The sequence below is a fragment of the Centroberyx affinis genome, unplaced genomic scaffold, assembly GCF_046629955.1.
Source record: "Centroberyx affinis isolate AG114_WGS23_722 - 3 ecotype Tasmania unplaced genomic scaffold, CSIRO-AGI_Caff_v1 ptg001690l_1, whole genome shotgun sequence".
Lineage (NCBI taxonomy): Eukaryota > Metazoa > Chordata > Actinopteri > Beryciformes > Berycidae > Centroberyx > Centroberyx affinis.
In genome coordinates this window covers 1,565-144,008 of record NW_027280108.1, presented here as the reverse complement: position 1 = coordinate 144,008, position 142,444 = coordinate 1,565, and the positions used below count along the sequence as shown (strand labels likewise).

The 142,444-nt window shown below is 42.0% G+C and overlaps 9 protein-coding genes across 23 annotated transcripts in view; 5 read left to right on the top strand and 4 right to left on the bottom strand.

The window, feature by feature from the left end:
* rbl2 (retinoblastoma-like 2 (p130)) overlaps window positions 1–4,489 on the top strand; it is a 12,743-nt gene extending 8,254 nt beyond the window's left edge. The window contains exon 12 of the mRNA XM_071528580.1: window positions 1,863–4,489. Within this exon, the coding sequence (XP_071384681.1) occupies window positions 1,863–2,030 (168 nt within the window). The 3' untranslated portion in view covers window positions 2,031–4,489. The remainder of the gene's footprint in view (window positions 1–1,862) is intronic.
* A 6,672-nt stretch (window positions 4,490–11,161) lies between these two features.
* On the top strand, window positions 11,162–16,591 carry sall1b (spalt-like transcription factor 1b; the record flags this gene model as incomplete). The annotated part of the gene is given in 4 exon segments (XM_071528568.1): window positions 11,162–11,180; window positions 11,183–11,254; window positions 12,534–15,868; window positions 16,154–16,591. Coding segments are annotated over 4 exon segments (3,864 nt in total), but the record flags the coding sequence as incomplete, so codon positions are not given.
* Window positions 16,592–30,666: 14,075 nt separating this feature from the next.
* Window positions 30,667–34,062, top strand: snx20 (sorting nexin 20). Of its 3 annotated transcripts, none has more exons than XM_071528591.1 (5): window positions 30,667–30,767; window positions 31,065–31,147; window positions 31,242–31,357; window positions 32,361–32,506; window positions 33,242–34,062. In XM_071528591.1, the coding sequence occupies exons 3-5, from the start codon at window positions 31,255–31,257 to the stop codon at window positions 33,911–33,913; spliced, it is 921 nt and encodes a 306-aa protein (XP_071384692.1). In that variant the 5' UTR covers window positions 30,667–30,767; window positions 31,065–31,147; window positions 31,242–31,254; the 3' UTR covers window positions 33,914–34,062. The 3 variants fall into 3 exon arrangements, with proteins under 3 accessions (XP_071384692.1, XP_071384693.1, XP_071384691.1); XM_071528592.1 differs by having other exon boundaries at window positions 31,239–31,357; window positions 32,370–32,506; XM_071528590.1 differs by having other exon boundaries at window positions 31,239–31,357.
* A 3,183-nt stretch (window positions 34,063–37,245) lies between these two features.
* On the top strand, window positions 37,246–42,301 carry mphosph6 (M-phase phosphoprotein 6). The gene is made up of 5 exons (XM_071528582.1): window positions 37,246–37,406; window positions 38,087–38,199; window positions 39,261–39,351; window positions 40,514–40,617; window positions 41,714–42,301. The coding sequence occupies exons 1-5, from the start codon at window positions 37,359–37,361 to the stop codon at window positions 41,847–41,849; spliced, it is 492 nt and encodes a 163-aa protein (XP_071384683.1). The 5' UTR covers window positions 37,246–37,358; the 3' UTR covers window positions 41,850–42,301.
* A 124-nt stretch (window positions 42,302–42,425) lies between these two features.
* Window positions 42,426–49,936, bottom strand: hsd17b2 (hydroxysteroid (17-beta) dehydrogenase 2). 2 transcript variants are annotated; one of them, XM_071528588.1, is made up of 5 exons: window positions 49,562–49,936; window positions 48,239–48,451; window positions 47,191–47,376; window positions 46,179–46,316; window positions 42,426–43,574 (listed from the first exon to the last, which is right to left on the bottom strand). In XM_071528588.1, exons 1-5 carry the CDS (start codon window positions 49,830–49,832, stop codon window positions 43,234–43,236), a joined length of 1,149 nt encoding a protein of 382 aa, XP_071384689.1. In that variant the 5' UTR covers window positions 49,833–49,936; the 3' UTR covers window positions 42,426–43,233. The 2 variants fall into 2 exon arrangements, with proteins under 2 accessions (XP_071384689.1, XP_071384690.1); XM_071528589.1 differs by lacking the exon at window positions 46,179–46,316.
* Window positions 49,937–56,088: 6,152 nt separating this feature from the next.
* gpia (glucose-6-phosphate isomerase a) lies at window positions 56,089–81,383 on the bottom strand. 4 transcript variants are annotated; one of them, XM_071528584.1, is made up of 18 exons: window positions 81,146–81,383; window positions 78,378–78,468; window positions 76,342–76,410; window positions 74,303–74,422; window positions 74,057–74,140; window positions 72,099–72,245; window positions 70,525–70,600; window positions 69,766–69,806; window positions 68,766–68,819; window positions 67,188–67,248; window positions 66,187–66,230; window positions 64,859–65,011; window positions 63,526–63,655; window positions 62,563–62,639; window positions 59,818–59,946; window positions 58,150–58,225; window positions 57,326–57,392; window positions 56,089–56,567 (listed from the first exon to the last, which is right to left on the bottom strand). In XM_071528584.1, exons 1-18 carry the CDS (start codon window positions 81,262–81,264, stop codon window positions 56,444–56,446), a joined length of 1,662 nt encoding a protein of 553 aa, XP_071384685.1. In that variant the 5' UTR covers window positions 81,265–81,383; the 3' UTR covers window positions 56,089–56,443. The 4 variants fall into 4 exon arrangements, with proteins under 4 accessions (XP_071384685.1, XP_071384684.1, XP_071384686.1 ...); XM_071528583.1 differs by having other exon boundaries at window positions 69,766–69,810; window positions 70,529–70,600; XM_071528585.1 differs by having other exon boundaries at window positions 59,818–59,919; window positions 69,766–69,810; window positions 70,529–70,600.
* Window positions 81,384–83,093: 1,710 nt separating this feature from the next.
* lsm14aa (LSM14A mRNA processing body assembly factor a) lies at window positions 83,094–92,839 on the bottom strand. 9 transcript variants are annotated; one of them, XM_071528574.1, is made up of 11 exons: window positions 92,572–92,839; window positions 91,533–91,696; window positions 91,254–91,413; window positions 89,698–89,907; window positions 89,246–89,326; window positions 88,459–88,638; window positions 87,740–87,914; window position 87,602; window positions 87,392–87,417; window positions 86,245–86,485; window positions 83,094–85,819 (listed from the first exon to the last, which is right to left on the bottom strand). In XM_071528574.1, the coding sequence occupies exons 1-11, from the start codon at window positions 92,690–92,692 to the stop codon at window positions 85,796–85,798; spliced, it is 1,383 nt and encodes a 460-aa protein (XP_071384675.1). In that variant the 5' UTR covers window positions 92,693–92,839; the 3' UTR covers window positions 83,094–85,795. The 9 variants fall into 9 exon arrangements, with proteins under 9 accessions (XP_071384675.1, XP_071384672.1, XP_071384673.1 ...); XM_071528571.1 differs by lacking the exons at window positions 87,392–87,417; window position 87,602 and adding an exon at window positions 90,669–90,788 and having other exon boundaries at window positions 89,246–89,320; XM_071528572.1 differs by lacking the exons at window positions 87,392–87,417; window position 87,602 and adding an exon at window positions 90,669–90,788 and having other exon boundaries at window positions 89,255–89,320.
* A 1,643-nt stretch (window positions 92,840–94,482) lies between these two features.
* On the top strand, window positions 94,483–126,485 carry LOC139651596 (transcription initiation factor TFIID subunit 4-like). Its single transcript, XM_071528569.1, has 15 exons — window positions 94,483–95,662; window positions 96,295–96,461; window positions 97,444–97,536; window positions 99,409–99,603; window positions 100,221–100,343; window positions 100,452–100,541; window positions 102,063–102,242; window positions 103,949–104,024; window positions 105,082–105,187; window positions 107,003–107,172; window positions 110,120–110,250; window positions 111,387–111,512; window positions 113,835–113,891; window positions 118,482–118,604; window positions 124,511–126,485. Exons 1-15 carry the CDS (start codon window positions 94,483–94,485, stop codon window positions 124,670–124,672), a joined length of 2,979 nt encoding a protein of 992 aa, XP_071384670.1. The 3' UTR covers window positions 124,673–126,485.
* A 68-nt stretch (window positions 126,486–126,553) lies between these two features.
* LOC139651599 (BTB/POZ domain-containing protein kctd15-like) lies at window positions 126,554–138,960 on the bottom strand. Its single transcript, XM_071528581.1, has 5 exons — window positions 138,361–138,960; window positions 135,121–135,296; window positions 132,153–132,297; window positions 128,399–128,701; window positions 126,554–127,453 (listed from the first exon to the last, which is right to left on the bottom strand). Exons 1-5 carry the CDS (start codon window positions 138,385–138,387, stop codon window positions 127,292–127,294), a joined length of 813 nt encoding a protein of 270 aa, XP_071384682.1. The 5' UTR covers window positions 138,388–138,960; the 3' UTR covers window positions 126,554–127,291.
* Window positions 138,961–142,444: the final 3,484 nt, after the last annotated feature.

Here is a 142,444-nt window from a genome sequence, read left to right as displayed (position 1 = left end):
TTATACACTACACAACACACACACTCACACACACACCAGTGTTAATTTTGACAAGAATTTTAAATTTTGTTTTAGTCTTAGTCGCTTAACGAAAATTGTAGTTGGTTTAAAGTCACATTTTAGCCCTTTTTTTGTTTTGTTTTAGTCAAGATTTAGTCAGTGGAACTCAGTTTTAATTTTAGTCTAATTTTAGTCAATGTTTTAGTCATAATTTTCTCAGACAGTTTCATGATACTGTAATGGATTTTTGCTGAAGGATATTTCTCCTGGCTGTAAAAATTCCAATGAGAAGTCAGCATACCTTGAACTATGTGTTTAGTCATCTAGGCTGAGAATACTGACTTACCGCACTTCTTTCATATATCATATAAAAATTAATGCCTAAAGTTTGCTAGAAAAGCTGCAAAACAATGTTGCAGCCCGCCACAATATCAGCAGCACTGACCACCACAATATATATTTTTCCATTCTTTAATTGTAGAACTGTGTGTAGCGCATTGATTCACTCAGCCCCTAACTGCTCTGCGCGCTCTCTCTCTCGCTCTCTCTGTTGCTCTCTCTTTCTCTGTATCTCGCTCGCTCTCTCTCTCTGTCGCTCTCTCTTTCTCTGTCTCTCGCCCTCTCTCTGTTGCTCACTCTCTCTGTCTCTTGCTCTCTCTCTCTCTGTATCTCGCTGTCTCTCTCTCTGTCTCTCGCTCTATCTCTCGCTCTCTCTCTCTCTCTGTCTCTCACTCTCTCTCTGTATCTCGCTCTCTCTGTCTCTCTCTCTCTCTCTGTATCTCGCTGGCTCTCTCTGTCACTCTCTTTCTCTGTATCTCGCTCGCTCTCTCCCTCTGTCGCTCTGTCTCTCTCTCTCTCTGTATCTCGCTGGCTCTCTCTGTCACTCTCTTTCTCTGTATCTCGCTCGCTCTCTCCCTCTGTCGCTCTGTCTCTCTCTCTCTCTGTATCTCGCTGGCTCTCTCTGTCACTCTCTCTGTATCTCGCTCGCTCTGTCTCTCTCTCTCTCTCTGTATCTCGCTGGCTCTCTCTGTCACTCTCTTTCTCTGTATCTCGCTCGCTCTCTCCCTCTGTCGCTCTGTCTCTCTCTCTCTCTGTATCTCGCTGGCTCTCTCTGTCACTCTCTCTGTATCTCGCTCGCTCTGTCTCTCTCTCTCTCTCTGTATCTCGCTGGCTCTCTCTGTCACTCTCTTTCTCTGTATCTCGCTCGCTCTCTCTCTGTATCTCGCTCTCTCTGTCTCTCTCTCTCTCTCTGTATCTCGCTGGCTCTCTCTGTCACTCTCTTTCTCTGTATCTCGCTCGCTCTCTCTCTGTATCTCGCTCTCTCTGTCTCTCTCTCTCTCTCTCTCTGTATCTCGCTGGCTCTCTCTGTCACTCTCTTTCTCTGTATCTCGCTCTCTCTCTCTCTGTATCTCGCTCTCTCTGTCTCTCTCTCTCTCTCTCTCTGTATCTCGCTGGCTCTCTCTGTCACTCTCTTTCTCTGTATCTCGCTCGCTCTCTCCCTCTGTCGCTCTGTCTCTCGCTCTCTCTGTATCTCGCTCGCTCTCTCTCTGTCGCTCGCTCGCTCACTCACCAGGGGCAGTGAGAATTTGACTTGCACTTGCAGATAAATGATTGGTTAAAAAAGAAAACAGCCAATGCTTTGAGGTTGTCCCCCTGAACAGAGCCAGCTATTTCATCTCGTCTTCACTCTATTTTTTCATTTACGTTGTTGTTACAATTTAGTCATGAAATAAAATGACGTCAACGAATACTTATCGTCAAAATTTCCGTTGACAAAATTAACACTGACACACACACACACACACATATTTGTCGTCCTGCTCTAACCTCCGCTCCCTGACCTCTGACCTCTGACCCCTCAGCGCCTGCAGGAGATCAACAGCATGATCCGGACCGGAGAGACTCCCACCAGGAAGCGCAGCATGCCGCTGGAGGAGGAGCTGTCGCCCAAGAGGGTTTGTCCCGACAACCACTCCGCCCTCCTCCGCCGGCTGCAGGACGTCGCCAACGACCGCAGCTCCTCCCACTGAGCCAGCACACGTGACACATGACACGTGACACGTGACACATGACACGTGACACACGTCACATGTCACGAGAACACAACACCGCCATGCCACCGTACCACAAACATCCTGTCAGCCGTCGATGAGCTGGCAACTGTCACAGACATTAGTTCTTGATTTACAGTAGGGCTTTCAGCAGGTATGGTTTAAATCAGTGGTTCTCAACGTTTGGTCCAGGGACCACCAGGGGTCCATGAGGGGGTGCCAGGGGGTCCTCAGCAAATTGATTACCATTATTTCATTATTATTTCATTCAACACAATTAAAGAATGTAGAAGAATGACTGTTTTGGTCATAGTTTCAGTGTTATCTCTCTGCCTACAGTACAGATAGTCAAGGAAATCTGGACAAAATCATATCTAAGAATAAAAGTATTCTCAGATTTGGGTCCGCAAGAAAAAATATAATCAAATGTGGGTCCGTGGCCCTAATGTGGACTAAATTAGGGGTCCTTGATATTAAAAAGGTTGAGAATCACTGGTTTAAAGGCTACAATACATGAGCTTCATTTTAAGGCAATGTACTTTTATAAATTACAAAACAGATGAAACAGTTACAAAACAATACAGTAGCCACTTTAGAAACCATTATAAAATACCTGATAAACACACACCTGTAACCACATGGTGGGTAACACAGTTGGCCACCCTAAAGGTTATTGGCATATGGTAATATTGCCAATAATAATAATAATAATAATAATGATAATAACTTTATTTGTATAGCACTTTTCTAAAAACAATGTTTACAAAGTGCTTTACATACAATAAAACCCAAAAGCAGTGAAATTACCACAATGAATGATAGAAAAATAAAAAATAAATAAAAAAAATATATATAATAGAAAATAGGAATAAAAGGTAATACAAAAGATAAACAGGTACAACTAAAAAACAACCAAACAAACAGAGATACAATTAAAAACAGATGTAACATTAAATAAAAGTGTGTGCCAAAACACAAGAAAGCAATAAAATGGAGATACAGGTACAAGTTAGCTACACTACCGTTTAATAGAACCACCAAGAAATCTCCATTGCCTCAAAAGTTGCCCATGTACTGTATGTTGCCAATGAGGTTGTGATACACTTGGCAATGTAGCTCCCAGCAACAGGCAGCAAACCTGTTCAAATGTTTCCCACTGAGACGCTTCAGTGTGATTGCGGCAACAATCCTGTGGCAACTGTTGCCCATCAGAGTTGCCCTAACAGTTTCCCTGTGTGTCACCGCCTAGAGGCTGGACAGATTGGTTTTTGGTTTGAACTTATTGATCAGATGGTGGTGATCAGTTGTCCTTTCATTTCCACTGCACTATGTACTGTATAAACAGAGCAAACATGTTATTGACTTGTACCATTAGTATTATGTTGCTGTGCTGTGTAAGATGTTCAGAATATCTCACCATGATTTCAACTTGCTGTGTGTGTGAGCTTCATCCGCTCTGAACAGGCTGAACCCGTCTCACTGTGGGTTTCTCTGTGTCATGGAACATTCAGCATTCCATCCATATATTCTGTTTTACACGAATGTATTTTGGAATTTTATTATTGAGCATTTTATACAATGAGTTTCTTATTGAAGCAAAGGTGTGATGAAGTAGCATTGGAAGCACTCGACTGTGGCTCTGTTTTGAAGACTGAAAGCTGTGCCGCTCAGCATGTGTGTGTCAGAAGTGTGTTTAACATGTTGATGAAACATAATTTTCTCATTCACCCCACTGGCTTTCTGCCTTTGGTTTGACAAAGCAAAAAACACCAATGTGCTTTTAATGCTTTATTTTATGTTCCTACTTTGTGTTGTATGAATTCTACTCTCTTCAAGTTACTTTCTAACAATAGTTACATTAGACATCCCAGTGTTTTCTGTTAATTATGATACTAATAACAAAAAATGATTTGATTCCCTTTCCCATTTAGCTGTTAACACAGGCAACACTGTTTATCCGTTATGGATGACAGTTGTTCCCTGATTTTATTCGTTTATCATTTAAAAACACAAATGATAGCATCGTCTAAATGTTGTTTAAGTCAAGGGCTCCAGATAGCTGATAGCTCTCATAATATTCAGTTGTGAGCAAACAGTTTGTCAGAGTAGTTGTCACCTTTTCAAATGGTATCTCTCATTTTGGAATGAAACTCTTTGTAGCTTTATATCCATGTAACTCAACTCTAACAAGAGACATCGTCCCTGTAATCACGCATTATAACTCATAACAGTGTGTTATGTGTTGACCATCACCTTGACCGATTTTGTCATGATGAGTAGTGTGTAAATATTTGTAAAAAGAGAAAAGAAAACCTATTTTATCATGGGCGGTGTAAGTTAAGTGCCTTTTTTTACTTCTAAATCATCTGAATCTATTTGTTTGTTAAAATCCACCAAACTATACCTTTATTTGATTGTCTTGATTGTAAAACGACCACCCTGGCTTAATAAAATGAGTAAACTGAGTCGGCTGATGGTCTTTGTCCCCACTAGATGGTGCTGTAGTAACTGTGCTACAGTAACTAACTACAGTAACGCAGAAGCAACTCCAGAGTTCAACCAAGGCTTGTGGAAATAAAGCCTGTATTTGTCTCCTGAATGTGAACTGTGCATTTATGTTTGTTTATAAAAACACACTTTTGGACCATGTGGCATTCATTATCCACACAGCTTACTGCACTCTTACCTGTGTTGATACTTTTCCTAATGCTCAGGTAACATAATATTTAATTAACACTTTTATCCAAAGAGCTTTGCAGTACAGGATAACGGGGTAAAATGAGCCACTTTTTATCTGTTGTGCTACTACAGCAAAATAAATGTATTTATTTTATACAGTACTATGTATACTCAAGGTTCTTGGGCATCCATAAAAATTCAAACATTTTGTGTAGTTAGAACAGTTTTAGAAGTATGAACCATTTAAAAAAAATTGACTAAACTTCTTCACACAGCAACTCAGGCCCACAGTGTATTAACTCATATTTTACCTTATAAAGCGTTAAACTAATATGTTATAAAGCTTAAAATGTATCTGCTTCCATTTGGATACAAGAATCATGACCTCTTTACCATGATGAAATCACTTTATGTTGTAAAACTTTTTGATCTGCCTCTCTTAACAACTTCTCCTCATTCTCTCCATCACAGATTCAGGGAAAGAAATTACTCCAAAATGTATGATCATATGATCAATTTTGTGTATGGTTTAGTTATGGTTTAGTGTTATAGTCTAGAAACAAGGCTCCACTTACCCCATTCTCCCCTACCACGAATGAATACATTTTCAGCCTGGGATTCAAAGTGGGATTCAAACCCTAAACCCTGGCAGTGTTACTGCCTTACTCTGCTCTTTGAGTTGTGCAGGACAAACAAGTGCCTGAGCACTATAGGAATCTGACAGCAGAAGATCTGGGAAGTGAAGAAGAGTAATGAAAGCAGTAAACCTCCCACAACTAACTCTGTTACACACACAAACTTCTGGCACTGCTTTATAAAGAGGTACAGCAACAAAAGTGACAAAATTGTTTGATATAAAGTGTGAATAATATAGAGAGATGTGTTTTTTCAGGGTTTTTCTAGGTTTACTTGGACAAACACAGCTCCCACTCAGATTACTGTTCTCTTGTCTTTTTCCTGCTTTTCTTGTTGCTCATCACATCCCTAAATATGAAGGTTTAATATGTGTAGCTAAAGCATGGCATATGGACTGACAAGCCTATCTGGGGAGTTGAGCAGCATGTCATTTATCAATCGTAAAAGCCTGGTTTCCATACAGAGGGGGAAAAGTTTCTCCAGCAGCACGTGTCCCAGGCTTAATGCTGTAAACATGGTGGATTTTAAGATGCACCATCAAATATTGACAGCGCAGTATAAAATCCACAGTTGGTGACAACGTCTCTTCTTTATTTCCACGGTGTGATTTACGATGCCACAAACTCCATGTCTACACCTCAAACATGACAAACAGTAAATTTGGCGGGCTGCTATGCTAAGAGGAGCCGAGGCGTTTATGTTCCTCTGAACCCGGTTCAATTTGGCTCTTTGATAAACGAGAAGAAACTCCATCAAGGTGTCATGTGTCTGCTGCTGCCAGGTGAGATCAGCACTCTGGAGGAAGACAATTCCCTCAGGGGAGAGTTTTTACTACTTTGTTGGCGGGGGGGAGGGGGTGGGGGGGCTTAGTAGCACAACTCTGCACTTTTATGTATGTATGCATATATGTGTGCAAAGGTGTGTGAGTCGCTAAGTAAGAAAGATTTATGTATATTGCACCTTTTGAATCCAAGGGTTACAAAGCGCTTGACAAAAAGTGACAGCAATTTAAGCATAATGGCATGATCATAATGTAAATGAGCGACAACAATTTGATCCAAAAAAAAAACAATATAAAAAGAACACCAAAGCAAACAAACATAATATATAGAGAAATAAGGTAAACAGAGATGATAAAAACAATAAAATAAATGGAAAAAAGGTGAGTTGTTTAAAACTTCCACCTGAGTTTGCAGCTCTAACAGTAGGAGGAAGATTACTCCAGAGTTTGGTGCCATTATGGCAAAAGTGCAGTCGCCTGTGGATTTAAGTTTGGACCGAGGAACGGTCTTGACCAGAGGACCAGATGTACCAAGGAGCAAAACCATGGAAAGCTTTGTGGGTGATTAAAAGAAATTTAAAGTCAATTCTATATTTACAAGGAAGCCAGGGCAGACAGGCAAGTACTGGATTGATATGAGATCTACGATACATCTTCATCAATAACCTCACAGCTGCATTTTGAACTAGCTGTAAACCAGTGATAGCGGCTTGGCTGAAGCTGTTAGGTTTCTACATCATGGAAGGACACAAAAGAGCATATTTCTGTAATGTTTCTCAGCTGATCGAAACATGTCTGAACCAATGATTTTACATATATATTGAATTTAAAATGTGGGTCAAGAATGACACCCAGGTTTTTGGATGCCCACTTAATATAAGGAGTCAGAGGACTGAGGCTTTGACTAATCGGGCCAGTCTTGTGATCAGGGCCTATGACAAGAATCTCTGTTTTGCCAGAGTTTAACCGGAGGAACTTGAGAGCCATCTAATCTTTTATAGTGGCCAGACATTTGTGCAATATGGTTAGTTTGCCATGGTCATTGGGCTTAACAGATATGTACAGTTGTATATCATCAGCATAGCAGTGATAGAAAATGCAACTTGCCCCAGGGGGAGCATATACAATGAAAATGAAATGGGCCCCAGAATTGATCCCTGGGGTACCCCATAAGTTAGGGTAGCACACGATGAGATATGATTACCAATGGAGACTGTGAACTTCCTTACTTACTTACTTGAACTTACTTTCATTCATTCATTCATTCATTCATTCAGAGAAGTTAGATGTAGGGATTTGGGAAAATTACTTTTCAGTTTTGTGTGCTTATATCTCCTTTTGTCACTGTGTTGTTGTCTAGTTCTACCCACAAGGCAACATCTGAGGCTTCAGTGCTAAAGCTGCAGGCCTGAGGCAGGTATTATTAAAATCTTTAAAAAAAACAAAAAAAACATCACAACCATCCCAGAGCCAAATGTTTTAATCCCATCACTTTTGTCAGGAGTGTAAATGTTAAACTCGCCGCCTATCTGACGGTCAGCTGTGTTGTTGCCAAAGAAGTAAGCTAACAGCAGTGACTCAATACATTTTGTGTTAAGCATATAATTGTCCTGCATTACTCATCTGTAAGGGAGGGGGGGGGGGCAACTTTCAAACAATAGACTCAACACAGACAGTTGACTCCACACTCGACTTCTCCATGGAGAATCATCATAATAAATACAGCAGACAGGTTTTGTCACATCTGCTGTCTGGGTGCTATGTGACCTTTGCACTGCTTACTATTGGTTGGTTGCCATGTTGGCGATCTAGGAGAGAAGTTCATTCTACGGTTGCAAACGTTGTGAGTCATTCTGAATAGTGCAGCTCAATGCCTAAAATGTAAATGTAAAATGTAACTCTGATGCTGCTGAAATATGCATGGCTGTCTCAGTTTCAACTCTAAATGCCAAGTAGAGCAAGTGAGAGACGTTAGGAGAAGTCCTGTGGTTTAGGAGGTTCGTCTCGGGTGTCTGAGTTCAACAATCAGCCATGAAATGAATCACGAACTGATAAAAAAAAGAAATCCAAAAGAGTCCAACTGATGAAAAAATCAGACTGACATTATTATTCACATAAGGTGTAAAAGTGTCAAAATTTGCAATGTGCACTTTTTTAGTTGTCGCACTTTTTGACACTTTTGCGCCTTATGTAAAAAATAATAACAATAATAATCTTTATTTGTATAGCAGCTATAAAAAAATGTTTTTAGTTATGTCTTAGAAGATAGAGAGTTGGCGACTCGTATTTCATCAGGTAGTTTCACGGCTCTTATTGCAAATGCTCAATCACATTTTCTTTTTGCATCAGTTGGCCTCATTTGTATTTCTTCCTTTTTTTTTTTATCAGGGTGTGAGTTCTTGTTGGTGTCTTTTCGACTCTAAATGCGTAAATTTGTAAATGCAATGTTTTGTTGTTTTTAATGATGCATATTTCTTCCACTTCTATTTTCAAACTACAGCACAGTGGTGCGTTTTGGGAGAGAGACTTTTAGGTGATTCATACACTCTTACAGTCGGCTATATTTGAAGTTGGTGTCACGGGAAGCGGAGGAAGTCCACTGAAGGGCCGGGCGTTGCTGTTGACACGACTCAACCACGTCGTTTTGGCCCCTTCAGTCTGTTACTAAGGGCCGCGGGGCCTCGGATGTTTGTTTCATATCTAATGACAGCCGGGGGGGTGGGGGGGTGTGGGGGTGTGGGCGGGGGCGGGGGAGGGGGGGTGGTGAGTCATAGGATGTGCACTCTCAGGGGAAGGAAAGGTTCAGAGTCGTACCTTTTGTCGCTGAGGCTGCAGCCCCAGCGCCGTACCTGTCCAGCTCCTCTTTCACCTTTTACCCTTTGTACCTTTTTTCCTGGCAGTCGGGCGGTACACCTGGATGCTACTCTGCTGGCCCCGCCCCCTTTCTACCTGAGAGAGAGGACAGCCAGACAGATATGGATCTGTGTATTAGAGCCCAGAAAATGAATCAGCCATGAATCAATGGGTCTGATGGACAGTAATTGTCACGTTCACAGAACTTCAAAGGCATGGAGGCGAATTCCTACCCAGTCAGGTCACCTGAACGCTGTGTGGGCGAACAATGCAGCGGATCTTTTACTGAGCATCTGCATGTTGAGTTCAACATTGAAATGTTAAATTAAGCCTATCAGATGCTGCTGTTTTTTTTAACCCCTATTGAACCGGGCATGAAGGACTAAGCAGCAGCCTTGGGGAGCAGCTGGGGGTTCGGTGCCTTGCTCAAAGGCTCCTCGATGGTAGCTGATGAGGGAAGAGAGAGTGTGTTACCTGTTCGGTCCCCCCCCCCCCCCCCCTCCCCCCCGCCCCCCGACAGAATTTCCCAGCTGGAATTCAAACCGACGACTTTCCAGATTCAAACTCAGTTCTTGCTGCCTCTGTCTAAATGATAATGAATATTATTGCTATTTAATTTGAAATGTTTTTTTGATTTGTTCTTCGTCCTAAAGGGGTCATCTGTAACCTCTGTAGGACCAGAAGAAGTTTTCTCATTCTTCTCAAGAGTTTTGAAGTTCAGAAATGTCAGCACCTGATCAAGTAATTGTTGAGTCATAACAACCCTATCAACCCCCCATGCATATATTACGGTCTGTTTGTGCTATGGGGCAGTCAAAATTGAACTTATTTCCCCTTTAATTTATCCAGGGATTGTCAGCTGCTCTTGTTCAGCTCCACCCTGCTTCATATTCACAGTCACACACATTCACAGCTGCCCAGTCCACCACACATTTCTACTGATGCTGTGAGAGGGAAGAGCGTTACACATTCACTTCCCTGGCTGATGTTTTGCCTGCTGGTCTGGGGATTTGAACCGGGGACCTTCAGGTCTAAAGACATTTGAAAATAAAGGTTTGACATGAATAGCATCACATCCAGCATTATCACTTCCCTCAGTGAACATCTACATCTACATTTTACGCAATAACTGCTGCTTTTATCCAGAGCGTACGGGTACCTGACACCCACAAAAAATCACAAAAATGCATACCAATTACATCTTAAACCGTACCTTTTATTCTTTTTTACTTTACTTTTTTCTTTTTTTTTCATACCCACACTGACATGCATGTAGCCTACTGAACAAGTTTAGTTGATTAGACGTTTAAAACACGTCTAAATGGCCATAGCCGTCTAGGCTAAATTAAGTTTAAATGGGGTTGAAAAGTGAAAGTTTATTAGATGTCTATACATAGACAATATTATCCCTGGACTATATGAGAGTTACGCATAGACGCAATGTTGAAATTACTTCTTGTGCTCAGATAATTATCTTGTAGGCTAGTCTACAGGACTTCTCTGGTGCATATTTTTCGTATTTACAGATGTTTATTCATTGTAATAATGTATTTACTGCTTGGTCTAAAATAGGTCTATACATAGCCGTAATGATCCTGGGCTATATGAGAGATAAAGCATAGACAAGACGTTGAAATCACGTCTTTTGCTCAGTGTTCACCCCTAAGTGTGTTTGTGTGTTGGGTGTGAACGATTGAGTGGGGATGTAGGCTAGATATATGAGGATGGGGTAGGGAGTGGGTCGGTGTGTGTGTGTGTGTGTGTGTGTGTGTGTGCGGGGGGGGATAAACTGCAAATTTTAAAAGAAAAGAACATATCAAGTGTTGAATTCTTTTCTTTTCCATTTTATTTTATATTAATTTGTTATTTCTTTTGGTATTACTAAAATTTTCAAAATATTCCTGTAGAGACTAAAGTATGGTTTATAGTAACCTTATGCTACTTAATGGTAATTTTTTTTTATCTCCCATTGTATTCCTATAATATTACATTCATACAGAGCTGAATTAAACAGTGAGTGGACGACGGAGATCTCTCTCTCTCTCTCTCACACACACACACTCTCTCTCTCTCTCTCTCTCTCTCTCTCTCTCTCTCTCTCTCTCTCTCCTCTCTCTCTCTCTCTCTCTCTCCCTCTCTCTCACTGTCTCTCTCTCTCCATACTGATGTGTGGGAGTTGGAAACATGTCGCGCAGGAAACAAACCAAACCGCAGCACGTCCAGTCTAATGATTTGTCTCTTATGGAATACATGGGTAAGTTATATAGTTATTTTAACACAGAAACTTATTTATCATCATTAACAAAACATTCTTTGGAGTTTATAGCCATGCAGTTATTACAGTGCGGATATTTTATTTCATCTGAAGTTGGAAACTATTGTTTTGAATGGAGCTAACGAAAAATGCTTTATTATTCCTATGATATTCCCATAGGTTATTGTACTCAATAGTCGGATACAGTGACCTTATGCTACTTAATCGTATTTTTTTAATATCCTATAGTATCACTATAATAGATGGTATCACTATAATAGTCCTATAATATTCCTATGGTATCCCTATAATATTCCTATAATATTCCCATAGAGACGTCTAGTGTGTCTGTACTCAGTAGGTTTATAATGACCTCATGTTACTTTATGGTATTTTTATCTCCTATGATATCACTATAATATTCCAGTTGAAACTTCTAGTGTTGCTGTGATATTTATTTATTATTTATTAGTATCCTTCTATGATTTATTATAGGATTACTATAGGTATTTTTCTGTAAGGGGGTTCAATCTGTTGAATTAAAACTGACCAATAAAACTGAAATATTTATATATTACGTCTAGGCTACTTTTATAACCATTATGATTACCATTCTTAATTAAAACGTTTGCATTATAAAACATTTTGGTAATTGGCAGAGTTCACTCAGGTGAGAAATTAGTTATGATGTTGCATGGCTTTCAGTCTAATCTTAAATTGAAATATTCTGATTTGTTATTGGTCAAGCATTTACAATAAGCTTTGAACAGACAAGAGTTTAATAGTTTTATAGAAATTAGATTATTTCTGATCAAGAAGATGTAAAGTAGGACACTCTTGTGGAAATAGAACCATAATATCTTAGTAATAGATGAAAATCTCAGGTTTTACAGGTGTGCCTTGGGGGAAAAGTGGTCGAGTTGACAATTTATAAATTGTAACCTAATTTTAAGAAATTCATGGGATTTGGGGCGTCCTGGTGGTCTAAGGAGCGATCATGTAAGCCGAACCAAATCCAGCCCAGCCCTTTATTGCATGTCATCCCCCTCTCTCTCCCAATCTGTCTTGTCTCTCTCAGTTTGATCTGTCTAATATAGGCAAAAATGTCCAAACATGATCTTAAAAAAGAAAGAAAAAGAAGGAGGGAAATTCATGGAACTGAAGAGATCAGTTTCATCAGTTTTTCCTTTTGTGTGTTATGAAAACACTCCAGTGATTAATTTACAACATGGCAATATTTTAAGTCAATAATCATTTCCTCCTTGTTTATCTGTTTCAGATGATGCCCGTGTCAGTTTGGAGACTCCCCCTACAATGGATCCCTGTGCTCATGTCTGCAGCCAATGCTGTGCTGAGTTTAGTGCGCTATCAGAGCTGGAACAACATCAAAGGGATTGCTCTCTAAATCCACCAGTTCTGATTGTGAATGAAAACGAGGATCTGCTGTCCTACGGCAAAACTTTCCCTGCAGCCTTATTACTGGCCAGCCCAGCAGGGGAGCCGGGTGAAACAGTTAATATCTTTGAGATGGAATACTGCAACACTCCATCACAAGACAAATCCAAGGAGAGTGTAGAGTTCATGGATTGTTTTAGTAGCAAAAGTGACCACAGCAGTGTAGATAGCCCGGGTAGCACCAGCAGTAGCCAGGGCAGCAGTGGCACTAAACACAAGACTGACACCGTCTTTTGTACCTCAGTTCTCCCAGCATCATTACCTCAACCTGGCAGCTCAGCTGAGCAAGGAGAATTCTCATGGACGAACAGCAATGTCATCATTGAAAATCTTGAGAGCACCAAAGTGGCCGTGGCCCAATTTTCACAGCAGACTCACCCGAACATCTGTCGCAGCCAAAACAATAAGATTGCCATCTCGTCTCTGCTGCAGCAGCTCCTGGCTCTGCAAATACAGCAGATCCAGCAGCTACAGCTAATTGATCAGATCCGTCACCAGGTTCTGCTGTTTGCCTCTAAGAAAATGGAGATATCAGAGACCCCTGTAATCTGCACTCAGGAACTCTCATCTTCAAAATCTGCCAATCAGCTCAAAGCTCTCAGTGCTCATCTGTCTCAGCAACTAGCTGCAGCTGCTGGTATAGCCCAATGCCTAGCTACTCAGTCTGCTAACATGAGTAACTTCAAGCAATTCAAAGAGACAGAGCAGCTACAGCAAAGTCATCCTGGCAGCAGAGATGCACTGTCTAGCTCAGAGTCGTTACAAACTGTTGGTAAGCTAATGACTTCTGCAGCTCGCAAGCATTTTTCCAAAAACCAGTACATGCATTATGGTTCCTCCCGCTCCAAACTCAATTTCTTGCCCCCAACCAAGGTGTCCTCTTTGGCATTTAGCAGTGACAGCTTTATCAACAAGACTTCAGACAGCTCTCACTTAACTCAACCGCCATCTACCAGTCAGCACATGATTTCTAATTCTATACCAAACATCGGTGCAATTGTGGAAGATCTGGATGCCTTGGCAGCATTGGCCCAACAGAGGAAATGCACGACAACCAATCTGACCGTTTCTGAACCAAAGACCACTTCAAAAGACTCTTTCTTCAAACACAAATGTAGATTTTGTGCCAAAGTATTTGGGAGCGACAGTGCCTTGCAAATCCATTTGCGATCACATACTGGAGAAAGGCCATACAAGTGCAACATTTGTGGAAATAGGTTCTCCACCCGTGGCAATTTGAAGGTACACTTTCAGAGGCACAAAGAGAGGTATCCGCACATCCAGATGAATCCTTATCCTGTTCCAGAACACCTGGACAATATCCCAACCAGTACTGGGATTCCGTACGGTATGTCCATGCCACCAGAGAAACCAATCACATGCTGGCCTGATAGCAAACAGTCCCCAACTACAATGACTACCTCTGGTTCATTGCTACAGTTGGGCTCAACCAACCTGTGTTCTCTCATCAAGAAAGAGGAGCAAGCTATCTCAATATCCATCCCTCGTACTCAAGGTGTTCTTAACTTTGGTTCAACAGCAAAACCTACAAAGACCTCTGACTCAGCAGAGACTGGGCAACAAAGTATAATGACTGTGAGTCTTAAACATGAAGATGCTAAACCTTCTTTGAACTTTGTCTCTAAAATGATGACCACTAAGCTAGAAGAATCAACTGATCTTGTATCCAATGATATTCCATCCACCTGCACAAATTCTAATTCGTTTGAGGGAATCCATCCATTAAAAATCTCTGAGACCTCCAAACTCCAGCAGTTAGTGGAGAACATTGACAAGAAGGTGATGGACCCAAATGAGTGTGTCATCTGCCATCGCATACTCAGTTGTCAGAGCGCCCTTAGGATGCACTACCGGACACATACAGGGGAACGCCCCTATCGGTGTAAAGTGTGTGGCCGAGCCTTCACCACCAAGGGAAACCTCAAGACGCACCAAGCTGTTCACCGTGCAACACTGCCGCTGAGAGTCCAGCACTCATGCCCCATCTGCCAAAGGAAGTTCACTAATGCTGTGGTCTTGCAGCAACATGTCCGCATGCATATGGATGGTCAGATACCCAATGTACTCCTTACAAGCCAGAAATACCCAGTGGATTGTAATGAAAAATTCATGGACAAAACAAAATCAAATGACATAAAGAACTTTTCTGAAGACAATGGCGGCTTTTGTGACAGTGGATTGTCTAGATTCAATTCCTTGTCCATTCATTTGTCCCCATCTCTGTTTGATAAAAGTCCCTTTGATGCCCACAAGAAGACTAGCTACCATGGGCCAAATGGGGAGCTGCAGTCCAAATGGATCAAGACAGAGAGACAAGAAGGAGCAACTGAGGAATGTTGTCACACATACAATCTACAACCTACTGCAAGTGATCAGCAGACTACAGAACTCCCCATTTCTGAAAGTTCAGCTTCCAAGCAGCCTCTGTCTCCAAATACCCAAGCATCAGTTCATTTTAATACTGCAAGATTTGACAAACCATTCCAGACGCTGGTCAACTCAACCACTTTGAAACTAAATGCATCCACTATTGCACCCACTGACCTAAAACTATTTCACTGCGCAAAGGATTCTCCAAGCTTGATTCACAATCTCCGTGAAAGGGGGATCTTTAAGAACACTGCTTGTGATATATGTGGGAAGAATTTTGCCTGTCAAAGTGCCTTGGATATCCATTATAGAAGCCATACCAAGGAGAGACCATTTATCTGTACAACATGCAACAGAGGCTTTTCCACCAAAGGGAATCTTAAGCAACACATGCTAACACATCAAATGAGGGACCTCCCATCACGCCTCTTTGAACCCTCAAATCCTAACCATGTGTCCAACCCCAGCTCCTCCATGTTGTCCATCACCTCACATCTTGTCAAGGCAGAGGTGAATGCTTTCCTGAACACCTCCATTGGGAATGGCAGGGATCCTTCTGGAATTTCACAGAGCTCCTCTGTTTCCATGTCCCCAGTGTGTGCTACTGTGCCACCTCGCCGGACACCTAAGCAGCACTACTGTAAGACTTGTGGGAAGAGCTTCTCATCCTCCAGTGCTCTGCAGATCCATGAGAGGACACACACCGGGGAAAGGCCATTTGCCTGCACTGTCTGTGGACGGGCTTTTACTACCAAAGGAAATCTAAAGGTATGTTTCTGTATACACAGAGACTGTATACACAGAGACTGTATAATGACAATGACATTATAGTTTGGTACCCTTGAAAATCATGAAACATTCGTCTGTTTTAAATGACATCAAATATGGTCCTTTTTAACTTAAAATATGAAGCATGGCACTGCATTATCTGTGTATCTCAATAGGTAGAGCAAGGCACTAACCGGGTTAGGGGTTCCATTCCCAGTCAGGGCTATCAATACTAAAAATGAATGCACTCATGGTACCATAAAACTAATGATTGCTCTCTTGCAGGTCCATATGGGAACTCACATGTGGAACAGCGCCCCCACTAGGAGAGGCCGTAGACTGTCTGTAGACAGATCACTGGCAGTTATGGGAAGCCGTCCTGTGAAACTCCGTGAGGCAACACAGAAGAATTCAGCAATGGTGTCTAACAATGGAGAATCCATTTACCACTGGACTCAATGCAGAGACCCCCCCTCCACGGGTTTGGCCATAAAGACCAATGATATTTCTGTAATTCAGAGTGGGGCCATGTCCTTCCTCTCAGGGCAAATAGGACTGAAGGAGAGGTCACCTGTAGAAGGCACTGGTGTTGGTTTTGGTAAACTACACCATGCAGACCAGAGTGACCCTCTTATAATTTATGGGAAAAATAATAATGACAAAGGGACTCACTTTTGCTTCACAGGTTTGATTGAAGATAGGAAGGAAATGGCTGCCAAATAACAAACTACTAACTTATTAAGGGATAGAAAGCTAGTTGGAAATGTTAATGTTATGTTGAGCAGGTAAATATATATTAACATTAATATATCTAAGGAAGGGTTTTGCTAAGCACACAGTCTTTGTACACCATCAATTTTACACAGTTACTTTTTGTACATTCACAGCTGACAACTGCCCAGTACAACCACGGTCTTCTACTGTTGGCCACTGAGCAGCTCTACTGGCACAACTGGAGTTAAGGGTCTTGTTCAAGGGCATTGAGATGGTAGTTGTCCACAACTGACTACAATTAAAACTACAACATGCAACTTTTCGCCTTGAGGTAGCCAAGTATATTATTGATCCTGCCCTTCTTCCATTCAGCTGGTCAAGTTCCAGCCCCAACACTTGACAAGTTGTCTACCTTGAAACAGCCATCTATCCTGAGACTCCTGCTCTCATATTTTCATTGGTTACATAGAATGTCAATCAGTGACACCAGTCACAAGAAGGCAATGTCACCACTAGTGCCACTTTTATTTGGACCGCTGTAAGCCAATGTTCACCATGTTTTTGAATGAGTCATGTCTGTCACACGTTTAGCTTTGCTGTTCTTTCATTCCTTACTGCTTTCCTCCATTGTTGCTGCTATGACTTTCCCTGTGCTTGATAGCCAGAACCCTGCAAACCACTGGCCACGCCCACAGGACACGCCCACAACAGATGGTATACCCCCCAAAACAATAATGTATAACATATCTTATTATTTATCGTTACTTGTCAAAAAGTTGCATATTGCAGTTCTAAAATTGGAAGAGTCAAATTTTATCATGTCCAATATGCAGATAAGTGTAATTGCCAGTTAAATATTTAAAAATCAGACAGGCAGTCTCCAAGTTATCATTAAAAGAAAAAATAAAACTAGAATAGAGATTTAACCTTCTTAGTCATATTTCTGCTTTGGGATTCTGTGGTTCTGTTAATTATCTTAAACATCTTTATCTGATTTGCTCAACTAAAATAAGACATTGATACTTCTCACTCCATTGTCAAACATGATGTCACCTGTTGTTATACATATAAGATATCAGTGTGTATTGTTGCAGGTAGGATTACTGTTACTTGCTCCCTGTGGAACATCAACATTTATTAAAGTAATAATTCTTTTAAAAGTCTGATTCATGAACAGGAGAGCCTTTCAGTCCATCCACAAGCCTTGCTGAGATATTGGTATTACAGTAATATGATATTTTAGTGATCCCCTTAGGGAGAATCTGTTTCTGCTGCTGCTTCAACAACAAAGAACAGAAACAGCACCTTTGAAGCTGGTAGGGATTCGGTGTTTTGCTCAAGGACACTTCAGCAGGGCGGCAGCTGATGCTTGCCAACACAGAGGATTGAACCCAGGTCCTCTGGTTGAAGGACAGACTCTCTAACCACTAGACCATCCTTCCCTTTGTACGCAGAATCAAATCATTCAATTCAAACTTGAATTGAAAGTTTACTTTGTCTTTTATGTATTTAGTGAGTTTCAAGTCCTTTGCAAAATTTCAAAAATATATAACCGTTATATCAGTTATATATCAGTCCTTCTTTTCTTCATTCCTAATATCCTTTTTGCATATTTTCCATCCAACAACAGCGATATACTGAAGTTACTAGCCAGTTGTGTCAGTGACAGCCATCATGTGTCAGTGATCATACATTCAAAAGAGTGAATTCACATTTTTCTTAGGAATGGCTTTCAGCATCAGTGACTTGCATGGGCACTGGTAATAAATTGCTAACAATCCTTACAAATGTTTCTTCCAATATCTCAATAAGCAAACCTACTTTTTGGTTAGAGTGAAAAGTCCACAAAATCATAATAAATTACACAGCCTGACAGGGAAAGTTCAGGATTTTTGAGAGCCTTCCCTACTGACAGCTGATCAAGGGACATTCAAAAAGTTTTAATGGCAGCATTTTTGTTTTTGAGAAATTGGCATCAGTATCATGTTAGCATTTTTAGCAATGCTAGTGGAGGTCAATGAGGAATGAAACAATTTGTCTCAAGAAGCACATGCAAGCCCTTTAAAGCAGTTCTAATACTTAGGATTTCTCTTGCCCCCTCCACAGGAGGTCAGAGGTCAGGTTCAGCACCCTATAGCCTGTTAGAGGGTTCAGTGTCTCCCTCAAGCACACTTCAGCAGGGTGGATGCTCACTAAAACAGGGGATTGAACACAGGGTAGCCGCCCTACACCACCCTGGTGACAAAACCATCCTTCCCATACTGGGAGTCAAACCCGGGCCACCTGGGTGAAAACCAGGAACCCTGACTGCTAGACCATATGGGAGTTACTGCTGCCCATCCTTACCACAGCTATACAATTGTATGTAATTAGTGTCATATCCCATTGATTTGCATTAGTATGCTAACAGGTGGCTGGTGCCAATTTCAAGGAAACACAAATTTTGTTTTTGTGAATATCGGGGCTTGATTAGTGATCAGTAGGATAACAACACTGAAGATTCCCTTTACATGCTGAATCTTCCCTTCAGCCGTCATCTTCCACTTCCAAGAAATGTGTGTGTGTGTGTGTGTGTGTGTGTGTGTGTGTGTGTGTGTGCGTGTGTGTGTATGCACGCATGTGTGCATGCGTGCATATGCTACAATTTATATAGAGGTCTTTATCACATAGTCCTAAATATATTGAGCTCAGTTGCATTACTATACTATACTATACTATACTATACTATACTATACTATACTATACTATACTATACTATACTATACTACAATAAACTACACTACACTACATTACAATCCTGGTAATCCTGGAGTATGCTACATTATAGAACTAAACAAATACCTCTGATTCCTATCGTCCCTCCTATACTGTATATCCACCTGTTGTTGAAGAGCTAACCTGCTGTCAGATCTCATTATAAATATCTGACAGTTAACTGGAACAAAACCTTAAACCGGCCCTCCTCTCTTCCACGAGAATCAGAACGAAGTGAGTGTTGAACTGGAATGAAGCGGGGGTAAGCCCGAAACAAAACCTGCACAAAGCCACTCAAAGATATAGATCTCTTACAGACAGACGGGAATCATTTACAACAAAGACTACCGGTGCACATACAACACATACACACACACACACACACACACACACACACACACGCACAGAACAATGCATGTTTGCGCTTTTGCACACACAATCATTTGGTCATATGGTGAAGATCATGTGGTGATGATCATTTGTCATGGAACAGATAATATGTTACATAAATACATTCCTGTAAAGTAAATAGTAGCTGCTGGAAGGTAAGTAAGGTTGTATAAGGAATGTATTGCTACATTCCTATTATTAGTATTTTAAAAAAGTTTGTAAAATGGTTACTTCTGTTATTTGTATAAGCTTCTTAGACATACTGTAAGTAGTGAGTACAGTGAGATCTGGTGTTTACAGTAAAACAGTCATTCAGGACTTTCCCTACTACAATACTCCCCACCCCCAAACCCTGGGCAAATATTTATCTATCAAATTATCTATTAAACTGAACTGAACATGTTGGAGCATGCCCTCACCTTTGTAATTTAACACTATCATGTAACCGCTGCTGAATCTTCACAGTGTGCAAACACAAAAGCCTGAATATCCACTGAAAACAATCCCAAATATTCCCTCTGTGCATGTGTGATGTATTGTTTGGAGACATGTAGCGCTGCGGCCGTGTGTTTTCAGCTCCATGACCGAGGCAGAGCGCTGTGTTCGGGCCACACAATGCTCCCAGCAGCTTACTTTAAAAAAAAAAAAAAAAAAAACTAATCGCTGGCAAACAAAGGTGCTTTTCTAATCATTGCATATTTCACTTCAAAACTGCCAAGGTCAGCATGTTGTTTGCAAGATGGCATTTCCTTTGTAAGCATTTCAACAGTGATCACGGCACTTTTGTTACCCTGACAATGGAAATATTCAATAACAGAAGACCTGCCAAATCTGCGACGGGGCGAAAATCTCCCCCTCCCCTGCCCAGCCCAACTGTCCGTTGATAACATTGTGATTATGGCTTTGTTGCAGCGGCGTGCCTACTGCACAGATCATTTCTGATCATAAAGCAGGGGCCACCCTTTCATTTAGAGCGGCTCTCCAGAGAGAGGCTGGCTGGGGCTTCGGCAGCGTCCATAAGCAGGCCTAACGTATGGCCACAGCATCCTCTACATGTCAGCCTGTCAGGACCTGCCGTCCGTTCTGACTTTATCTCGGTTTCCGTGTCTTGCTAATAAGCGTCAGTTACGGAGCGAGCTGGTCCTCTCAGCCGCTCGTCCTATCAGCGTTGTTCATCGCTTTTGATAAATGTTCCCTGGTTGCTTTCATTTGCATAAACTCACAAATCACTTCAGCTCCTTCTGAATGAAGCGGCTATTTAACGTGTCCTTTGTTTTCCCTGCTCAAGATCTATTAAAGTTTGGCCTGTAGTCCTGCTGGTCCGCCTTTCCAACACTCATACAGTGACTTTGATGCTGATCTCATCATGTGATTTTGACTGTAGTTTTGCTGGTAACACTTTACAACAAGGGTACATTAATTAAGGGTTAGTTAATGCTTAATAAGCATTAACTAACCCTTAATTAACAGTTACCTAATGTGTCAGGTAATCATTTACTAATGGTGTTCATTTTAACAAAGGTATTAATTTATACATTATTTAATAGTCATCTTTATAAACTATTAAATAATGTATAAATTAATACCTTACTTAACATGAACACCATTAGTAAATTACACATTAGTTAACTGTTAATTAAGGGTTAGTTAATGCTTATTAAGCATTAACTAACCCTTATCAAGCATTAACTAACCCTTACCTTAGTGTACCCTTATTGTAAATTGTTACCGTTTTGCTCATACACTTTATATGTTGATTGTCTGCAACCTGTAGTTTTGTCTTGATGCTGTCTTGGACAGCTTTCTCTTGAATCATCTTTCCCTCTGAAAGCTGACTCTGTCTGGAGCGTGTGATGCAACACGCATTAATATTATCTGACACACTTTGAGTATAATCAAAGAGTTTTGTTGCAAAGTGCTTTGGGTGTTTGAACACAGTGTAGTGTAGGGGTCTAATGTCTAATAATGTATCAAGAGTTTTATTTATTTGTGTTTTGGCGGTACAATTGGAATCTGTTAACAATATTGTGCTCATAACTGTATTTAAAGTCACACTGAAACTACATTTTGAGAGCATCTTGCTGCTTTAATGTGATGTTTCACCAGTTGAAAAGGCAAATTTGATGGGAGGGGAGGAGGGGCGGGGTTGTTCAAAAATCTTTTGGCATAAATTGTCAAAATGTCAAGGTGTATGGTATGGTACTATAGTTACAATGAGCTAAAAAGGTGAAAGAGTTGTTTATCATTTCAGTGTGACTTTAATTTTGACCAAAGATGTATTAAAGCTTCTTCATGTCATCTATGTCGAGCTGCTGGATTACCTGGCATTTTACATTTGTCTTCTATTACTGTAACATTATCATTTTGAATTATCATTTTGCCCAGCAGTTCTTTGACACCAAACACATATTCTGTGATAAATCAGATTGAACAATGACATGACAGTCACAATAAGTTACAATAGGTACAGTTACAATAAGATGTCAGGAGAGAGTTTGAGTGTATAAAAGTAATTAATTTTGCTTTTTCTAACCTCTGAAGGTGGTTATGCCATATTTTGATGGAAGTTTACTACTAGTGTTAACATGTGGTTTCATGATGAAAATGAATGTGAGGTGCTGATCAGTATGGATTCTCATCTTTTCTTGTGTCCTCCCTCCCAAATAACAAACCCCAAAGAAAATAATGGATTACATGGACAGAGAGAGAACTATTACAGAAGCAAAGAGGCAAAATGTACAAACAATTTGTCAGTATAGTTTCCCCTCAATATGCATCAGTTTGTTCACCTGGAACCAAGACACCTGCTGCTTATTTCTAGAGAAAACTCTTTTCTCTTTTTTTGTATGTTCTTTTGGTTTCATATGGAGACAGAGGAGGTAGGGGAGCGGATTTGTAGATGCTTTTACGGAAAGCTGTGAACAAGGAAAGAGGAGGTGAGAAAGGTGAAATACTGTCGTTCACATGGCTCCGATCCCCCCAGAGGAGGACCGGGAGATAAATACAGCTCTACTGGGATTACTGCAGGAAAAGACAGGAGGGACCGGAGATACAAGAGGAGGAGGAGGAGGAAAATAGACAGAGAATAGGCACAGAAATCAGGAACGAATATATTTCTTCAGCTGCAGAATACCATGCAGAACCCACACTGGGGCTGTACAGTATGTTTTTCAGTTGTTTCACTCACAGTTTAGTTCACTGCAGGTATGATAGAAGTGTATTGGCAAGGTACATATTTGGTTCTGGCCCGTGTTCAAAGGAGCTTGGTAGGGATTTTGTCATTACATTCCCACATATCTGCTCAGTAGTCCAATGGTAAACCAGTGGGTGCTGATACTGCAGCACAGCCATAGTAGGACCAGTTTGGATACAGAATGGTACTGAGGCAATTGAAAAACAAAATTCCCCCATGTGGCGATGCCCCCTTATGCTGTGAATTCCTCACATGCCAGTGCTCTCTACTGTATTCAGACTGAAATTAAAGGTGCAGTAAGTAAGATTTTTGACTGTCCCACAGCAACAACATGACCATCATGCTGTATATCTGTGGGGGTTGATCAATTGGTTTTGATCAATACCAGTGACTCAATGATTACTTCGCCCAATGGTGAGATTTCTGGCTTTCAAAACTCATTTCCCCAGAGAGCGTAACGCGTTCACGCTGTCTCCCCACAATAACAACGATGATGATGTCATAATAAATATGAAATATTTGTATTTTTTCTGTCACAAACACATTACACGTTCATTGTAACCCAAAGTACATAATGGGAATTGTAATAATAATAAAAATATTTATATAGCACTTCTCAAAACAGAGTAACCATGTGCTTCAGGGCAGTGGTTCTCAACGTGGGGTCCGGGGACCACCAGGCGTCCGTGAGGGGCTTCCAGGGGGTCCCCAGCAAATTGATGAATTGTTAAACTTCACCATTATTTCATTTACAAGAAGTTAACAGAAATGAATGTAGAAGAATGACTGTTTTTATCATAGTTTCTCTGTTATCTCTCTACCTACAATACAGACAGTCATGGGATTCTGTACAAAATGATATTTAACAATAAAAATATTCTCAGATTTGGGTTCGAGGGACAAAATCTCATCAAATGGGGGTCTGTGGCCCTAATGTGGACTAAATTTGGGGTCCTTGATATGAAAAAGGTTGAGAATTACTGCTTTAGGGGACAGACAAAAATGTAAACAGTCACATCACATGACCTGCCACCAGCCATGAAATGTATAGGCTCAGCACAGCGCCCCCTGCTGAAACACTGTCACCCCGTTTTGAGTTGGTTTACAGTTATTTATTAGGTTGAAGACATTTCCACTGTGAAACTCATTGCTTGTGTGCATGTATGTGACAGTTAAACATGGGTCTTGCATGGATTTTGAGGTTTGTTCACATTTGTAAAACCTGTAAACACTCGGTTGAACAAAAGCTGTACTCTCTCTTTCTTTCCCTCTACAAGTGAAACTCTTTCTAATCTATACAGTCACATACATCCCAGAGTAAAGTCTACCTTTAATGCCAGTTTGTTTGAGGTTAATGATGCGGGAAAGAGTTACATGATGATGCAAGCAGTGACAAACACAATGCCTGTCCTGCTATCATCAAATATTATCAGTAACCTGTAATACAAATATGCAAATCCACAGCGCGGACATTACAGTCTTCACTTGGGGCAATTCATCTCCCTAAAGATTTAATTTGCATGTGGGGAGAGGAACCATGCATCATCGTATGTCATTTTGAAACCAAATATTAATCAATTGTAGGGTCTAAACTGGCGCAGAGCAGATTAATACACAGGATATACAGGAAGGCCATTGAGTAACCTCTGACGCACAGATCCTCCGCCGCTTGAAGCATCACATCTTAATTCCACTATGGCATCAAAATTCATTAAGGGTTGATTTTTTTTTGCCCTTATCACCGGCTCGCACAGTCAATCTGAGAGCCTATCTGTTTCAGAGATCATATGTGGGCCGTTTACCCTTGACTGGCCCCGGCCTCACCGAACACAACCCAAAAACTACACAAGGACGAATGAATGCAAGTTGTCAGTAGAAGACAGAGTGCAAGTAGTCATAGAAGTAGTATTTGCATGGAGCTCTGGGACAGCAGTCACCCAGTCACCCATGCTTCTCACTCTCCTCCAAATTCAGATTGTCACGATCATGAATTTGTTTGATTTCAGTTTCATAACGAACCCACTCACTGTCAGACAAAAGTTTTCTGCAGTTCTGTTACTACTAAATGTGTGTTTTATGGTATCTTGTTGTAATCAGTTTACCTTTTTTTTTTCTCCTCCTTCCTCCTTTCTTTCCTTTTTTTTTTTTTTTACCTTGTGCTCTATTGTATCTTGCTGTACTCGGTTTACCTTCTTTTTACCTCACTGTTTTAATCCCTTATTCTCACAAAAGCCCTCCTAGGGACGGGTGTTGCAAATTAGCATTTGCTATAAACACTATGATACTTGCATCGGATAGTTGTTCTCAGTTTGTCTATGTATATTGTATCTGTCCCTATCAAATAAACCATAAATAATAATAAAAAGATAAAACTCTGTCCTTTTTCTGAGTGTAGGCAGTGAGGTACAGTATTATTATTACAAGACCTTATTTTGTTTTGAGTGTAGTCAACACATTTAAAGTATGAATCAGACTCACACTGAAATGGCTGAAATGTAAGCACAGTACAGTAAGACACAGTCTGTCATCACAGGAATATTACATCATCTCTACACCAGCTGTCGTTATAATATCTCAACAACAGTCTGGTCGTGTCAAATCTATTCTGAAAGCAGTAAACTCAGAGAGGCCAAACTGCCGGGAAACTAATAGCGGTTTTGAACTTTAGAATTGAAATATCTAAGCTTTCAAAACGTTCCTCCATGACTTTTGCTAGACTCACTCTCTGTACAAGTGAAGTATTACGCAATTTCAATCAGGAAGACTACTTATCATCATTCATGCTTTCTCTTTACCCAATCAGAGCTGGTGAACACTTTCCCTCTTTTTCCAGAGAACCAATCAGAGTTAGCCGTCACTTCCCTCTCTTTTTCAAAGAGCCAATCGTCTAAGTGACAGGAGTATAAACACGTCACCTTCTATGCTATTGTCCTTCTCCCAGATCTATGCCGTATGCTGCTGTCATTCCAGTCGCTGTGCTTACCTTCGTCCCTCCTCCACCCCATCACCACCAGGGTCCAGGCTCCAGAGGAACTCCCCAGGGGGGCGGGGCTTCCTAATTCCTACGTCTATCCCGGATGTACTCCTAACTTCACGAATCGAAGGAGTTCCTCCATGGAGCTTACGCCAAAGTTTACATATTGTTTCATGTCATGAATAAACTTTTTCATTCGAGCATTCATCCTAGTCTCTCCTGATTGAAACACTAGTTGCCTATGATTACTTAACATACTGTATGCAGACTGGACAGAACTATCTACCAGAGACAGAGAGATGATTTTGGTGCCGATCCTCTCGTCACATATTGAGTAAGTTGACCAATAGGCCAAACTCCCAAAAAGTTGTTGTAGTCTAATCAGTTTAGGCAACTAAGGCAATTTGGTTAAGGTTGAGGTTTTGGTCATGGTTAAATATGAGAAACTTTGTCTTTGTTGTCATGAGTTGGGAACTGAACCCGGGTCGTCGATATCTTTACTTTCCACCTCGCTATTTCAACGTCAAACTACTTCCAGTTTCTAGTCATCTCTCCTCCTCGTAACCTTTCCTTGCAAAGTGACCATTTTCTATAAAAAGTTTATATTTGTACTTTTCCACAGCGCTCAGAAGAGACAGTTTGCCACAAAAAGTGACCTTTCTTTACCAACTATATCGCTGATTGACTATTGATCTGAGGACACATGATGGTCCCCTACTGCAGGATGCTGTCATATCCATTAGCAATACTCTCTTGATAAACACTCAGCTGCTTCGGCTGTTTATCGATCAGTCTCAGAATGGTTCTGACATTTGCACATGACCTTTTTTTTTATAGGATTACAGCCTCACTTGTCATATTTGTCCAATAAAACCACATTCCTCCCAAGATGCAGTGTCAGAAGCTGTGTTTACATGTACAATAATCTGACTACTGCCAATACAAAGGCAATAGTCTGATTAAGCTGTTTACATGATTCCATAAACAATATTTAGGGTAATGTTAGTTGCCTATGAGAGATGATTTTGGTGCCAATCCTCTTGACTGATATTGGGTAAAGTGACCAATGGACCAAACTCCCCAAAAGTCTACAAATAGCACAGTGGATGTTACATCAGATCCTGGCTTGATAAATGTTCTTCCCCTTGAATGAACAGAGGTTTTTGATAAGAAAACATTTGAAATCCATAAGCTAATTAGCATGGACCAACACAGGCATTGAAGGGAAAATGGAGCATCTGGAAGTACAGCTAGACTGATATATCTGGCTGATATTGGACTTTTATTAAATATCAAAAATCAGTCAGTGATGTTGTCCACCTCTGATATGATGGAGGTTCCTCCTGACCACAGATACAGAAACACAGTCTGTAAAACACACAATGACATTTTATTTTTTTTGCACATTTTCTTTTCATTTAATTGTTCAATTATATTTATTGTAAATCAATCATTTTAAGGCAGTGATGTATCCCAGAGTTTCTCTACCACTGAACAGGTGTGGTGGGTCACTCTGCCTTAAAGAGCTGCTGATACTAAAAGAATTTAATCAGTCTGGGTTTCAGTGGAGAGTTTTAGTGTCCCATGATGGACTAAATGCTGTTTCAGAGGCTTTTCCACCCTGACAACAATACAATTCTGGGGGAAACACTGGATCCTTGTAATTTATGAGCATAAAAATGGTCAAATTTAAAGATTTTGAATATTGGCATAAAATATTAACCATCAGCAGCATCCGTACAAAAACACTGGTATTGTATCAACCTTCAAAAACTCATATTCTTGTGTTTTGGCACACTCTTTTATTTAAAGTTTGATCTGTTTTTAATTGTATCTCTGTTTGTTTGTGTGTTTTTAGTTGTACCTGTTTACCTCATATATTACCTTTTATTCCTATTTTCTATTATATATATATTTTTTTAATTTATTTTTATTTTTCTATCAATCATTCATTGTGGTAGTTTCACATCACTGCTTTTGGGTTTTATTGTATGTAAAGCACTTTGTAAACATTGTTTTTTAGAAAAGTGCTATACAAATAAAGTTATTATTATAATTATTATTATTATTATTATATAAGTTAATCCTTGAACAGAAAAAGGAAGAACTGAGGTGGAGAAAGCGAGGCAGTGATCAGCCTGCTGCTCACTGGGTCGCTCTCAGCTGTGTGTCTGAATGCTGAATGTATATTTGTACAGTGATGTATAATCTATTGTCTATTGTAAGTCCTGCTGTCTTTGCACTGTATGTGAGCTCCTTGTGTCTTTGCACCATGTCATGTGTGAGACTGTGTTCCTATGGAGGTTGTCAACATATTTCTGCTCCAGTGCCACCAAGACACATTCCTGTGCATTTACTGAACTTGACTAATAAAGTGATTATGATTTTGATTAGGTCTACTTGACAAATGAATATGAATAGTTTGGAGGAGTTCGTAACAAAACGCCTCATATCAGTTGAAAACAAATTCCTGATGTTCACTGCTCAGTGTTTGAAAAGAAGGCTACAACTGATTGTATCATGAATAATGTTTTATCCTTCTTTAGTTAGCTAATAACTTCAATAATAATCCATACTGTTTTACTTTAAGAGTGGATATCACCATTTTAAAGCAGAATATCAATGTCATTTAGAGTTCTGTCTGTCTAGTTTATTTTGCAATGCATGCTGCAGCCTATGTAATTAGATTTTTTAACTTGTACTCGTGTTTTTTTGTTGTTTTCAAAAAAAATACAAACTTAACGTGTCAAACCAAATGAACTGCTGTCCCGGCTAACAAAGGCAGCCTAGATAAAAAGACATGGATGTGACAGTAAAGTTTCTAAAGCGGCATGTTTTGCAGATATGAAAACACTCAACTCAGCTCAGTGAAATAAGGAGAAAATATAAAGTTTGGCTTCATGTTTCCTGTGATGGATTCTCTCGCTGTGTGGAAGTTGTTTTTCATACTGGACAAGAATGAATGGCAGCAAATGGCTTCTATATGAATGGCTAACTATGCTGACTGTGTGCAGAAACCAGAGAGGACCATTGCTACTGACTTAAAACAAAAACACATCTATTATCCTTTAAAGTGGTAGATTTGTAATTTTGAAATGGACCTCTTCTTTTAGCTGTTATGTTAGCTGTCCATATGTCTCTGCACCAGGACCACCAAGACAAATCGCTGTACATTTATTGCACTTGGCGCCTGAAGTGATTCTGACTGATCGGTGAAATTATGTTTGTTTATTGCAGATCACATCAAAAGCTGTAAAAAAAAAACAAAAAAAACCCAGGATGACACAAAGCAGCGAGAGCACTCAAAAGCACTTCAATTGTTTTTTTTGCCATCTTCCACTAGCAAACCGGCTAACGCGCTAAATTCGACAATGAGGTCAAGTCACGTCTCCCAGCTGATCTGTGGCCCACTGTACACACCGGCCCCCGGAACAAACGAGGACCTGTGCTCCCTCGCTGGTACAGACAGACAGAAATGTATCAAAACTGATAAATAAATGCATCGGGCAACAGCCGGCTTTGTTAAAACAATGGGGGCCTCAAAGAAATGCCATTGTTTCCCCCACAAGCGCTCATTTATGTGCTTATTTGCTGTATGAAAGGGACGCTGGCATTCACAGAGTGAGGATTGTTTCATAAATGGACACTAGTGTGAAGAGAAAGGACAAGGGATCATCTGCATGCAGGCGACTGCTGTCACTGTCTTATCCATCATATTTATTATTGCCTAGGGCTGTTTGCATAGTTTTGCACTTTGATGATTTGATTTTGGCCTTTTATATAATATCAGATATCAGCCACCTCTGATATGATGGAGGCTCCTACTGACCACAGCTACAGAAAAACAGTCTGGAAAACCTGCAGTGACATTTTATGCTCTTTCCACCTTTTATGTACTTTTTATGCAGATGTTCTGTAATGTAAATCAGTTCTTCCTTTGAATGTAAGTAATGTATCCCAGAGTTTCTTCTACCACTGAACAGGTGTGGTGGGTCACTCTGCCTTAAAGAGCTGCTGGCACTAAAATAATTTCATTGGTCTGGATTTCAGTGGAGAGTTTTAGTGTCCCACGATGGTTTAAATGCGTTTCCAACATGACAAGAATAAACTTCTGCGGGAAACACTGAATTCTTGCAATTTTGGGGCATAAAAATGGCTTTATTGTACTTGGAGTATAAAGTGAGTGTCATTCTGTTTCTGATTCAGTGAAGAATCAGAGGTTATTTTATCTGGAGATGTTTATGACATTGCAATGCCTGTTTTACTGAGGTCTGTCGTCTAGGAGCCATCCTGGCAAACACGTAGTCCCTCTTGGTTTAAGCTTGGCTGGTCCGAAGCCATTGGTCCGAAGACCCAAGCGTTGGCTGGAGTCTAAAGACCGTGTGACTCTGAAAAGGATTAAGCGAGTGAGAAAATGACTGAATGTACAGTAGGTTTGAGATATTGGAGACTCGCCTGCAGCTCAGATAGTGGTTTCCCTTGAACCAGTCTCCACCCAGAGGACCAGGGTGGAACTGCATGAGATGGCAGTGATCATGAGAGCCGAGGATTGTCAAATTATGTCTGCAGTTTGGGAGGAATGAGAGGTAAGATAGCATTTTCAAGTAATTCTCTAGAGTTTGATTTGACTTCAGTTTTTTTATAACTTGCTTGGAGACCCAGATTGGTTAGAATTACTGCATCTGGACAGTTCATAGTGTCATGTGAGTTGCCCAATGTCCATCATAAAAAAGTGGATTACTTTCACTTTCAGGTATTTTGTGGCGATTGTCTAAAACTCTCCGGCACTCTCTGCATTGTCTTATGGGGTAAACACCACCCATCTGGGCTTTCAAGAACCATAAAACAAACGCTAAGCAATATTACTGAACAAGGTAACTACAACTCCATTTGTCTGCTTACACTGATCTAAATTTTATTAATAAAATGGCAGAGACAAACAGACAGATAGACAGACAGACAAACAAGACACAAACACACACACACACACACACACACACGTACCACCATGCTCCTCTCAGGTTTCACTTCCCTTTACACCCTTTTTTGTCTTCCCCTTGCTTCACTCTTGCATGCTGGTATGAATTGATTTGCACAGTAACTCAGTAACTTCCCCTGTCTGTACTCTTCCATTAGCAGAAAAAAACAAATGTCTATGTGTGTGTTTTCAGGACCGACCGTGGCAGCCTCTGCTCTTCTGGACCGGTAACAGCTTTTAAGGCCGAGCTGTGACCTTCTGCAGGAGTCAAGCAAGGTAAGAGACAGAAACTGGGATATAAGAATGGGAAAGTGTTTTGTCTTGATGCTAACAACACAATAAAAATATGAATTCCCATGTTGTCCAGCAGCCATCCGGGCGTAATGGCAGAATCAGAGCGGGACACTGAAGATCCAACAGAGGTGGAGACAACCAATCAGCACTCTGAGACAAATCCTGGAACAACAGATGAGACTCTGACTGCAGGTTTCACCTTTAAATCCTCTTATGCTGTTAGATATCATCAGTCTGATGTTCTGAGTTATTTTGTGATGAAGTGTTACAATTTACTTTTTTGGTGCCTGCCTCGTCTATTTCTACTTGCGTTAGCGATTTCCTACATCTCCCAGAATGCCTTTTGGCAACCCCAGGAGAAGGAGTGTGAACTGGATGCATTCAGTTGTGAGTTATGCGTGTAGATGGAGAGAGAGATAGTGGTGGTATGAACAACAGAGTGAGTCAAAACACAACCTGTCGAGTGTCTGCATTGGATTCTGGTCTCTCTCCTGCTCCTGTGGGTGGAGAAATTGGTCTCTCTCCTCTTCTACGATGGATTTCTCCCTGGATGATTGTTGAACGCCTCTTGGTGCAAAATGGTGGCTCTAGAAAGAAGCCCTCGCTCTTTGATTCTGAGGGACTGACACCAAAACCTGACGTTTACCGCTGAGGTTTTAGATCGCTGAAACATTTTCTCATATCAAACTCCATTGTAGCTGCTGGAAATATCTGGAGGTGACGTCACCTCATCTACGATTGGCCAGTTATCCACAGGAATGAGAAAAATACACCAAAAAAACGAAATGGACCCAGAAATGCAAAATATATATAGATATATATATGTTTTAGGGTGGATTTCTCCTTTAAACTCCTCCTTTGTTTATCCAAGAAAACTATAAATGTACATGGCAAAGAGTTAACATTCAGTCTAAGAAGAATTGCCTGTGTGTGTGGGTATGACTTAAGTCACTTTCAGGGACACACACCAGACTTAAGACCAGTTGATTGGGGGCGGCTTGTGCAATTGGGGACAAAAGCCGTGTCCCCTGGTAAAAAGCTGATTTTTGGGTCAGTGGTTAAGGTTAGGGTTAGGGTTAAGGTTAGGGTTAGGGTAAGTCTCCAGGAAATGAATGTAAGTCTATGTAAATACCCCAAAAGTGACTTCAGTATAACTGTGTGTGCGTGTGTGTGTGTGTGTGTGTGTGTGTGTCAGTGTATGAAGGTCCCGGCCCTTCCTGTTTGACCACTAAGGAGCTTCAGCAGAACCTGCGGGCCGTGAAGCGGAGAACGAGGCCGGTCAGGCTGCTGTTTGAAATCCCATCAACACGCATTATCGAGCAAACCCTGTCCAAATATGTGGTGAGAGAACAACAACATACAACTGTCATACTGTATGTAACATGACATAGGAAATCTGTTGGACACTTTTATCAAAAGCACCTCACATTGCCATGAGTGCATACAGTTTCAGTGTGGGTAGACTCAGTGGGAATCGAGCCCCCAACCCTGGCATGTTACCCTTAAAGGAATAGTTTAAAATGAAAATCCTGTCATCATCTCCTCACCCTCATGCCAAATGAAACACAGGTGAAATTTGTTAGTCCATGTAACACACAGGGAGGCTGCCAGCACAACTTGGTAGCAGCCTTCTCCAAAACAACTGAAGTCAATGGGGACCTGTTCTTTAGAGCTCCAAAACAAAAAAAGCCAAACAATCACACTGTGAATAGAAAGACCTATACACCATTATTTGTTGCAAATCAATCAGCTGTAGTTAAGATTTGCACTAAATGATGGTGTAAATATACTGTAGGTCTTTTTGGAACTCTGAAGAACTGGTCCCCACTGACTTCAGTTGTTTTGGAGAAGGCTGCTATGGAGTTGTGCTGCAGCCTCCCTGTGTGTTATATGGACAAACTTCACCTGTGTTTCAACTGGCATGAGGGGGAGGAGATGATGACACAATTTTCATTTTTGGGTGAACTATTCCTTTAAGAAAAATAGACTGTTGATCCACCAGGACGCCCCATGCTGCTTAATATTCAATGTACTCAGCTAACTCTGCTTAATATTAATCATCCATGTGTTTCCCAGGTGTACCAGGTGGTGGTGATCCGCTCCGGCAGCTTCGACTCCAGGCGCGTGTCCGTGGAGCGCCGCTACAGCGACTTCTCCCACTTCCACCATCAGCTGCTCGAGGAGTTCAGCGAGGAGCTTGAGGAGGTGACGCTTCCCCGCAAACTCCTGACGGGGAACTTCAGCCCGGAAAGCATCTCAGAGCGTCGCTTGGCGCTCCAGGACTACCTGGCCAAGCTCTACGCCGTCCGCTGCGTCCGATATTCACGCCACTTCCCGGAATTTTTCACCGAGCAGGAGCAGAGGCGGGCGCACGGCCTGCTGCGAGCGGGACAGTTCACGCCGGCCCTGGAGCTGCTGCAGACGGTCCTGGAGATCCAGGAGAAGCTGGCTCCGTGGCAGAGCCCCGTCCTGCTGGTGCCCACGCTGTGCGCCCTCGCCGTCTGCCACCGTGACCTGGACCAAGCGGAGCAGGCGTTCGCCGCCGCGCAAAAGGCCGTGCCCGCGGTGAGGCGCTACGGCCTCAAAAGCTACAGAGCGCCCCTGCTGGAGCTGCTGGTGGATTTGGGGTACCAGCTGGGACGTCCTGTGGCTCAGCTGCAGGAGGAGCTGACTCTGCTGAGGGACGCTGAGAGGGGACTGGTGTCTTTTCGCTCTCTGAAGGAGTTGGTGGTGCAGAAGTTCATCTAAGGACACAATGGTTTCTGTACTGCACTTCCCACAGATCACCTGTCAGTCAAGGGCGGAGCTTGGATTTCCTGTTGATGGACGCATGGAGTCATTCCTATGTTCCCAGGGTCCTATGTTCCCCAGATTTATATGGCACATAATGGGAACATGACAAAGGGTCCTATGTCCCAGTTCTACATATGTGCTCTCCCAGGGTCCTATGTTCCCAAGGTCCTATGTTCCCAAGGTCCTATGTTCCCAGGGTCCTATGTTCCCAGGGTCCTATGTTAGCAGGGTCCTATGTTCCCCAGCTCTGTGCAAAGTTTACTTAACCCTTGTATTGTGCTAGAGAGGGGCACGTACCTTTTGCGTTCGTGGGTCAAATTTGACCTTTTTTTTTAAATTCACCACAAAACACTCAAAAAACAATTATTTTTACCCAATATAGTGTTTTACCTCATAACTAACTTGTTATCCATTCATAACCACAAAATCTACATTTACTTTTTTTATTTTGTGGTCCAAAGGCCACATTTACCTTGCTGTTGAAAATCTCACCAAACCAAATCATTAAATTATCAAAAATAGGGTAAAATCTGACCCACAGAGAACATTGGTTTTTAATAGTATGGCATGCAGCAATAAAACATTCTGGGTAGTTTTGTGGATCAAACCCAACCCAAACAAGAGTTTGAGTCAAGTCTGAGTAAAATTTTATCCACAGAACCACCCAGACTCTTTAATATTCTCTGCCAGGTCAGATTTGACACGGAACACCACAGATGTAAACTTTCAAAATCAAATAAAATAATAACCATTGGTTTTGTTGTGTTTATATAGCTGTTTTGAATCCTAATATTATAGGATAATATTTATGAAATATTTTAACTTGAAACTGGTCAAATTTGACCCACAATAGGAGGGTTAATGTGTGTTAACAGAATATAGAACTGGGGAACATAGGACCCTGGGAACATAGAACCCTGGGAACTTACGTCCCTGGGAACATAGGACCCTGGGAACATAGGACCCTGGGAACTTAGGACCCTGGGAACATAGGACCCTGGGAACATAGGACATTGGGAACTTAGGACCCTGGGAACATAGGACCTTGGGAACATAGGACCCTGGGAACATAGGACCTTGGGAACATAGGACCCTGGGAACATAGGACCTTGGGAACATAGGACCTTGGGAACTTAGGACCCTGGGAACATAGATACGCTCCCGAGATACTGCATGTAACATAACATGTGGTCTGGTGGACACTTTTATAAAAAGCACCTCACATTGCCATGAGTGCATGCAGTTTCAGTGTGGGTAGACTCAGTGGGAATCGAACCCCCAACCTGGAAGAGCTGGTGATTGATAGTTGAATCACTATCAATCAGTGATAGACAGGAGCAAAACGGACATTTGTTTGTATGATTTGTTTGGATTAGAACTTATAAGGGGTTAATGGTACAGGACATCTTGTGACGTCACGTCGTCTACGATTGGCCAGTTATCCACAGGAAGAAGAATTTTTTTTTTTAACAAATATATTTATTGCCATTTTAGTTTCAACAACAGAGATCATGACAAAAAAACCAAACAGATAATACAGCACATGGCACCCCACCTTCCAAATCCAACCCCTGCCTAAATAAAAAACACCGAACTAGGGAAAAACATTTAAAATGTACGTGACATAAAAGACAATGTCATTATGTTCTAACAATGTACAAGAGCTGAAAATACGCTTAGCTAGTTAATACAGGTCCCAAAGGATTATTTTCCATAAAATGCAGGAAATGTCCCCATATTTCTTGAAAGACATCAGGTTTTCCTCTGATAGCATAAGTCAATTTCTCTAAAGCAAGACAATTAGATAGGTCTCTGAACCAATGACTGATATCTGGTTTGTCTGGGTTTTTCCAAAATAGTGCAATTGTGTGTTTAGCTTGGAGAAGACAACATGTAATTATTTTCTTCTTGGTCTTATTAATATTCAGTCCCTCAGGGAACAGACCCAGGATGCACAGCTGTGGACATGCTGGTAACTTTTCAGATACTATTTGTGATAATACATCAAGTACACCATTCCAAAAGTCCATGATTCTTGGGCACTCCCATAAGCAGTGAAACAACGTGCCTTTCTCCACATTACATTTTACACATTGGTCTGGAATATTGGCATCAAAGTGATGGAGTAGAGATGGGGTAATACATGTACGCAGATGTACGCAGAAGAAGAAAATACACCAAACAACTAAATGGACCCAGAAATGCAAGATACCTCACCAATAGCTCTTTCGTTGTTTGAGGGTGGATTTTTCTTTTAAATGCTATGTAGTCTACTGTTTATTATATCTTGCACTGTGTGTGTGAGGTCCTGCTGTCCTGTATGTAAGTCACTAAGAGAGTTAGATGTCTCTGCTCCAGTGTCACCAAGACAGTTTCCTGTATGCTTGCTGTTCTTGGGGAAGAAAGTGATTCTGATGCACTCTCATCTCTCCAGAGGAACTTGCTTGTCTTCCTGTTGCTGCATTTTTCAACAGCGGTTGATCAATATAGAAACCACTCTGACCCCAGTCTGTTAAAACCTCACCACAACACGGCTGTAACCTCCCTGAAACCCTGACAACATTTCCAAATCATTTCATTTGTACATGCTTGGTACATCTTTAACACACTGCTTCAAACTGGCGGCTGAGGAAAAAAGTGGCCAGTGGCTCGTATCATATCTAATTTAATCATGTGCGTCATCCAGATTTTCATGAATGTTTTCAATACTTACACATTTTCTGCCTAAATTTACCACTAGCGGTCATAATAATTCAGGTTCATATTTCACAGAAATGTTCCTATTTTGGCTTGAACTGGATAAATTGTTTTCAATATTTTGTCTCATTCTAAAGCATTGTCTCTGTAGACTAAGAAAGTATGTCATAATCATTTTTAATAAAAAGTTAATTATGTCATTATTCTCTAATTCTCGTTCTCATAACTTTGTGGAGAGATGGTTGATATTTCCCAATAATCTTGTGTTTAAGCTCTTTCATCTGCCAGTTCTTTCCTCTAATAAAGTTAATAAAGTTTTCTGTTGATAGGAAAAAAAACAGAAATACTTATGCAAGAGATAAATTCATCTATTTATTAGATATATGACAATCGGCTTTATTCATCATAAAATAATAGGTTTAATGGATTTAGAAATTGTACAATATAGTTTCCAAATATAACGCTGAAAATGACTTTAGTATTGGGATGAACTGGAAAATCAATGATATCCAAGGTAGATTAGCCAGACTGACAGTGTAGGTCAGTGATTGAAAGCCGTTCGAAGTTCGACTGATTAGGTCTGAGTTTTAACAGCAGCTGCGTGGGGCTCCAGAAATACACTCGTGGTTTTCATCAGACATTCATTGAACACACTAATAAATCCTCCTGTAGTTTAGTTTATACATCTGTAACCCGGACAGCAATGGCGACCGATTCTGTGAAACTCTCCAAAAACCTCTTACGCATGAAGGTGAGTTAAAGAGGGGGAACAGATAGCAGCAGGGTGTTAGCATTAGCCATGCTAGCTCCGATACCTGCTGTCCTCTCGTATGACGAAAACGCCACGCCAAACTCCATTTAAAAATCAGGCACTGTAATGATTCCTTGCTTATTTGAAAACGCACACACATCGCAGATCAGGACCTAAGACGTGTTTATGAATTATTAGGGTATTATGGTTAATTCGGCATACGAGTGATCCACCAAACAGCACTTAAATGTAATCAAATCTCACATTTTTAATTGGTTCACACTGCGGTCGCTACTGCCTTCCACTGTATGTTTTGGGGGAGGAACAGTATGGGAGCAACGGCCTAACCGATTAAAAAAAGTTGATATTGTCCTGAACTGAATGCTTGTTGGTATATTGCACGCCGAATTGAAGAGTTGCTCATAATAATTTTGACACGCCAGGAAGTGGTTTTCTACAAGGTGTGATCATTTGCCCATAAGCAAGGAATCATTCAATTTCCATTTTTTTTTTAAATAGAGTTTGGTGTAATGGTCTGTTCATACAAGAGAATGGAACGTATCGGGGGCCTATTAGCCACCAGTGTTTTTGCCTGTTAAAATAGCTGTCTGGTTACTCAAATCTTTCCCTCGAGCTTGTTGTTGTGATGAAATGAGTTTGATGTTTTGGTGTCTCCGCAGTTCATGCAGAGAGGTCTGGATGCAGAGACCAAGAAGCAGCTGGAAGAAGACGAGAGGAGAATCATAAGTGATGAACACTGGTATCTGGACCTGCCAGAGCTCAAAGCTAAAGAGTGCGTGTCAAGTTCTATACATACAGCTAGCTAGCACTGATACCTTCCTTCTCTCTTGTAGTCAGTGGTGGAAAGTAACTAAGTACATTTACTCAAGTACTGTACTTAAGTACAATTTTGAGATACTTGTACTTTACTTGAGTGTTTCCATTTGATGCTACTTTATACTTCCACTCCACTACATTTCAGAGGGAAATATTGTACTTTCTACTCCACTACATTTATTTGACAGCTTTAGTTGATGGAGATTTGACACAATGGATAATATAACAAGCTTTTAAAATACAACACATTGTTAAAGATTAAACAGTGGTTTCCAACCTTTTTGGCTTTTGACGTCTTACAAAAAGCAGTGTGTAGTCGGGTCACATTTCAGATGTCTATGAGTTGTTAACAGCTCCACCAAATGGTGATTTTTCCCTCTAAACCTCACATGGTTTCATTTCAATAAATGTTCAAATGATCCAATATTTCAGCAAAAATCAAAGATTAGAGAAAAAGTCCAAAAACTGAAAACAGATTTGTGTATAAGAACTTTGTTTTTTCTTCTTTCCTCTCCCATTAATCATCTCACGACCCCTCAGATTTATCTGGTGACCCTTTGGAGGGGCCCGACCCCTAGGTTGGGAACCACTGGACTAAACTAGCTAACTGTATATAAAGTAGTTCAAACTAGCTCCACCTCCAGCAGCTACAACAGTAACATGCTGCTTACACACTGATGCTTCAGTATTAATAATCTAATGATGTCATATATAATAAAATATCAGTCAGAGGGACCAAACCACTACTTTTACTTTAATACTTTAACTACATTTTGCTGCAAATACTTATGTACTTTTACTTAAGTAGGATTTTTCATGCAGGACTTTTACTTGTAATGGAGTATTTTTACATTGCTGTATTGGTACTTTTACTTAAGTAAAGGATCAGAGTACTTCTTCCACCACTGCTTGTAGTTTAAGGAGAGAACGTCATACAAGATTATGTTTTCTGCTGGGATCCACATGGCAGCAGCTGAAAGTGTCTGTGGCCTCATTTTTTCCCTTTCCATCTGTTAGGAATCTGATCATAGAGGAGAGGAGTTTTGTGCCTTGTGAAGACCTGAAGTATGGTCGAATGTCATTCAAGGGGTTTAATCCAGAAGTTGAGGTCTGTCTTCATTTATTATTCATTATACATCATCTGTCACATCCTCTGCTCCCCTGGTTCTCTCCCTGGCTGTTCTTACCGAGTGCTTCTCTGTCGCTAGTTGACATTCTCCAAAATGTCAAAACCCTCCCTCTTTCTTTAGCTTGACCGTGATGCAGTTTTCATTGTATCCAATGTGTTTAGAAAGCCATCGTATAACTTTATCAACCCACAGCTGGCCATGTAATCCTTCAATTTAAGATAAAACATGAAAATCACCAAAATTGAAGTTCCAAGGTTTTCACATCTGTTGTCAGGGCGCTGCAGCTCTGACCCTTTACCTCCATATTTGTTGCCTGTAATATTTACAGTGTAGCCCAGCAAACATTTTGACATCGCATAGATATTGTTGGCATGCACCAACATATAAATAAAAGTAAATAAAGCGGCAAAATGAAAGTTGAGACGTCCGTAGTCGTCCAAAGCTGCTGCCTGCATCATTTTGTGAAATCAGGACATAAATATCTTTATGATATCTGTCAAAAGAGTTTCCAAAGCTGTTTTAGTATGAATTCTTACTTAAAAAAAGGCCAATATCGCTGCTTATATGATGGAGATGAGGATATGATTTTACTCAGTCTGCAATGAAACCTGCCTCACCTGCCTTAAAAAGCTGCTAATCCACCTAAAAGACTTTCATAAGTCTGGGATTTAATGGAGAGTTTTAGTGTCCCATGATGGTGTAAATGCTGTTTCAGAGGCTTTGAACCTTGACAAGAAGAAAAATCAGATGTAAACATTGAATCCTTGTAACTTTTTCACATCAAATTGTGAAATTGAAGTAGACAGAATATCAGCTAAAAGTGTTAGCCATCAGCGGCATCAATACAAAAATATCAGTATCAGTATTGGCATTTAAAAAACCTATATCAGTTGAACCCTAGCCATAATATCATACTGTGAAATGTTGTGCTTGTCTGGGTCGATGTTCAGCTTGCCTCCTCCTGCATGTTGCTGTCCTTGAAATGCTTTCTGAGAGGAAGTGAAGCTTTTCCTACCGTGACATTTGTTGCAACTTGTTTAAGATAAGAGCGTCGGCTAAATGCTTACAACGTAAATGTGAACACATTTCATTTATATGTGGGCCTTTTTCACAAATTTTATCGTTGTGCGTCCACCACAGAAACTAATGCTCTTGATGAATGCCAAGGAAGAGGTGGAGGAGGAAGAGCAGGAGGAAATAAGCAGAATGCAAACAGATGTGACCGATGAAGAGATGGCAAGAAGGTATGGAGGAAAAAACGGGGGGTTGGAGGAATGAATGGCATTGAGAGTGAATCCCATGAATGAGATTTGGTGTGATGTGCTTTTAAAAGAAACACAGGACAAATTAAGTTGATTTTGGTTCTTTAGACTTAAAATGAGACTAAAAGTCAGGTTGCAGCTGCAGTTAGACAACAGATGGTAGCAGCAGTTCTTACTTGTACTGTTCAGTCTAATGTGGGCTAAAAAAATTCCCTCTATTGTACTTGGAGTTAGGTTACCATAGTAATCTAGATGTAGATCTACAGATGCACACCGAGCAGTGGGAGTTTGTTCGCAAATCATGCAAGCAGGATGCACATTTGTTCCCCACCTAAATTAATTATTTTATGGACAGCGAGCCAAATCTAAACATATTTTGTGTTGTTGTCAGCATGTGTGAGTATGTTGACTTGCACATATTGGCAGTCTTTACTGTCAGTTGACTGTAAAAAGGTAAAAATGTTTAACTTTGTAGTGCTAAAAGGTAAAAAGAGAGACCTGTAGCAACATTAGCCAGTTAGCTGTACTGTGCAAATACCCAGATGAGGTTTATAACGGCTTGCTCACCATGCAGCAACTTGGTCGATGAGTCACTCTGTTCTGACAGATTGTGGGCGGGGCCAAAGGCTCAGATTGTATCTATGTAGCGGTCTGCAGCTACAAAGTTTTGATCAAGAAAAAGCTATACAGTATATTATTTATTAAAATTCTATTCTTTGCTGCTTTAGTATAGCCTTCCATAAAGTTACATCAGTTTGATAAGTTAACATAGCTAGCTAGAAGGCGCTAATAAGGTAGCATTAGTCAAAAGTAAACACACACTACATCACTAAAATGACTTCAGAGTTTACCATTGACCCCAACAATGGATCAGCTGTTCTCCAAGCATCGTTTATTCCTGTAGTGTTTCAAATAAAGTTGTAGAGAACTGGGAAGCTGTAGGAAAAGTCAAAACAAGTCACCAAACGTCCATTGATTTCCTACAGAAACGAATGGCTGACCTGTTGTTTGTGCATGGGAGGATTTGAAACTCGACTTTGTCTCTTATTAAACTGTTGTACGTTTCTTCTTTTTGCAGGTATGAGAGTTTAGTAGGGAGCATGAAGAAAAGGTTTGCTAAGAAGCGGGAGAGGGCGGCCATCGAAGAGGAGGATGTCAACCACAATGTTGCAGAAACGAACACAAAGCGGGTCTTCCTGAAACCTCAAGACTAAGCTAAGATGTGTTGGACTTCAGAATTGTGTATTTTTATGTGAATGACTCAAAAAATTGTTTTTTTATAGCTATGTTTGCATAAACTTCTATATATAGCGTTGGTGTGTGATAGATCAGTATGTACAGTATTTTAAGGCTGAATGGATGTTATACATCCTCTTTTTTTAAAAGATGTATCTTTGAGATGCTATGAGGGTTATGAACATACAATGTAACTTTTTTTTTTACAGTTCATGCAACATGGATAAGATTTCCATTAAATGCATAGCCCAATGTATTCATGTGTGTGTGCCTTGTGTCAGATGCAAAACTGTTCTTGCGTTCAGTTCATGCAAGGAAGACGGAAAACATTATTTGATTCCAACTCCAAGTCCTGTGGGAAAGATGATCTGTACCTCCATACAGGAAATGGACAGTTCATATAAGGATTGACCTGTTTGAGGTGAACAGTGGTGGAAAGAGTGCTAAAATGTCCTAGTTATCTAAAAGTATCTCATTTAAAATGTACTCAGAATAAACGTTAGTTACGTTTTATTGGATTCGTTTAATTGGAAAAATTAGACATTACAAAATAAAGTGCATTAAGTAAAGCAAAACCAGATTACTCTGTGAATGGTCCAATTTCTGTTGCTGATGGAGAGACAAAATTTGTTCTGTGATTGATGTGATTACGTAGCTAAGTACAATACTTAAGCAAAAAAGTACTTAAGTAAAATGACTGACTTTAAAATATACTCAAAAGTACAAGCACACAAAAAAAGCTACTCAATCACAGTAACATGAGTAAATGTACTGAGTTACTTCCACCCTTGGACGTGAATTACCTGTTTAGTAAGGTATCTTGATACAGAGACCATGAGACTTTATATGGTGTCTTTTCAAAATAAGGGTTGGAGCTTGGAGAGACGGCAATCTAGGAAGGAAGCGTTCGTGTTGCATCTTCCCAAACTCGAGCAAAAACATCAACTGACCTATGTCAGCTGATTTAGAACACATCCGCCGTGCAATGAACCATGGGAGATATTGCCAGAGAAGTCTGCAAGGAAGTGGACTCGCTGGAGCGGCCCCAAAAGTCTGCCTGAGGGCCCTTACAGACTAGATGAATTTTGACAATGGATAACGCTAGACCCTCCTGGACTTCACGGGAGCCGTAAAGTCTGCAAGTCTGCTGAAGTCCGGACATTTGGATTCAATAGATGTGTGTAGTCTTGTCCAGTGTAGCTCCAGGGTTGGGGGTTTGATTCCCACCAGGGCCTCCCACACTGAAACTATGCACTCATGGTACTGTAAGACCCTTTGGATATAAGTGACCATCAAGTGGTATATGTATTTTAACAGACATTAAAATCATTTGAACAGCTGTCACGCAGTCCCCGCTTAGCCTCAGTTCATCCTAAGACCAGCCGGAAGAGAGTCGGTGAATTTGAAGAGGCGCGGGATGATGAAGTCAGAGACTGCAGTGGGGCAGAGGTGGTAAAGGAACGGGAAGAGCCACGCTGTCTGTCCCGGGCTGTAGAGAGGTTCAGGGTGAACCGACAGCAGAGCGTGGCGCATGTCCTCCAGCACGGGGGACAGGTCGTCAGGCAGCTGGTCGGACATCTTGGACGGACAGTCCAGGAGAGAGGAGATGTACGCCTCCCCATAATCCTCCCTGGTATCGGAGGACAGACTGTTAAGGAGCTTGTCTTGGTAGCGACTCCCAGCTTCACTACTTCTGAAGATACCTGAAATGAAATATGAAAAATGTGACTTCTCATAGTTTGATTTTACAGAACTGTTGTAGGTTAAATGACACAGACATCAGGGACTGACCCAGGCTGGTTTCCCGAAAGCATTTTTAGACTAAGGGTGCGATCACACCTCATTTTCTTTGATCCAAACCAGAGTGGAAAATTTGACTTTGTCGTATTTTTGCATTTGGTTGCTGCCCATTTACGAGCAAACCAGGGCTTGTAAACAAAAGTCACATGGGCCTGGTTTCTCGGACGTGGATTAAATTGAAAATGAAATCTTAGTCTAGTGCTAGGCTTAATCCATGTCAGAGCCACCAGCCCATGGACTCACAAGTAGCTCATTTCTTGGATGTTGGTCACCTGTGACCTTTCCCGGTTAGAGATGTTGTCGGTGGGGAGTCAAAACAAATCTCTTGTCTGCACTCTTCGTCTCTGGTGTTCATACCAGTGAAGAACACATGAAGACATCGGGCATCAGTCCAGACTTCATTTTGTTACGCTAGAATTTCCAAGTATGAGGAACTGCTGTCAATCAGATGTCAACATCTTGTTTCCTGTAGTCGGTTGTGATTACACTGTCACTCCTAACAAATTGCCCTACAGTTCTCTTGTTGGAGGACTGAGACTTGCATCTTCAGGTGTCCCGGTGCCATTATCTGGTGCCACCACAGATCAAATAACATCGTTCTCACCTGGACAAACGAACTGAACTAGAGGAGTAAACACTGCAGAGTTCAAATGAACCACTCTGAACATGCTTGGTGTGAAGGACCATAGAAGGAAATTTAATTTTAAGCATCAGTATGCACGGACCACTTTAAAGCTGTGTGTATTTCAGTTGTTGGCGTCAAACTGTGGAATTCTCTTCAGAATGATTTAAAGGGCTGTATAAATATCTTTCAGTTCAAGAAAATGTATAAAGAAAGAATAATTAGAGTATATGAAGTTGTCAGCTAATGGGTTTCCTTAGTTGATGGTGAATTATTGTGTATGGCTTTTGATTCTTTTTTATTTCTCATGTTACTGTAAGTTGTTAAGTAACTGTAATTGACAGACCATCTATTTCTATCGTTTATGCTTTGAGTAAGGGGCAAAATAATATTTTCTTCTCCCTGCTTCTTTTCGGTCATGGAATGTGTAAATTGAGTTGTGTTTTGATTGTGAATTGCTTTTTTTTGAAGTGTGAAGTTCAGTTGGTAAGAGCAAGGCACTGTGAGGGTTAGGGGTTCAGTTCCCACCAAATAGTGCAGATAGACAGATATAGTAGGTAGAACTTGGTGTCCACTTTCGACCAAGTTCATGAATTTGGTGTCAGAATGCTTTTGGGAAATCCGGCCCTGAGTCCTGGGTGGCTGTGGGCAACAGCAGAATAAGCTGTTTGGCATTGGCAGAGAAGATTTGGCAAATTTTACATGAGCGCAACCCACATACTCAGCTGTGCTGCTCATCCCACAAATGCATGTTCCTCACAAATGAGGCACCATTTAAAAGGGAAATAAACAGGCTTTCCAACGGTATAAAATGTATTGCCAAGAAGCATTGTTACAACAGAGAAATAATCTACCAAACACAAAGTTCCGAACTTTTTGTTCGATGTTTAGTTTGTGGACACACTGAGGCTGTAAAAAGATTTTCTATTCATAAAGTCGGCCTCATGTTCTTCAGGGCTGCGGTAATGGAATATGAAATAGCCGACATTGAACCAAACACAAGTCAGCGCAATTAATATATGCAACAGTAACTTCGATTAATAATATGGTCAATTAAGTAGCCTACCTGCTATATCTCCGATATAATAAGTTATCATGGAAAACAACGTGATTCTACTGGTCTGTAAACACATTGCCCTGTGAACAGCACTTCTTACTGTCTGTTAATTCAAAAATAGCCTAACAGTTTTCAGTTTTTTATTGTGATTTCCATTTGTATATTTGTCCATATTGGGATCCAGTAGGAATGGTGACTCCCTGTTTCCAGAGAGCTGATTGGTCAGAAGACAGGCCTTTCATACGTTTTGATCCAATACCCTGAACTTAACCTGCAGGTTAGCCGTGCAGCATAAGTTGCCATGGTGATCTACCCCGGTTAAAAGTGAACCACCGTCGTAACCCTAAAAACCCAGGGTTAAACCTGAAGTTACCTCGCTAACCCCAAATCCTGCTTCGCAGTACAGGCCCCTGGTCTTAGACTTAAATGTGACTTTAAGTCAAACTTGCTATAGACATTTATATTTACCTGTTCCTACTACTTCTTGGCTGTTGTAGATCTCTAATGGGGTGTTTCTGTCTCTAAAGACTCTCTCTCTTCTTCAGACTCTTCCCAAAAACCAAAGATTTGCCATCTTGTATGAAACAGTTTCAGTATTTAAACGTCCCACTCTGACAGTTAGGCCGACTCGTTGCCATAACAACAAAGTTCTTAACTCAAGATTAGCCGAGGGGAAGGTGGCTATCTTTCCTACCTCAAAATAAGTCAGTTGTAATATTTAATTAGACTGTGTATTAATTAGACTTGTCCAACCTGAGAATCTAAGACCAGTCTAAGGCTTAGACTGGTCTTAAACTAGCTTTATCCAACTGGCCCCTGCAGACCTACTTGTTCTGAAGCCTGCCGGATGGATCGTGGCCACTTTGACGCCCCATCCAGCCAACTCCAGCCTCAGCGCACTGGAGAAGATGCTCAGAGCCGCTTTCGATGCTCCATATGGAGAAAACATGGGTATGGGCATTTCACCTAGATAAGCAAAAATCACTCCATGAACACGCAGTTTTCTTCTAAATTGAGGTATTAATTTTATTGGAAAAAAAAAAGACTCTTAGAAACTTACTGATAGGGTAAAATTATTACAATATTATTTTTTAAAGCATAGCAGGTAACAAAAGTCCTTTGAGAAAGCAAGAACTTTTACAGACTTCCTTTATATATTATATTATACAGATCCTTTATATTTTAGAGATATTAATACTTATATTACGATATTACTACTTGATTCCTGCCAATAAAGCCTTTTCTGAATCTGATATTGAATGATGCACTTGCGGTATTTCTAATTTTGGTCACACTTTATTTGGATAGGCCAATGCTTATAGCCGACTTCCTATCAAATGACTATAATGTGTAAAATGGCTTCTGAGTTTGGTGATACTATAGTGTGAAAAGTAGTCTATAGATATCCATTGTCTGGGTTAGGGTTAATCTTAGGGTTGGGGCTAGGGTTAGGTTTAGGTGAGGACATGTTTTTTTTTTTTTCCCAGTCTTTTATTTCATTGTCTGATTGAGCATGGCGAGTGGGTTTGAGCTGTCTCTGACCAACAGGATTGTTGATGTTGGAGATTTACTGGTCTGGATGTTTTTCCTTAAAAAAAAAATAGGACCATGGTTGGGGTTACATAGTCTGTAGAGATGCAGCAAATACGCAGGTGACCCTTTGTTGAACATCTACTTTTTGTCACCTGATAGTTGAGTATCAACATTGGACTATTCCAATAAAGTGTTACTCTGTTTTTCCTCCCTGTTCTTTGTCTTTTTTGTATGTGCAACTAAACTAAAACCTTCGCTTCAGCTGGTTCGTTTGCAGTGTTGAGCATCTCTCTCATGTCAGAACTACCTGCCATGCTGGAAATGTTGACTATCCTTCCTCTGGAGCGCCGCAGCAGTGGGAGGAAGACCTGGCACATCTTCACGGCGGACAGGAAGTTCACGTCCATGCAGCGTCTGTAGGCCGTGATTGGCTGGATCTCCCCGTCGGCAGTGTAGCCCAGGATCCCTGCGTTGTTCACCAAACCCCAGAGACCTGCCAGCCGAGAAGAAGAAGAAGATGAAGACATCTGCCGCTTGGTTCATGCTTTCATCCAAACCGTCTTACAGTACCATGTGTTTGAATCTTTAGTGTGTTTAGTTCCCACAACCCTGGCAGTATTAGTGCCTTGCTCTACCTGTTGAGCAGTGTTGGTTACTTTTTTATAGTTACTTTTAAAAGTAATTATCATTAAAAGGACTTTTGCGTTACCCACTTCTTGTGCTGCCAAGTGTGTTGTAAGGGAATCCTGGTGGCTCAGTGGTCTAAGGTGTGTGCCATGTAAACGTGGTGTCCTGGGTTTGAATCCAGTCCAGGACCTTTTCTGTGTGTCATCCCCTTCTCTCTCCCAATCTTTCCTGTCTCTCTCAACTTCTGAACTATCTCAAAGGTAAAAATGCCCCAAAAAATAGCCAATGCAAGACTGTCACTCTGCTTTTAAACATTCATTTAATTTATACCAAGCAAACTTAGATTGTTTATTCCCAATCAGCAGTATGTTGTCTGCACAGATACCATGAGATTTTCACCTTTTCTTTTAATTAGCATGAACAAACATTAAACTAATATGACAGAAAAATAGAATTAACAATATTCTAATGTTAAAAAGTAACTAATGTGTTACTAACGTGTAACTAACGTGTTTAAGTTGCCACAAAAAAGTAATCTGAAAACTAATTACCCCCAACACTGCCATTAAGCTACACAGGAAATTGGTGGTGTCCAGTGAATAACAACATCAAGTCGGTTCAGTCGTGCACTAGTACCATCCTTCCACCCAATGCATGCTGGGACAAGCTCCAGCCCCACTGTGATGAAGAAAAGGAATAAATGTGTCAAGAAAATGAATGGATCTCACCGTCCTCCCCGACCTGAGCGCAGATGTAGCGGTGAGCTTGCTCTATCTGGGAGTGATCCGTGACGTCCAGCTGGAGGACCTGCAGGTCTTTGGATCCGTGTTCCTTCAGCTGCTGAGCTCCAGGCCCGCTCGCATCCAGAACACCAGCGAACACCGTCACTCCCAGCTCGCCCAGCAGCTTCGCCAGGGCGTGACCGAAACCTGAGTCGCAACCTTGGGCCGGAAGAAATATGCCAAGTTCAGCAATAATACGGAAGCTTTGTGCCATAAACACTACCAGTCAAAAGTTTGGACACACCTGATTGAATGTACTATGTTTTTCATTCTCTTGAAGCCATTTTTTTTTTGTAATTAAATGTTTTTTATTTTTAAATTTTTAAGTTTCCCTTTTAGGGGGTGAATGACATACATAGGAGCATACAAAATAGTGCAGATTACATTACATTTCACCCCCTACCCCCCACCCCCCTCCCACCAACTGTCCCTCCCTCCAAGGGGCACACAAAACAGAGAGAACAGGTCTTAAAATAAAAGACGCAATATCCAGTTAAATGTAAAATAATCAGGCTCAGGGTATTAAGTTTGACACCAGTAAACTGGCTAGCTGATCAGTTGAGATGGGGTTATATTCACTTCCAGTACAATAAACATAGACAATTCTACTGCTTCTATTAAAAAGTAAGCCAAATTTAGTGTGTTGTGGCTCAGTTGGCTAAAGCACATACCATGTAACCAAGATATCATGGCTTCAAGCCCGGCCCAGGACCTTTGTCACATGTCAAACAAATGTTTCCTGTTCTCTATACTGTTAGCTGTCCATTAAGCATATGCCAAAAAAAAAAAATCTTTTAAAAGTTAGCAGAATTTGAATCCTAAAGTACCTGACTAGCTCAAGGGGCTTCCTGTTGGATTGAATATATTCCTGTCTGTCCCTCATCCTGAGGGAAGACGAGGTGCTACGCTCTCAGTGGTAAAAAAAAAATGTCCAAGCTTTAGTAGTTAACCATGTCAAATTTTCATTGTCTTCCCATTGAGGGAAGACAATGAAAATTTACTTCATTTAAGATTCACCAACACATTCACAAATGCCATAAACACCACACTGTATGAAAAAAGGTACAAACAAGGTACAGAAAAAGTGTTGCACCAGCAACAAAAGGTACAACTGTGGACTTTTTCTCCGGAGTGTAACCAGGATTTCAACAGATGTGATTACATTGAGCATATTGCCTATTCAGCTGTTACTCAACTACCCATAACTTAGATAATAGTCGTTTACATTACAATGATGAGGTGTGTGTGTGTGTGTGCGTGTTCACTCACCTGTAACCAGCACTGCTCTGCCATGCATGGACAGCCATTCCACTCTTCTGCCCACTGTCACATAGTACAGACAGAGGCTGCAGCACAGGAGGAGCCCGCAGCAGCCTGGACAACCCCAAAAGTACAGTGGGCACCCAAGGGTGCCGAGGGCAATGGCCCAGCACCCGGCATAACAGCCCTCTGTCACCTGCCGAACCACTGTGTAAACGTATGCAGCTGTGGCTATGGCACAAAAAGTAGAGATACAGAATCCACTGTCAGAGTTTCCCATCCTTCCACCGTCTGACTGTTAGTTAGCTTAGCATCTAGACGGAAATAAATATCACTATGTTTCCCTGTGTGTTGGCTGGTCTCCTGGCCCCTTCACATGCATGTCAAATGTAAACTCCACTGTGGAAAGCCAGCTCATAACCTTTATGAGACAGAGTCAAACAGCTGGCCCTGCCCTCTTCTCTGTAAACAGCCAATCAGCCGTGCATTATGTGCGTCTGCAAACGAGTGTGTTTCCAGAACCTGTTTTGTCTCATGCTGGCAGAGGAAGAGCCAAGCTTAACAATATCTCTTATTCTAATATGTCATCTGACATGCTATTGTCAAAGCTCAGTGTTCCTGATCTCATCAAGATATGAGCCACCTTCCTCCTCAGTAAACACTACACCGATGATTAAGATCACCTAGAAACTGGGGATGGCGTACAGTGTATTTAATACATGATATATCTTTGGTTTTTGTTTCTTTCTTTAGTTGTTTATCTGCTCCAAGAACATCTTTGACCTTTGCTGGACTTCATTTTTGGCAGGATTAAATCATCAGATCCTTCAATTATAAAGACAGAGATAAGCAATGGAGGAGGATATTTTGACAAAACAAAAATAATTACTATCATTTAATTCTCAAAAATAAAGACGAACCAGTTGGTAAAAGTGTTATCTTCTTGCCAACCAATTACCTACTACTCTTAAAGTGTGGTATTTTGTGATTTCCTTTCCACGCTTTAGCTTGTCTTAGAGAGGGGAAGTGTCTAAATCCCACTGCTTGTCCACAGGGGTACCTCAAGGGTCAGTGCTTGGACTCCTTCTCTTTTCAATATACACCACCTCACTTGGTGCAGTCATCCACTCACATGGCTTCTCATACCATTTATATGCTGATGACACCCAGCTCTTCTTATCATTCCCGCCAGATGACCCCACAGTCTTGGCACGGATATCAGCATGCCTCGCCGATATCTCGGCATGGATGAAGGAACGCCACCTTCAGCTTAACTTATCAAAGACTGAGCTCCTTGTCATCCCAGCCAGTCTGTCTGTACAACAACAGATCAGTATCCAGCTCGAAAGTAAGCAAAGTCTGCCAGAAACCTGGTTGTCATGATTGATGACCAACTAACCTTTAAGGAGCATGTGGCTTCTGTTGCTCGGTCATGTCGATTTGCCCTGTACAACATCAGGAAGATCAGACCCTACCTGTCTGAACATGCAGCACAACTCCTGGTACAGGCCCTTGTAATGTGGTAAACCTGTGGTGGGAGGAAACGTTCGTGGGGGGGGGGGGTGTTGCGCAATCATGAACTGATTGTTTACAGCCGCTTGGCTGGCAAGCTCGGCATGAGACTCGGGGGTTAAAAAGACAGAGCCAGGAGTTTTCGTTGTTGCTGGAGGGCCGTGTTTGATCCTGCAAGCTCGCACATCCTGGAGGGGAGGGTGCCGTTCGCAGCTGGTAGTGCTGCCGGCGGCGAAGACAGTCAGGTAGGGGAGCTGTTCCAGAGTCAGGAGGGGAGGCTGGTTGCCTCCTTTAGTTAGAGAGGGCCGGGGACTTTAGAAGGGTGTGCGCTCGCCTCCGTTCTCCAGCTCTGTGTTCCGGCGTTCGGCCTGCTGCCGTGCGCTGCCAGCACTGCCCGACCAAAGCCATTGATTCTCCGGGGAGTCGGACGGTGCTACAAGCTTAGACCCCGGGGGAGGGTCTCGCCAGCCGGGCGAGTTAAGTTTTAACCCTTATTTCATTTGTGTTTAGTTTGTGTAATTTGTGTATCCCTTTTCCTACTCGTGCTTGTCTTTTGTTAGATTGCAATAATTGGAGAGGAAAACTGGGAGGGTTAGTGGGGGTCGCCAAACTACCCTGGGATTGGGGATTCATTTCACTGCCCCTATTTGGAGTGCGTAACCGGGGCGCTGTGGTTAGCCCTTTAGTGTGGGGTTCAGGGTTGCGGTGTATTCGCATGCATTGTGTGCGGTCTTTCACGTGTGTGGAAATCTGAGTGCTGTGTTGATTCAGTTTGCAGTGATTTACCTGAAGGCAGTATATAGGAACACCCATGTTAGGTGTAGTTGGGGACCTCTGTGGCTCAACTGTTATTCCCTCCTATGAATTTTAGACCTCCTAAATAAAATAAAGACGTATCTATTTTTCCATACTCCTGAGTTGTCCTGTGTCTGCTTGGTCTCCGACAGAGCCCTTTCCGGGCTGGTTTATTACAGTAATATCACGCCTTGACTACTGCAACTCCTTACTGGCAGGGCTCCCGGCCTGTACCTTCAAACCTCTGCAGATGATCCAGAACGCGGCAGCATGTCTGGTTTTCAACCGGCCCAAAAGAGCACACGTCACTCCGCTGTTCATCTCCCTCCACTGGCTCCCAGCTGCTGCCCGCATCAAGTGAGAAAGGAACTCTGCAGGGAGTGCTGAAGCAGCCTCGATCTCTCAATGATTTTGAAGTCATCAGTCATTTGAGCCTCATGGGATGGAGCCTCAACAAGGCGGAGCAGGTTGGACTGAGCCTCAACATGCTGAGCTGGGTGGATGGATGCTCCAGCATTACCTAACGCTGTGTCTTCGGTCATGAGGGTTAGGGTTAAAGACTCTGTGTGGGAGGAAAGTCTCCTTTGTCCATATCCAAGAGAAGTTTGTATGCTGATGAAGCTGTGCTAGCGATTGGTTCTAGTCTAACAGCATCAGGCAATTCAGCAGCAGAACAGGAGTAGCATACACAAGCAGTAAGACAAACAGGCAAAGCAACACAGCCGCAGCAAGAAAGGCAAGAATATTCATGGGACAAAACAGTAAGCAATCGACAAGCAAGGGTTAGGGGATATTAGTGGGTCGGGAAACAGCCGCATGTATCGGTGAGAATGTCCATAATAGAGTCCTTGAAAACTGACTTGGGGATAAAATTGTCCAGTTTTAGTGTTTTTTGCAGATTGTTCCAGTCTTTGGCTGCGGCAGACTGGAATGACAACAGACTGAATACGGTATTTGTTTTGGGAACTTTCAACAGAATAAGGTGAGCAGAACGAGTGTTGTAGGCAGCAGATGTATATTGCAACAAGTGACACAGGTAGGGGGGGGATAGACCAAGGAGGGTTTTGTAGATAAGCATGAACCAGTGAATATTACGATGGGTGTGTAAGGATGGCCAGTTGACAGAGGAATATAGAGTGCAGTGGTGTGTTTTGAAAGGGGCATTTGTAGCAAACCGGATAGCAGAGTGATAGAGAACATCAAGCTTCTGGAGTGCGCCCTTGCATGCCGACCTATATATAACATCACCATAGTCTAACATGGGAAGAATGGTCATTTGAACAAGAGTTAATTTAGCAGAGAGAGTGAAGGAGGAGCGCATTCTGTACAAGAAGCCAATTTTAGATTTGATTTTAGACTGTAGCCTGCTGATATGGTGTGAGAAGGACAGAGTGTTGTCTAGCCAGATACCCAAATATTTATATTCAGTGACCTGCTCTAGGATAGTCCCGTCGAGGGTAGTGATATCTCGGGCTGGAAGAGGCACAGAACCCTTCCTACCGAACCACATGACCTTGGTCTTGGTAGTATTTAACAAGAGGTTTAGGGTGGAGAAGGCCTGTTGGACCCTAAGGAAGCTATCCTGAAGTGATATAAGTACTGCGTCTGGGGAGGGACCAGCGGCATAAAGAACTGTATCGTCAGCATAAAGGTGAATAGATGAGTCTCCAACAGAACAAGCAATGTCATTTATATATATAGAAAATAATGTGGGGCCTAGGATCGAACCCTGGGGCACACCCTTAGTGACAGGGAGGGGCTGAGAGAGGAGTTGTTCTGATTTAACACGTTGCACCCTATCAGTGAGGTAGTTTGAGAACCACGCCAGTGAGTGACCAGAGACCCCAATACTGCCCAGCCTGCCAGCAAGGATAGAATGATCGACAGTGTCAAAGGCCTTAGCTAAATCAATAAAGATTGCTGCACAATGTTGTTTAGAATCTAAAGCAGAAGTAATGTCATTAAGGACTTTGAGGGTTGCAGTGACACAGCCATAACCAGATCGGAAACCAGATTGAACACCAGACAAAATGTTATAAACATCCAGGTAGTTAGTAAGTTGCTTATTTACAAGTTTTTCCAACACTTTTGATACACAGGGCAGTATAGAGATGGGCCTATAACAATTAGGATCAGCCTGGTCTCCTCCCTTGAAAAGGGGACGCACAACAGCTGCTTTCCAAGTGCGTGGGATTTCCGCTGTGTGGAGGGATAGGTTAAAAAGATCTGTAATGGGAGCTGCGATGATGGGGGCCGCAATCTTAAAAAAGAAAGGGTCCAGCTCATCAAACCCAGCTGTTTTTTTGGGGTCCAGCCTAAGCAGCTCATCCAAGACCTCACCCTCCGAGACGGCCTGTAGAGTGAGGCTATGTAAGGGGGCAGGGGGCCTGGGGGGGGAAATAGGGTGAGAGGCTTCAGGTGAATTGGGGTGTGGGCTTAAGGGAGAAAGCCTATTGGCCAGGCGGGGGGGGTTTAGCAGACTCGTAAATAAAACCAGACTTTATGAAATGCTGATTAAAAATATCGGCCATACGCATCTTATCAGAGACTATAATGTCATCCACATTTAGTGATAAAGGCAGCTGAGTAGAGGGTTTATTTTCAAGGTCTCTCACCGTTTTCCAGAAGCTTTTTGGGTCAGAGCCACAGAGGGAGAATTGTTCTTTGAAATAGCCAGCTTTGGCCTTTCGAACAGCTTGCGTGGCCTTATTTCTAATTTGCCTAAACGCCAGGCAGTCTGCAGGGGATCTAGATAGCCGCGCCTTGTGCCAGGCAACGTTTTTTTTGTTGAAGGAGTACTGCAAGCTCAGGGTCAAGCCAGGGACTGTGTCGATTTTTTATTCTTATTTTTTTGACAGGGGCATGCTTGTTAACAATGGCACTGAACAGGTCACAAAACAAATTCCATGCATCGTTTACAGAGGGGATCAGGCTGACTCTAAACCATTCCACATTGGCCAGGTCATGTAAAAAGGCTTGAGTGTTAAAGTTTTTTAGGATTCGTTTACGACTGATCCGGACAGGTTGTTTAGCAGAGCAGTTTGATCGAACACAGGCAATAAAACAGTGGTCGCTAATATCACTGCAAAACACACCAGACTGGTACATATGGGGGGAGTTTGTGAGGATAACATCAATCAACGTGGCCTTTTCAGGGTTTTTGGGGTCATACCTAGTAGGAAGGGATATGATTTGATGGAGATTTAGGGAGTCAAATTGCTGAAGTACTTTGTCAGGTGGCTTGAGCATGTCCCAGTTGAGGTCACCTAATAGGACGAGCTCTGATCTGGTAAAGGGGGCCAGGGTGCTGCTTAAGGCTGCTAGGGTACAAGCTGGTGCTGATGGAGGGCGATAACAACCAGCCACTGACAGTGAGTAGCTATTTGATAGCTTGATGTTCAGAACTAGTAAGTCAAACTGTTTTGGGATAGATTTCGCTAGGGCAATAGAGCACTGAACGTGTTCTTTGGTAAAAATTCTGTCTGTCTGTCTCTTGTTTGTCTGTTCAGAAAAATCCTCTGTACTAATCTTTTCCTGTTAAATAATACAATTATAAATACATGTGGCTCACCAAGATGGAAATCACTCTCCATGGTTTCCTTTCTAAAAGGTAGATATTGTTGATGTTTCTCCAAATGAATGCGAGTTTTCTTTCTCAATTTGCAGGTGAACACCGATCAGAGATGAAACTGAGTCTGAGTTCAGGTCAATCTGTCTTTATGAGACTGACATTCTACATTATATGAACTCTGCTGCATTCTGTCCAGCTGCATGATATGATGATGCATGATGATTATATGATGCATGTTATGATTCATCAGATGAAAAAATCAGACTATTACTACTACCTACCATCATATCTGAGGGGATACTTTAGGAGAATATAAAGAAATTCATCTTCAATCCAGCTTTTCAGGTTTCTTTTTTCCAGAACAACCTGTGCATCAACCCATGTAGTTAATAGAAACATGGGTAGCACTTTACAATGGCCTTTTTCCAGTGCATGAACCTTTAAGCACCGATAAAATTGATTGACTGAAAGTACAAAATGTGACATGACCGCCATGCCCTCTCAAAGACAAGCTTACTTCAGTTTGATGCTACCTGCTATGAAATGAGGTCATAAAAGACTGTCAGTTGAGTTTAGGTGGGTTGACCCTCCAGTCCATCCCTTCAGTACAAACCTTCATGCCAACATCTCATAACCAAAACAAAGAACAACAACAGCATAAAGTGACAAATAGGACATTTATTGTATTAAGTGTGGGGCACTTTGTCACCTACAGTAATATCTGCACATTTTAGTGGGAGATTGTTCCTCCCCCTCCCAAAAAGCAACTGATTATTCCCTTTCCAGGTTATACACATCTACATATACAGTCAAGTCTCACGATTCACGTTAACACTCAAATTAGACTGGTGATCACAAACATAAAGTGCTCGTTCCGATGGGTCAGAAGGCGGCGGTGCCCGGGGTAATACGCAACCGTGGAATAATTCAGCCAATGAGAGGACTACATAGTGAGATAGTTCAGCCAATGGGGTTTCAGATCGAGGGTCACGGCGGGCGAGGGGGAAGAGGATTTAGGCGAAGTTCTTCTTCAGGAAGCTGATGAGCCCGTTGGTGGAGGAGTCGTGGGAGTCGACCTGGGAGTCGTCCTTCAGCTCCGGCTCGATCTTCTTTGCCAGCTGCTTTCCCAGTTCAACACTGTGGGGGGGGGGGACAGGGAATATTAATATTGTAAAGCAGAGGTGTGACCAAGTTTGCTCAAGTCCCAAGTCAGTCTCAAGTCTTGAGGCACAGGTCTCAAGGCATGTTCCAAGTCAAAATGTAGATTACCAAGTCAAGTCCATGGGTGCATCCCAAGTCTCTTAAATTGCATCCATGTTTCCCTCACTTTGCGGAAACCATGCGAGGAGAGAGGAAACGAGGAAATATGTTTTTAGAGAAATGAGATGTCCTTTCCTCTGAAGCGTCATGTGAAGCGACGTCATGACGTAATTAACGTCATGGCGTTCAGCTGAAAGTCTTCCGGGAAGGCTGCTCTCCTGTCTCCTCGCTCATAGCTCCTCAGAGATCCCTCCTCGCTCCTCGGAGCAGAAATAAGAGCTTTGGGACGACCTTCAAAATGGAAGACCAGAACGACTTCCGGTTCAAGCGAGGATCGAGGAAATATCAAATAAGAGACTTGGGATGCACCCCTTGACATTAATGTCCACTCTAAATGTAGAACACCAAATCAAGTCAGAAAAAATCAAGAGTCCAGTATCAATTTAATAAGTCTATTAAAGACTTTAGAAACCTTTTCAAGTCGTCAAAGTCAAGTCCCGAGTCACCAGAACCCAAGTCGAGTCAGGTCTCAAGTTTGCTTTTCATGTTATCAAGTCAAGTCTCTGGCAGGCAATACTGGAAATTCTCATTTTGTCATTTCTAGAGGTTTTTATAGGTGAAGCTGAGCCACTTACCCCCACTGGTCGTAGCTGTTGATGTCCCACATGACGCCCTGCACAAAAATCTTGTGCTCATACATGGCTGGAAAAAAGAAAGCAGGAGAAATCCCATCAGAGTGGACAGATTATACACAGAGCTACATTACAATGCCACATTCTCAGGGCAATTCAATGTCTTGATTGTCACCATTATTAGCGTTGAACCTTTTTTTTTTTTGTTTGTTTGTTTTTTAATTTAGGGTGTGATCTCAGCTAAAGTTTGTTTTCTTTGGTCTGAACCAGAGTGTTCTTGACTTTGCTGTATTTTTATATTTGGCTTGTTGAGGTTCACACTGTTCAATTAAAAGCAAACCACGGCTTGTAAACAATAGTCACATGACTCATAAGCAGCTCGTTTATTGGTTTTGGTGACCTGTCATTCTGCCAGGTTAGAGATTTTACCTGCGGGGGAGTCTGAACAAATCTGATTCCAGTCTCTGTAACTTTAGTCAAGCTTGATGGACTTGTCTGTCTCTTCTTCTCTGGTGTTCAAACCAGTTAAGAACACATGAAGAAATAACTGAATATGAGCTAATATCATTCCAGACTGTGGTTTCTCCTCAGTTCATTTTGGTCTGCCCGGTTTTCCAAGCATGAGGAACTGCTGGCTATCAGATGTCAACATCTGTCTCCTTATACCCATAAACCCTTGCGTTTGGTGTAATTTCCTGTAGTTTGTTTTCAGATTTTAAAGTTGATCCCAAAGCAATGCTGGTCTGGAGACTTTCTTCCTACATCATGAATACTTTGCTCTGGCTCCTCCTCCCTGCCCGGCTCATGACTGGATGCCCACTACTTACCAACCAGAGCTCCCAGCATGAACGGAGTCAGCTTCTTGAAAACAATGGAGTTGCTTGGTTTGTTCCCTTCGAATACCTTACAACGGAGAGGGAGAAGAAATAAGAGTGTTTAAAATCTAAACGTTTCAGCTGTACGCAACATTTACAAGGGTTAGGGTTATCCTTGGTCAAGAGAGGTTTCTGCAATATTTTCTCTTTCTGATTTACATATAATCTCCAGGAACAATTTGCAGTGTAATATAAATATAGTCAAACAAAAACTGCTAAAGATCCATAAGGAACAATGGAAGCAGGAGATTTGGAAGAAGCCAAAGCTCAGAAACTACGTTCAAATTAAAGAAGATTACTTCACAGAACCTTATATAACATTTAATTTAAAGAGAGGGCAGAGGTCCTTATGTGCTTACCACTGGCAACTGAGGTAGGCAGATATAAAGGTATTCCTGAAGAGCTGCGTTTATGTGTTTTTTGTGATCTTGGTGTTGTTGAGGATGAATTTCATTTTGTGTTTCACTGCCCCATGTACAGTGATTTGAGGAATCATCTATTTGAAAAAATTCAGTTGAAGAACCCTGATTTGTTTTGGTTGTCTGAAGGTGATATGTTGAGTTGGCTCTTTAATGAGGAGATTTTTGTCTTAGCAAGATTTATAGAAAATGCATGGCAACTAAGACAGAGAACACTGTGTCCAACATAATAGGACATTTCTGTCATGGAAATTGAATGTTTTTGAAATGTTTTCCTTTTGAATTTGTGGAACTGTATATTATGATTTGTCATGTGGCCATCCTGGCTGTTGTTGCTGTCTAGTGTCTTGTAAGCCCATATGGGCTGGGCACCATAAATGGTGCAGAACAGTCAAATAAACACATCAATCAATCAATCATTCATTCAAATACAAGACAAAGCTCTGGTGATGAAGTGGTGTTAGATGAAGTGTGGGAAATCTCTGACACTTTATAATGAGTTTAACCTAAGGGGACGGTCTGTGGTTAGAGACAGTGTGGTGTGTGGGACAAAAGTGAATGAAAACACTCCCAGTTCTTCAGTAAATACATAAAGGTGGCCTTAACCACCAGCTGCTTCAGTAGAGCCGCTCGGCATCCAACAGCAGCAGACTACAGTGTGTCACTGAGCAGCTCCCAGTGTGAATGTGTGCAACTGTAAGAAGGTGAAGCTGAGCAATGCAGAAAAAGCATACCTTCCATGGATAAATAGTGGTTAAATTAAAAAAAATGAATCAATCTCTCTCTCTCTCTTCTTACTGGCTTGATAAATACAAAAAACATATTTGCTTCCTAAACATCCAACACTACACTGGGTCAGATGAGTAGAGATGAGTAGAGTCTTTATTATCCCCAAAGGGCAGTTTGTCTAAAAATAAACTAAAATATAAATGCTTACACAAGAACAGATAAAGTGTTAAGTGGCTCTGACCTTTGAACTCTTTACTACTGGTTGCCTGTAATGATGCTGATCTAGGAACTGAAGCTTTTTCTACTGTTGCACTTATAGTACGTTGCTCTGGATAAGAGCATCAGCTAAATGCGTAAAAAGTAAAATGTCAAATGTGACCAGACACTTCAGTATTCTTAGATCCACAGACCTTCCTTGTGAAATACATCATGGTTATCACAGAAAGTTCGGAGCGGTTATTCGTCGTCTTACTTTGTGAGGCAGCAGCTTCTCCAGCGCCGGCCCTCCCAGGCCGCCGGCCTCCAGCTCCTTGCGAGCCTCGTCTGAGGTTTTGCCCTTCATCAGGGCTTCTGTCTGGGCCAGGAAGTTGGCCACCAGGATCTGGAAACACAAAGAGTCACATCAGCCTCCAGGAAACAGGTTAGGTTTTGTCTGAATAGGCTGGGATGAAAGTATAGGCATAACCACAACACCAGATTTGCTGGTAACGGTCATATTGTGGTACCCAGCCTAAGGACTAACTCGTTGAAAAAAAACTGTCATTTACAGAGCCATAACACACTGGAATAATTTACCTTTTAATATCCACCTAATAAAAAATAAATCATCCTTCAGAAAGATTATGAAGAGGCATTTATTGGCATGCAGATGACAGACTGAATAGTAGGAGGTAAAACTCTGTACCAGTTTTCAATATTCGTGTTGCGCTTCATATGGGTTGTATTATTCTCTTTTTTTTTTTTTTTTTTAAATATTATCTATATATTGATTTTTAATTAGTATTCCACCTACATGTACGTTTCAGTGTTGACTGGCGTTGAATTGTATATTAATGTATTTTTTGCATTTTTTTTTTATATGAATGTATATTGATGTAATTTAGTGTATATTAATGTAATTTAATGTTTATCATGTAATGTGTTATGTACAGAATGTCAGGTGTGGGGCATCAGCTACTGGGGATCCTTAAATAAACAAACAAATAAAGACAAGACTTTGGAACAGCTTTAAGTTCGATTCAGACTGGATTAGTGTAACTTGGGGAAAGAACGGAAAATAAAACATCCAGAGCAATTTACCTTCTGTTTTTCAGCAACGTAAAATAATAATTCAGTCCAAAGTGACATTACTGTTATTTGATGTGTTTTCGACTAACAGATTGTCATGTACACTACAAGCTCAAACAGCCTACTGGAGGCTGTAGTGCAGATGTTTCATCTCGGTGCAAAAGCATAAACCATCAAAAGAACACTGTGGAAGCCAGTGTCAAACCGGCCAGAATAAAATATACTACTTCTACCTTCCTTTCAAAATAAAAACATCACTGAACATGTGTTGCAATGTTTTTTGAGTAATACAAAGTACCAGAGTGAAGAAAATCATGCAACTTCCGTTTTTATTCTGGCCATCTAAGGCTTGACACTGATGAGCATTTGCTCCTGCAAAGGAAAATTGTTGTTGGAGTTTTTGAAAATAATGCTTGTTTGACAGTGCAGCACGCACAGACAACCAAAAGTGTAATTATCTACACTTTTGGTTGTATGTGCGTGATGTTTTATATCCGAGAAATCAGAGATCCTTTATCCAATACAGGTTATAAAGATTACATTACAGTAAAAAAAATCTGATTTGAATAAGACTATAGAAATATTTGCCAACGGAAGCTATGAGCTCATATGCTGAACACACTGCATGAACAGAGAAACCAGGTGCCAGTAGTTGATAAATGCAGCAGGTAGGTACATTTTGCTGATTTTCATGTTTTAACTTTTTTTTTTTTTTCCTTTTTGTTTTTGTAGTGTCTAATGATTTGATGATGGATCTTTGTAAGTAATGTGTTGTCTGAACGTATATAATTGTTTGTTAAAATGTGTGTGTTCTGTGTCGGACCCCAGGAAGACTAGCTGACGTCACGGCGTGAGCTAATGGGGATCCTAATAAACAAATAAACAAATAAACTTCAGTTGAAGGACAACACGGTCCTCTATGTTATGAAACCCTTTGAAAACCAATTGGACACACTCTGAAATCCACAGTGGTCAAAGTGAAAGAAAGGCTGTTTTCCTCAGTTCCTGTAAAGTTCATTTGTGGGGAAATACCAGGTTTCCATCTGACAGTGACAATATGAAGAGAGACATATTTTTCCCCTGTTGATATAGAAGAGATTATAGGAGATTACATTGGAACTGAGAGCTACCAGGGTTTTTACACATTCATTTGAGAAACAGACATTTGAGAACAGCCCTGAGATCACTTCTCCTAACTAACCAATATTTTCCATATGGGCTGCCTATATAAGCTGGGTCCAACCAATATTTTCCTTGTCATAACATGATTAGTGTGTATATTCTTCTTTATCTTTCTTGTCTTATGAAAACTCTAAGCCATATCACATGAGTGTCTAGTCTGTTAATGATAGTATTTGTGTATACTTGCATGTATTATGAATGAGTATTCTTGGTGTGTGTGTGTGTGTGTGTGTGTGTGTGTGTGTGTGTGTGTGTGTCTTATGACTATGACTGATTCTTTATACTTGTGTAGTAGATGGGTGTTATGGGACGCATTGTTGTCAAGTACTATGCTAAACTATGTCTCTGTTTTTTACTATGTCTAAACTTATTTATAGATACATTCAAATTGTGTATTTTACATTACTGTAATTATTTTTTGTAATATGCTGCCTGGAGAATGCCACTTTTCAAGCCCCTTGAGGGTTTTTAGGCAATTCTCCTTCACATTCACTTGCAAATTATATATTGTATCTGACAAATAAAGAAACGAAACAAAACGAAACAAAGTGCATGGATTTCCAGTGTGAACCCCGGCGTGAATCGAACCCTGGACTAGTCCCATGTTTTACCCATTAAGCATTATTTTGCAGGAGAAACATGGTCTATGGGGGTGGACACAAGCTACAGACTACAGAGTGTTGGTCTGAGACTAAAGAGAAGTGTTATTGCGTCAGAGATGGTGGCAGAGCGGCACAGTGGGCGTTACCTTGTGGTGGAGGTTGTCCCTGATTGGATGCTGTGACTGGGCAGGAATGAGGAAGTCAGCCGGAATCATTCTGGTGCCTGCAGGAGGCGAGGACATGTCAGGTCACTCTTCACTTTATTCATCAGTATATTCTGCAGGTTTTCCCTCACACTCAGCTAGTAAAATTATACCATCCAGATACACAGGGTTCCTACACATTTTCAATTAAAAAATGTCCATACTTTTTACAGACCTTGATTTGTTTTGAAGGTTTTGTCTGGTGTTCAATATGATTTACACAGATAGACATCTTGCCCCTGCTAACTAGGTCATATCACTGTATAGATGAGGATTGTTCTTCACAGCGACAAATATCAGAACATGTGAGATGATTGGCAGGGTTCCTACACGGTTTCCATTTTAAAATTCCATATTTTTCCCAGACCCTATGTTCCTGACTGGATTTGATTTTGGTGGGTATTTGATATAATGCATGCTGACAGCGGCTGGGTAATAAGAGCGTCCCTCTATCTGAACATTATTCTTCACATCAACAAAAACTGTGGACGCAAAGTGGCTCTACAACAACATAAAAGCTAGAATTATGTGTGTATCGGACCTGAACCGCAACATTTTCCATACTTTTCCAGACATTTTTTCAAATTCCCAAACTATTCAAGACCTGGAAATGATCAAATTCATTTTTAATACTTTAATACCAGACTTTCCAGATCTGTGTAGGAACCCTGGATAAAATACAATTCCAACAGTCAAATCAGCCACTTTAACCCCCAGTTTAGTAGATTTGACTTGAAGGGCTAAATCATTTACATAAATTGAAAATAATATTGTTTTGTCGTTTTCAAATTCCTTAACCTGCACACAGGCAACAGGTGTTTGGTACAGAGCCTTGATGGCAGCATAAAACGTCTACTGGATGAGTTTCTCCATCCCTCTGGTGTAATGTGCAGACTGGTGCAGTACCTTGGTGGATGAGCTGGTAGAAGGCGTGCTGTCCGTTGGTCCCGGGTTCGCCCCAGACGATCGGCCCGGTGTGGTAGCTGACACGGGCGCCATCTTTAGTGATGTACTTCCCATTGGACTCCATGTCACCCTGTGGACAGCACGGACATGTCACCATATTGATAATAATAATAATGATATTAACAATAACAACAGCGATAAGGACCACAATGGAAATAAGCTCTTGGGCTTTATTATGTTTTATCCTTTTGACAAATAATGCACAAAGATATGATGCCTCCTGGTGAGGCTGTGCATATATTATTTATGTATAGATGTCATATATTTTTATATTGTCAATAAAAAATGTCAATTCAATTCAATTTCAACCACCAACAACAGCACCATTAACAATTATGATGATAACAGCTATATTTACATCAGACCGTATGATGACCTGTCCAAAGACATGCAGGTCAGGTGAACTGAAGACTCTAAACTTCTAACCCCTAGACTTCCCCACAGGTGTCAGTGTGTAGTATGGTATATGGTGTATATGATCTAGTATATGATGTATAGTACGCATATGATGTAGTAAACAATGTATATAAAGTATTTACTGTATATGACCTAGTATATAATCTATATGATGTGCATATCTACAGCAGTGATTCTCAACCTTTGTCATATCAAGGACCCCTAATTTAGTTCACATTAGGGCCATGGACCCCCATTTGATGAGATTTTGTCTCTCAGACCCAAATCTGAGAATATTTTTATTCCTAGATATGATTTTGTCCAGAATTCCATGACTGTCTGTCTTGTAGGTAGAGAGATAACAGAGAAACTATGATCAAAACAGTCATTCTTCTACACTCTCTAATTGTGTTAACTTCTTGTAAATGAAATAATGGTGAAGTTTAATAATTCATCAATTTGCTGGGGACCCCCTGGAACCCCCTCAAGGACCCCTGGTGGTCCCCAGACCCCACGTTGAGAACCACTGATCTACAGTATATGTGTATAAAACCACTTTACTCCTTTGTCTGGCTGATTCTACACTCGCTCTGGTACTTTAAAGTGCGACTCTCAGTTTATCTGAAGCAACACAAATTAAACCAAAGCAAAGTTGGCTACTTGACAAAGTATTTACTGAACAAACAGACTTGTAGAAATTTGGTTGGTGAGAGAGAGCCAGTGTCGGTTTTGGTAAATTTTTCGTGTATCACCCAGCCCTAGTCTCCAGCCTCTCCGTCTCATTCTGTTTTCTGGAGCCGACCACACGCCTGTTCCTGTTCCTGCCCCCCCTCCTCCCAACATATGGTGCCCCCCCCCGCCCCTCTACCAGACCAACCTGTTGGAAGTATGCAGCGAAGCGGTGCATGTACTGGTCATAGGGCAGCATGGCGTGGGTCTCAGCCTGGAAGAAGTTGATGTACCAGACGCCCAGAACCGCCAGCAGGACCGGCACGTTCTGGTCCAGAGGAGCGCTGCGGAAGTGGTTGTCCTGGTGAGAGAAAGGAACTCTGGGTAATCCTTTTAACACAAAAAAGGCCTTACAGGTCTGGAGCCAGAGAGCAGCAGCTGTGTGAATAGTGGCAGTATTGTTGGACAGAGGTGAACTGTATATCATTTAGTGGCATTTAAAGGTGTCATTTTTGTTGTTATGAAATCTGAACACTAGCCATGACCTTTGACCTTTAACAAGCATGTAATTTGTGATTAACTGCGACAAGCTTAGTGCTTTCAGAAGGTTGGCGGTCATGTTTTGTTTCAGTGTTTGGCTTCAATCAAAATGAAACTGAACTCCTGGCACAATAAACAGGTTACTTTAGGCTAGATGTTCATTTATAGTCACTGAGCCAAAAAGACAGATAACAAACCAGAGACCACAGAGCAAACCAACCCAGAGAAAAACAGGCAGGCTAAAATATAATAGCATAAAACACAGCGCGAGAAATGACTAATATTCCTACAGTATTACTATAGGGACTTGGCATCTATGGTACTCTATAGTGAGTTTACAGTGAGTGGGTATCATCATCCATTCATTTGTTTCAATCCGGAAACTGAAATTTTGGCACAATAAATAAATAAATTTCCATTTCTTTATTGTGTATAGATACACCCACAAGTCAAAATATTGCATTTCCACACTTCACAGACCCAAAAACAGTGAGAACATGGCTGCTGTCACTCCGACACACACACACACACACACACACACACACACACACACACACACACACAGAGTTAAATACCAGATCACAAATGCATTTTGTGAACACTGGCCTTGAACCTGGGATCCCTGTTGTGGCAAACCTGTTACCAACAGAGCTAAACCTAAAGTTTGAAATTTTTGCAACCGACAGACTGATTTATACTAGCTAAAAACACACAAGTAGTTAGTGCTGTTATAAAAGAGGAGCAGGGAGTACAATCTGAATATGGAGGAATACATTTGTGATGTGTAAACCTATTTCTCTTGTATTAAGCTTGTATTCAAAGGTTGATTTCAACCTTGTCCCATTAACTGCTCTCAAATAGTTTGTGTTTGTTCACTGAAATTCACTTTCATACTCTCTGGCAGAAGCATGAAGCGACTTGCCCGGAGTTGGCAGCGGCACAGCAGCAGATAGATGAGATAAACGGAAGGCAGAGGGTGAGAAAATGTTTTCTTACCATCCAGTGTGCTCCGGCAAGAAGCTGCTCGAAGTTGTCAAAACCTAAAACACAGAGGAGAAAACATACAGAGGTGACTGGAGGATTATAGATGGTGACTAGTTCAGGTTCTTTGCACAGTGATAAAACACAGAAAAGAAGTGCTAAAAAAACACTGATAGATAAAAAAAAAAAAGGCAGATAGAGATAAAAAGATAAAAAAAAAAAAACAGAAAACACAAAAAGTACAAATTTATTCAGGTGAGATAAAAACCCAAGGGGCTTATGACAAGATCTCACCTGAAAAAAACAGATGACAAGCAAAGACACAAATTATAATAAATAAATAAATAAATAAATACATAAATAAATAAATATATAACACAATATAACACATACATATGCACACATATATAAGACACACAATGGTAGAAAACTACAGGGCATAAAACAAGTAAAATACTTATTTACTTCTCTTGTTTTATGCCCTTTGGTGTCATAGGTGAAGTGAATGTGTGTGTGAGAGTGTGTGTGTGTGTGTGTGTGTGTGTGTGTGAGACGCATTTTGACATTTAAAAAAAGTAATTTAGACAATAACTAAAAATTTGATACGATACATTTTCTTCCTCCATGGCTAAAGCTAAGGCTGGATATCGTTGGAAATATTTCAACACCTACACCGGATCCAATACCAGTTCCACAACAATAACTTTTTCAGAACTTCCCTATATTAAATGTAAGTATATTTCATTATAATACAACACAGAAAATCGTTTTCTGTTACATGCTGTCCATGCCATTTGCTTTTGTAAATAAAAACAAACCATGCTCAATGTATTTTAGTAAAAATATAAACAAAGATTGGTAGAAAATTAGGGATCTGATAAGAACTTTGAAGCTTTTCGATACTGTTCGAATCTTACAGTAGATATTGGTACAGTGCTGATAGTCATCGATCAATACTCCTCATCGATACCCAGCCCTGCTACAGTACAGGTTATGACCTTCCCCAGCAGACATACCTATGTGCAGTGCAATGGACAGACCAATGGCTGACCACAGTGAGTAACGGCCTCCAACCCACTGAGGACAAGCAGACATGACATCACAGAGTCACTTGACCAATCAGAGCACGGGCAAAGCCTCATTTCAACAAAAACATCACAACAGTTTCTGGAGAGGAACAGCGTTAGCATAATACGCATGAGGCATTTAAATGGTTAAACTGAAGTAAAAACCTTTGTGTAGTCGGTAAATTAAAGGGTTTCATGCAGACCTGGCTCAAATGGCATTTACAAACACTTTTCTGTGGTTTGTTTTAGTCTACGTATGTGCCAGGCGGGTGGGGTTTATCATACAGGACAGAAGAATGTTTAGACATTCACAGGAAAATATTTGAAACTCAACTGAGTCTACTTTTATGTGACTGACAACTTACTATTGACACCATCTGATGTGGTAAATCTCACACAGCCAGAAACATTAATTCATTAATTAGAGGGGGTAATATTTAATGGCAATGCATTAAACATTCAAATGACCCATGGCTAGTCATTAATGCATTATTAATAAGTAATATTAAACCTTTCTCCATTGAGCTACAGAAATTTATTAAGCTTCTGTCCCTGGGTGCTTTTAGCAGACAATCAATATTCACATTTATCATCTCATGTTGGACTTGTTTGTCAAGTGTTGATTATCCTGAATTCAGAACTACCTGGGCTTTGTTACAATGACACTGAATGTCTTGTTATGCACTGCATTGGTGCTATAATACTATTTTATTAATATTATTATTATTGTACTATAATACCATAGATGAGGAAGAAACAAAGAAGCAACTACTGAAATCCTGTTTCATTTATTTACACAAACACCGCTGTCTTCACTTCCTTAAATTGTTTCTAAAGCTTCCTTCATTGAATGTTTTGTTCTCTTTACTGCTGTCTGTGATTGATGCACTTCTCTAACTCAGAGCATCCTCTTTCCCGTTGGCTGGCAGGCTGGCAGTATTTGTCTGACAGCCATGTGTGACTGATCAGTCGTGACACCAAAGAGCGACAGGCTGTCCTCAAAGGCTAGAAACTTTTAGGTCCCTCCCAGCTCGCTGTATGCTGCCTCTGATTGGCCGACAGACACCTCTGACCCCTCAGTGGAAAGCTCAAAGTCTCGAGCTCAAAGCTTTAATTTGCCATTCACGGCTTATTGCTATGATGTTCCCCTCTGACGCTATTACAATTTTAATATAGACATAACAGACTGTATGGATTTTGGGGGGGTTGAACCTGAACACCACCTATCTGGCTACATCCATGCTCCAAGCATTTTCCAACAAATGCTAAGAATTATTTCCATATATGATTTGAGCCAGGTCTGGTTCCATGCATGCTGCTTTAGTCTCCCTTCAGTGCCTTTCCAAAGCCACGCCCACATTGTAAATGGGCTACATTAGTGGATTATGCAGGCCATAACATTACAGATCAGTTTCATTCAGCCCATTTGTCATAAACATGTGCATCACAGCATGTTAGGCATTTTACATGGACACAGTGAACTCAGTAGCAGTAGTAGTAGAACGCACATCACATGTAAAAACTTACATCCCAGAACTCGAACATGTTGTCCGTGTCGATGCCGAAGGCCTTGACTTTGGGCTGGAGAGGAGAGAGGAGGTGAGAAGGAGCATCATCCATCAGGATCACATTCATTGTCCCCCACCAAAGGAAACAAGCTATGGATCGGTCTCCCTCCATTAGTTAGTTTGTTCGTTCGTTAGTTTGTTAGTCACACTGTAACGTTGACTTTGTGCCGCTAGGGGGCGGCACTGACAATGAATGGGGACTCAATGGTAAAGCAGGTCATACAGTTAAAGTTATCACACAATGTGGGGGACAATGAATGGGGACTCAGTGGTAAAGCAGGTCATACAGTTAAAGTTATCATAGGTAACATAATAGTCTACACACGCTACACACTTGGAGACATCAGACTGGGTTGATGTGTTGAAGTGAGAGTCAATGGAGAATTTTTGGGCAAACCTCTAACCACAAGACACTGTAGTTATTGTCCAGTTGTTGGACTGTTGTACTGTTATTGCATCATCACTGCACTACCACTGTGCCTCAGTGTTGACTACTTATATCATATTACCACTTACCTACTGTGCAATACCATATATCACTTATCATTTAGCATTTATATTATTCATAACACTCACGCTCCTGGTGTTGTATGTTATATTGTATTATAAATTGTATTGTAGTGTACATTGTGTAATGTACGGATTGTATTTATTGCGTATTGTAGTTCTTATATTTTGTACTGTATTGAGTAAAAACAGGACAATTACAGTTACTACATTTCAAGATAAAACTTGTAAGCCTAATTCTGAGGAGAGTAGGCAACAGAAATATATGGTCAATCTGTCCTTCCATTGCCCCATACGAAAATGCTTACACAATTTCACTCATATTTGAAGTACACTCAGGAATCACTGACTGACCCAAGGGTGGAACTACATCACTGGTGGGGGACAACATGTTTACTACTTGCTTGTTATCTGGTTAAGTTGATGTGAATGTGGATTGAAAGGTCACTTACTGCATTGGTGGACAGCGCCACGAAATGCTTGGCGACGGCAGCTTGCTGTGGAGCCGAGGGAGAGGAGGAAACATGAGGTTGACGGAAACACGATGTGACACTTGTCTCACAGACAGCTTGCCCTGCCCTTCAGCAGGGGTTTAGAAAACAGTCTATGCCAAAATGTTATATATATCCATTTTCAAACATCACTAAAATATAGAGGATCCTGTCTGTAAGTGCTTCATTTGTCAACCGAGGAGTTAAGTTACCTGCTATCCTTTAAAACGTACCATAATCTGTTTTTGTTTTACTTGATAACCTCCTCTAATACTCAAGCCTGGTTTCTATTAATTTCACAAGGGATAGTTACATTGGATCCTGTGCTGTGGTAAATGTATCATGATCTTATATAAAATGTGTCTGGGGAAAAAAAACTTTGAGGCTTTTTCATGGAAGAAATTATTTTAACTTTGATATTTTACACAAGATGAAAGACACATTCAGAAGAAAAAAATCTCTCCTTTCATTTAGCGCTATAAGCTTTGCTTTATAAACCAAAAAGAGGCAGGCAGTTTGGACAGTAATGACACCCTTCAGATGAGATGGAAAACAAATCTCTGCTAATACATTTATAGCATGCATTAAGAGTAACCTATTCATTTGTTTTGCAATCGTTCCACTGCACACTCTAATTAGCTGAAAACAGAACAACTGCTTTCCGTCACTGGCTGTGGGCAAAACACTGTCGCCCTATCGGCTGCCGGGGTACAAATCCACTCACGTCATTGGCTGTCTGGAGGAACCAGTCCTTGGCAGACTCTGCGTTGGTGATGGTCTCCTGGGTGGTGAACGTCTGAAAAGGTCAGACAGCACAACATGAGTCCAGAGGCAAAGCTGAGAGTCTGAGGCACAAGCAGAGCCACAGTCCTCAGTGAACTGGAACAGACTGCTGTGTGCTGCTGATGCTCAAAAAAAAAACAAAAAAAAAAAAACAGTCTGCAACCTTAACATTCGTTCCACAGATTAACTCACACATTTACTGCATTTATACAGGGTTCCTACACATTTTCAATTAAGAAATTCCATACTTTTTCCAGAGCTTGATTTGTTGATTTGAAGATTTTGTCTGGTGTTCAATATGATTTACGCAGATAGACATCTTGCCCCTGCTAACTAGGTCATATCACTGTATAGATGAAGATTGTTCTTCACAGCGACAAATATCAGAACATGTGAGATGATTGGCAGGGTTCCTACACGGTTTCCATTTTAAAATTCTATATTTTTCCCAGACCCTATGTTCTTGACTGAATTTGATTTTGGTGGGTATTTGATATAATGCATGCTGACAGCGGCTGGGTAATAAGAGCGTCCCTCTATCTGAACATTATTCTTCACATCAACAAAAACTGTGGACTCAAAGTGGCTCTACAACAACATAAAAGCTAGAATTATGTGTGTATCGGACCTGAACCACAACATTTTCCAGACATTTTTTCAAATCCGCAAACTATTCAAGACCTGGAAATGATCAAATTCATTTTTAATACTTTTCCAGACCTGCATAGGAACCCTGATTTATAGCACTAAGCTGGATATTGCTGCTGTCAGACAAAAAACACATATCTGCAATAATTATATTTTTCAGGACTGAAGAAAAGAATACGTCATTTCTCATTCATTTTTCAAATTATAAAATGGGATTTTAACAGGTTTCAACGACCCATTGGTCATTAAACTCACTCAACACAAATGACCATGTGAACTATCAATCCAAGTACAAAAAAATATTTAAAAAATCTGAGTTATGTGGGCTTTTGGTAACCATGTCAATAAGCAGTGTCCGAAATGAACTTCTTGTCTCACCTGACCAAGGGATGGTAAACAAAAAAAACTGCTTCACTGGCTTCAATTTTTCACTGGCCAAAATAATTAATATACTTTTTTTCATAGAAATATATCATCCTACTAACTTTTAATGCTATTTTGTGCACAGAATGTGTGTTTGTTTAAAATTTGCACTCTTCACTAGTTAGTTACTGTACTAGTTAAGTTTGCAGAAGTTTCTACATTACCACTTTGAGTACAACAGGCAGCCAATCAGGTGCCTGTTTGACACAGAGCCATTGTTTTGCTTTGATTTGATTGGCTCACGATCAGAGAGCGAGTATGGTGGCCATCAGGGAAAGTTTGAGACCAAGAAAAGACCAAAGATATAATAACCGAGGCATTCAAATATTATCATCTGAAAAAGTTAGCGTCCTGTGTGATTGGAGACTCTTATTGATTTATCCACCAAAGACAGAAGGTTGCCTGTGTGTGTGTGTGTGTGTGTGTGTGTTCATCCCCACCTTGGAAGCGATGATGAAGAGGGTGGTCTCTGCGTTGAGCTTGGCCAGGGTCTTGGCCATGTGAGTGCCGTCGATGTTGGAGACAAACCACACGTTGGGTCCGCCGGCCGAGTACGGCTTCAGAGCCTCTGTCACCATCAGAGGGCCCTGCAGTTTAACACAGAGTCAGAGAGTTATAATACTGTCTCTGTCCATACTACATATTACAGAGGTGAAGATAGTATTCCTGCAGTCCTCTGACAGCTTCAGCATTTCCTGGTTAGAATATCATCCTGTCACTTTGGCTGCTGTGTACATTTTTTATAACCTTTATTAACATGATATCTCAGGTGATCACAGACACTATTGGTCTGATTTTGACTAAACTAGAAGTGATGATGCATCTTCAATTCTGTGTCTGTGTGGATTCATTTCAGTCATCCGGGTAGTGAGATGTTCAAAAAAGAAAACAGAAACAAAATCCACTGGACTTAAAATGAAGAGTTGAAGACGTGATGAAATGTCTTTAGCTCTTAATTTTAAGTCCAGTGGATTTGGTTTCGATTTTCTTTTTTGGATATCTTCAACACTGTGTACCAGCATTTAAGAAATTACACTGATTACACTGTGTGGGTGATTTAAGAGTACCTTTAAGAGTCATGATCACAAAATAACTTAAGTGATAAAATTTGTTCAATTTGTTGGTTTTATTTGAAATGAGTATATCAATCCTTATATTTGACTACAGGTATTTCCTTGTTGGTGACATCAGAAGTCAGAAAGTCAGAGAAGTCGGGGCCCATTGCCAAAACCCCAAGCAGCACCTGAAAGCTGCTGTGAAAGGTGTTTTCAAGTAGGAGGCTTGTGTTTCCTATTTTCCTATATTGGGTGAACCTTGCACCTGTTGCATCACAGCTGCACCCATAAACACAGAATGCCTTCTCAGGCTTTATTGCTGTATCATACTACATCTCCTTCCTTGTATTTACTTAATCACTCACAAGCAAATGTACAAACTCACAATTAAATCCAATTAATATGCTCATTCAGAACCACATTTCAAAATGCCTGGCATGAGATTGCAAAGAAAACCCACAGGCCATTGCATCATAAAATCTTCATTGCTTCCCCCAGATACAGGCTTTATCTGCTTGTATTTGTTGTGACTCACAGCTTACAGCTCCCATGCTGCATTACTGAAGCCATGCAGCGCTCCATGTTATTTTAGCTCAGGGGAAAACCTACAGCCGCATGAATCACAGTTCTGTTCACTCGACTGATGACTCAAGACCTAAATAAAGCTCGGTGCTACAGTAAAGGCTCATGATTCCTACACATTTTTCTCCCATTCTGAAATTACAGACTTTTTCCAGACCTTCATCTCGATCGGATTTGAAGATTTCGGTTGGTGTTAAATACGATTTATGCTGATGATGAAACAACCTGCTGAAGAGTTTGGGTTGGCTAATCTCCGTTTTTTTTCCTAGATTTGCTTTCATGTAATAACCTTTTATTGTTTTTGACTTATCTTTTATGGTTCAGTTTTGTTTCTTGCCTTAATTTTATATTCCTTACCTTGCTGTCATTGTTTACTCCTTTGTAAAGTGCTAGTGACTATTAAACACTATTAAATAAAAACTATATTATTACTACTAACTAGTGCATTTAAAAAATATTAGTAAGCCCATATTAGTCTGTAACTGAAGATTTTTCTACACAACAAATATCACAATACATCAAATGTAAGTGGAGTCTATAACTACATAAAAAGTGCAGTCATATATAGAGTATATCTGGACTGAATAACAGTATTTTTCCTGTACTTTTCCAGACTTTTTTGTCCAAACACCCAAACTTTTCAAGACTCGGACACGATCAGAACCACTTCCAGACCCGTTTCACCCTGCAGGCTGGACCATCAGACTGCAGCAGAAAAAGAGAGCAGAAGCCCCGAGGCGTTTGGGCGGCGGGACACTCACCAGGTCAGAGCCTCCGATGCCGATGTTGACGACATCGGTGATGGATTTTCCGCTGAAGCCTTTCCACTCGCCGCTGCGGACTTTCTGTAAACAGCAGAACGCAGAAGGTCACAACGTTTATGTATACACACACACACACAGCATGAGAGTTTGGATGGGGTTGCTGTTGGCAGGTGTTCTGGACTTATATTGTGAAACCACATGATATAGAACTGTAAGTCAAATATACACACACACGCTACTCACATGACAGAAGGCCTTCATCTTGTCCAGCACCCGGTTCACCTCTGGCATGACGTCATCGCCGTTGACATTGATGGGTGTGTTTGAACGGTTACGCAGGGCGATGTGGAGCACAGCACGGCCCTATGCACGCACGCACGCACGCACGCACGCACGCACGCACGCACGCACGCACGCACGCACGCACGCACGCACGCACGCACGCACGCACGCACGCACGCACGCACGCACGCACGCACGCACGCACGCACGCACACACACACACACACACACACACACACACACACACACACACACACACACACACACACACACACACACACACACACACACACACACACACACACACACACACACACACACACACACACACACACACACACACACACACACACACACACACACACACACACACATAATACTGTCAGGTAAAATGCAGATAACTTTATTTTTTATTTCTCTAACATAGGCAAATTCATATTTTACCACTTCATGATAACATCTACTACTCTACCTCTCTGTGTCATTATTAGTCTGCACAAACTGCAGTGTCACTGAGGAGGATGCTGTTACGCAACACCATTGCATCACAACCAGTTTGTGTGTGTGTGTGTGTGTGGAGGGGGAGGGTTCCCCTGAATGACTAAGTAGGGCAGAGTCAGCGCTCAGTGTGCTGGAAGAGCCAATATGCCCAGTCACTGTGAGGGCATCTATTGTCTGGCCGCTGTGGCTTCAGCTCCTGCAGCCTCACTGTGTGTGTGTTTGCCATGTTGGAATTTCAGTTTATTCTACTGCTGCAGCCATTGTCACTCCAGATAAGAGTCTCAGCTGAATGCCTAAAATGTAAATGTGAAGGAGCACTATAGAGGCTTTGCAGTTGTGTCACAAATTTCCTACCAAGCACGTCTGGCTCCATCATGGAGGTCCAGTGGAGACTTGGCTGTGCACAAGGAATGGTTTAATACATAACAAGCAGCTAGAAGCAGAGAGCAGCTGCTGCAGCTTGTTGTGGTGTGGCTGTAGATCCATTCAGTAACGTTCTCAGTAAAAGTGAATAGTGTGATAAGGTGGATTTGTTTCCAAATGTAGGTTACTGTGACACAGTAAACTGTCTTGTCTTTAGCCCTAGTCTCTACTCCAAAACATGAAGAGTTGTAGCTTGAGAAGAGTCAGCTCAGTTAACCTGAACAAACTGTTAGCTAGCTAACTAGCCAGCAAACACACTGATGTTAATGTGAACATGCAACTACTAACGCTAACTGCTAATACATAAGTTAGCTAATGCACCTAATCAGATGTATAAACAACAGGCCAGCAGTTACCTAACCATAAAATCAGTCATGTAGAAATTAACTGTCTATTCACTTCTGTTGAGATGGACAAGTTGTACGTTTAGAGCTAGTTAGTGCCCGAGAGCTGATGACCTCCAATATGGCCGCCGGAGGGCGAGTCCTCTATTGCAGTGATTCTCAACCTTTTTCATATCAAGGACCCCTAATTTAGTCCACATTTGAGCTCCGGACCCCCATTTTATACGATTTTGTCTCTCAAACCCAAATCTGAGAATATTTTTATTGTTAGATATGATTTTGTACAGAATTCCATGACTATCTGTATTGTATGTAGAGAGATAACAGAGAAACTATGATCTAAACAGTCATTCTTCTTCATTATTTAGATCTCTAATTGTGTAAACTTCTTGTAAATGAAATAATGGTGAAGTTTAACAATTAATCAATTTGCTGGGGACCCCCTGGAACTCCCTCAAGGACCCCTGGTGGTCCCCGGACCCCACGTTGAGAACCACTGCTCTATTGTAAATGGAAGGCAGTGTAGTCAAATTGATGGACCATGACATATTCTCAGATATATAGTGTTGTTAGTAACAATATCTGATCTACAAATACTCTTATATTGTAGGCCTGATGAAGGTGGATTTTCTCCAATGTCTCTCTGAAATATTAAGTTAATGTTATGTTACGTTTATGTGACAAGGAAACTTATTAAGGTGGTTGAAAGTGTTTCCAGGCAGCCATCAGTACCTCGGTGAAGTTGATCTTCTCTCCTGAGAACATCTTCTCTCTGGCCTCCTCCACTCCCCTCGACTTGGCCTGCAAACAGAAGGAAAGAACAGTTTGTGCAAACAGAGCGAAATATTAATCAGAATAACTATTCTATACTATATAAGTCATATCTGGCCCTGACCCTGCTGCCCTGACACAGGAGCGTGGATTACAACAATAGTGTACTGTATGTGACAACACTTTGGACTGTTCTTTCTTTGGCAATCTTTCCTTCCTGCAGTATGAGGAGGAAGTTGCGGTCTTTTTGTGTGACAACGTGCTTTGGCTGCGTTGCCACATTCCCACAGATGTTAGCACAATGCTGCAGAACAATGCCACTATTCTGGCTCCGCTGTGACTGTGGGCTAAAATACCTGTTTTCACTAAAATAAGGTGTTGTAATCCCCCGCTAGAATTAAACTTAAGCTAGGTCAGAGGTCAAGATATTTCACTGACTCAGTTGAATGCTGGTGAATTTTGGCTGTGTCCAAGTTTCTCTACACCACCAGACACTATTGGCAGGGATACAACCAGTCTCTGTCCTCTTGTAAAAAAAAATAAAGATGGTAGAATCGCAAACGTGTCAGAGATGAATTTGATCTGATGAACTGCCAGCCACTGTGGCCGGTGCCAAGTTAGATTCCTGTCCTGCAGGTGCCAAGTTAGATTCCTGTCCTGCAGGTTGCCAGTGGAGATAAATTAGCTTAAAATGTCCAAAAGCCAGTCAGCTGGGTCGACTGGAACTCCTCGTTTGGAGACAAAATAGTGTATCATGAAGCAAAAGTGTCATGTTAGGTTTCATGTCAGTTTAGGTAACAAGTCACATACCAGTGACCGTTTTGTATTAATGGCCCATTTGCAGTATACCAACTGAGTGAAATGTACATTTACCAATAGAAAGGATCAGATGTCTCTATCCAGGGTGGGAAATTAACTTTTTGATCCACTAGCTACTGTGTCTGATTCCTATATTTCATGAGCCATTCAAATTTTTGCCAGACATTTTTTTTAAATTAATGTCAAAGGCTGAATATGATTCTTGGCTCGGCTAGACGGTTGGAAAACCAGCCAGCCGTGCATCTTGCTTGTTTGTCATGTTGCCACTTCTTATTGAAATAGCTAAACTGATGAAATGAGCGGTGATGCTGCCCTATTTAATGTTTTCTTCGGTTCTTTGGTAACAATATTTCCTATCAAAACGATTTCTTTTCAGACTGCGTTGCTAAGTGCGTAAACAGAAGGCAGTGCAGAAGAGTCACTGTAGGAGCTTTGTAAAGGTCTGCTAATGGTACGTTTTCACAGGTTCTGTCATTTCCACTCTTCCCCTTCATTTTCTATGCAAGGAGGCCGTGCAATGCATTCTGGTAGCGAAGCAGCGAGTTTGCGTAGCAGTGCGTCACGCGGGCCGCTCTACATTTGCACAAAGTTGAGGTCTGCTCTACTTTATGCAAATCAGGGGGGTCCGACGTGACTCGCCGCCCCTCGAAACTCCCGCCCCTCGAGAACAAACTGTTAAATGAGCCGGTGTAGATCTAAAATGAATCAAGATTCAGCAACTGCACGGTCTACTTCTCAAATACTTTCAGAAACAGGTTTCGGTGGACTGTTTTAGGTGAAATAAGAGAAAGTTAAAAAAAAAAAGCTGTTTTTCTGTATTATACACTGCATATATTACCAAATGTCCTGTAAACCCATCAGACCTATACTCAGCTACAGCCACAGCTACACTTCCCTGACACTGCAGTAAACTAGCAGCGCTGACAGCATTGTTTACAAGTGCCACAGCCAATTAACATCTGGCAGGATGACAATCATCAGTTCACGTGGAGAGGCAGGGTTTAAGAGACGCTCAAGCCGTTTTACTATGAGCAGAAAGGCTTAAGGCTGATTAGGGGCGACAGCTACAGCCTCAGCACTGTGCTGGGCCGGCTCTGCGTCTAGCACTGTGTGTGTGCGTTTGTTATTTCTAGGGCTAAAAGACATGAGGAAACACCGTAACGGGAGGTGCAGGTTACCATGGCGAGGAGCATGGCCATGACTTCCTGGTTGATGAGATTCTTGGAGTAGTCCAGCAGGATTTCTCCATCGTCTGTCTCCAGGGTTGTGCTGTCCAACAGAGAATAAGAGCAGTGTAGGTACATTTAGCACACAAAGACAGGTGATTCAGGCTCCTTCCACTTGTAATTACAATGCAACACTTCCTGCTAACACAAGTAGAGCTGCAACTGCAATTAATTGAGTAGTTGTCAACTATTAAATTAATCGCCAACTATTTTGATAATCGATTAATCAGTTTGAGTAATTTTTTAAGAAAAATAAGTCAAAATTCTCTGATTCCAGCTTCTTAAATGTGAATATTTTCTGGTTTCTTTACTCCTCTATGACAGTAAACTGAATATCTTTGGGTTGTGGACAAAACAAGACATTTGAGGACGTCATCTTGGGCTTTGGGAAACACTGATCCACATTTTTCACCATTTTCTGACTTTTTATAGACCAAACAACTAGTCGATTAATCGAGAAAATAATCGACAGATTAATCGACAATGAAAATAATCGTTAGTTGAAGCCCTAAACACAACGCTCAATGTTGCAGAAAACAATCTGTGATATAACTTCATATTTACAGATAATTCTGTTACTATTACAGATAAATGGTTTTGATCTGGCCGGTCACTGAGAAGACACAGGACCCACTGTCTAAAAGTGAAATTATAAATGTTTATTTCCACATGAAACAATGTCTTCCAGGATATATAACCATGCCAAATACACAGGCTTGTGCATCTCATAGATCAGTGGTTTTCAAGCATGCAACAGAGTATGCAGGTTTTCAATTCAACCAAACACAGTACCAGCTCTTTTCAACAAGTAGCACAACTTCAACCAGAGAAAGAAAACCTGCAGACTTTGAGTCTCTCTGCCACATGCTTGAGCACCACTGTCTTAGATGAGGATTATGTGGATATTCATGGTAATGATGTACACAGAGTATCATGGTGGATCCTCCTTCAGCTTTCCTATGGGCGCAGCAGCAGCAGCCTTTGCAGTGATGAAGCTGCTGGCAGACCGAGCCTCCTCCTTTACAACGTGAGAACAGCCTTGATTCACTATTATAAAACAGATAGTCCCGTCCTCACTTCTGATTGGCTCAGTCACTACGGTAGTGGTTGTAAAAATATATACCGAAATATAAATATATAAACCGATGAAAGCACACCTGTAACCTCATAACAGTTAACGTAATAAATATTAATGCGCTAACCAAAAATCATCGATCATTCTCTGACTTATGAGGTGTGTCGCCTAGTAACAGTGTTAGCTGTTTTTTTAAGAACTATATTACTCGGCGGAATAACGACATTGTGATTGTTATTATTATTTAATTGCTGTTGATTAAAACTCTGAGTATTTCTTGAATATTTGAGTTCTTCCCCCGTTTTATTAGAGATGTGCCAACCCGCACGTAGTCACTGAGTGAACCACACCGGACCGAAACAAGGAAGCGCATTTTGCTGCAGCCGAGCAGACCGTCTTCATTACAAACCTGCCTAACGGGACCGTCTCATTCTGGAAAAGTTAGTGAGTGCGCGAGCTGATGACTGTGTACTCTAACGGTTCAAAATGTATTCAAACGGATTTGCGTCCTGAGCTCTTGCCAACAGACAGCAATACTGGATAACTACTGTAACTGTATATGCGTCCATTATCGGACAAGTCCCTGTCTGACGTACTTCTTTCCCCCTTTGCAGCAAACTTTGGACGACGACCCCTCCACAAACGTCAGTCCACAGTATGTACACAGGTTTACTAATGCGTGTGTCATTATTGTAAGGATACACACATATTTCGGAGTACTAAGTTCAGTTAGTGTGATCTGTGTGTGGTCGCAGTCAGTTGTGCTTCTCGGGGTTTTAACGTTGTAATGTGGGCAATGCTGAAGCACAGACTCCCAAGCTGTCCACATATAGAAAGGAGAAATGATACCTGGAGAAAGCTGAAAATAATACCAGGCTTTTAACGATGACTGCGACCACGCTCATCTGTGTCCGATAATGGATCTAGGATATCCACTCGGCAGGTATATGGATCTTTTAGCGTCGATCACGAAAAATAGACGCAGGTTACATAAACTAGTTAACGATATATATACAGTTTCATAACTACTTTGACATTGTTAATCGGTGGTTTGTTCGCTGACAAAACTGACGGGCCTAGAGGAAAGTAGACGGCAAGATTTAAATCGCACCAGAGCTAGCAAAACTGTCCGATAATGGACCTTCTCACGTTAGCAAGCCAGCTAGTGTAAGCTAGCTTATTTGATTCACTATCGATACGAGGCCTGTAGCTTGTTTTGCATATTTACAGGAAGTAGGTCCAAGAATTAAGGTGTGAAATAAGTCCAGTTCATAAATGTAACTTTGGGATCGTTTCCACTTGGAAAATTGAGGGGAAAAAAGTAGAGATTTGAAAGGATGACCTTGTAGCTCAAACAAGTAGAGGCAGTGTATATAGCTAGCGCTGTGTGCGGTGGGGAAAGACACGGTAAAGTAAATAGAGCTGTATATAGCGCTGGCAGGTTTGTGTTAGGTAAATTACAAAGCAGTCATACTTTACTCTGGATAGGGAACACCAGACTGTTGTAATGCTTGTCACGTCGGTACAAAAAGTGTGCAACTCTGTCAGCATCACACCCACCTGCCCGAATTATTACAACACCCCCTCTTTTACCTTTAAGATTCATACAGTTATGAATATCATAATTAAACGTTTGCTTCCCAACCTGAATTTGCTGAATCTGCCCTTGTCGCCGTCAAACATCTCCCTCATGTTGAGGCTCCCGGCATTGGCTTTGTACCATTGCTCCAGTTTCTTGTAGTTCGGGTCGTTTGCTAGTCCCATGGTTGTTAACTGGTGTTAGTGGCAGCGGTCCCCTTCAAAATGACACTCCAGTCGCTGTGGTGGGGAAACTGGTTTGAGTGTGAGCCGGGTGGATGAAGAGGGCAGGATGGGTTGGTACAGTGCTGTTAAGAGTGCAGAGCAGTGAGGAGAGGGGAGATGGTTAGAGCAGTCTGCACCAATGGCAGCAGAAGGCCTCGCCACTCCCTCCTGCTGCACTCCTCCTCCTGCACGGACACACCGGGAGCTGAGTATGGAAAGAGATTAGTGCCAGTATAGAGGCTGCATTTGAATTGCATGAAGTTGAACCTGTCATGCTCATATTTAACGCTCGAGTTAAAAAAGAAAATTACTTTTTTCTTGCACAAATGAATACAAGGCAGAATAATGAAATTGAATGCGACTATTGACCTTTTTAAAAGTTCAAATTCAGTTTTTTCAATTCAAAGCCAGTTCTCTCAGTTCAAACTGAGCTCTTCTTTTGGCAAGGTATTATGAAATTTTCGCCAAATAATACAAAAAGTAAGTTGCCTACCCCAGCTTTAAGTACAATTTTGAGGTTCTGGCATTTTACTTGAGTATTACCATTTTGTGAGACTTTTTACTTTTCCTCCACATTTCAGAGGGAAATACTGTACTTTTTCCTGCACTACATTTATCTGACGGCTGTAGTTATTGGTTACTTTGCAGAATAAGGTTTTACATGCAAAATATACAATAAGCTCATAAAATATGTTGCATTGTTAGTTTAAACTCCAACAGTATATGGAGCAGTTAGACCAACAACATTAAAATATTTCTTACAGGTTAATGCTTCTATAATTTAACTCTCTGAAACGGACCATTATTCAGAATGAATACCATAAGTTAATTTTACTGCTAATACTTCTATACTTTTACTGAAGTAAACTATTGAATGCAGAACATATAATTTTAATTAAGTATTTTTCCATAATGGTATTGCTACTTTTACTTAAGTAATGGATTGAGTACTTTCCATCACTGAGTACAGTAACTATAATAATTTGACTTAGTTACTTTTCACATCTATCATAAAGTGAGCTGGAGGCTGAAGCACAACAGAAATGACAGCGAACACAAGGCAAAGTAACGAACAACTGTTTATTGTTTGCTCTTAATAAAAACCCCAGTCCACTGAGGCCCACAGAGGAGGACGCCATGCTGGGTTCAAAGACAAAACATGTGGCTGTGACTCCAGAGAGTGTTAAAGGAAGCCAGGAGAAAACAAAACATGACCTTGGCCTGCCTGCTCTGAACCTCTTGATGCTCAATCCGCCACCACACATTTCAGTTATTGCATCAACAATCGAAGCCGTTTTTTCTTCTGTCATTTTTTTTAATTTATTTTTTTTAATTTTGTGGCGACTGACAAGCAGGACCATCTTGTAGTGTTGTGTGCATTCATATACAACACCGGTTCAAACTTGACATGAAGAACTAAAGGGCTTCCTTTAAAAATCTAGGCACATAAGCCCCCTCCCTCCCTCCTTCCCTCCCTCCCTCAGATATCCATTTGGCCATAGCACCCTTAACACAGACAGAGTCAAATCTAAGACACTTCTCACATCTCAGTGGTTCTCAACTTGCGTGCCACGGAGGAACCTAAAGTGTACCTTAAGCCATAAAATGCCAAAATGTGGAAAATACATCACTTTGTATGCATGATATTCGGATTAAACCAAGTGAACACAGAGCACACACTGAGCTTCATGCATGTCGAACCTTGTCCAGTTGCTTTTGTGTTCTTTGCTTCCCCTTATTATGTTAGTGCAAAGTTTGTTGTGAGACAATGTTTTTCCTTTTTGTAAGCCATGGCACCGAAAGAGTTGAGAACCACTGCCTTAAATTGATCCGACTCCCTCTGGATAACCAACTGAAACGTATCCAAAGGTTTCTGTCCTGGACTGGACGCCCGAATAAGGTGCCAAATTAGTTTGGACACAACATCAAGGAAAGTAAAAATCTTTCAGTTATGCATGACATCTACGCATCACAGAATTACAACGGCTACACTCTGATAGAACAGCCCATTATTTTTGTTGGTTTGATCTTAATTTCCTCAAGGCTTTCAAATAAATTTGACATGGGTAAAATAAAAATCAAATGTTTTTAGTGCCTTAATGCAAAGGAATAGCTACTACATAACCCAATTGCAAAAAAATAATAATAATGATATCTGAACTTGGCTATCCTATTTATCTGGAAAACAAAAAATAATTAATGTGCACTCAAGTTCAAACAGCAGTGCGCAAAACCACTGAGTTACAACTGGACAACAAAGCCTCAAATCTCTTGATTAATTTCCATTATTTCAATTATCTATCTTGTGGTGCCATTAGTTGTTATTCTCTAGCATTAAGGCAAATAAAGAAAATATGTTTCTATACATTTCCTGAGCACAATTAAGTACTTTAAAGGTAGCTTTGCATGTCAAGCTGACATCTTCTAACAAAATTTGGGGATTTTCCATTCTGGAGCCAAAGCCATGAAGCAGACAATCGGTAAAATACACTTTAAAGACCTGGGTCAAGCAGGATTTGCATATTTCTCCTAGCATTAGTTTTACCCTGCTAGGAGTACCAGATGTGTGAGAGTGCCAGACATGTTTTTTGTGATTGACAACGTGCCTGACACCATCTGAACTGTCTTCATGTGGTAAACCTTACCCATCTCTCTGTAAATACCACCTGACCCGGGTCTGTACATAACTATGTTTCTGGAATCAATCTCCATTTTAAACTCGAGTTTTCCAAGCTTGTTCACACTGGGGAGGGGGGGGGGGGTCAGGTATCATGGCAACATTGCCGAGTCATTATTAGCAGAATACAATCTCAGGACAGATGAACAGAAAACATCATTTTATAACAACTCTGAAATTGTAAAAGTGCAACTCTATACATTTCTTGCCAGATCAAACTCCATTGAATGGTTTAAGTACTTAAGTCGTGCCAGGCCAAGATGGCATCAGAAGATATTCAGTCAAAGTTCATCAGATCCTTCTCCCAGTTGGGCCCGATCATTCGTAACCTCAAAAATAAGTATCAATATTGCTAGGAAACTAAGTTGCTACACCCAGACAGCTATGTAATTTTGCTAGTCTTTTTTCTATTTATAGTTATGTTGACATCACTTTTGTAACTTTAGCAGGCTATCAACCACCATGCAGTGCCATGGGACAAAGTTAGTGGCATTGGATTGAGTTCTTCCAAGGTGAAGGAGTTAACTGTAATAGGTGGATAAAATGAGACGTGGCGAGCCTATGGCTTGTGTCGTTTCCTGTGGTTTGATATCAGAAGTCTAAAGATGCTAAAATTAGAGCGGTATAAATTAGTGTGTCTTATGAAGCAGCGCCTGACAGGAAAAAAAAATGTACACGTACATATGAATAATAGTATCTCAAAAAAGGTACTTAGCCAAGTCATAATCAAAGTGCAACCACCCTCAACTGGCCCTTTGCTGGGAAGCACATACAGGTGACGGCCTGCTTTAGCCAGGTGCTTTTAGTCCTCGTCTAAATAGATTAACACTACAGATGTAATTGTAGCAAACAGCAGCATCTCAAACTCTAGTCACGTTTGTACCAGCGGCCCATGAAGTAAATCAAAGAGAAAAAAAGCGACTGAAATTTGACCTATGATCCATCCGCGATCCGTCCTGTCCTTAGTTGTGGACTGGGAAAAAAACTACCACAAAAACCAGTAGAGTACACGTGCTGACGGCTACCACCTCCCTACGCTAATGTTAGAACGGGACAGCTAGTGAAGAAAAATCCTCGTCAATTTCAAACCTACATCGTCAAAACGGAAGTAAACGCCGTAAGATGGACATCGACTAACAGAAAGCTGTAGCAGGTGAAAACTGAACGTGAAGGAGATTTAGGTGAGAAGATCTAGCGAAAAATCACGAGCACTGCCATTCGAGAGGTGGGATAGATATGAGAGCGAGCGGGTTGACTAAATACAGGATAAAGTATGTGTAGTAGTAGAAAAATACACGGTAGAAAGCTGTGACTGAGACCCTGCGGGCTATTTTGGTGCTGAAGTTACATTACAGGATACATCTCCCCCCCAAAAATAAAGCTATGTCAGTGAGCATCACAGTCAAAGAACTCATGTATACGACCCTCAACAGCTAACAAAATATTATCAAATACAGGTTTAGGAAAGGGGCGGGGAAGAGAATTCATTGCTGAAAAAAAAAAAAAAAAAAAAAAAAAAAATACTAACATCCCTCTGAAATATGACATTTATACATATTTTTTTCAGCCACCTGGAAATAATTTTGTAGAGATCTTGACTTATTTTCTGACAGACTGCGTTGTTGTCGTTTCCATCGTTGAAATATATGGAACGTAAGTTGCATTCAAGCAGTCTACCCCAGTGCTGGTGACAAATATACAGCTAGTACACAATCTTCATTCTTTTAGTCAAAAACGTAGCAACCAAAACTATTTTTTTTTTCCTTTTTGCGTGAGAATTTGCACCTTTTCTGTAGATCCTTCCACTTGTTGGGACTACGCAGCCACTTTGTTGTCCTTCTGGAAGAAAAGCAGAGGAGAACAGGGTAAAGAGCAGATCAGTGCTGTATGATATTGACAAAAAATATTTTTTTAGATGAACATTGCAATGGTGGTGTAATGTAAACACCACTTTTTCAGAAAGGAATAAGTTAAAAAGTAAATGCTTTTAAAAAAATAAAAAAATCTTGCTTATGTCCTGATTTTTTATTTTTGCCTGAATGATGTGAGGATTCCAATGCATTTTTATGTAAATGGGAAATAAACTTGAAAAGATTTGCTCAGTTTGGGTAAAAACCAAGACTTTCCTTTGATAATTCAGGGATTTTCTTAAAAAAAATGCTTGAAACCATGTATTAAAACAGTTGTAGATCTTCGATTTATCTTCCAATATTACTACAGAATTTACTTTACATTTCCTTGAGCAATTGAGCAAAGTACTTTACCCTGTACTCTGATAAGTCTGCGAACTCCCGGCCTCCCTGGCTTCCTCTGTATCCTCCTCTGAAGCCGCCGCCCCCGTGTGGCGGGCCGAAGGACCCCCGGCTGGCCGAGCGACCCCGGCCCCCGCGGAAGCCCATGCCGCCGCGCCCGCGGTAACCGCCGCGGCCCCGGTTCTGACGCAGCGGGATGCCGAAGGTCTCAGCGTTCATCCGCCTCTCCTCCGCCCAGGTCTGCCTCCGCTCCCTGCAGGAAACACAGAAGAGGCGACGATGGGCAAACAAAACTCAGCACTGCTGGAAATTTATCCTGATATGGGTGCATCTTATATTTTGTTGGGTTACATGACAATGGCTATAATTACATACAGTCTAACCCCACTGCTGTAACCCAGTTAATGTCTTCTTCGGAATAAGATTTTTTACATGAACCTTAGCTTGATATCCTGACCGGGAGACCCCTGTTGCCATGAATAAATGACATTCCTGAGCAACAGTAGGTTACTTCTAATTGATGGGAAAGAAATGATGATCCCATTACTAACGGCATGTACTGCTCGCCACCATGTTTTGTTTTCTGTTTTGTTTTTTTACATCAGATTGTAACAGCAACCCTAAATGAGTCTGACAGACGGTGAAAACCAAAAGTGAAAGCAGTAAGCTGTATCCATGCCACAGTGATAATCCAGGCATTTTAACTACGTTTCTCATAATCAGAGTATAAATGTAACAGGTTATTATTCTAATGCAGTTATGATGTTTATTTACATGTGTCAACTCAAAAACAGGACACTTCAGAAACAAATATGCAAATGCAAGTTTCTTTTACAGTTCTCATAACATGTTCAAGAAAAATTGCACTGGGGAGAGAAAATTGGATGCTAAAGATTACAAGTCAGTCAGTTTCAATAAAATGCCAGATTTTCTGAATAGAATACCAGAATACCTTGTTTAGGAAACTTTTAGATTCCCTCAAAAAATAAATTGCATCTTCCTGTGGCTTGCAAATTACAGTTATCAGTATTGTGATGCATTTCAATTAACTTGTGCTGTGCTGCCATTTTGTATATGGGGATTTTTGGGGGCCACAATGACAATAATGACATGTTTGTCATTGGTACAGAATCAGTCATAAGACAGGACAAATATTTACCTTGGGAAACCTAAGCCTCCAGATCTCTCATTTGCTTTCCTGGTGAAAACAGAAGGAGACAACACAGTTATGTCATGGTAATGCAGGACAAAAAAAAAAAAGCTGTTACTCATTTATCATAACAGAAATGTGCAAGTGGTGGAAGGTCATGGAAGTAGGTACACAGTGATAGTGATATTTGTGGAGTGATATGTAAAGTATATGTCTTACACTACAAGTTCTTGTCCTTCTACCTCTTGTGTCAGTATGCACTTGTTTTACTGTCCAAGTTGTCAGTATTAGTATTACGCCACATTCCTGTAAATTAGCATCAAGTGACTGACTGGGATTTGTAGGGCTGGCCTGTACCTAGTATCGTCACAGGAGATGTTGTCGAAGAAGGACTTGGACTTGTCGTAGTAGCAGTTGGGCCCCAGCGGGTCTCCCTCCTCTTCGGCGTTGCCCTCGCTGTTCTGGGTTTCCACACCAGAGTCGGCCTTATCCTCTCCGTTCACCGCTTTCTCCGACTTCTCACTCTTCTCATCTGGGTGATAAGAGAAAGCCCGCAATCACATTTCTGCCTCCACAATAGACTTTGTAAATAAGGTAAAGTCCAGTGGTTCCCTACTAAGAGGGTCGGCACACTACAGTTACTGCTACTCAGCTGCCTTTGCTGTTGGTGGTTGTTGTCTGACTTTTTTATCATAGCGATTTCCGAATATTCATGTGCCCCCGCTAGCATGGAGTGTAAATATTAGGGGTGCAACTAACAATTATTTTCATTATTAATTAATCTATTGATTATTCGATTAATCATTTAGTGTATTAAATGTAAAAAAATAATGACAATGCCCATCACAAGTTACCAGAGGACAAAGTGATTCTTCTATTTGCTTACTTAATCTGACCAGCAGCCAAAAAAAAAACCCCTGAAGTATTCATTTTATAATCATATGAAACAGCGGAAAACAAGAAAATCTTAGCATTTGTGAAACTGTAACCAGCAAATGCTTATCATTTATACTTGATAAATGACAAACAATTAATCTATTATTAAAATTCGAATCAATTAGTCCAGCAGCCGATACCTTTCAGCTTCAGTTTGCTCTGAAACTCCCTGTCGATCTCCTCCTTGTTGAACTGGGCGTTTGCGCTCTCGAAATCAAAGTCTTTCTCGAACTTCATGGGTCCGTCCCGGCGGACGTTGAAGCGCCCCCTGCCGCGGTGTCCGCCCCCCCGCCCGCGCCGCTGAGCCGGGGCGCCGGCAGCTGTTAAACGATAGACCAAAACACACTATTAGTCCTCACTATATAAAGTGTTAGGAATTAGTACAGAACAAAAATGATACTAACCAAAACAAATTACATGGCAACACGTGAAATAGTAAAACAAGGCACACATCCACTATGGTACGAGTTTTCAGTATGTCAATACATGTTAGCCAATAGCCAACTACCATAAAGCAGCAGGTTGGCTTCAGATGTTAGCTATACAACAGTGCCACAATGCTACCAATGAAATCAAATTCACATCAAACATGGAATAAATGCAGTAAATTATTGAGTTACCAATCACTAGCACCACCACACCACAAGTAGCAGTATCAAGTATTCACTAAACATGAAAACATTGTCTCTAAACGAGGAGAAATGTCTCATCGCCTTTAGAGTCCATTGACATGAACAGCATGTCAATCCGCACACATGTGCACTAGCAAAGAAAAACACGTCAAAGAGGGATGATCAAGGTCGAGTGATTTTAAAAGATGAGTGTATGGGCTCCATTGTCCGAAACAAAGCTCGAAAGGCATGCACAGTCTGAATGGCATGGAGCTGGGCTTTGGAAGATGGGTTTCAGAGCAGATGTGGGTTTAACCTGTGGAACGTTTACTGGTATCCCTGCCTTCACCTCGCGCCTGTTCAGACTCGGGCTTGGGGACTTTCTGGACATCTGTGCCTGGAATAGTAGAGTCCTTTAGTCTTCCAAACAGCTTGAACAACCATGAGAGAAAAGCCCTGCACTATATTAACATGTGGCACTAGCCTCCTACCTTCAGACAAAGGCACAACGGTTTCAAATGTGGAACCTCTGGAACAAAATGTTAACAAATCACACAAAGCGGTAATGATTCCTTCTAAATGATGCTGTGTAGCGGCACAAAACACACTAGTGTGCTGTGCGCCGGGCTGGGGTCTCACCTGAGTTGCTAAAGATAGAGTGGATAAGCCCTGCAGTGGAAGCCCTTTCTACAGCAGTGGTGTGAGAGGCGGAGGTTGTTCGGGGTGCAGGCCAGCCTTGGTTGCTGCGGCCTCCCCTGACAGTCTCACCCCTCCTTGGGTCCAGGCCGTCCTGGTGCTGGGGCTTCTGGCTGCCGTGGCCAGCGGCGGAGGGGGCCGTGCGGCCGTGGGCGGGGCTCCTGCGTCCCAGGCCGGGGGCCGGGGCGGTGGGGGCGGAGGATGGGGCCGACGGGGCGGCTTGTATCGCCTGCTCCAGGGTGGGGCTCTTCCGCAGGGGGTCCAGGCTGGGGCTGCTGCGACCTGGGGCCAGAAACAGGACAGGGAGGGGGGGTTAGTACACACCCCTCGCTACTACTGAACCACATCATAATCATTAGTCAGCATTGATTTGACCACCAGTAACACCCAGACAGAGGTCACTCATGCTGATTAGAGAAAAGGGAAACAATAAACCCTCTGGGCTCATTTCCTAGACACAGACTAGACCGAGCCTGGAGCTGAACCTCGATTTAAGCGAGGCTCTCTGAAGAAATTCTCAAATCTCACAAAGTTCAGTCAACATCAAAGCCTGGGATCTAAAGCCCAAAACTGATTCAGCAGGACGTTTAGGTTACTGTGAAGGGCATGCAGTTACGTTTTGGACATGAAGACACTAAATTGTGCGGTCAAAATTACCACAATTATATTTACAAAAGATTAAACTCAGTCTTGTCTGCATTCTGATTAGTTTCTGACACACCTTGGAAATACACCACCAGTCTCTAGTTAATTTTAACCATGAGGAAAAGAAACAAAGAAGTAAACTATTGCTTGTAAAATCTATCAAGCTGAAAAAGTCAATGAATCATAACATTTCCTGTCTGGGCAGGTTCTAAACTTGATTTAGCTTGATCGGAACACTCCACTTGATTTTTAGTTTACAGTTTTAGTTTACTAGTGTAGAATTTTCATCGTTGTGTAAGTGATCAAGGCAGAGGGGTGAATATCAGTACCACCCGGTGTGGTGAGTAGTCACACAGATCCGTGATTTCCTTTTAACCCTCTTTGTACGGGTCTTTTACCTTCGGTTACAAGGGTACCCACAGATCGCGAGTCAGAGGGGCGAGCAGAGCCAAGTGCACTGCTCTGAGACTGGGTTGCGGCTGTTCTTGTGTCGCTCACAAAGGAGGGCACTGATCGTCCTGTGTGGGGAGGAACAGCAGGAATAGAGTATTGAGGGCAACAACACTCTCGGTTCCTTTAAATTCGCTGTGCTGCACTGTGTCCCTGTGTACCTATGGGCTATCTTTGAGGTGGATACTGTTGTAGCCAAAACCAAACTTAGTGTGACAGCCATGTCTGCACCTTATTGACTGTGAAGTAAATGTAGAGGAGGAAAGCAAAGGCCTCGGCCATTTGAGGACACGCTGCCATGAGTCAAAACCTCCTCGGTTCCTGTAGCATGCCCAACATGGTCCGAGGGCCACACAGCGACCCTGAACCCTTGGATAGCATGCCTGATTGACAAACTCTTTCACAGCTAGACCCATAAAACAGTCTAATTAAAACTCAGCACAGGAGAAGGGAAAGTTTTGCTACAAAACTTGTCTTTTAGATACATAACTTAGTTCCTTTCTCAACATGTGGACCCCAGGTGTTGTTCTTACCGACACCAACAGCACCAAACTGGGGGGAAACCAGGGGGCTGGTGCTGAACTGGTTGTAGGCGGGAACTGGGGCCCGGTTGAAGAGGCCATAGGAGCCAGCGGACTGGAATGGGGCCGGGGCAGTGGCAGCAGCAGGCGAGGGGGTTGTACCCATGGAAGACTAAAGAGGAAAACATTTAGAAACATATTTTTAAAAGAAACACAGTTGGCATCCATGCCTGTCATATAAATTCTAAGATGTGACTAAATAAGATTGCACGTATTTGAGTGAGAAGGCACCTGGACGATGGCAGGGTCCTGGGGCAGAGAGCATGTCGGCTTGGGCGGCTCGCACACCGTCAGGTCCTTGATGTCGCTGCCGCGGAAGATGATGTACTCAAAGGTGTCATCTCGAGGCGGGATGGGCCTATCGGTGGGGCGATCCTCCGTGCCAAAGGAGCGGACTAGCAAGAAGATGCAGCTCATATTTAATATCATAGGTCATAATGAATGCAAATTAAATGAATCACTCAGTTACAATCAGTGTACTTTCCTGTCAAACTTTGTTGCACTAGCTCAATAATGCCTAAGTAGAGCTAAGGCCACTGAGATAGAAATTTAATTAAATAGTTTTGCGTCATAAGCTGCTGTTGGTGAACCAGGTGAGATGTGTGCGCACTCGGTGACATCAGACTTTCCAGCGCTGCCAGTTTGGGAGGACGAAAAGCCGCTTCGCTAGCAAATGCAGTTGAATGCAAACTTAGCGACACCGTCTGTTCTGTTACATAAACATTCCCTATAGGATTTGACAACTCGCCTGTGCAATAAAGCCACTCTGCTGCAGGCATTACTTACATGCAGCTACATAAGTTACCTAGCTAGCGAGTTGGCAAGCTGACTCATGTTGCAAACTCAGATCAACATTCGTTCTGGCTAAGTGCTACATGGCTTCAAAGCTAAATACAATGTCGCTGTTTAGTTTCTTTAGATAGCGGTTTTCGTTTCTGCAAGTCAAATCTTCGACTGGTCACAGTACATTTAGCTTTCTTGATAGGACATCATTTTCACAATGTAGCTTGCTGCTCGCTAACGTAACGCTTGCTGGGTTGATTAACGTTACCTTATGTTAGCAAGCTAACGCTAGCATTTATATCAACTTATTCAAGTTCTGACTCTGGATTAAACCAACATGCACCAAACTGTTCAGCGTGCGTTGGACAGAAAATCACACTTGAATGGCCATTTGAAAATTGTGAGAAAATACTAGACAGTCGCAGACAGCGGGTACACAAACTAACGCTAGCTAGTGTTTAGCAGCATTAGCCAGCTAGCTAGCTACCTTTCGCCAGTGCGACAGTCGAGTTCTCGGTATCAATAGTGTAGAGGATTCCTTCGTAGCGAATCCCGGCCTTCGAAATGAGGCTGATTTTGCTCCCGAGGTAGGGCGTCCCTCCGCTCATGGTGTCTTCCTGGGCTCGGCAGTCTGCTCACACAACTAATTCGACGGCCCTTCCAAACCGTGCAGTTAACTGAAGAAATTATCGCTCCAACTTTCTCTGGTTGTGCTTCTCCAACTCGCTATTCTCACCACTACAATATGGCTACCTCATTTTCCATCGAATGGTTCTTAACGCGGGGGTTAATGGGAAATCATACTATCGCGCGTTTACACGCGGCTGTGGAAACTAGATCTGTGCGGGATAGAAGAGCAAACACTAACACAGTGGGATAAACACCAACACCACTGTCCCCTCACCATTATCAATAAAAATCAATAATTTCAGAAAATAATTTATGTTTTTTTGTCTTTCATTCTTTCTTTCTTTAATTTTTTTTTTTTTTTTTCACTTTTAAAGGCTTTATTTTCATTAAGATATTAAAATGAAACTGAAATGATTTCCATGGGGAAATTGGGTCATTGCAGATCAGGATGTTGCAAAGAAAATGAAATATTAGCAAATGTTATATAAACATATTCAAATGACAATATCAACACTAGGCCATAATAAGTAGAAATGTATGGATGAAAATCTGAAAAAAAAACGTAATTACAGGAATAAGGAGGTTTGCAAAACAGCAGCAGTATACCATAGTGAGACAAAAAAAATGAATGTGAAATATGAGCAATATTAAATAAGTACAAAAGTATCAATATGTACCATGAGGAATATGAGAAAATTAAGAAAAACAATATATGAAAATTGCAGCATACTATAGCATAATATTGGACTGGTGTGCAAAAATATGCTCATATTCACATTAACAGATGTGCAGAGCAACATATAGGCCTATGTACAGAAAGTGTTTAGGTGCGAATATATTCACTTAATACACTATTTTCATCAGTTGGATTCCACTCAAACTGTCACGCGAAGGGAGGAAATCCCATTATAACCACAACTTCCCCGTGTGATTCTCAAAATCTATCATAAAGTGGGTCTTGGAAACTCCAGGCAGAGACATTGTGAAAGCTGAGATGCTTCAGCTGTAAAATTCAAAACACCAGTAAAGTGACGGCGCCGGGCCTTTCCAGTGTTAAACCTGCTTGATCATTCTGTGAAGGTTTTGGGCAGCGGATGGTGATGAAATTAATGTAAAGTAAGGATGCAGTATCAGACTCATTCAAGTTGCATGATAATAAAACATAAATAAATACTATCCTGACAATATAATAACATTATTATTATTATTATTATTACTAGTAGTATTGTTGTTATTATTATTGTTATTATTATTACCACTGTTACATGGTTGTTATTATTTGTTTTTTGTTTGTTTACAATGATGGTTGCAGCCTACACCTTATGGTAATCATCAACTGGAGTTTACAGTTTAACCACCTTTAACCCAGTGAAGTAGTCGTACACTAAAAGGTGGGTAAACTATGACCTCCAGTCACAAGGCAAACAACCACCAATATCAATTACATTTTTCAGAAAAGCAGTAATGTAGGCCTATGCTTTTTTCCTTAAAGGCGCTATCTTGACATAGGTCTAACTTACATTAGTTTCATGTAATTTATGTCATTCAGATTAATGTCACTTGGATAATGTTGGATAAACTCTATTCCACAGCTAAAAATGTCGGAAAAGTCAGTTTAGGTGGGTTAAGCCTCCACTACATCCCTGTATGTAGCTCTCTCATGTGATTTCTGCTCTGCTTATTTTATTTCTAAGGTGCAAAACAACACGGGTCCTCCGCGCATGCGTACATTCTAAAATACGATTTGCACAACGGTCCAACATCAAAGATGGCGGGAGCCTCCGACCCACTGGAGGACATGCTCTTCAATGAGGTGGATGAGAAAGCAGTTAGCGACTTAGTTGGCTCTTTGGAATCACAACTCGGTAATCAAAAGACTTCTGCTGCTTCATATTCCGACATAAAACGAGAGGGACCTTCGGGCGCTGTCAGTCAGTTCTCAGGGAAACTGCGTGATCAAGTGGGGTCTCTGGAGCAGCCACAACAAGGGCATCCAAAAGCGGGGTTAAACCAGGAACCCGGCGCTAATGAGCCGCTCTCCGGCAAAATCCTCACCTCCTCTACCTCTTCTGTCGCTACCGGGGCCGTAATAAACGCCGGAGCCGGTCTACAAACACTTGGAGCATCTCCTCCTACTATTTCTCCCGTACCAGGATCCGTAACTTTGCCCACTCAGTCTGCTGCTGCTAGCTTCAACAGGGCTGCTGTTGTGGGTCCAGCTCCGGCTCCCAGCCCAAACATCCTCGCAGCAGCGGCTATCAGGACTGCTTCCCCCGGACTACAAAGTTTAAACGGGAACACTGGAGCGGTGAAGTTGGTGAACTCGCCCGCTGTCCCTCCCCAAGCCGGGGCCAGCACTGTTATCAGTACTGTCAGCGCTGGTAGCTCCAATATTATCGTGTCCATGGCTTCGCAGCCCAATTTCCCCGTACCTCAGCCTGCAGTGGCGGCTCCCGCTATAGCGTTGCAGAGGCACCCCAGCCCGGTGGCCAGCGTGTCCCAGAACGGAGTGGACCCCAAGGGTGCCCCTCTGGTCACCCAGGGTGCCCCTTCCCCGGCAGCCTCTACATCTCAGGTCCTGAACCACAGCAACCCTCTGATGCACAGCAAGATGTTGGTGGCCAACCAGCCCGTATCTGGCAACTCTGTCATCCTGGGCAGCACCCCCCCGCCTGCAGTCAACTCCCCCATCAGCCAGCCTCAGACTGGGACCAGTGTCGCTGTGACGCTGGCTGCTGGGGTGAAGCCGGCGGTCAACGGAGTGGGTCAACCTGCGGTGACTATAGTGAGGCAGCCCGGCCCTCCTGTGATGGCCACTTCCATCCAACAGCAGAGACCCGGGCTGGTGGCGAGCCCCACCAGGACCGCCGCTCCCCAGCCGCAGCTGGCTGTCAGGCCTCAGCAGCAGACCACCATCCAGCTGCCTCCTGGCTTCACCATACCTTCTGGTAAGCAGACACAATGATGCTACACATTCACTGCCATGATGAATCACTGCTGGCTGACACCGCTTATATAGGTCACTCAACATGGCTGTGAAGACCCTGAGCAGAGGGAAGCAGTCAGCATTGCTTGGCTACTCCCAGTTACCTTTATGAAAGAGTTGATTAGTCACTAGCAGGGCAGGACACTAACTTTTTAGAGTCCCAGCAACAATTTTGGTGCAGTCAGAAATGGCAGCCAGATTCATAGGAGCACCTCAATAAGAGTTGATTAGGCCCAATGAGATGCTGGATAGTGTTGGGATCTGACGTGCGAGCATGTATATGAACTGTTGCTGTATGCCAATCCAATGTTGCATACCCCCGAGCACCTAAAAAACTCTGCTACACTTGTTAGAATAGAATACGATCTCCAAATCATGCTTGGTTACCTGCCAAATTGGCTCCTAGAGTATCCAAATTACCAGCCACGGGCAAAAGTTACCAGCATTTGTCAGATGGCTGGTGGTAATTTCCCTCCCCAGTTAAGGATGACTGATTCCTCTGCTTACCATATCTGTCCGTCAGTGTTTCAGCTTTAGGAGTGAAGTGCGTTGTTGTCAGAGGAATGTGCAGGTGACCGTTTCCCCCTCCTGCAGGTATGGTTCTGGTTCGGACGGAGACGGGCCAGCTGGTGATGGTGCCCCAGCAGGTCCTGGCCCAGGCCCAGGCCAAGACCCAGCAGGGCCAGACGGTGGCCAACATCTCCCCCAGACCTGCGACACCGACGGCCGGGGCCACCATCCGAGTCAGCACCCCCAGTCCGGTAGGTGCCAGGAACACGGCTGCTGCTGTACAGTTTATCCAGAGTCCGAAATTAACTTCTTGGCTCACCTGCCAAGTGGTGGTAAACAAAAAACCTGCCAAGAATAATTTTACCACCCAAATAATGAATATACATTTTCAGAGAAGTGTCATCTTACTTGTTTTCAATGCTTTTTTTGCGTATGGAATCTGCTGCTGTGTGAAATATTCAGTAAGGAAACAAAAGCAGATTTAGTTTTAGCTTAAAACTTGCTGACCACTTATACAACTGGTCTCTTTTTGTCCTCACACCTGCTGTGTGTTGCCATATGGAAATAATGTTTGCATGTATACAAGTTTCAACTAACTTTGATTGACTTGGATTTGATTGGCTCACGGTCAGACAGAGTGTACGGTGGTCAGCAGGGACAAAGTTTGAGAACAGGCAAAGACCAAAGACTGTATATAACTGAGAAGAGAAAGACTATTTCTCTGTGTGAATCAAATGTACAGTGGCTCTAAAATGTATTCATCTGCTTGACTTTTTCTTGTGCTACGAAATTAGTCTAAGTTACATTTATATGGGATGTTTGGTCTAAAATTCACGTGAAGTACTCTTTCTATATACATACTTTCTACTCGATTATACTCTTTTCTATTCTCTTTCTACTCTTGTCTGTTCTGAGTGGAGTGGAAATTCAAGAAATTTATGTCAAAGTATAAAATTTCAATAATAATACATCTAGTTTGAGGACTAGATATACAGTACTCAAACTAATATACTGTACAATACAAGTACTCGCAGTACACCGACGGGACAGCCTCCCAAAAATGCGGCTTATTCCTTTAACATACTGAGAGTGACGTAAAATGAGCATGCAGTGTATGTCCAATGTGTAGTATGATCATTTTGGTGCGCGAGAAGTGTCCGGATGTGAACTACACGCTGCCAATGTTACTAACAAGATGCCCCATGATGCTTTGCTGTTCTCCCTCCTCCTCAGCAGGCTCCTGGTACGACCCAGACCGTCCGCCTGGCGTCCCCCGGCCAGACCAGAATGGTTCAGTCTCCCTCACCCTCTGCCACAACTGTACAGGTGGGTGTTTTCCAGGTGTCTGTTCTGTTTCATACACACACATACACACACACACACGCACACACAGGCAAGGATCGCAATTAAACTTCCATGGTGGTATCTTTGGCAACAATATATCAGTAAATAGTAACTCGGTATTCAACAAAATTAGCTGAGAAATTGTCACAAATGTTAAAACATACTTAAATCATGTCATCGCTTCATTGGATTGCAGAAACATAACAAGTACAAAAGAGTACAGAGAAGAAGGGAAAATCCACCTTATAACCCTTTAACACTGTTAAAAAAAAAAAACACTGCTATTGGCGATGCACCTTGAATTTCTGGGCCCGCTTTATTGTTTGTATTTTTCTTCTTCGTGGATAACTCGTATTGGTAGATTGGGGGTACTCCAGCAGCTACAATGGAGTTTGATATCAGAAAATGTTTCAGGGATCTAAAACATCAGTGGTATACGTCAGGTTTTGGTGTCAGTCCCTCAGAATCAAAGAGCGAGGGCTTCTTTCTAGAGCCGCCATTTTGCACCAAGAGACGCTCAACAATCATACAGGGAGAAATCCATCGTAGAAGAGGAGAGAGACCAATTTCTCCACCCACAGGAGCAGGAGAGAGACCAGAATGCAATGCAGACACAGTGTCCATCTTTGTGGATCTGTCGGCGGTAGTGTGTGATGTACAATGGGGCGGCTGTGGCTCAGGAGGTAGAGCGGGTCGTCCACTAATCAGAAGGTCGGTGATTCGACCCGGCTCCGCATGTCGAAGTGTCCTTGCGCAAGATACTAAACCCCAAATTGCTCCCGATGGTTGGCCAGCACCCTGCGTAGTAGCTTGCCGCCATCGGTGTATGAATGTGTGTGTGAATGGGTGAATGTAGGCATTGTAAAGTGCTTTGAGTGGTCGGTAGACTAGAAAAGCGCTATATAAATGCAGTCCATTTACCATTTACCATTTACAACGCCCTTTTCAACGCCTTTTTTGTCATTTGAACAACCAGGTCGGCAACATGGCAATATGCTCTCCACTCTCACCTTTTCTCAACTGGAAAAATGTACTACGCTGTCACTTGAACTTGTCTCTTGAACTGGAACACTGACTGGAATTGATCCTGGATTGGATCCAGGATCAATTCAATTGAACCTGAGTCCTGGCACGTTCACACCAACCATGTTTGGAGCGGCTTATTTCAACTCGGGAATGTTTATTTCTGTAGTTGGTTGGTTTGTCCAGGTGAGAACGATGCCATCTGAACTCTGCTGGCACCAAATGACGGCACCGAGAGTCTCAGTCCTCCAACAAGAGAACTGTGGTGCGGTTCGTTAGGAGTGAGAACAGAATCCAACCAACTACAGGAAACCACCCCAGAATGCTAGGGATCATGGGTAGAAGGAGATAGATGTTGACATCTGATAGCCAGCAGTTGCTTGAAATGCTTCAAATTCTAGTACAACAACATAAAGTCTCGACTGATGCTGATATTCAACTATTTCCTCTTGTGTTCTGAATTGGTATGAAGACCGGAGAAGGTTAGTTACAGCGAAGAGACAGACAAGTCAGACAAGAAAAGTTACAGAGACTGGAATCAGATTTATTTTGACTCCTCACTGCCAAAATCTCTAACCTGGCAGCATGACAGGTCACCAAAACTCTGTCCAATGAACGAGCTGCTTGTGAGTCCAGGTGACTTTTGTTTACAAGCTTGTAATTGGGCAGTGTGAATGTAAACAAACCAAATCAAAAAATGCAACAAAGTCAACTTTTCCATGGACCAAAGAAAACAAACTGTAGTCCCTCTGGGCTAGAGGGTCAGCTAAATGTGAATATAAATTTGGCTGGTGGTAACTTCCCTCCTTGGTGGTTCTGTCCGTTCCTCAGAAGGCCATCACTGTGGCCCCCGGCGGTGCGGCGGTGTCGGTGAAGATGACCACGCCTCAGAAGGCCCAGACAGTGATCACGGCGGGGGGGCAGGCCCTGGCCAAGCCTGCCGGCGTGCCGTCCACCATCACCCTGACCAGCACGACTCCCGCTCCCGCCGCCACGCCTGCCCCCAGAGCCACCGTGGTGTCACAGGTGGGTTTAAATCAAGTTACAGTTACTCATCAGGTGCTTTAAATCAGTGATTCTCAACCTTTTTCATATCAAGGACCCTAATTTGGTCCACATTAGAGCCACGGACCCCCATTTGATGAGATTCTGTCTCTCGGACCCAAATCTGAGAATATTTTTATTGTTAGATATGATTTTGTCCAGAATTCCATGACTATCTGTATTGTAGGTAGAGAGATAACAGAGAAACTATGATCAAAACAGTCATTCTTCTACATTCTCTAACTGTGTTAACTTCTTCCAAATTAAATAATGGTGAAGTTTAACGATTCATCAATTTGTTGGGGACCCCCTGGAACCCCCTCAAGGACCCCTGGTGGTCCCTCGGACCCCACGTTGAGAACCACTGCTTTAAATGTGCACAAAATGCTTTACAGAGCTCATCACAAAAAAAAAGTCAGTAATGTCATCAGTAACATCCACTGTCATAGCGAACACATCTTTATACACATTTTGGATAAGCTGTTCATTCCTAGACCCATAGGCATAACAAATGGGAATTCTTAAAATGAGTGGTGTTGCCCTTTCAAGTCTACTAAATTCTGTTTTTTTAAAGTATACACAATTTTTTCCCCCCACAGGAGATGCAGGAAAACGTAAAGAAATGCAAGAACTTCCTGGCCACGCTGATCAAGCTGGCGTCCCACAACTCCCCCTCCCCAGACACATCCAAGAATGTGAAGGCCCTGGTGCAGGATCTACTCGTAAGTCCAGACGTTCAGTTTTAATCCACGAGTCGATGTTCGCAGGTGGGATTTCCACCCGATCGCTTGTCATTTTCTAACGATATCTCTAATGGTCTCTTTGTTCAGGATGCTAAGATTGAGCCGGAGGAGTTCACCACTCGGCTGCAGGCTGAGCTGAAGTCCTCCCCACAGCCCTACCTCATCCCCTTCCTCAAGGTACCTCATCCCACTGCTACCCATAGTACTGTTACTACTGCTACTGTTACCCATAGACTGTAAAAACAGATGGCCGGAGTGAGTGTGACGTCACCCATAGGTTTCTGAAGGGCCGTTTTGAAGCCTGGAGATTGGGTTTACGGAAATTTTTTGGAGTCAGAGCAGGCAAAGCGAAGCCGAGGGTGGAGTTTGGGTTTGGGCCCATAACTGCGACCTGTCAATCACTGGACAGGCGACCTGTCAATCACTAGGAAAACAACCCAGTGTTATAACCGTTATATCCCGTTAATGACACACTTATTTTTTGAAAATCGCTATAAGGACACACATTAGAAGAAGTGAAATTAGCTACTGAGACCATAACCTCTTGTGGAAAAAATGTATTGACTTGTAGTCCATTGACTTGAATGGAGTTGGGCGGTTTGGAGTCTTTTTGGAGCCGGACTCTAGCGGATGTTAGAGGAACTGCTGCTGCCACCACTTCCTGTTACTGGCTTCAAAATTCACCTGTGGTTTTGGACGCTTGCTATTACCACTATTACTACTGTTATTACTACTGCCATGTATTACCTACTACCCACTACTGCCTACTGCTACTGCTACTACTGTTTCAATCAAACTTTATTTGTATAGCACAATTCATATATAAAATGCAATTCAAAGTGCTTAACATAAAGTAAAAATGTGAATAAAACAAAGGGGAAATGGTATTAGCCCGAGTAGGAAAAACCAGTAGCCGAAGCAGAGAAGAGACGCATGAACTCAATTAAAAGAAAAGATACAGTAATAAACAAAATAAAAACATTTTTAAACATGTACTATTCTTACTATTACTGCTGCTGCTGCTGCTACTACTAGTACTACTAATAAACAACTTTATTTGTACTGCACTTCTTTAAAACAGCATTTACAATGTACTTTATGGAGAGACAATAAAACAAAGGCATAACAGCAGTAGACAAATAAGAAAAGAAGGCATTAAAGAAAGGAATTTAAATGAACCATAAAAATTAAAAAGGAAAATCAATAAAAATCTTACATAAGAGCAAGTCTGTAAAAGTGTGCCTTACTACTGTAACTGATTTAAAAGATATAGCACGTTCAGTGTGTACATTGCCTCTTCAATCGCTCTGTTTTTAAACTTTGGAAATGTTATCCCAATGTTTAGTGAAGCCAGCAGTGCTCCTTCAGCAAGCTAATGCCAGCTCAAATATTGTAAAATTTGACAGTATTACTAATCGTTACAGATAGATGCACACATACTCACTCATTGAATAACTTAGTTAGTCCCTCACTCACTCATTCACTTGTTTACTTCCTCGCTCAGGCACTTAACTCCTTACTTACTCACTCTCTCCCTCCTTCACTTACTTGCCAACTCAATTACTCACTCACTTACTCACATACATCATTAATGGATTAATCAATTAATCAATCAAGCCTTGAAGGAATCATCTTCATAATATTTCATCGTAATGTGATGCCATGTTTAACCCGTAAGTGTTTTCTCTCGCTCCACAGAAAAGCCTCCCCGCCCTTCGCCAGTCTCTGCTCAACAACCAGCAGGCTCCCACCCCCAGCACCTCCACCCCACCCATGGGTGCCCCCGGCGCCGTCGCCACCACCATCAGACCGCGGCTGCCCAGCAGCCCCGTCACCAGCACCGTCAGACTGAACGCGCCGCTCCCAAACCAAGCCTTGGTATGATGATCTAGATATTTTAGATTTTACGTTTTAACTAGCTATGTATGTAACTTATTAACCAGATATCTATGTTATTAATCCCTGCAGCTTTCCAAAAAAAAAGTCATATTCCTTGGGACAACGGTCAAAAATCTGCAGTTAGAAAAATAAATCTTTCGCAATATTAAAAACAAGTAAGATAGACATTTTCATGAAATGGAGACAGAACATATTCAGCTATGAACTTAAAGGATAAGGCCGGTGTTTTTTAATGCATTTCTTACCGTCAACAAATCCTATGAAAATAACAAAATCAGCAATGATTTTGTTTTGCCAACAAGTCTTGTCCATGTAGCCGGTGCCTAATGCAGCCATGTCCCAGCAGCCAAAGAACTCCATTGTATTAAAAAAACGATTAAAAACCCGTCACAGAGCCATGCTGCTGCTCTGCAACATATTTCATCTTCACGATGCACCGGGCCGGCCGACTTTTTCCTCAAACAATTTAATAAGCCGGCTGTAAACACTTTGCGATCTCAGGAAAGTAGTTCCGTAGCACCGAAAATAGTCCCCGGCGTAATAAAGAATTTGTTCCCATTTGAATTTGATTTGGTAATAACTACAACAGTCTGACTTTTCATGGTAACAGTTAGCGATTTTTAAAATGTAAACTATGTCTTTGTGAGCTGTATTTCAAGGTTTTTAGCTTACAATTGGAGCCGATGACTTCCGGGTTGACGGCTAAAAACGGTACGTGGGAAGTCAGAAAGTAACGGGAGTAGAGCAAACGCATTGTTGATTTTGTTATTTTCATAGGATTTGTTGACGGTAAGAAATGCATTAAAAAACACCGGCCTTATCCTTTAATTATGTATTTCTTTTGATGGAGCAATGATGAATCAGAGGTAAATAAACAGAAGTATTATTACATACAACTAACTAGTTGCCTCATAATAAATAAGATAATAATAATAATAACAACAACAATAATAATAATAATAATAATTTTAATTAAAAAAAAAATAGAATAGGCCTATAAGCTGTTATAAACTGCATTTGAGTAAATCAAATGTGAGAAAACAAATTCAAGTAAACTGAACAACTCCATAAACACATTTCAAAGTACATAGAAATGGAAATGTATTATTTGTATTATTTGTTTAATCTACAGATTATGGTTAAAATTGCTAAAGCTATGTCATGCTTTATGTAATCTGTTATTTTAAGAGTAATATTTTAGCCAGTCAGAACAACTGTCATAGTTAACATAGATGAAGTAAGACAAATTGCGTCATACCCCAACTACTAAACCCTCTGTCAAAGTGTAAAAGTGTTTTAAATGCAACTTCAAAAACAGACACTTTTAAACTGTATGCACCAAGGGATATTTTAGCCAGTAAAGAGAAAAACTGGACATAAAACTAAAACTAAAAATAACATTTAGATCAGCAGTAAAACTGCTTTATTCTGTAGAAATTAACTGCAGAAAGGAACTCGGGCTGGAAGCCAGCCTCTGTTTGAACTCAGGATCAGCTGTCCTTCAGGTATCGATATCAGTCAAATCCTAGTTATTATTATGATGAAGCAAAGTCTTTAGCTCTGCAACATGCACTTAATCCAGAACAGGGATGGAAACCAAGACTAAAATGACCCTCATGCTCGGTTCCTGTTGATGTAATGTCTGTAATGTCTCTCTTTTTTTTCTCCTTCTTCTTCTTATCCAGGGTGTGAGGAGACCAGGCGTCCAGACAGTCCAGACCCGTATGCCCATGGTCATCACTCAGACCATCAGACCCCAAGGTGCAGTACACCACCCATCAGACCAGCTCCAGTAGTGTTTTAAATTAATGTAGGGTTAGTTTCTTTTAACCTGATTTGGACTACTAGAGGGGAAGGGGTTGTCTACCTCAGAATAATTAAAGAAGTTTCAGTCTCAATCACTTTGCTGTGACTGTCTAAACGTTCTGGTGTTTGTTGGTACTATCCTGTGTGGCAGACCCCTCCCCTCTGGTGCTCTCAGGTTGAAACAGCCTAGAAAAGTATTTGCAAAAACTCTTTGGCCCAGATCTTGTTCTTTGTGTGTTCGCACCAAGCATGTTTGGAATGGTTTATTCCAAGCCTGGAGCGTTTATTCCTTTAGTTTGCTTCATTTGTCCAGGAGAGAACAATGCCATTCAAACTCTGGTAGGACCAAATAACAGCATCGAGACGAACATGCGAGTCTCGGTCCTCCTGTAAGAGAACTGCAGTGCGGTTTGTTAGGAGTGAGAACATATTGCTAACTAACTACAGGAAAAAACCCTAAAACACAAGGGTTTATATGTAGAAGGAGACGGATGTTGATATGTGAGAGCCAACAGTTCCTCATGCTTGGAAAGCCTGGCATAACAAACCGCAGTCTGCACTGATGCTCATATTCATATTTCTTCATGTGTTCTTAACTGGTATGAACACCAGAGAAGAAGAGACAGACAAGTCTATTATGATTAGTTATAATTACAGGGACTGGAATCAGATTTGTTTTGAATCTCCCCCACCACCAAAGTCTCTAACCTGGCAGGATGATAGGTTACCAAAACCCTGTCCAATAAACAAGCCATTTGTGAATCATGTGACTTGTTTACAAGCCTTGGATGGATTGTAACTGTGCAGTGTGAATGTAAACAAACCAAGTACAGAAATGCAACAAAACAAAGTTTTACACTCTGGTTCAAAAGAACCAAAGAAAGCAAACTGTAGGTGTGATCTCACCCTTACAGTGTATTTTACAGTTTTCTGCATTATGACTTTGGCTCCAGAAAATACCTGCAATTTGATGAAGATATCAGCTGGTGATATTGATTGTTTTTTTTTCCAGGTGCACTTGTGAGAGGACCAACGATTATAGCTGGCAAAAGTCCTGCTACCCTAGCAGCCCAAGCCAATCAGAAGAAACTGAGTGACCCAGGGGGCGGGACATTCAGGTAAAGTATAAACCCATTGGCTGAAATATATTCTGTACACTGGGTTGGTACACTGGTTCCCACAGGCATGAAATCCTGGGAAAATTGTGAAATTTGAAAACTTGTTTTCTGGAAATGTTTTGGAAAATTGTAAAATAGCATTAAACCTTTGGAAAAGTTATGACATTTTAAATAATGATACTGAAAATAATATGTACAGGACTCATTTTGAAAAACACAACAAAAATGAGCAGGAGGTAGTGCAGTTGCTCTGCAAAGTGGTTGCTGTGAGTCCAACAAAACACATTTTCAGTGTCATAGCCTTCATGAAGGGTGCTTTACATTACACCACAGTAGTGCAGTCATGAAAATTTGATATGAAGTTATGGAAAAGTTTTGGAATTTAATTGTGAAATAAGTGTGGGAACCCTGGAGTAGGCATCGCTTCATGTTACGGGGTCACCAGCCAAAAAGGTTGAGAACAGCTGCTGTTGACTTTGGCTGAGAGCCGCCAGTGACGAGCCGGGCCTGGACATGTAGTTACACAGAGCAACCATGTGAGGGCAGCATCTGCCTTCTGCATCCCAGCTTCTGTGTTACCAGGGTGACAGAAATCTCACGGGTCTGAAGTCTTTATGCTGTGGTCCAGATGGATCAGAGTCGCGGCTCTCTGGGTTGATGTCATGTGACCTGTGACCTCGTCTGCATCACCTTCCCAGTGTTTCAGAGCAGGAGAGAGAGGAGGCTGCAGGCTGTCGGCCGGTGCTTTAAGACGGTGGTTCTCAACCATCCATATTAGAGCCGTGGAGAATATTTTTATTAGACATGATTTTGTCCAGAATTCCATGACTATCTGTATTGTAGGTAGAGAGATAACAGAGAAACTATGATCAAAACTCATTCTTCTACATTCTCTAATTGTGTTAACTTCTTGCAAATTAAATAATGATGAAGTTTAACAATTCATCAATTTGCTGGGGACCCCCTGGGACCCCCTCACGGACCCCTGGTGGTCCCCGGACCCAACGTTGAGAACCACTGTTTTAAGATTCTGAAAAAGCCTCCTAAAGTTAAGGCCTTAAAAAGTATTAAAATGTCTTAAAGTTGCAGTAGGAATTGTTAATGGATTAACATTTATGTAGATCTCTTTCCTTCCAAACCAGCATCTTTAAATACAGTTATTAGAGGTTGTATTTTTTTCCACCATGCTATGACGGTTTCATTGGCCACCCATGTGTCAATTTGTAGAATAAAAAAAAAAAATAGGATAAATACAAAATTAAGAGGGAAATGTGGGGAATATGGTTTTAATGATTGGACAGTTGACACACTAGAACACCGTGTGTCTCTACTGTGATGACAGTAATAGACTCTAAAGTCTGTTCAGAAATATGTAGGAGACGTCTTGACTTAAATTGTGCAGCATACAACAGCTCGTTTCAACCAAGCAAACTGAATAGTTAAATAAAATAAAAAAACGTTTGCTGACAGTTACCATAAAGTCACAGGTAGTCATGCTTTTTTGTTTGCTATGCCAACTCTTGTGGTAAACCAGGAGGCCGGTTAGTGATCTTTCTTGTTTTTCCCTGTTTTTATTCTAATATATGTATGTTAATTGGAAGAAAACTTGTCAGACAGGACACATACATCGGTAACAGTTTAATTAAAGCCATGATAATACCCTTGGGGGCGTTCTTTACTGTGATGGTGGAGACTTTGATGCTGTCGACGGTACTCAGCCTCGTCTTGTACCTCGCCGCCGAAACCCAAAAGTCCCGGTAAAGACCGGCCTCCTGCCTCCTAAACACACTGCGCTCTCTCCTCCGCCGTCCTCAGAGATGACGACGACATCAACGACGTGGCGTCCATGGCCGGCGTCAACCTCAACGAGGAGAACGCCCGTATCCTGGCGACCAGCTCGGAGATCGTCGGCACCAAGATCCGCTCCTGTAAGGACGAAGCCTTCCTGCCCACCGGCCTGCTGCACCGCCGCATCCTGGACACCGGTACTGTGGGGGGGGGGGGTTCTGTCATAATGTGGGACTGGTATTGGTGTTGAGATGTTTAAGGGCTTTAAGGGTTTTAAGGTTTTTTTAATTTTTTTAATTCTTTATTTAGGGATAGGGCTGGGTGATATGGTTGAAATCAATATCATGATAATCATAAGGATTTTTCTCGATATCAATATATATCACGATATGGTTCATGTATGGAAAATCACGTTAAATAATAAAATTAATGTTCATCTCATTGAACCGAATGGTAATGTTAGGTGTGATGTCAAACAAAACAGAAATATTCAAATAATATTCCTACCATACCTCATTTTATGAGAGTTTTTAAGTAAATTTGCTTGTCATCATCAATTTAGACAGCAGAAATGTGTGTCACGATATCAAAATATCTTCATATCATCACGATATGATTCCACTGAAAGACGATAAACGATAATATTGAATTATCGCCCAGACCTATTTAGGGATAACAGGGATTTAAATTACAAGAGACATACATCAATACAGTAGAGATATGGATAAGCAGAGGTTTTACACAGTTGAATTGTATCATTATACACATGTACAATTTTCCTCTTTCCTTTCCGAAATCCTTCTAAATTTTCTTATTTAATACAACAATTGTATGTTTATAGAACTTTTTATACAGGTTGAGAAAGGTAGATGTGTCTATATAGAGTTGGGAGAGGCTTCAACAAATTAAATATGGGGAGAGACAACAGAGGGAGGTAGGAGACCAGAAAAAACAATGATGAGTTTTGTTAATAAAAATAAAACAACAAAAATAGATTATTCATTTGTCACTTCCACAAAATCTGTCCGTAAGAGACCCATTTCAACCTGAATTTAATAAATGTATTTTTTTGTAGACTGAGTGAAAAAGTAATTTTTTCCATTAGATATATTTAATTTACCAAGTCTATCCACTCCTGTATTGTGGGGGGGGTCAGGAAGCAACCAACATCTGGTAAGAGCTTTTTTACAAGCAGATATCAAAACGCCAAATAAATACTCATCGGACCGTCTATACTCAAAATCAATCTTTCCTAAAGGGTTTTAAGGGGTTCAAGGGTCAGAAGGTGACGTACTGACTGGGTGCAGGTTGTGCTCGTTTTAAACTGGACCCTCCCTGTTGCGGGCTGCTGACCCTTCTGCTCTGAATAAGCAGCAAAAATCAGCCACCAACCCAAGCAGAAACCCTCAATGTGACCAGTAAGCAGTCCGCAAAGTCCAAATGTATCAAAAGAAACGTTCACAACCCATCTATCTTTACAATTCCTCATCTCCCATAAGAATGCAATACAGACATTCACAATTGATGTTGCCGTTTTATTGGGATGCACAACATGTAAATGAGACATGGATTCTCAAAATGGGTAAATTTGTATTCTATCTATATTAGATAAACTATGGTAGTCTAAATTAAACTACATTCAGCGGTAGTGATCTTCCTCTTCTCACTCCGTCTGTCGTGTTTAGGAGTGGGTCGGCTCTGTTGCGGCCGCTGGCTCTTTGTGCACTCGACTGCGGCAGTCCACTCGACCCACCGGTACCGTGTCACGTGACCGGGACGGCGCCGGGTCCCCTCAAACGTTTGTGCCCACTGTCGGTGAAAGAACCCAATGAGTTCTGGGGTTTGGGTTTAAAATTAGTCCAAGGACAGAAGCGGAACGCTAGAGGTTGAAGGGAAAAACACCCTGTCAACACACTGTTATAAACAGCTGTTGGTGGTGCACTTTGCATTTCTAGGTTACATTTAGTAGTTTGGTGTATTTTTCTTCTTGGTGGATAACTGGTCAATCATAGACAAGATATTTCCCGCAGCTATAATGGAGTTTGATGGTAGAAAATGTTTCAGGATCTAGAACATCAGCGGTAAACGTCAGGTTTTGGTGTCAGTCCCTCAGAACCAAAGAGAGAGGGCTTCTTTCTAGAGCCGCACAGTTACACAGTTATTATAATTACACATATGTAACAGCGTAGGAGTATATAAGAGTGGATTTTTCCTTTAAGCAAAGTACTTAATCCCCAGTTACTCTAGTCTAGAAGCTGCAGTAGAAGTCTGTGTCTGTACTGAGCTCCTCCCAGGTGGGAATGTGTGAAACTGTCTGAATGTGAAGCAGAGTGTTGCTGAAAAGGAGCCGCAAACCTTCCCCTGATCAATAAAAGTTAAACACAGTCATTTATTGATAGCTTATGAGCTTGGAATTATAATGTTTTATCTACGTTTTTATCAAATTTGAGTTATCCACATATTCATGATCTTTTACTGTTACTTTATGCTAAGAACCTTTACATAAGAGTTTTACCAGACGGTCCGACAAGTCTGTGAGTTGGCCGTGATATTGCCACATCATGCTGAACTCTGAACAAAATCTCCCAAAGTCACCAAACCCACTCAAGAAGTTAAGGTATAGACAAAGTATGGAATATTGAAATGGTAAATATTTTTATATGCCAAATCTTTAAGAAATATGGTCTGAACGAGGAAACTTAGGGGAACCTTTGAAACTTGAACTTAAATCTATTATCTTTTATCGTCTTTCTATTTCTTTTTACGTCTTTTATCTTTCATCTTAACTCTATCTTAATTTTATCTTACTTTTATTCTATTATTTTATTTATTTTGGTTTTCATCCTACGATTATACCACTATTTACTTGAATGTTTGCTCTTTTCCACCTCTGTCCTCCTATGAATTTAATCCTTGTTTATTATTGTTTTCTTGCCCTTTAAATTCATAATTTGAGTATTCTGCTTTTTTGCATTTTGTCTGTCAAAGCACTTTGTAAACTCTGTTTTTAAAGGTGCTATATAAATAAAGTTATTGTTGTTATTATTATTATTATTATTATTATTATTATTACTCCAAGACTACTGGCACAGTGCAGACAGACGAGCTTCTAACTTTCTCTTTGGTTTCCCTTCCCTTCCTCAGCTAAGAAGCTGGGAGTGACCGAGGTGCCGGTGGAGGTGGTGAACTACATCTCCCACGCCACCCAGACCAGACTACGCTCCCTGCTGGAGAAGGTTTCAGCCGTCGCTCAGCACCGTGCCGACGGGGGAAAGGCAAGGCCGAACCACATGAATCCAGATAAAAATAAAGGACATAAATACAGATAAAAAATTAAGTCAGAACGAGCATGTTGCATATTTTAAGATTTGGGTCCGGAGCTGCTGTGTGAGTGCACGAGCAACAGATCAGCAGCAACTAATGTAAAGCAACTTTCTTACAGAGTTTATATCGGTCCGTGTTCAATCACAATTCGTTTCTTTCATTCCAAATCTCTATATATTGATTTTGGAAAGATTTCATCAATCAATATTTCAAAACTGCAGATGATTCTGTCCTCAAAACCAAAACTATTTTATTAGCAAAGGTCTTCAGAGCTGTCATACCTTTAACAGTAATCCATAGTGTACTGTACTTTTTCTGCCAGCATTCATTTTATTAAAGTAGGTGTCATATTTTTCAACTAGTGGATTATTAGATTTGAAACTCCTCATGTAGTCCTCAGATAGTGTTTAAACCTGTCTGAGGACCACATGTTGCCCAGTCTGTTTTTATTCTTCCAAGTCACGTTTTAAAATTATAAAATCAGAGGAATTTAAAACCCAGATAGTGAGGAGAGCAGTGGAAGGAGAACATTGCGTTTATAACCCTCTCTCTCTCTCTCTCTCTCTCTCTCTCTCTCTCTCTCTCTCTCTCTCTCTCTCTCTCTCTCTCTCTCTCTCTCTCTCTCTCTCGCTCTCGCTCTCGCTCTCGCTCTCGCTCTCTCTCGCTCTCTCTCTCTCTCTCTCTTTAAGCCTTTCCTCTATCCCTCTTTCCCTCTGCCACTATCTCTTTACCTTTTCTCTCTACCTCTTTTTATATTCCTCCATCTTTCCCTTTATTGCTCCTTTTTCCTTCTCTCCTCTCTCCTTCGACTTACATTTATCCTTTTACCTCTTTAACTTTACTTTCTACGTCTCTCTCTCTCTGTTTCCCTCCAATTTTCCTCTTTCTCTTCCTATTTCTCTTCTTCCCTACCTGCCTCTCCCTCTCTTGCCTTTTCCTTTTTACCTCTCCCTCTACTCTTATCCCTCCATCTTTCTTCCTCCTTCTCCCTCTAACCTTCTTTCTACATCTCCTCTTCTCTCATCACCCCCTCTCTCTCTCTCTCTCTCCCTCCACCTCTCTCTCCCTCCTTCCATCCCTCCATCAGGACGAGGAGGTGTATGAACAGTCTTCAGATGTTCGCTCTCAGCTGCGTTTCTTTGAGCAGCTGGAGAGGATGGAGAAGCAGAGGAAGGACGAGCAAGAGAGAGAGATGCTGCTGAAGGCTGCCAAGGTACACACACACACACACACACACACACACACACACACACACACACACACACACACAAATACAGTGTATATTGTACACAAGTATACAAACACACCTATATACATGCATAGGTCACCTGTCAAAAAGAAAAAGCGGCTTTCTGCAATATTAAAAACTGAGATGTAATGGAGACGGAACATATTCAGCTATCAACTTAAATTATGTATTGCTTTTAGTGGGTCAATGAATCCATACACAGAAATAAATAACTTTTACATAGAGCTAACTTGTTGCCTAATAAATAAAATAATAACAATGATGTAATGATCAAGTACAATAGGGATGTATCTTTTCAAAACTGAAAAAATAGAATAGGCCTAGGTAAGTTGTGATGAAAGTGTAAATCATGTTGAACTGCATTTGAAAAAAATAAATAAGTAAATTAAACAATTCCATAGACACATTGTGCATAGGATAAGTCACAAATATGGAAATGGTATTTCTTTAACCTGTTGATTCTGGTTAAAACTGCTAAAGCCATTACCTATAAAACCTATAAATGAAAGATAATATTTTAACCAATCAAAGCTATTATCATAGTTTAAGTTTTAGTAGTTTTAGTTAAGTTAAATGACATCACACCCAAACTGCTTAACCCTCAGTCAGATGTGTTTTAATGCAACTCTAACAAGAACCACTTCTAAACTGTACGCACCAAAGGATATTTTAGCCAATAAAGAGGAAAAACTGGACCAGAAACAGTGAAATAACATTTAGATCAGCTGTAAAAAAAAAACAAAAAAAAAACAAAAAAACCTCTGTGCTTTTCACCCTCATCTGTGAGGGTGAAAAGCATTGTGGGATCTCGGACAGGGAGGAAGTCGGTCAGCCGTCCTGCAGTGACATCATGAGGCGGCAGCAAACAACTGCAGAACATGTGTGATGGTTTCCTGCATAACTCCGTAGTTTTATTATTTTTCTGCAGCACAGCTCAGAAAACCAGGGGGACTAATGCAAAGCTGCACATATACATTTATACACACACATATGCAGCCATAAACATAGATCCATACACACTCATGCATACTCATACAGACGTGGATATGTTCATACATACACACTGTTTCATTTTCTGTATCAGGGCTGTTTGAAATTAATTTTATTTCCTTGTTATTTAAGCATTTTGTTTTCTGTGTGCCATTCTCCTCCTTTATTATTTTCGATGTGTTTCTGTCGCCCAGTTCACCTCTGTCTCTGTTCATCTTGTTTTTTGTCTGATTTCCTTGCGAGGTGAGATATTTTTAGAAGCCCGTTTTGTTTTTGATTTTGTCTCACCCACACAGTTTCATTTCTTTTTTTTTCTTTTTTTTTACATTTCTTGTCTTTATCTTTTTGACGGCGGTGCAAATGAACTAAACCTAAAACAAACACACCCACACAGTTATTATCCAGTTTAGAAACTTTGTTACATGCCATTTAAAGGTGTCCTCTGTTCCTGTGTGTGTGTGTGTGTGTGTGTGTGTGTGTCTCTGTCCCATGGGGGGAAGAGACACAGGAAAGCAGAGATAATTACAGAAGTGACCTTCTAAAGACATCATTAGAGACAGACACACACACGCATACACACAAAGAGCTAATTACCTTGATGTGCAACAGAGATGTCATTGAGGAGGTGATTATATCTGCTTGTATTGAAGAGTATTCCCTGGCCGTATTAAAACTCAATACATTAAAAAATGTATTGAGTCACTTAGATTCACACTATTCCCCCTCAGCAGCTGCATGGAGCTGCTCAATACCATCACATTAATGTGCTGAATTATCATTCATTTTAACGTCTTTTTTTTTTTTTTTTTTCAATTAGTGGGTTTCATTTTGAAGTGAAACTCTTCAAATATAAAATATATTCTCTTTATGAGGAAGTGGTTGCTTTGTTTTTGTTTTCTTCTTTATTCTGTGTACAGTCACTTGTTATAATGAGCTTTCCTCCAGCTGTAGCCAGGCTGAGGATCTCTACTGTCTTTCAGCTTCACTTTAAATCTTAAATGATCTAACACAGTGGTTCAACCTGTGGTCTGGACCCCCTGGTGGGGTCATGTAATGATTTATAAAATCTGAGAATGTTTTCAATAATGAATATTTTCAGCTTCTAGGCTTCTTCCAATAATTGATCAAGTAATGTAGCGTGGAAAGGGAAAATAAAATACATTGTTGGGGGTCATAGTTCACCTTTCTTACATGTTTCCACCGACAACATGAGGTGCATCACTTTGTTTTAGGGGCTATGAGATGAAAAGGTGGAAAATCACTAATCCAACTGATCTGTCTGCTCCTTATTTCCAGAGTCGCGCCAGGCAAGAGGATCCTGAACAGGCCCGACTGAAGCAGAAGGCAAAAGAGGTAAGACATTTTCTACATTTTCTATATTAATGTAATATTCATATGTAGTCATTAGAGCAGGAAACTTAGGAAAAATCCCCCTCAGATCCTCTTCCACTGGTATATATCATCTATCAGTGATGTTCAATACATTCCAGGAGTTATTTTGTTAATTTTATTTTTTTGTTGTATCCGCTTTCCCTCAACCTGCCTCGTCTACTTCTACTTCAGTTAGTGATTTCCTACATTTCCCAGAATGCCTTTTGACACCCACCAGAGAACGGGCGTGAACTTGCTCCATTCAGCTGTGGGTTTTACATGTAGGAGGAGGAGGAGGAGAGAGTGATAGAGATAGTAAGAGCAAGACAGTGAAGAGTTTTTCCAGTCGAGAAAAAGTGAGTGTGTGGTCTGTGCTGAGCTGGACCGAGATGGCGGCAGCAGGAGCTACGAGAGATGGAGTTTATGCTTCTTCTGCTTCAAGACGTGGAGATCATGAGGTTTTTAGATGGTGACAACAAGTTTGTGTCTGTTGGAAAGCACTGAAGGCTGCAGACTAACCGAGCTAAAAAGCTGTGGCAGAGCAGAATCATGACTAATTGTTTTCGTAAAATTTGGTAGTAGCGGGACAGGAAACAAGTTATTGTTTTTTTAGCAGTTAAACATCAGATATCCACAGTTCTCTCTGGATAATAGAAATAAGTACTTCACTCATGTAAACAGGATTGTTATGGGTTTACATAGTTGTCAAATTATCAGTGTAAACAATCATGTAAACAACGTATTTGGACTATTGCCTTACTCGCAGTATTGGCAATAGTCACATTATTGTGTGCATATAAACTTAGCCTCAAACCCCCCTCCACACCTGTCACTCCCAATTTCATACTGGCTGATAAGCAGTGCCGTGCCGCCTCCATCAGAAACACACACACACACACACACACACACACACACACACACACACACACACACACACCCCTCCACCCTGTTTGGAGTCATTATTCTCATATTGGACTCCTCCCTGTAGAGTGGAGCCCCGGGGCGACAGCCAGGGAGCGTCTCGCTGCGGCGGCCACAGGCGGGCCCCGAGGGCTCCAGAGGTCGAGGGTCATTACCCATAAGTCTCTCTGCTCAGGCCTAAGGGGAGGAGGAATGAGAGCCAAGTGGAGACATGTCAGTGCAGTCTGGTCACAAACCAGTTACTGCAGAGCAGATGCTGTGTTTTAGGAGCTTCAGTTTCTGTTGAAGTTCTGTATTGTAATGCTGAAGATTTAAAAACTGAAAAAGAAATGAGGATAAGGAAGGAAATAATTCTAAATATTTGGATAGGAGTGGGCTGTTGCAAACTATTCTGGGCCTAAACCGTTTCTTGCAGGATTTAGTTAGGAATAGGAACACAAAAAAGCAGAAAAATGGTAATCTCCCATTGGAAATTAATGGGAGTTGGGTGTTCAAAAAAACCCTTAAAATCTTGAAAAATCACCTCTGTAGTTGTTGCGTTCACATGCTACTGTCAGTACATCCTGAAGTAATTTTTTTTAATCAGTCTGTGGACGGACAGAGTGCACTGCAGCCTCATCTATAATTCTGTGAGAAGGTTTAGTTTAGTTACTACAAGCGCAAACTTTGACAGATAACTCCCAAACAATGGCTGGTTAACTGCCAAAGAGGCTGGAAGAGCAGACAAACCTGCCAGCCACAGTTATGCAGAATTTAGCAGCTTTTGGCCGCCGGCTGCATGTAATTTCCAACCTTGTGCTACAATCTAATGTATAATTCCTTGAGATGGTTCAGTCTAGTTTTTGGCTCCATCAGAGTAGTTTTTTAGGGCTGCACGGTGGACCGGCCGGGTCAGCTAGATGCAACCTGCTTCTGCCTGGACCAGATTCATCAGACGGAGACAGCAGCCTGAGGCGGCACTGCTGCAGAGTTTAGGGGAGGGAGGAGGTGACCGCTCTGTCTGCTGATTATGGTTTAGGTTTGTGGTAGTATTGCTAATCAACATATTTCATTATTATAACCCCCCACCTCTAGACCAGGTTCTTGTAAAACACACGTATGAATGTTTCTGGGATTTTGTTTAGAACTAGAAAAAGGTCCATTTCCTGGAGAACGTGTGTGGGCTCAAAGCAGAGAGCAGCTGCAGCCTGAAAGATGACCTGAAGTTGAGCTCATTACAACGAGTTGAGCTGAGAGTCAAATGTATGAAAAAGGAAAAAGTGAAAAAGTCTCAAAGTTTGATACAGTTGGAACGGAGTCTGTAGCTGACAGTAGAGGCAGAGCAGAGATTGTTATTTTTGATAAATAGCTTTCTTTTGTTCGGAGTGAAAATACGTTTTTGGACTGGAATCACATATTTTTTGGTTTGTGTTGAACATCTCTGTGTGTTTCACAAAGGAATAAATGCCAGCCCCATACTTGTGTATTAGGGCTGAACAATTAATCGAATATGATAATACCATTTTAAATTAAATATTGTGGTGCTGCAGAGATGTCCTGGCCTACAATTCATATTCTACAGACTTAAGAAAACATCTTTGTTTGGTACAGATCCCTGCAAAAAAATCACATCATAATCATTTTAATACGTTTTTCAATGAAAATGAGAATAATGATGTAAAAATTATCATTCCCTCTAATATTGCAAATCATATCGCAATTGCAATATCAGTCAAAATAATCGCAATTACATATTTTTTCAAAATCGTTCAGCCCTAATGTGTATATATACACTGAATGTGCAACATATTAGGGACACTCACTCTTTTCATGAAGTGCACTGATGAGGTGAATCCAGGTAAAAGCCATTATCCCTTATTGATTTCTCTTATTATAAATCTATACCGATCACAAAGGCAGAGGTGTAGATAAACAGAAGCAGACGAGTTAGAGAAGGATTTTTAATCTTTCAGACAGTTGAGATTGTGCAAAATGGGTTGCGACCCAAATTCAGGAAGAAGTCCCTAATATTTTGTCCATATTACTTCATTACTGATAATATTACTAGTCTGATATATCTGTAAAGTCCTGCTGCCCACTGTAGAGAAGCCTGCTGTCGCCCATAGATCGCCTCCAGACACACACACACACACACACACACCCTAACTGTCTTCAGGCAGGTGACCTCAGCTCCCTCTTGGCCACCAGGGTCGGATCAGAGGTCACTGTACGATGTCACCAGCCTATGAACCACAGCTGTGTGTGTGTGTGTGTGTGTCTTTGTACGTGTCCCTGTATGTCTATGTGTCTCTGTGTTTGCATCTGTTCATGTGAGTGTGTCTGGTTGTGTGTGTGTGTGTGTGTGTGTGTGTGTGTACACGCCATGTGCATCACTTCCCTTCCAATTAGTATTACAGTGTCTTAATAAGAATGTAAATGTTGCCTTGAATTACGTCTTCTGTCCGTTCAGCTCCTCGTCATCCTCCCACCCCCCCAAACACACACACACACCCCTACACACACACCCGCACACACACACAGACACACACGCACACCCCCAGTCAAGGCCATCAGTATGCAGCAGTAGCATGCTATAGCAGAGCCGTTTATATGCTGATCTGCAGCTCAGTAGATCAGATGTTGGTGTAAGGAGGATAAAGTGTTTTGATGCTGATGGTTTTGGGACATCAACGCTTCCTGTTGAGTCTTCTTCTGCAGCTTTAATTCAACCAAACCCCTGTGGAGGAGGAGCTCACTTAATAACCCCAGTGTCATGTCTGCCATGTGTTTTTGAAGGACCAAACCAGTACTGATATTTTTGACTGAGCCATTTTGTGTCAGGAACAGTGGATAGAAGAAGAAGCCCTTTATGTTTTTGTTTTGAGGACATGCTAGTAAAATCTTGATCAGATATTTTATATTTGAGAGCTAATCTCCTCAGGAATTGCTGATGCTTTGGAGCTATTTGTATGAACATACTTTTGGGGGAAAATCTTATATTCTTTAGGCTATGGAAATGAGCAATAACTTTTTAAAATCAACCAAACAAATTGCATCTATACTTTAACCTGTGTAGTATTAGATAAAATAGTTTGTATAAGCTGCTGTTTAGTTGTTTTTTTTTCCATTTAGCTGCAGTAGGGCTGCAACTAACGATTATTATCGATTAATCTATCGATTATTTTTTAAATCAATTTCTTAATAAAAAAAAATAAAAAACCAAAGTATACATTTTATAATAATATGAAATGGAGAAAAGTAAACAAATCGTAGTATTTCAGAAGCTGTAACCAGCAAATATTTGGTATTTTTACTTAAACGATAAAACGATTGAATATCAAAATTCTAATCTATTAATTTTCTGTCAATCGACTAATTGCTTAAGCAGCTAATCGTTTCAGCACTAGTTACAATCCACAGTTATCATCCATGCATGAGAAGATGAGATGGTTTATTCAAGGTTGACGGTTTCATCTGTGGATAGTGTCAGTAGTTTAAATTCAATGATCTGTTTTCAGAGAACGTTCATGTTCACCTGCAGCTTGTGAACAGGCAGTAAGTCCAGAAAGATAAGACCGTTGTATTCAGCTCAGATGATTTTGAAAAGGAAACCTGTCCCGTCCCACTGCAGGTACGTCACACACGGTTTTTGTCTCTTCTCCCCCCCCACAGATGCAGCAGCAGGAGCAGGCTCAGATCCGGCAGCGGGACGCCAACCTCACGGCCCTCGCCGCCATCGGGCCTCGCAAGAAGCGCAAGCTGGACTCGCCGGGCTCCTCCTCGGCCGGCACAGAGGTACGAGGCCAGAAAAACCACCAGACTACCAATGACTAATTATCAGATCAGGAAACCACATTTTTCATCCAGCACCCACCAGAGGCCGGTGTGTCCCAGAATAGCGGGGTGTCGCAGGATGTGTGGAGAGCGGTACCAGGGTTTTTCCTGCCTTAAAATGGGTCTCTGGTGTCTCTGTAGTGAGGGCCAGATGTAGGTTAGTGGCATCAGCTATACCAAGTTTGATCAAGGTAAATCTAAGACTTTTAAAGACCTTTTTGATGCCAGTTAGAATGAAATGCATGACCAATGCAAGAGAAAATGAACAAAAAACAAAAAAAAAACACTTTTGCCTTATCAGAGAATGGGTCTTCATGATCTTTTATCACTAGAAAAACAGCAGAAAAAAACACAGAGAAGCCACTACATCTGTAAGACCTCTAAAACTGAACTGAAGACTTGCATGCTGTATTCAACAGTATTTCAGAACTTTTGAGGCCTTGAATTTAATCGCGACTAGGGATGCACATTTTCAAAAAAAATCTTGATCGATTTGTACTGTTAGTTAATGATCAAATATCGATGTTTGTTAGGCACCGCTGCGTTAGTGCTGTCAGCCTGGGAATCCTACCTGCTGGGCTTCCCAGCAGTCCAGTGGATTTGTATCAAGTGTTGGAGGCGTTTCTTGCAAGTAGCTCAGTTGCCCAATGGGAAACCAAAAAAGGCGAGTAGAGTCGAGTCGAGCCGGTACCATGCGGTGGAAAAGCGGCATTTGGTTTAATGGTCATTTGCACAGCTGGACAATAAATTGATCATCAATTTTTGTTGGACATCCCTAATCGCGACATTCTAAGATCAAATCAAATCAAGACATTATAAGGCCTTTTCAGGACCTGCGTTTGTTGGCAAATGCTCTGGAAGTCAACACATTAACATTTTTTCTGTGGTCCATTTGGTTGCTAGTCACATTTGAGAAATAAAGTCAGAAAAGTCGCTAAAGTTGGCATTAGTTGTTTTCAGCCAAGCAGCACAGTGGGAGTTTCCGCCTACACAACCAATCAGCTGTCTGCTGCTGTTTCTGCTTAGGGATTTACCGCCCTGTGTTATTAACAGCTGTCTGCTGGCTGCATGGCTACGTTTCACCAAAAGTCAAGTGGCACCTTTTCCTCCACCTTTTCAGTTGCTTTCACTTTTCATGCTAAAGGAAAAGGCCTTGGCGGTCATAAACTTATCTTGATGTAGGTAAAACCCTCGTTACGAGGGACACGCCGCCATGTTGGAGGAGTGACAAGGAAAAAGAGAGATTAAGACTGTATCACCTCTTTCTCCCTGGTTTTTATTCTTTTTACAGTGTATTATTTGAACGCCCTAGTTGTATGTTTGTCTTGGAAAGAAAAAGAAGCTACACCTGTCTGCTGCTTTGGCAATTGTAATTCTGATAAACAGTCGTTTAAGTCATTGACAGAGAAACATTAATTAAACTGTTTGCAATACAGCAATTAAGTGCTTAAAAAAAATTCCCCTTTTACTGACAGCCACTGTGTATTTCCTGCCACAGTGTCTGTCAGAATAGAGGAACGTCTGGTGTTAAATTCTCATTGGCGGTTCTAAAGTTCATCTGCCGTCTCTCCTGGACACTGATGTCCGTTTCATCAGCAAAGCAGAGCAACGGCTTCCTGAGTAATGATGACTGCAGAGGAAGACAGACCCTCTTGACCTTTTCCATCAACACACACACACACACACACACACACACACACACACCCCTTCATACAAGGAGTGAACGTGACCAAAGTTGAGTGAAGGGGGTCAGTGCCTGCCTGGAGGCTTGTTGTGGGTGTGACTGCCCCCCCCCAACCCTCTCTCTCTCTCTCTCTGCCTTTCTCTCTGTCTCTCTCTCTCTTTCTCTCTCTCGCCCCCCCCACCCCCTCAAGGGCAGCCATAGATTTCAGCTCTGCAGAAATGAGCCTGAGGCTGAGGGGGGGTTCATGGCCCTGAAGCTGACTGCAGTGCAGTATGGGTGCCTGCCTCGCGCTTGCCCCACCCTCACCCCTCATGCTCAGTCTCTCTCTCTCTCTCTCTCACTCTCACTCTCTCTCTCTCTCTCTCTCGCTCTCTCTCTCTCTCTCTCTCTCTCTCTCTTTCTCTCCACACATCCCGCCTGAGGCTCGCCCCCCAGCAGTCCCAGACAAAGGCAGAAGCCTCGGTGCAGAGAGAGAGCGCTCAGGATTAAGGGGGGAGGGAGGGGGAAACCCTGGAGGGAAAGCCAACATTTTGGGGGTGGCTTAGGCCGCTGATGGGGCAATGAACTTTGGGATATGTGAGCTATTTGCTGGCCTGGTAGTTAGTAATCTAGCCATGGGATATTTAGCTGGATTAGTCAGGTTTTTTTGTTACTATGTAAGTTTGCAAGTTATGCAAGTTAATGCAGCGTTTGTAAGCAGCCTGGCGCTGTCGGCCCAGCCTGGGCTTGTCACAGCTTCAGTAAATATGGGTTGGCCAGTTTGCAAGGCGGCTCAGACTCCTGTTGACCTCAGGTGAAAAGGTACGGCCCATTATTTGTTGTTTTTTAGCGAGAATAACAAAGCTCTCCTGCGTTGCTAGTGTGTATTCATAACAGCCCACTGCCCTGGGGGTTTGTGGGGGGGGTTGGTTGACATGCCTATCTGAAGCCTGATCAGGCCTGCAGTCGGGAGCTAAAGGCCCTACTGGAGCAGCTCCGGGGCAGATTAGATACAAAAGGCAGCCATGGAGGCTGAAAGAACAGAAAATCATTTGTGTGGAGTGGGAGTTTCCAGAGGAGACCGTGTGAAGCCAGTGGACAGGAGAGGTTTCTGCGCTCCTGCAGAGCCCAGGTCCCGTGCCTCCTGATGTGCGATTAGAGGGAGGGAGGAGGGGGGGGGGGGGGGGGGGATTATAGTGAAATATCTTAACGCGATGTGTGACGTCTGGGCTGTGTGGTGCCAGTATAGAGGGCGCACCCTTGGGCGTGTGTGCACCCACATATATGGTGCGTGCAGACATATGGTGTATGTGTGTGTGTTGCGGAGGAGGTTAGCATGCCTGCAGGCTGTGCAGCTTCATAATGCTCTGATTGTGTTCCTGTATGGACCTGGAGCTTCATTCCTATCCTCTGGTGTCAGCTCTGCCTCCAGGCTCTGCTCCCATACAAATGGTAGCCTAGTTATCTATACAATAGGTTGAACCGCTGGCTCACAGACAGCAGCAGCACCAGAGGAAGAAGCCTAACCCTCTTTCAGCAACACTCATGCTGGCTCCCAAACTTTCTTTTGCCCCTTGGTAGAAGTAGCAGCCTTGGAGAGGGAGCCTGAGAAACAGTTACCACATCTCATTACTACAATAGCAAGTAATGAGTAGACCAAACCCATTTTCAGCTGTTTAGTTTAAGCACACTGTCATTCAAAGGTTTTCAAGCATTTAAGCATAAGCCTTTAGATCAAAATGGCTTCAAGATAATGAAAAACATAGTTTCATTCAATCAGGTGTGTCCAAACTTGAGAGACTGGAAGTGTATATTTGCATTGTGTTGAGACATAGACGCAAAGAAAAACACTGAAAGACGAGATGCAGTTTACCAATCATGAAAAGATCTCTCCTCAGAAACTGGGTCACTGTGCTCTTCAAGAAGCACCTCAGGTCTCATCCCCTGCTCCACAGCTCCCTCCGCTCGCTCCGTTCTCTTGCACTGAAGTTCAAAAAGCTCTTCTGCCTCTCTGCTCGGCTCTCGTTTCTCATATTTCTTTGCCTAATATTTATTTTTTTGTTGCACATCATCATTCCAGGGTCACGGGAATATTTTAAGTCTATTGTAAAGGCGCTTGCACTCCTTACTACTGAGTGCTTGTGATGTTGGTAGTCTAGGAATTTAATGAAGGAACTGAGCACAGCTAAATGAAGGTTAAATGTAAATCAAATGTAAATATAATTCTCACTTTGGTTTTCAAACTTTCTTTTGTTGGCTCTGCCCTCTGGCTCTGCTCATGTAGGAATAGTAGATAAAAGTTTATCTGTACAATAGTCTGACTCACAAACAGCAGTCTTCCGGCTCCATGTGGGAAAGGCAGAAGCCTATTTCACAGGCCGTTTTTCTAACTATGCTGTAGTTGGCTGCAAACTTCAGGTAAGCTCAGCCGGTCCCAGCCGTCAGACGCACCGCCCCCCCTCCCTCCCCCCCCCAGCCAGAAAACCAACGGTGCTTTATTTCCCTATGTTCACCCCAGGGTTAATTCAGGAAACTGCTTATTCACACACATATTCACACACAAATGTTCATTTCTGCCCGGCGATGTTCTTTCAAATGCTTCGCCCCATTGAGCGCGCCCCGGGCCATTTCAGCAGCATGGGAAGCAATGCTTCGAGTCATTGCTGCTGTGAATTGAATTACTGTTTGGATAATATACAGTGTTGGGAAAGAGGGCTTGTTGGAGCAACATCGTGCAGACTGGAGAGGAATTGCGTATGGCTAGTAGCTGTAGGGGCAGGGTGTTGTCTGGCCTCAGGCTGCAAACACACCTTTGATATAAAAGGTGTGGTGATCCTCCTGCAGGTCTGGGCTGAATGAGTGATTAACTAGTGTGGGAGATCTACATTAATGCTAGTATTGGTGATTCAGATGCCTCTGGAAAATACTACCAGTACTACTACTAATGTAGTTAAACCAGGGAGTCTGCAGGTCCTGAAAGTCTTAAAATGTGTCCAAATATATTATCTAAACTTAAGGCCTTAAAAGGTATTGATTGCAGTTAAATGTAACATTTTACACCCTAAATTCAGTCTCATAAGTTTTTCTGGTGAGAAATCAGACTAGTCACACAGACGGATGTTATTTCTTTCACACTTATTTTAGTTGTGAAATTGGGCTTGTAAGATTTTTAAAAGTTTTAAATTTAACTCAATGATTCACGGTTTGCAATGAAATTACCCAAGTACCACAATATCAATTTTGATGATACTTGTGATAACAAAGAATCTGAATTGATGAGGCATTGAAAGCTTCCGAAGTATTGAAATGTACAGCATACAGAGGACAGCAGCTTGTATTGGCAGTAGGGAGGGGAGGATATAAGATTTTATCTTTTATCGTGATAAAAACACTCAAGATAATTTTATCTTGGTGAATTTCCATTATCGAGATAATCGTGAATATCCTCACATGAGCGTGAATATCCTCACGAGTGACTTGAAAAAGCTGTCTAGCTCACTAACATACAGTCCTATACAGTCACATAACTAATTGAAGCATGTGAATGCTTGGATATCAGGTTGATAGGTAGAGTCTTTTTATTGATGGATTTTTTTCTCTCATTGTGATTACCTGCTGGGTGTTGGCGAGAGTCTGAATCTGTCCTTGTTTGTTTTTCACTAAAAAGGATGTTCACAAAAAAAAGATGTGTCCTATGATGCAATAAAAATATTTGTTTCTTAACAAAATGTAAGGTAAAGTGATTCCAGTATGTTTTAGTGCCATTTTAAGAGTTTCAAGCATATTTTGATGATTATTGAGATAATATCGCGAATTGTTTTGGCCAGGATAATCGTGACATGAAGTCCCATGCTTAATTGGCAGCAATTATAATGAGAGAAGATGCATCTCAGTATCCACATTTTACTGAAATGACAAGACAAGCTTGCAAAACAACCTTTTTATTGTTACCGTTTTCAGTGTTTGTTGGTGTGTGTTGTGATCCCTGGTCTGGTTTAGTGTGCTACAGTAAAACTGAGGTGTCAAGACTCTATTCCCGGTTGATTGATGACTTCTTGCTCTTTCTTGTCCTGAATGTATATCCAGGATGTGTGTGTGCCTGTTTATCTTTCTCTCCTGCTTTGTGCACAGGGCGCTTCGGGTCCCTGAAGGCTGATATTGCCAACCAGCCTTGGCATGACGCTCTCCTCTCTCTCTCCCTCAGGTTGCTTCAGGCTCGGGCGCAGGCTCCTCCACCGCCTCCTCCTCCCGCCAGCAGCTCCGTCAGCGGATCACGCGAGTTAACCTCAGGGACTTCATCTTCTGTCTGGAGCAGGAGAGGACCACGGCCCGGTCCTTACTGCTCTACAAGGCGCTACTGAAATAAGGTGTCCCTCAAGGAAGCGCACTCGGCCCACAGCAGATCACAAATTGGGTTTCACTTTGCCCCCTTGCCCTTGCGTCCTCATAGATAATTCATAGTCACCATTTATTTAGGCCTATATCCCTTTCCCACTCCCTGCTGCACCATTTAGCCTTTGGTTCGACCTGCACCTCCTTTCACCTGGACCTTTTGCTTTTTAGTTTTACAATTCCTCTGCACTCTTAACAAGGATGTGTCGTTCTCTACTCATCCGCGTGCCTAGTTTGGGACGGCGGTATATTTGTGTTACTTTTCAACGCAGCATATGTTAACAGCAACGGATATCGACACGGGACATGCCGGGTTGAAAAAAAAAAACACAAAACGTGCGGTCCGAAGCTAGGCGCTCTTCTTGAGGGTGCGGTCTGCTTTTCAAAGTGTTTTTCCAGACTGTGAGAGAAGGGAATCCTTTTACACAACGCTGCCAGGATTGTTTTCACCATTACGACTCCAGCGCTGTACCTCAAGAGGTGCCTTTTCGAGTCTCTGTCCCAACCTCTCCATAGCAAACGTAAAGATTTCACGTCTGTTTTTTCTCGCTATTCGTAGCCCAGTCGCTACCCACTCAGGACGCCGCACAACGGCGGGCTCATGGGCTCTCTAGTCTGTTTTTTTTTTTTTTTTTTTAAACTCACTCACTCATGGTCAGGTCTGTGATAAAGTCTGTTCTTGATTGTAGAGGCTGGTACTGTCACACATTTAACGGTCATATTTTAAGTCGTCTACCGCTACAGGGTTGAAAAGAATAACGTGGTTTTTTTTTTTGGAAATGGTTTATTCACCAACATGTTGTGAATGTTTGGCTGTGCTGCGTCGATCTTGTCGGAGGAATGTACCGAGAGTACTGTGAAGCTTCCATGGTGACAAAGCGCGTACGTACACACAGTATGAATGGTACCAGAACAGCTCCTGGTTTGGAAAGCAAAGTTGGCAGATAATTTTAACGTGCGTGTGTGTGTGTGTGTGTGTGTGTGTGTGTGTGTGTTGTGTGAAAGCTGGTGGCGTGTGTGGGTGTACATGTGTGTGTGTGTGTGTGTGTGTGTGTGTGTGTGCACGCGTGTTTCATTGTGTGTTTTTGTGTGCGTACAAGAGTGCAGACAGTGTGGATCTATAGGATAATCACTTGACAGACTTTTAGGGTTAACACAAACTATTCAGTTACGACAGTTTTTCATTTTTAATTTACAATCAATCTTACAGAACGCAGGGAGCTGGCTCTCCTATGGACAGTAAACTCAGGCTAAGTTCATGAAGGCTAACGAAATAAAAAGCTATTCTTGTCGGATCAAACAACATTCCTGCAATTTCCTCAAGACCTCTCCTCCTCATCCCGGTTTACGTGTGATAAAATTTTAGCTCAATATGCGACTACAAAACGTATTAGAAATCAAATCGCAGTCTGAAAATTTTGACCTTGTACCGTTGAAAATATTGATTTGTCATAGTAGTTGAATATGCAGTTGCTTCACGGTTTGCTGTTGAAAGGCTGTTTTTAAGATGACTTTTTTGGAAAGAGTGTACATTGAAGGTTTTTAACGCTTTAAATGTCTTTTTTTACCGTAACGGGCATTTGGTTTGTATAGTATATAGCTCTAATTGATAATTGAAGCTGTGGTGTATGTACTGTATATTCAGTAAGAGCCTGGGTCTTGAGAGCACCCAGCTACAGTATCATCTGTTGGAAGGACACAATTTTTGCGACTATTTATATTTCCTACATTCTGTATTCAATCCTGACGCATTTCAGGCAATGCAATTTTACTATTGTTTGTACCTTTGCAAAAAAATGAAATAAAGAAAATGATAAAGAAGCAGGTTTGGTTTCACCTCTTTAAGATGGATCGTCGGCATATAAACGAGACAGCAGAGACCTTTCATCTTTTTATCAATACATCTGTACAAATGAAAAATTGTGACACAAGTAAGCTAACAAATACATTAAATATACATTTTCAAAATTGCAATTATATAAAAAGAATTAAATTATGCGCCCCGCGGCACCATGGCATACATATAAAAATTACCTTTCGATTCATTTGTATACACAATGGACATATATTCACCAAGCAAGTTATTAATATCAAACAAAAGAAAGATTTTGATTCTTATTACAAATATCTACATGTGACAGTTATTGTATCGAGGTTGACCACTGTTAATTTTTTTTTTTTCCCATGTGTCTTGACTTGGAGGTTTGTTTGCTTTACAGAAAGTTACCAAATTGCATCATCATCATCATCATCATCATCATCATCAGACTCGAACTGAAAGACATTCCACTCAAACCAAAGCAGGACCTGAGCGCTCTGAAGCAACGCTCAGTCGTCTAGTCTGATTTTCAAAAGTCTCCACACAAGTCGCCGGTCTCTCAAAGGGTTCGATTCAAACAGAAGACATTTCCTTTTCTGTTTCATGTCTTTCAAGTCTTCGGGTCTCGTTTGCTGGCTCAACGTTGCTATTGGAGCATGACACATTTACTAGAGACATTAGAAGATCCAGGCATGAGTATTATAATTGTTAATTGGAAGTTTGTAATGGTGGTCACTTCTGTCCTTAAGAGTTCCTCTGTTGTGTTGGTGCCAGTTAGTCCAGAGGCTCCTGTTTGATCCGGATGGGGGTGCTGGTGATGGACTGGCTCCGCCGGAGGTCGCGGCACAGGACGTACTCGCTGAACTGGGACGAGTCGACTCCGCCTCCGCAGGACGCTTTGATGGTGAAGCCCTTCTGAAACAACCTCTCCAGCACCTGGACGGCAGGAAACGGCAGAAAGTGAGAGGGAGTCTGCAGTACGACTCTCATGATCACATGAGTTACATTAGTGGCAGTTCAGCCACGTTTACATGTTCAGCCTGTTTTGTAGAATTGGGCAGGAGTTTGCATTGTCATGAAGATCAGATAAGATGAAACTTTAATGATCTCCAAGGGGGGAACTGGGTTGTTGCAATAGGAAAATACTAATAGGATATAGCTAATAATAAATATAGCAAACTGAAGCAACTGAAGTTGACGTGTGAATGAAAAGTATGGAAACAATAGGAGTTTGTGGTGTGATCTATATTGGTACCACTTTGCAAACCTGTTTGTACACTATTATTTATACATTTTTTACCTTCAAAAGTAACTAATTACATCACAAAGTTACTCTGTATTAAAAGTAGTAGTAGTAGTTTTGTGATGCCCACTTCAAAAACATGCCATAACAACATGTGTCGTGCTGTCAGGTGTGTTGTCCATGTTGTAAAATGCAATGAAAGACTGTTGCTGTTTTTAAAACAGTGAGCCAATCTCATTTAGATCGAGCAAAATTAGATTGTGTTTTTTCAGTTAGCAGCATGTTGAGGAAATGAAGCAATATGACAGAAAAATGTAAGTAAATACGTTCTAATTTTAAAAAGAAACTCATAATTACAAAACTGACACATTACATAATTAGAGTACTCAGATTTCTTTTTTGTGGTAACTAACGTGTTACATTACCTCCAACACTGGTGCCGGTGCATTCCCAAACCAAAGTGCCAATAAATACTCCCAATGGGGAAGCAATGCCATAATACTGTTCACATGAGTTATTCAATGAGTTTTTAATGAGTACTTCCCCACTGGGAGAATGTATTGCTGATAAGTCTTTGTTGTAGTATATGTTACAGGTATATGTGTTTAGTTGCAGAGTTGAGTTCTGTGTTAACTGACCTGCACAGAGTTGAGCCTGCAGTATCCGTTGAGGGGGAAGCGGATGACGTGGGTGGGATCCTGGTTCCAGCCGGCGTTGACCGAGTTGCACATGACGTCTCCGGTCTCGGGGAAGATCTCCTCGATGAGGACCTTCTCCCCGCTGAGGGCGATCCTCTCGCCCAGGTCGGGCGTGACGCGGACCACCAGGCACTCGCAGGGCGCCGCCCGCTGGGCCTCGCGCTCCACCTGCCAGCGCTCCAGCTCACGCACCATCGGCGTCAGCTGGTAGTAACGCGCCTCCTCGTACAGCTGGGGGAAGTCCTGCAGGAGACAGGAGAGGCAGCCGCAGTTAGAGAGGTGAACTGCTGACTGTGGAGGGCTGCGGGTTCGAATCCCCGCTTGGGACATATGGCTGGGGGAACTGAGAGAGAAACACTCTGCCTTCACTGGACAACAGCTTCTGAGGTGCCCTTGAGCAACACACTCATTCCTCAGCTCCCTAACAGTGGAGGTGCTTAGTGACCGACAGTAGAAGACAATAGAAGACAGTAGAAGGTTGTACTGGGAAGCTGCCAGGTGTGAATGAATGGAAATGTATGAATGTGAAGCAGGAAGATGCTGGAAACAAAGTGAGAAACTTTAAAGAGTAACTAAACCCCAAACCCAAGCTTGTGGTGAAACCTGATATCTAATGGTGAAAAGTTGGGTACTGAACTGGCCATCTGCTATTGGCTGGTGCCATGTGATGTCACCTTCTATAGAGTACAACAGGTTGTGAGCTAGGGCTGGGCAATATGGTTGAAATTAATATCTTGATAATCATAAGGATTTTTCTCGATATCAATATATATCACGATATGGTTCATGTATGCAAAATCACGTTAAATAATCAAATTAATGTTCATCTCATTGAACCGAATGGTAATGTTAGGTGTGATGTCAAACAAAACAGAAATTTTCAAATAATATTCCTACCATACCTCATTTTATCAGAGTTTTTAAGTAAAATTTGCTTGTCATCATCAATTTAGACAGCAGAAATGTGTGTCACGATATTAAAATATCTTCATATCATCACGATATGATTCCACTGAAAGACGATAAACGATAATATTGAATTATCGCCCAGCCCTATTGTGACATCACCTGGCACCAAAGATCAGCCAATAGCAGATGGCCAGTTCAGTACCCTACTTCCCCATTAGATGTCAGGCTTTCACTCAGATTTGGGTTTGGGGTTCAGTCGCACAAGTAAACAACTACATGACAAACGGTCGAGATCCAAAAGCACCGAGCAGCTATACCAACAACCAGAAATCCAATCTCTCATCCTCCGGTTCACACAGGTGGCCGCAGAATCTGCCAAATCCCTCTAAAGCTTTTCAGAAGTTCTCCCCGCCCGGCTCCACCGGCTCCAGCAGACACATCTATTCATAATTACTGTGTGTGAAATACAGAGAGAGGAGAGGAGAGGAGAGGAGAGAGGGAGGCTTTTCTCTCACTCTCCTTTTTTTTTTTACTCCATACTGCTTCTGACAACGAGCATACAGAGGAGCTAGCGGAGCTGCTGTTGGCCCCGGGGCTCCACGCTGTATCAAAGCCTCGCCTCCTTAACTACCCCCCTCCCCCACACACCCTCCCCCCCCCCCCCCCCCCCCCCCCCCCCCTCGTAGGCTTGAAGCGAGGGATAGATGTGTTTTATAAAAAGGGGTTCTGTCCGCGGGGCGTTTTAGTCATCCTGAGCAAAGGCGCAGAATAACAGAGGCAGCGCTCGCTAACTACAGGGAGGGAGATGAGAGAGATGCAGTGCGCCCGCTGACTCACACACACACACACACACACACACACACACACACACACACACACACATTCTCTCACACTCAAGCAGACACACTCACGCAGTATCAGACACATTCGTTCACTCTCACACACACACACACACACCTCACACATTAATTTAGTAAAACACACACCACCCCCCCCCCCCCCCCCCCTCTCTTCCTGCTGCAAGCGATGCAGAATCGACCTCCAGCAGCCGCTGAGCTGATTAAAGGGTCAGAAATCTGCAGAGTTTCCACTGTAAGAGAGATGGGCCGCTGTTGGTGGAATAACGCAGATAACGAATGCGCTTGTGGACACGCGACAAATAATTTGTTTGACCTCGAGGTCGTGTTTTTTCCATTTTTGCATATCAGAGCCGGGTTGGCTGGGGAGGGGAGGCGGTGACGCCGATTACGTTTCATCATTAGAGAGAGAAGAGAGAGAGAGACAGGAGAGATGAGAGATGAGATGTTGGAGAGTGTTTTCACAGCCAAACTCAGGCAGAATCTGATGCTGGTGCTGAATTAAAGCTGCAATATGCAACTGTGTTCATATTAAAACTAGAAGGGCACTCAGAGAGCACAGACCTCCGCCAAGGCTTGTGCTATTATTGCTTGTTCGTGAGTCAGATCCGGATCCACTCCAAAATTTAATGGGTTCTTCCTTGGCCCATGCTACACCCTTCCACCAAGTTTCATGAAAATCGAGCCAGTAGTTTTTCCGACAAACAAACACATACAAACAAACAAACGGCACCGAAAACATAACCTCCTTGGTGGAGGTAATCATAAAGAAATAGGATCGATTCTACATTATCAGTCTGTGTGTTGAAGTCTAAATCCCTCTGTCTGCCTGAAATTGGCTATAGAATGATGTTTGGGACTGTTTGGGGCGTAAACCGTTTCCTATGGGCGTGTCTTGTGGGCGGAGCCAGCGGTGAGCCAGTTGTGTCTGTCAAGGTGAGGCGAGCGGCCGCAGAGCAGGACGTCACAACAACAACAACAACAACAACAACAACAACGGAGGAAAGCAGGAAGAAAAGAAACGAGCAAAGCTAAACGCTCAGACACTCGGCTGCGGAGGCTTTAAGGTGCCGGTGACCTCAGCCTCAGGAGAGATGACATCATCAAGATGACTGACAGGTGGTGGGGAAGGGATCTGACCAACTGAGTGAGGAGGAGGGCGGGGCCAAAAATACACTTCAAGACATCAAGACGAAAAGTTGCATATTCTTGTTTGTCTTGATTTTGGCGGCACCTTTGGTGATCAGCGGTTATTAATTTTGGTGTTTTGCACTCAATGTCGGCCCTGACCAATATACTGTAATAACAAAGACACTGAATGTAGACTGCGGCTTCTTATATTTCTTCTACCTCCGTGTATTTATTCCAAACAAACCGCTGTTGTTGCTTCTGTAAACATAAAACGCTTTACTTCCTCTGCAGCAGAGTATTTTTCCCAAGAAAGATGGACCTGTCATCTGTGTTTAGAACAGCAAATGTAGAAGCTTTAATGAACTGGCAACAGGTTGAATCACTGCAGCATGGTAGAAAAAAACATTTCTATGAAAAAGTTTCAGATTATCACTTTAACTCCACCACGCAGTCTCTCTTTACACGTCAGTGATTCTCAACCTTTTTTATATCAAGGACCCCTAATTTAGTCCACATTGGGGCCACGGACCCCCATTTAATGACATTTTGTGTCTCAGACCCAAATCTGAAAATTTGTCCAGAATCCCATGACTATCTGTATCGTAGGTAAAGAGATAACAGTGAAACTATGACCAAAACAGTCATTCTTCTACATTCTCTAATTGTTTTAACCTCTTGTCAATTAAATAATGGTGAAGTTTAACAATTCATCAATTTGCTCGGGACCCCCTGGAACTCCCTCAAGGACCCCTGGTGGTCCCCGGACCCCACGTTGAGAACCACTGTCCTCACAGTACCTTGAAGTCCTCTGGCAGGAGGAGTTTGCAGGTGCGCAGGAAGCTGAGGATGTAGCGGAAGATGTCTCCGTCCCTGTCGATGAAGTAGTGCTGCTTCAAGCTGTCCAGCACGATGGGCTCGGTCCCGTTAAACAGACGACTGATCCTGAGAGAGAGAGAGAGAGAGAGAGAGAGGGAGGGAGAGAGAGAGATGGAAAGAGAGAGAGAGAGGGAGGGAGAGAGAGAGAGAGAGAGAGGGAATTAACAGGAATCAGTGAAAGAAGGTTGACTGATAACAGCTGGTTCGTTATAGTACAGTATTAGTGTCATGTAGCATAGTGTCTAATAGTGTTTACAGTTTAGTATGTTTCACACAGTTTTATCTTAGAATAGTACAGTATAGTGCAGTATAGTGTGTATTAGGGCTGGGCGATAAGGACAAAATCAAATATGATATTTTTGACCAAATACCTCGATATCGATATTGCGACAATATTGTAGGGATGACTATTGGTGCTTTCACAAAATATTTACACAATGAGATTTTTGATAAATAATCATCAGTAATGTGGATATAATGACTAAGTGGGTAAAGGCAAATAATAGAACAGCTAGAACAGTCTGGTAAGTTCAGAAAATGACATCACTTTACTGTAATGCAGCCTTTAACACCAGGAAAAGACAACACTTATGCCATATCATGATTATCTAGTCTCATATCACAATATCGATATAATATCAATATATTGCCCAGCCCTAGTGTATATATAGTAAAGTAATCCATACTCTTTCCCATACTTCCCTCCCATACAGTCTACTGAATGTGTTGAAACTGGCTGCTGGCATATATTTATATAACCAACACAATATAATTATATTCTATTTCATTGCTTTTATTGTTTTTGTTGCTTATTTTATAGTCAGATTTGTTCTTTTTCCCTGCTGTATCCCATCACTTTTACTGCTGCAGCCACACTGTTTCCCCACAGGCATCAATACGGTTTCATCTTGTACTATCATAATAATGGTATGGTATAATGCAACAGGCTATATTATATTAAAGCACAGAATAATATAATATAGTATAGTAATAGCATAGTGCGGTACAGTACAGTGTAGTATGCTCTTAATCGTGTTTGGGTTTTGGTTGTAATGAGTCGTATTGTGAATCAAAATACTTATGGGGTGTTTTATTTTTACATTCATATAATATTATTAATATTCAACACACACTTGAATAGTCACTTCATCGCTAATCAGCTGTTAAGTCCTTAAGTTCGTTAGCTGTTTAGTGGGATTTTCCTTTTTTGTTGTATGAGTTATTATTTCATGAGAAAACAATGAGCACATCTCAGCAGAATTCACACATATTCAGTCCTCGGTCACACTGAATCTAAAGAGCCTCACTTTGCCTGAATATATTAATTTGCAGGAGGATAACAGCTGATCAACCTGATCAGACTGTTTGATCAGATGGGTGACTGGTGAGCTGTGAGTGTCTTCAGTCGGGGGAAAGCTGAGCATCAGAAACAGTCTCTGACCTCAGGACGGCATTATGGGAATTTCAACCAAGTCCTTTGACTATTTTTTGAAGTCTGTGCTGAGGTTCGTCTTCACTCTGGGCAAAGTAACGCTCTTCCCCTCTTTCTTTCTTTCTTTCTTTCTTTCTCCTTCACCCCCTCTCTCTCTCTCTCTCGCTCGCTCATCCATCCTCCCTTTCTCCCTCTCTCTCTTTCTCTCTCTCTCTCTCATCCTTTCTCTCTCGGTAAATCGATGCCAGGTCCTTTTCTAAGAGCCAGCGCCCGTCCTTGCCGGCTGCCTTGAGGAACTCCTGGGCTCCGGCAGCAGGAGTTTCACCTCCTCGCTCGCTCCAGGCCAGCTCTCTCTCTCTCTCTCTCTCTCTCTCTCTCTACCTCTCTCTCTCTCCCTCTCTCTGTCCTCCAAAAGGCAATTAAAATCTCCCCTTTTCTTCCTCCCCTCGTCTGTTCTCTCCCCTCTGCCCCGTCTCTCTATTGATCTCACAAATTGGAAAGAGAAAAAAGAAAAAAAAAGTGTGAACAAGTGGGAGGAAGTTTATAATCCAAGGTCATTTCTGGTGGCTGAGATGATGACGCTGCATTTTGCACAATAGCCATCTAACCGAGGATTAAGATCTTGTGAAGACTTTAGATTTTATTTTGAAGTGCAGGGTATCGTACATATTTATTACCTGATGGCTGCTTTGCACATTTTGATCGCTAAACTTTTCAAATGTCCCATTTTCAGCACATGGAGCTGCTCTTAACGCTGCACCAGGCAAATTTGCATGTTCAAAAATGGCAGCGAGAGGTAACCGTTTGAATTTTGAGGACTTCAATACCCAGAAATCCTGTAACGTGACGTCAGTAAACAACACTGAGGCTCTTCTAAATGTGTCTCTTCTTATTGGTTGGTTGGAGGTGAAGAGAGCTCAGAGCGCCAAAGAGACGCTTAATGCTTAATAAGCATTAACTAACCCTTAATTAACAGTTAACTAATGTGTAATTTACTAATGGTGTTCATGTTAACTAAGGTATTCATTTATACATTATTTAATAGTTTATAAAGATGACTATTAAATAATGTATAAATTAATACCTTAGTTAACATGAACACCATTAGTAAATGATTACCAGACACTTTAGTTAACTGTTAATTAAGGGTTAGTTAATGCTTATTAAGCATTAACTAACCCTTAACTTAGTGACCCTTATTGTAAAGTGTTACCAAAAGATCTAACTCTGGTGAGTCCAGCTTTCTCATGTCATTGGCTGGACGCTTTTACCTTAAGCTCCTTACAGTGTCATGAGTTAATTCATTTGTTAGCATGGATGGCTCAGTGGGAATTGAACCCTCAACCCCTGACCCTGAGCCTCACAGGACCGGACCAAAACTTCACATCACTCACTCATGTACGCTGACGGTGTGAATAATCTTAAACCGAATCACCAAGTCTTCCCTCTGGTCTTACCTGGACTCGGGGTACTTGGTGAGCGTGGCCAGGCTGCTGGTGTACATGTGCCCGCCCACGTCGATGTGCACCGGGGCGTTGGCCTTGGTGAGCTGGGCCGGCGACGGGATGCCCTGCGCCGTCATGGGAGACACCGGAGAGCGGCTCAGAGACATCCTGGACATGCTCCGCCCCTCCTGTCAGGAACAACACACACACACACACACACACACACACAGGACTCAACTCAACTGAACCGAACGGCGTCTAAAAATAAGAGCGATCTCTCTGCCCAGCACGTCGCTCTGGGCCGGTGTCGTCTCTTTTTCACCCCCCCAATCTCCACAGCATCCTTGACACGCTCCGTGCAGAGAGTCAGGGTGCAGAGACGTTAAGCCGCCGCTGTGTTCAAGCTGAAATGAAAGCAGAGCGATGTGGGGGTCTGTGAGCCGGAGCTGCCTCAGCGCTCTGGGCTGGTACCACTTCTTTTTCAACTTCAAATCCCAGGAGCCTCGGCTGCTCTGCTGGAGAGCCGGTGGTCCGCTGCCTGAGAGGACGCTTTCTGTTTGAAGTCGCTCTGGAACAGACCGCAGGCCGCAGAGTGGAGGCTGAGGCTGCTGCTGCTGCTGCTGGACTTCTAATTGGATTTGGTGTTAATTTAATGCTACGCCACGCTTTTCAATCAGACTGTTTTTTTTTTTTTACTTGATGTAGATCAGTGGTTCTCACCGTGGGGCCCAGGGACCACCGGGGGGGTCCTTGAGGGAGTTCCAGGGGGTCCCCAGAAAATTGATGAATTGTTAAGCTTAGATAGATAGTAGAGCAGCAGATAGTATAAAAAAAAGTATAGAAGTAGATAGTATAACAATGTTTGATCTATTTTTAATATATGATTGTCTGTATATATATTTTTGTATGGGTTGTGTGTATTTCCTTGTAGGCCTCTTGGCCACAATATGGCTGATGGGCTGATTGACTGATTGATTCCACCCATCAGCCTCATTCCTATTGGCTACCACTAATGGAAGTAGTGCTGATGATGGTCTGAGGACCGAAATGTTCACCTTTTTTCTCACTAAGTCACTTTTTTTCACTATGTAAATAAATCATCTATTTTTGCATCCAATGAGCCTCAATAGTTTTTGTCAGTGTGCAGCTTTTTCTGATTACATTGGATTGTTAAGCTTCACCATTATTTCATTTACAAGAGGTACAACACATTTAGAGAATGTAGAAGATCATAGTCTCACTGTTATCTCTCTACCTACAATACGGATAGTCATGGAATTCTGGACAAAATCATATCTGACAATAAAGATATTCTCAGATTTGGGTCCGAGAGACAAAATCTCATCAAATGGGGGTCTGTGGCCCTAATGTGGACTAAATTAGGGGTCCTTGATATGAAAAAGGTTGAGAATCACTGATGTAGATGGCGGCCTGTGCTCTTGCCACATCATATTTCAGAGACATGGGCGGATTTCACCACACCTCCGCCTGAGTCCAGACTTGATCTTACAGTGTGAATCATTTTTAACGAAGAGCAAAGATCGAGCAAATATTGCCAAAATCTGTATGAAAGCCATATCTCTAAAAAAGAAATATCACATCAAGGAAGCATTCAGTTCCCTCTGAGCTCATAGTTTGGTGACCTGCGTCTAAAAATGTATCACACTGACCAAATAATCATAAAACCTTGTCAGTCATCCGTGTTTTTCCATGAGTTTTGGTAGCAGATGATATTAGAAGCACGGGGCTTTGCTGCCTGTACCTGAGGGTTCAGTGAACTGAGGCCCCTAGATAAAAAAAACAAAAAAACCTTTCTTCAGATTACCATGAATGTAATATTCATGGGGCTGCCCACACTGATGAAACAGAGGATGGTGATGACCCGAGGCTGCTGGGTAAGGGCAGAGTCTGGATTAATTGACCCCCCCCCCCCCCCCCCTACAGAAAGTCTCTCAATTGTAAAGAAGTTCTTTGAAGCATGAAAGGTGAACAGGAGGCGGACTGCATTCAGTGTCTCTGCCCCGCGGCCAGCCAGCCGCCCGGGGCCAAACCGACAAACAGAGGCATATTCCTGTCTGTCTCTCTGTCTGTCTTTCTGTCTGTCTGTTAGCCTGCCTGCGTTTCTGTCTGTCTGTCTTTCTGGGTAAAAACTCTTCTCAGGACTAGTATCTCAGACTCAGAAATGAAAATAACAGCCTGTCCCCCATCCCTCTTCCAAATCCACAACTTCCTCTTAATTATAGGCTCCGATAATAAGGTTGGAGGTTATTTTCCACAGCATATAGGCTACTGCATATTTGATTTTTTTTTTTTTGAATGGGTCTACTGAGGCAACATTAGGCACGAGCAGCAGATTAGCCAACCGGTAAAATCAGTTTATCCTGCAGACTAAAGGCTCTACAGCAGTCCCGCAGTTGCCAGCAGAGTCTAAATGCCTCTAAAATTGCACAAATTTCTCACCAAAGATAATTGAAATCGCGTTATGCTGCTGCGCGAGATCAGACCAAGTGTGATGACTGATAGACTGAAGCCAAATGTTGGAAAGTCAGCGGAAGTCTGGAGATCCCAACCCGTTTCGGTATGTGGCTTGGAGAAACCTGGTTCCGATACGGGAAATACCACAGCGCCAAATTCCATTAAGAAATCTGGCCATTTAATGTATTTTGCTAATCGCCAAACTTACATACGTCGTAGAAATGACTTAAGAACTTTTACTAATTGGTAAGGATATTGAGGTAAATTCGGCGTATAAATAATCCACGAAGGTTTTTATTTCATGACATTGTCCACTTTTGTTATTGGTTCACACTGCTCGCTACCGCCCTCCGCGGCGCATTTTGACGGTAAAAGATGGTCGGAACAACAGGCGAGCCAATTGTAAAAGTTTGAATTTTATTGGAGTACGTCCTGTCTGGTGCATTTGACCTATGCCGAATTGAAGAGTGGGCCCCAATGGTAAGATATGATCCAAAGTCTTGTTCTATCAGGTGTGCGCGTGTGCCGATACGCAAGGCAGCATAAAACGGAGTGTTTTTGAATGGACTTTGGCTTCCTGTTCCCGTCATACAGGGAGAGAACACTGACTGTCGGGGCTATGAGAAACCCCTACGAATGGTATCTGAACATCGGGTTTTCTCGACGAAGGACGTTCACATAATTACAAACTTGTGAACTTTACATGTAAATCTCGCGTGCCAGTCTCCGAGGCTGTCTGCAGCAGCCTCTCTCCGTAATAATACAGCGCGTGCTTACCTGAGAGGACACCGACACAGAAGACATGGAGACCGGGCTCTGTCTTCTCCGTCCCGGGTTTTTTTTTTTATTTCCGACGATGCGGGCCGACTTGGTCTTCTCTTCACGTCCTCGCCTCCCTCTCTGTCCTCCGGTGTGATGCCTCTCCGACAGAAGAAGGAGCAAAAGAAGCCAGTCTGTCTCCAAAAGAGAAGAGGAGGGCTGAAAGAGAAGTCTCGCCCGGGGCCCTTCAGACCCCCAGGGGCCAGGATTAGGTTACAATAACGCAGGCTTTTTTTCTTTTCTCTCGCCCCAACTCGCTTCTGTCAACCCAGAAGAAGGAGAGAAAAAAAAATCGTGATCCTCTGCCTGCTATTCCCAAACGTCAATACTATGGTTTGACAAAATGCTCTGTTGTCTGGGATAATGATTTATCTCGCCCCGATCAGAAGAATTCATTATCCATCACGCACCCAAGACTATAAATATAAATCCGGATCGCTGTCTTTACAGAGAGACGCACGCGTTTGTAATTTGCCCCAGCTTCTTATTCCAACTGAGTGTTTTCAGTATGGAGCGGGCCTGCACACATCCTTCCTGTCTGCCTCGTACATCCACATCTTTCTCCCCGACAACTCATATATTTTAGCAACATCAAACATCCCTCTGGCTCTGGAGCCAAATGACGTCTATCGTCATGCATTATGCCCTTCCAGCTGCCTGCGGCCAAATGCGCCATTTCAATTATTGCGCACTGGTAGATGGAGATGTGCGCCGGGAGGGTGCGCACACAGATCCGTTTTACTCTCCTCATCCCAGCTCCGGCTCGGCTGCCTCCATACGCCTTCCTGCCGCTGTGGTTTCTGACATGAGAAAGGTTCATATTCTCTGATATTTCGGTGTTAATTGGTCCGCAGAGTGGATCCCGCAGCGCCAACCCGCACAGAAACCATTTTGTGTTCCAGTGCGCGCAGCTTTACGCAGAGAGGCGGCTGCGGCTGCTGGTGTCAGAACTGAACCAGAGTTATTCTGCTGGTCACACTGTTAACAGACATGATGCTGTGTGCCAGAGCGGCTGCTGGCATGTAGGAGTCAGCATCAGTTGTGTGTGCGTGTGTGTGTGTGTGTGTGTGTGTGTGTGTGTGTGTTCCTCTCCAATCTGCAGGCTCTTCATGTCCCTGTCTCTGTCTGTCAGTCTGTCTGTCTGTCTGTCTCAGCCATGTCTCTTCTGTCAGCAACAGAACCATCTGTCCTGCTCTTTTTGTTAAGTGTTTATTCTGTCTTGTTTTTGTGTGTCTGTACCTTTTAAAATCCCCCCCTGTTGGATAAAGACTTTCTGTGTTATTCATTCCCTCTCTCCCTGTGCAGAGGAGACACATTGTGGTTTGAAGCAGCGGTGTCCAAAAACCCCAAACTCGTGTCCGGAGGCCTCCCAGGAGTTTCCAGGTAAAACCAACATGAGCGTGAACACAGCGGTCGTTTTCATTTGTCTGTTGCTGCTTAATTCACTAGAAATGATTCCCAGACAGAGAGGATGTGATGTGAGGATGACTGCTCCGGTCCCAGCTTTCACTTTCACTACTGTCCCCCTCCTCATGTGCTGTACAGTGTGATATATTTTTTTTTTGCCTCTATTATGATAGTTTACAATAGAGATAGACAGGAAAGATGACAAACAATAAAGCTCCTTGGCTGGATTCAAACCCAGGATGTTGTGGTTACATGGTATGCTCCTTAAACCACTGATCCACCAGGACACCCAGAGAATCTCAATATTAAATCACCTAAAACACCATCAGTAATCCTGCAGTCTGATCAATCGGGAGTCCGGGAGTCTGTCGGCCCCTGTGTGTCGGACCGGGGGTCGGTGACATGAAAACATTTGCGAAGCCCTGGTTAAAGAGACACATTGAACCAGTTATATGTCTTCATTTGTCTGAAACACTGCCCCCCCCCCCTCCTATCAGCTAAGTCAAGCAGGGAAATAGAGCGATACACACACACACACACACACACACACACACACACACACGCACGACTCCAGCATTAAATTCTCTTCTTCCATTTGTTTTTGCCCCGGGCGGCGCATGTGTCTCCCTTTACTGTGCAAACCAGCAGAAGGACTTGATTCTCTCTCTCTCTATCTCTCTCTCTCTCTCTCTCTGCCTATGTGCCTCTCTCTCTCTCTCTCTCTCTCTCACTCTCTCTCTCTCTCGCCCTCCACCCCCTCCCCTCCCTAATTAAAGAAACCCTGCAGTTAGTTCAATTAGATGAAGTAAGGGGAAAGATGTTGCGAATTTAAAGATTTAAATATCTTGTAAAGCCACCCCAGGCGCTGGCAGTTCGGTTTCGTATAATTTATGAATTTTCTTGTGCATGGAGGGATGGGAGGATGAAGGGAGAGACAGAGAGAGAGAGAGAGAGAGAGAGAGAGACTGGTCCACAGACATCAGTCAGTCTGACACTTCAGGGAGGCTTTCCTCAGACCGGCTCTATGTTTGACATTTTGAGGCCAAAGGCAGAAGCCGCTGTTCAAAGTGGCTGTGATGTGCTGAACACTAGTGATGCTGGTAAATAAAGAGGTGGGTGAACTGTGACCTGCAGTCGACTGTCCGTCACCGAGAGGCACACAGCCACCGAGACGAACCAGTCGGCGCTCTTCACACGCTCTTCCAGCTGGGAGCGTCTCGGCAGATGGAACTACAATGAAAAAAAGCAAATAAAATCACCAATAACAGCTCACTACTTTAACTAGAAGCGGTAATCCGTGAGTTCCTGTTTTGCTCAGCGCTCAACACCATCTTTGTCTGTTCAGCTATGGTGGCTAAAGGCTCAGTTATGCTCAGTGTTAAATGCGTATACGGATACAGACGGAGCCTTCTGTCCGTACTCTGCGTTCATTTCATCCGTATTTGTGCACATTTTCTGAAAGCTGACGGATACGGACGAAACAAAGCAATACCACCGCAGTACCACCGAAAATCGCGGGGGCAGTGTAGCCAATAATTCTAGCGAGACCAGCGAGACACGACGAAGACCTGTTGTTTGTTGTTCACAACAAACATGGCAACGGTGGACAGAAACTTTTGACTCTCTACTGCCCTCTAGTGGATGTATTGCTTAACATCCATGCCAATGTAAAGGACGTATGGAAGTATGTGGGCAGTGACGGTTACATCGTTTGAAACGGACGTATTTATTTTCGTACGTAAAGGGAGCATAAATGAGCCTTAATGCTGCTCATGCTCACTACCCAGTTCTTCTTCTGTTGATTCAAAACAAACCAGAAATGTAAAACGCATCACTTCCTGTCTGGCAGAGGATGGAAAGAGCTACCAGACACCGGTCATATTGGATTTTCCGTAAATACAAGCTGCTGACTGGGAAAAAACATTCACATCTGCCTCCTAGTGGTGACTGCATGTAGGATGCAGGATTTGTTTTGTCTCCATCTCCCACTTAATGTCATGAATTGCTGAATAAAAATGATTTTGGATGTGTGGCCGTTCCAACAAGTTAAACACGTCAACACTTCCAGGTTGTAGTAACGAGACGTGATCATGTTTCTTCCAGCATGAGAACAGCAAATGTAAAAACCTTCATGAACCGAGTACTGAATCACTGTTGGCTGATAGAGTAGCAAAACAGACATTTATTTTTATGAAGATTTTCTGAATTATTTATCAGCTAAAGTTACTATTAACACATAGCAAGGCCTACTGCAGTATCATTACATCCTCAATAAAGGTTAAACTTACAAGAAGAAGACAAACAATAAGCAAAGGCTGAATCAGTCAAATGTAAAATAACACGACTTGAAATTAATGTTTTACCAGCTAACCCAAACACTTCCACAGGCAATTTAAATTGTAGAGAAATGTGAAAATGTGACAAAAGCATCTTCACATGCAGCTGCAACAGACTTCGAGCAGCATTTCAGAAAAGACAGTTCAACAAGGACCAGATGAAAATCCGACAGTCTCTGAGCCACAGCAGCACATGGAGATGCTTTCCCTTCCGACGAGCATAAAACTCAATTTATATTCTCATAAAAGCATGAATTCTTCCTGCCTCTTTCCTTAGAAAACCCTATCCTCGTATAACC

Bases quoted from the DNA above. Each gene is read 5' to 3' on its own strand.
- lsm14aa (XM_071528570.1), bottom strand. From the start codon at position 92,692: ATGAGCGGAGGGACGCCCTACCTCGGGAGCAAAATCAGCCTCATTTCG. The intron at 87,915-88,458 runs GTATCGGCTGCT...CTTATCACCCAG, and splicing joins GAGCAAACTGAAGCTGAAAG to ATGAGAAGAGTGAGAAGTCG. The intron at 87,431-87,739 runs GTACAGGCCAGC...TGTTTTCACCAG, and splicing joins ATCTCCTGTGACGATACTAG to GAAAGCAAATGAGAGATCTG.
- mphosph6 (XM_071528582.1), top strand. From the start codon at position 37,359: ATGGCGACCGATTCTGTGAAACTCTCCAAAAACCTCTTACGCATGAAG. The intron at 37,407-38,086 runs GTGAGTTAAAGA...GTGTCTCCGCAG, and splicing joins AAAACCTCTTACGCATGAAG to TTCATGCAGAGAGGTCTGGA. The intron at 39,352-40,513 runs GTCTGTCTTCAT...CGTCCACCACAG, and splicing joins GGTTTAATCCAGAAGTTGAG to AAACTAATGCTCTTGATGAA.
- hsd17b2 (XM_071528588.1), bottom strand. From the start codon at position 49,832: ATGGGAAACTCTGACAGTGGATTCTGTATCTCTACTTTTTGTGCCATA. The intron at 46,317-47,190 runs GTAGTTCTGACA...TTGCTTATCTAG, and splicing joins CAACATTTCCAGCATGGCAG to GTGAAATGCCCATACCCATG. The intron at 43,575-46,178 runs GTAGGTCTGCAG...ATTTCATTTCAG, and splicing joins TCCGGCAGGCTTCAGAACAA to GTATCTTCAGAAGTAGTGAA.
- snx20 (XM_071528591.1), top strand. From the start codon at position 31,255: ATGGCAGAATCAGAGCGGGACACTGAAGATCCAACAGAGGTGGAGACA. The intron at 31,358-32,360 runs GTTTCACCTTTA...TGTGTGTGTCAG, and splicing joins AGATGAGACTCTGACTGCAG to TGTATGAAGGTCCCGGCCCT. The intron at 32,507-33,241 runs GTGAGAGAACAA...TGTGTTTCCCAG, and splicing joins AAACCCTGTCCAAATATGTG to GTGTACCAGGTGGTGGTGAT.
- LOC139651596 (XM_071528569.1), top strand. From the start codon at position 94,483: ATGGCGGGAGCCTCCGACCCACTGGAGGACATGCTCTTCAATGAGGTG. The intron at 102,243-103,948 runs GTATGATGATCT...CTTCTTATCCAG, and splicing joins CGCTCCCAAACCAAGCCTTG to GGTGTGAGGAGACCAGGCGT. The intron at 113,892-118,481 runs GTAAGACATTTT...CCCCCCCCACAG, and splicing joins TGAAGCAGAAGGCAAAAGAG to ATGCAGCAGCAGGAGCAGGC.
- gpia (XM_071528584.1), bottom strand. From the start codon at position 81,264: ATGGGACTAGCAAACGACCCGAACTACAAGAAACTGGAGCAATGGTAC. The intron at 70,601-72,098 runs GTGGGGATGAAC...TGACCTTTTCAG, and splicing joins TCTTCATCATCGCTTCCAAG to ACGTTCACCACCCAGGAGAC. The intron at 57,393-58,149 runs GTAAGTAGTGGG...TCTTTTTTCCAG, and splicing joins CATGCTGGGAGCTCTGGTTG to CCATGTATGAGCACAAGATT.
- LOC139651599 (XM_071528581.1), bottom strand. From the start codon at position 138,387: ATGTCTTCTGTGTCGGTGTCCTCTCAG. The intron at 132,298-135,120 runs GTAAGACCAGAG...TCTCTCTCTCAG, and splicing joins ACCAAGTACCCCGAGTCCAG to GATCAGTCGTCTGTTTAACG. The intron at 128,702-132,152 runs GTACTGTGAGGA...TGTCTCCTGCAG, and splicing joins TCCTGCCAGAGGACTTCAAG to GACTTCCCCCAGCTGTACGA.